Source organism: Suncus etruscus, chromosome 6 (genome assembly GCF_024139225.1).
Source record: "Suncus etruscus isolate mSunEtr1 chromosome 6, mSunEtr1.pri.cur, whole genome shotgun sequence".
Taxonomy (NCBI): domain Eukaryota; kingdom Metazoa; phylum Chordata; class Mammalia; order Eulipotyphla; family Soricidae; genus Suncus; species Suncus etruscus.
Window position 1 is genome coordinate 132,787,385 of NC_064853.1, and position 125,257 is coordinate 132,912,641.

The following is a 125,257-nucleotide window of genomic DNA, read 5'->3' on the forward strand; positions in this document are numbered from 1 at the left end:
TGAACTTCCCCAATCACCAAAGACCCCAGACTCAAGATGGAAGCAAGCAATAGCTTTGCACATTGGTCTATACTCAAAGAATATATGTAGAAATGCATGTATGGATGGCTGTTGAGCCACTAAAAGGATAAACTAAAGCAGACTTTTTTTTTTAAAGTATATAAGCTGTCAAAGTGAGAGTAAGGCAGATATTTCTGACAGGTCACCTGAAGCCAGTCACCACCCACTACTGCCTACTTTCTTCTCTGATAGCAAAGCTAAGACAATTTGCCTTCCCAGACTCCTCTGAAACTAAGGATGCTCATGTGACCCAGTTCCAGCCCATAAAATATCAGAAAAATCATTGAGCAGGGCTTTTGGTAAAATTTTTAAAGTCATAGGTTCCATTTTACCTTAAAAAAAAATGGGACTGGAGTGCTCGCTTCAGCAGCATATATACTAAAATTGGAACAATACCAAGAAGGTAAGCATGGCCCCTGCACAGGGATGACAACAAATTCGTGAAGCATTCCATATTAAAAGGGGGCGCTGGAGCTATAGCACAGTGGGAAGGGCGTTTGCTCTTCATGTGACCAACGTTCGACCCTGGTTTGATCCCCAGAATCCCATATGATCCCCTGAGTCTGCCAGGAGTAATTTCTGAGGGAAGAGCCAGGAATAACCCCTGAGTGCCTCCAACTGTGGCCCCAAAACAAACAAACAAAAAATAGAAAAGGGGCCTGAGAGATAGTACAAGGGTAAAGCACATGCCTTGCTTGCAGCTGAGCCTGGTTCGATCCCTGGTACCACATATTGTCCCGCAAGCACTTCCAGAAGTGATTCTTGAGCAAGGAGCCAGGAGTAAGCCCTGAGTAGGCATGGCTGAGTATGGTCTAAACAAACTCCTCTGTGATGTAGTCAAAATTATACATTCAGAGACCCGAGAGATTAGTACAGTTGATTAGATGCTTGCCTTGCATACGGCTGACCCAGAGTTGATCCTCAGCATTCCAGAGCACTTCCAGGAGTCATTCCTAAGTGCAGACTAAGAATAAACCCTGAGCATTGCTGGATGTGCCATCCCTCCCATAAAATAAATCATACATACAAAATGAAGTCTGCTTTAACCACTCTTGCAGTCTTCTCCTATTTTATTCTTTTTTTTTTTTAGAGTGGAGGTTGGTTTGGGGCCACACCAGGTGATATGAAGAGGTCATTCCTGACTCTGTGTTCATGAATGAGCCCTGACAGTGCTCAGGAACCTATGATCCTTCAGGGATGCTGAGGATCAAACCAGGGTGGGCTGCATGTAAGGCCTTCTGCACTATCTGCTCTCCTCTGTTTCATCACTTTGCTGTGCTTGCTTTCAGATCATTCCCCTGCATTTGCATATATATGTTTGCCTATGCTTGGTAAGTGCATGTGTCCTTGTAAATATCAGACTGCAGTGAAGGTATGTGCACACCCATGATTCTATACAGAAACACACTCTTTGATCTGTGAGTCGCAATGCTGCACACACCACATGCACTCTCTCTTCCTGAGAACATTTTTGCTCACTTGCTTCTGTAATACCCAGTGTTTGTGACTTCTATGCTATGCAGACATGTTACATGCAGACCATCCTCCCCATTAACCTCGGAGTTTCCTACGACCAGATGTTCCAGTTTACCTGAGCATGTTCCTAACCAATGTGCGCTGAGATTGTCCCCAGTCCCGCTGTTTACTACTTAACGTTCAGCAACAATTCTGCCTTGAGCTGTGTGTACAGCATTCCAGGAACATGTGCAAGTATTTCTCCAGGGCAGTTATTCATAAGTGTAATTGCTAGGTCATAGGCTATGCACATTTTTTTATTTTTATGTCCTTTTAAAAGTTTAATAGATCCTGCCAAATCTCCCTCCAAAGAGGCCGTACAAATTTATAGTCTGCTCCGCTACAACTAAGAATTCCCCACACTCTCACCAAATCCATCCCCACCCTGTCCAATCTAGCAAGCAAGAAAAATCTGGTCATGCTCCCTTGTAGGCCTCTAATGACTGGAGTTCCACGGCCTTTTTCCGACTCACCCCTGCAGCTCAGCAGGTCTCACTGAGAAAGCCACGTCGCTGAGGGAATGGAACCTCCATTCAGCTTCTAACTGCGTGTGGCAGTCACTCAGGATGTTCCAGAACTTTCCCAGGGCAGGGACAATGCACAGAAGGAGGGCTGTGTCCCAGGCAGGCACAGCAAGAGCACTCAGTGAGTGCCAGCAACTGTCACCAGCCCCATCAATGTCAGCATCATTCCTGCCGTGTGCCACAGGGGGCTGTTGTCATGTCTTCCATGAGTTCCCCTCCCAGGGGTACTGCCCTGGGCTCCATCCAAACTGTGTAGGTGGGACCTGAGGATAAGCTGCCAATGAAAGGAGGGCAATAGAGGCCTAGCGCTGTCCATCACCTCCAAAATGATCTCAAGTTCCACGAGGTCCACAGACTGCTCGGATCAAGCTACTAGCTGACTTTGAGAGAATGATGGGGTGCAGAAATGAGGGTAGCTCATGGCCATCTCCAGTGAGACCCAGATAACTGAAACCGGCCAACCACCATGCAGGTGAGCCTAGAAGTCACAGCCCATCCCCTCAGACACACATCTTTCTGTCCACCACAGCCCCTGAACACCATCTGTGAGAGGTGTGGGGCCTAGGAGCCAGCTCAGTCATTTATAGAAAGGCCAAACCCACCTACTATCTGTAAAACATAATGCATAATTCACCATATCGGTGTTGCAGACACTAAGCCTTTTATTTTAAAATGTGGTGCAAGCAATTAGGGCTTTATCTTGCACATGGCTTGCAGGTTCAATCACCAGCAACCCATATGGTCTCCCAAGCCCTGCCAAAAATGATCCTTGAGCACAGAGCCATGAGCAAGCCCTGAGTAGTGCCAGGGACAGCCCCCACCTCCCCCCAAAAACCACAATAGTAAAAAGAAGCAGAGGGTATGCTGTGAGGGTATCTCAATAAAAATCTGCCTGCTGAAGTGGCCCCTCGGGCTAGAAATGCATGGAGAGAAGGAAAGCAGATGGCCTTTTCACAGCCACTGGTCCACTGGTCCCCACATGCTGACCAATGTGGTGTGAGAGGGGTAGGACCTGACTTTCAAATTCAGCCCCAGGACTTCCTCCCAGTTTTCTTGGATGTTCCAAGGAAATGAGAGCCTCACTGTCACCTCCCAAGGCTGCCAACACTCAATACATTATCAGCAGGATAGTGACACTTTCTTCGAGGGGTACTTTTCTTTTAGGATTTGAGGTCACACTCAATGGTGCTCAGATGCTCAGGAGTGACTCCTGGTGGTACTTAATGCTTGTACTGTCTGCTCTTCGAGTCACTCTTCTCCCAAGGTTTTAGACCCTGACATTTCTGACATTTAAAGAAAACCCTGAAAAGTGCAGTGCCAGCACTCATGAGCTCGTATAGAAAGAGAAGGGAAGTGCTGATTTTCCCCACAGAAGAAAATAAAAGTGCAAAGGAGATCAAAAGAGCATCCAGGCCAAGGGGCAAAGGGCACATGGCACAGCCTCATGAGATTGCCTCATGAGAAAAGCTCCCTTCAGGACTCCCCAAGACAGAAGAAAATAAGATAATGCAGAGTGGCTTTGGTGCAGAAATCTAGGCAAAGAGGCCCAATTGGAATTGGCTGTTGTGACAATTGCATTCGCCTCTCTTCACTTCAGGACAAAAGGGAAAAAAGGAAGGAAGGAAGGAAGGAAGGAAGGAAGGAAGGAAGGAAGGAAGGAAGGAAGGAAGGAAGGAAGGAAGGAAGGAAGGAAGGAAGGAAGGAAGGAAGGAAGGAAGGAAGGGAGAGAGGGAGGGAGGGAGGGAGGGAGGGAGGGAGGGAAGGAAGGAAGGAAAGGAAGGAAGGAAGGAAGGAAGGAAGGAAGAAAGGAAGGAAGGAAGGAAGGGAGGGAGGAAAGGAAGGAAGGAAAAGAAGGAAGGAAGGAAGGGAGGGAGGGAGGGAGGGAGGGAGGGAGGGAGGGAGGGAGGGAGGGAGGGAGGGAGGGAGGGAGGGAGGGAAGAAAGACAGGAAGGAAGGAAGGAAGGACAAGGAAGGAAGGAAGGAAGGAAGGAAGGAAGGAAGGAAGGACAGGAAGGAAGGAAGGAAGGAAGGAAGGACAAGGAAGGAAGGAAGGAAGGAAGAGAAAAAAGGAAAGGAAGGAAGGAAAGAAAGAAAGAAAGAAGGAAAGAAAGAAAGAAAGAAGAAGAAAGAAGAAAGAGAAGGAAGAAAGAAAAGAGAAGAAAGAAAGAAAGAAAGAAGAGAAAAGAAGAAGAAAAGAAGAAAGAAAGAAAAGAAAGAAAGAAAGAAAGAAAGAAGAAAGAAAGAAAGAAAAGAAAGAAAGAGAAAGAGAAAGAAAGAAAGAAAGAAAAAGAAAGAAAGAAAGAAAGAAAGAGAATTCAATCACCTCTGAAGCCATCAAGGTTGAAGGTAGAAAGTCCACGGGGCTCTGCAGTAGACTGAGATACCCTGCCTTCTCTTTTCCCCCCCAAAGGAATACTCTCTCCTAAACCACAAACCTGCACCTGTCTACCTTGATTTCAGAGTCCTCCAAAATGATGTTTTCAAGTAGTAGATGCCTTTCTTTATAAATCTGAACTTGGGCCAATACCTGAGAGCTAAAACGTACGTTTTCCTTTCATCACTCTCCCCCAAACCAAAAAGATAACCCCAAGAAAGAGGCACACACTCCTTTCCATTTATTTCCACTTTTCCTTCCATTTATTTTTTTTTTCTTTTCATTTTTGTTGCTGGGAAAAATTCAAGCTTTCCTCTACTGCAGGCCCAAGTCCTTTGAAATTGGAACAAGCAACAGCCTGGGCCAGTTCTGGCCACGGCCCAGCCAGTCAGTCTGAGGATGGCTCGGGAGACGGGCGGCGGAGGCTTGAGTTTCAGCGCTGGCCAAAGCCGGCTTCTGTCTGCTTCCCTCCCGCCCTGCCCGAGGAGCGGGCGCTGTCTAGACAGTCAGCCCCGTAGATTATTTCCATTCCAGCTCAGAGCCTTCCTTCACCTGCTCCATGGGGGCAACCCCTGGAAGCCCCTTTCTCAGGCCCTTCCACAAAGATCCTGCAGTTCTAGGCCTCCAGGGGCCCCCAGTTCCCAAGGAAAGGGTAGTGGTCTTGGGGGGGGGGAGTAAACTAAAAAAAGAAATGATCTTGAGAGTCCTATCTTCCCCACTTTGAAAACAAATTGGTGACTTAAAGGAGGGGTGGGGGCTGGTTGGAGAAATTGCTTTGATGTTTGCTTTTCTGGATTCTACTATATCCAACAATGCAATCAATCCCAATGCAATCAATTCCACTTCTGGGCTCAGAAGTGAGCAGAGAAGATCCTGTCATGTATGAGGTCCTGGGTTCAATCCCTAAGGACAACAGGGTGTCTAGTTCAGCTTAAATTTCAAGCCAACAGCCTATTTTTGTCTGGTTTTGTTTTGTTTTGTTTTGGGGTCACACCCAGTGGCACTCAGGGATTACTCAGAAATTGCTCCTGGCAGACTCAGGGGACCATATGGGATGCCAGGATTCGAACCACTGTAGTCCTAGATCAGCTGTGTGCAAGGCAAATACCGTACCACTGTGCTATCTCTCCAGCCCTACAACCTATTTTTTTTTTTTAATGTTCCCGTCACCCTCTTCCTTACCTTGCTGAAAGGAGTGTGGTGGTGATAGGGGTCATATATTAGCCTTGATACTTGCTGAGGATGGCACCCATTTTGCTGGGTGATGGAATTTGGGAGCCAGAAATAACCTGCAGAATGGGGGACCCCAAACAGCAGAGTGGCCAGGGTTAAAGTGAGCACAGGTAGTAGCACTGGGGATTGAACTCATGACCTTATGCTGGCATGGCTGTGTTCCAAACCACTGAGCCCCTGAAATTCTGTTTAGTTGAGTATCCTGTATTTTATCCCACAGTGTGCAGATCATGCCCAACGCATGTGTAACACCAGGGATCAAACTCACAGCCTCATGATTGTAACCATGGCCTGCAGATCCATCCCTACTCTCTACCAGGATCAAGTATTCCCACCATAGTTCGGCCAAGGGCAGAAAGAGCAGCCAAGAGATCTTTCTCCATTTATAATAGGACCTTCTGGGGCCGGAGAGATAGCATGAAGGCGTTTGCCTTGCATGCAGAAGGACAGTGGTTCAAATCTCGGCATCCCATATGGTCCCCTGAGCCTGCCAGAAGCGATTTCTGAGTGTAGAGCCAGGAGTAACCCCTGAGCGCTGCCAGGTGTGACCCAAAAAACAAAAAATAAAATAAAATAAAAAAAGTAATAATCCCTGTGCACTGCTGGGATATCTTGCACTGGGTATAACCCAAACCCCTCCCCAAAATATTATATATAGGACCTCCTAGACCAGATGATGGTGCATCATGGAGCCACTTGCCTTGCACATGGCTGACCCAGGTCCTCTGGGTAGCCCTCTGGGCACTGCCAGGAGTAAGTCTTGAGCACAGAGCCAGGAGTAACATCTGCGTATTGCAAGGTTTGGCCACACACACACACACACACACACACACACACACACGCAGACGCAGACGCAGACGCACACATACACACACAAGTGACCTTTATAAGCCGTCCTTCTCTCGCCTTACCCATTTCTCTTCCATGTCCCCTCAAAAGCCATCCCTGCCCTTGCAGCTTGTGGCCAATGGCAGACTACTTGACTCTGGAGACTAGTCACTGTCACTACCTCTACTTGGATGTCCTTACTCCCCCTCCGGCCAGATTCACCCATCATTTGCTCTGCCGAGCCTGCCCTTTGCAGCAGACAAACCAATTTCCCAAGTATGACAGTTGTAAGCTGGACAGACTGCAGGTGTCACTTCCTTGCATTTCTGTGCCTCTACTTTCTTAGGGCCTGGCTCTTGGGAGGCCGGGAACAGGAGGAGTTAACACAAGAACCACACTTGCCACTGGTTTGGGGGACTTGCTGAACGGCCTTCTCAGCATTAGCTCACTGCTGCACTGGGGTTTCCTTTGGAGTGCACCTCTACTGGAGATGATCTATGAGTCCATCTGTTCCCCCTCTGGAGTCTGAGTTCCCTTCTGCAGGAGACGATACCTATTCATCACAATGGCTCCCTGGGCAAGCGCCCAGAGCAAGTGTACCGGTCTCCCAGACCAGACAAGGGGCTCAGTCTGCACCCCAGAAGTGGCAAGGGAATCAGCAGGGGGATGGGAAGATATGCATAGACCTTTCCCACCTGTCCCTGACACCCCAAATCCTTTAGCTCCCCTATTGGGGCAACTCTTCCAAGTCCTTTTCCTCCCACTTCATTCAGTCCAAGTTCAAATCCACCAGGAAAACACAAAGAACATTCATGGCATAAATCACCCTGTTACTAATCAGGATAACCTGGCCCAGCCACTACTACCCCCCCATCCACCACTGTTTTCACTACAAAAAGGAAACTCCTCATGTCTGCTGCTGGGCATTGGAAAGGGCTATTCCCTCCTACCCCAGGGTGCGTCCCCAAATAGCCCAGACACAGCTGCTAAGTGGAAAAATAGGCAGGATCTGGTGAGTCAGGGGTCGGTAGCTATGGTGGCCAAACCCTTTCCCTTCCCTGTGACTGTCTGAGATCAGCTGTGGCTAAGACTCCATAGACCCTGAGCAGATTTATTGCGGGTTCTCGCTTCAGTTCCCCCTCCCCCTCACCCCACTGACCAAGGTTCCAGCTCACGAGCAGGTAAGTCTGAATAGCGCCCTCTGGAAGAAGTCAGGAGGGGGCTTGAAGCAGGGGGCTCTCCATTCCTCTGTGTCTCTTTCGGCAGAGAACCCCACAAGGCATCAGAGTTTTCATTTTCCAACTACAGGGGAGAGGGTTCAAATCTTAGCAGACACATTTTTACTGGAGCCAGGTTCCGAAAGGGTTGTTTCAGGGCGCTGCAGGCATATGAGGCTCCCAGTTTCTTGGTTCTAGTAAATTCCTGTGAATAGTCATTTGCTGAGCTGGAGGGGGTCCCCCAACTTCCCACTGTCAGTGCTCATTGCAGGGATTTTGGTCATAAGCACTGTTGCTCAGGTCACTTCCTCTCTGACATCCCATACTAGGTGGACCCTCATCCTCATAGTTGACCCCCACTGTGTCTACTAAAGAACCTCATATTTGTAGCATGGAACCAGCCCCTGGAACACCACATGACCTAAATGCTACGCACTCCCCTCTTCCCTTTCCCAGCTCCATAACCTGGGCTCTGAAGCTCTGGTCCCCAAGGGAGATCCATCAGGCCTCAATAAAGGCTCCCTTCACCCTCTGAGTAGAAATGCCAGCCCTCCACCCAGGCATCTGCCACCCCTGAGGGAGAAAGACAGGGAACTGAATCATGGAAGTCCGCTTCTTTTTTTTTTTTTTTTTTCCCTTGAGTTGGGTGTATTTTACTCTCCATGGTGCTCCAGCAGCGTCAAGGTTTCCCGATGAGGGGTTCTCCAGGGGCCAGCTCCCCATGCCTCCAGCACACACACACACACACACACACACACACACACACACACACACACACGTTCACATGCCCCTTCCCATGACCACCCTACAATAGTTTTATGGGCCTGGTGGAGGTGGCACTGGTGCAGCCTGGGCCAGATCCAGCCTTGTGGGAAGTCTGCTTCTCTTTCAAGGACCTTGGCCACGCCTAGGGATGCTTGGTCCCTGCAGGGCTCAGGCTCAGTGTTGGGGGGAAAGCAGAGAAACCAGGTGATGCAATATCTAGTGATGCTGTGAGGTACAGGGATCAAACTCAGGGTCTCACACATGTTATGCATGGACTCTGCCACTGAAGCCACATGCCTGGACCAGGTGATGGTTTCCTAAAGCTCAAGACTGTGTATAGGATCTTTTTTCTTTTTTTGAAATAGTTTACATCTCATTTTTTAAAAATTTTTTATTGTGGTCTAAGTGAATTACAATTCTCTCAGTAATATTTGAGGCACATAGTGACAATGAGTGAGGAGCATTCCCACCACCAGTGTTGTCCTCCCTCCACCCGTTCCCAGCATGCATCCCACATCTCCCTCCTTTACCCTGTAATGCTGGTGCAACTATCCCCCACCCTTGTATAGCTTGTTGTAGATTGGTTATTGATTCTGCTGTCGTTGACTTTGGATTTGGTATTCATGTCTGATCAGTTTTTATTTCCACCAAATGAACATTCAACTGTCTGGCCTTGGTACCATCTAGGGGAAGAAGGAAAAAAGAAAAAAAGGGGAAAAAAAGGCAAACAAAAAAAGAGAAAAACTAGGAGGAGTCCATCTAGGTGTTATAAATATCCATTAGAAGAAGAAAGGGGGGGACTGGGCGGTGGCGCTAGAGGTAAGGTGCCTACCTTGCCTGCGCTAGCCTTGGATGGACTTCGATTCTATTTCCCGTTGTCCCATATGGTCCCTCAAGCCAGGAGTGACTTCTGAGCGCATAGCCAGGAGTAACCCCTGAGCGTCACCGGGTGTGGCCCAAAAAACAAAAAAAAAAAAAAAAAAAAAAAAAAAAAAAGAAAGGGGAAAAAAGAAAAAGGAAGTAAAACAAGACAAACCAGAAACAAAAAAAAATAAGGGAGTGTCAACAAGATTACAAAAAGAATAAACACAGAATAAGCCAAAAACCAAAACCATCAGCTATGGAAAAAGGAAAAAAGAAAAAAAAAAAAAAAGAGACCAGCAACTTCTTTAAAAAAGGGGGGGGGAGGTTATTTTTGTTTTTTGCATAGGCACGGTAAATATAGGGAAAATTACAGTGGGAATTCCCTTAGCCTAAGAGATTCAGGGCTTCTTCACCCTTGAAGCATACTGCCATGGGAACAACTACCGGCTCCATGCTCACTCATTTGCATACCCCAAAGTCTTTTTATGGTGCCAGGAAACTTTCCTCTCAGATGTGGGTGATTATATCTTGTGGAAGTGCAGGGTAGAGAAAGTGTGTGTGCAGATCCAAGTCCACCACAAAGTGGTCTCCACTGCCCATCACAGCTCTCTGGTTGCAGCCAGTTTTTGCTTTGTTCTGCCGCCTCTGCTCCGATCACCCTCACAGCTGATCTTCCTCTGAGGTTCCCAACTGTGCCCCTGGCCCCTAGATCAGTAGTAAGAAAACATGCTGGACTGGCCTTAAGTTCACTGACCTCAGGCCAGCCCCACTCTGCCCACAGAATAAGCTGGGTGTGGGCTCTCCTGCTGGCAACCAAACACACCCTCCTCCATGGCCAGAGCACAGCCAGGGCCGGGGACAGCAAGTCTGCTGGGGTGCCACATTGCATTCCATCTCTCCAGGTGGAGGTGACAGGGAGACCTGGACGAAGGGGCCAACACTTCCTGTCTGCCCACCCTTGCCCTCTGGTGCCATTCAGCGCAGGCTGGGTCTGGCCAGCACTGTGCTAAGTGAGAACTGGCTCTTCCTCCTTCCCCCTGCTCTGGGCGGGCTTCAGTGGCACTGGCCTTTGCCAGGCCACTGAGACCGCAGGCCACAGACTGCAATCCCAAACCCAGGAGCTAGCCTCTGTGTTGGCACCTGGCCCCTCATCTCTGCCTCCATCTCATGTCTTAGGGCCCTGCCAAGGACCACATCCATTCAATTCTTCAAATATGTGGGGGTATACTGTTCTCCTTGGGGCTGCATGCAGGAGCCCCAGGTAGGATCCTTGACACTTCATCTTCCCCCAAACACCATTATGTGTGACCCAAGAACAAAAAGAGTTCATCCTCGAGATTTACTCACGATCCCCAGGGTAATGGGGAAGGACAAATATTATCTCCTTTGTCAGAAACACACCAGGACAAATAGTATTTCCCAGTGCATCCATATCCGTGAACCCGGCTGCCTTCTACTTGCGCTCTACGCCGCACAACACTGAAGCATCACAGCTTCCATGGGCTTCCTCAAAATTGGTTTATTAAATCAACAATTACTAAGAGGTGGGGGGGTCAAGGTCGAGATGCACAGGGAGTGGCCCACAAGCAGCATCAAATGTGGCCTCCACACCAAATAATAAGGAACAAACAATAAATAACAGCATGACTGCGATGAGACGGTGGTAGGGGAGGAGGTGGAAGGCAGGAAAGCGGAGTGAGCAGGTGACAAAGCTCATTCCCGGCCTACTGGCAGGAAGGAGGAGTGTGAAGAAACTTCTGGGCTGTCACAGAGCCACAGAGAGCTTGGAAGGATGCCCAGAAGAAAGTTCATGTATGTGGCTCCCACAGGCTGACCATGGCTGTCTTTTTTCTTCCCTTTGGGAGCCATCTCCCCTCAAACAGTGAGACAGTCCCGTCACTGCCTCTCGGGATGCCAATGGGGAACTTGAATACAGTGACTGAGGGCTTGCCTGGCACATTTCCAATTACCCACAGTCAACCCACTATGAAAACAGCACAGACAATGTGATGGACAGTCTGATTCTGCTTTCAAGTGAGAGCACTGGCCTGAATTCCTCAAGGTATGTTATGGAAACCATTCTATTTGGTGGTTGGTTCTGTTGAGATAAGTTCAGCGCATGGCTTATAAGTGAGACATAATCACAGGTGTGAATGTGGAGGAAACAGCAGCAGATGAAGGGGCAGGGTCTGTGGTTTTAGGGAAACCTCCGCAGAAAACAGGAGGCCATGATCAGGGAGTACAGGGTCCTGTGGCACCAACAAGCACTACCTTTTTGTGGTGGTTCCAGTTCTTACTACTAAGTACTATGGAGTTACTTGACCTACCTCTACCAGTGGATTGACAATGTCACCATCCCTGCCATCCTCCCCATTCCTTATGAATCGATCTATACTGCTGGTTCTAATGCAGGATCCAGAGACAGGGTAAAAATCAGTCTGACTAACAAAGGCAAAGGCAGATGGCCTCCTGGGCCCATAAATCAAACCGAGGACATCCATCCAAGCCATGAGGCCATGGCTGTATCCCCACCAGGTCTTTGATGAGGGATACAGGAAGGCCTAAGGATGCAGCTAGTAACAAAGACCTCCTACAAGGCACTGGTAATATCCTTCAGTCTTGATAATATTACATAAGCACCAGGTTCCAGCTAGACCTGAGGCTGGATCTATAATGGACTGTGATGTCCATCTGTGATGGATTCTTCTTCAACCTTGTTCCTGACACACACACATTATATATAGGACCTGTCTCCATCACCCACCCGCAAATCTTCCCAAATCCTTCTTTTTCTTGGACTATTTTGGATTGGGTTTGCTGATACTTGCAACCAAGAATCTCAACACATACATGAGTCTCGAGGGCCAGTTAAGCAAATGCCTGAGGGGGGTTGTAGAATTAATGAGCTGGCAGCTTTCCTCAGCTCTGGAACCACAAGCTAATTGCCTCTGTCCCAGAGTACGGTCAAACACTTGACAGCTCTTTATGAGACTTGGGTCAAGCCTTCCAGAAAGCAGTGGTGCTCAGTCAGGGGCGCTCTCAGCCCCTAAGGACACAAGTGTCTAGAGACACTATGGGGTGCCCTGTGGAGGGCATGTAGAGATAAAGCTTGTGCGCTAGTGTTCAATGGTCGCAGGAGGCTTGAGACAGGGGCACTGCTGGGGCTGAGACACCCCAGAGCAAAGTTTTCAACAAGTCATCTCTTGCAGATCCTTCCTTCAGCACCACAGCTCTCCAGGACGCTAAGGACAAATCCAGGACCCCGGGGAACTTGATAAAGCACTTTTCCGTAGAACTGATCCATCCCATGATTTTTTTGTTTTTGTTTTTGTTTTTGGGTTTGGGGGCCACATCTGGCGGAACTCCAGTGTTAACTTCTGGCAGGCTTGGGGGACCATGTGGGATGTCAGGGATCGAACTGGGGTCAGCTGCATGCAAAACTAATGACCTACCCGCTGTGCTATTGTTCCCACCCCAGATCCACCCACCTTGCAATATCGGCCCAAGTAATATCAGCTCAACAAAAAGTAACTTCATAAAAATGGCTCTACACCTGTTTGGAGAGGAGAATGGTGGGACCAGGGGTCACACGCTGTGCTTATGACTTCACTCTTTGCTATGTGGTCAAGGGTCACACATGGGGTTCAGGGACCATATGTGTGCTGGGGATCAAACTAGGGCTAGCTGCATGCAAGGCAAGTGCCTTACTTCCTGTACTATTCTCCAGTATTCTACCATATTTGAAAAAAAAAAAAAATCAACCACGTGTTGACTGAGTACAAAGCCAGGAGTGCACTCTGAGCACTATTGAAGCTTCAAAATACAACCAACCTCAAACCCCAAAATGGTCACACAAAATCTGCAATGCTTATCCAGTGAAACGCAGCATTCTGTTGTGTTATGTTTTGAAATAGCTACGATGTGACTCAAAGCCAGTGAAGAGAAACAGCTGAAGTTCTTGCCCAGGTGGCAAGATTTTCTTGTGGGATCTGCAGCCACGAACCCCCCTCACCATGGCCATCACCTCCCTAAACAGCAGCTTCCCCCACACCCAGAACTAATGGAGGAAACAGATAAGCATGCTTCTATTTCCCCCATGTCCAATAAAGGACGAGATAGTTCCCTTTCAGTACAGAGTAGTATTTCTCTGGGTTCCCTTCAGAACCCACATCCAGTGACATACTTCTGAAGGGGAGGGGGAAGTGATTCTAAAATCAAAACCCCTTCAGGCCCCTTCTGGATTCCCCCAGAGCAGCAAGCACAAGCAAAGAAAGACTGCTAAGTCCTGCAGCTGGGAAGCAAAGGCGGGCCTTTCCAAAGCCAGCAGAGCCCTTTCTCACTTGGCATCTTAAGGAATCGTCTGTGTGCACACCCGTGCCCATGATGGGGCTGGGTTGTCTGCATTGCATAGAACCAGAGGCCCAATGAAGAGCAGATCCAAACCTCTCCAGAAGCAGGCGCTCTCTCCTCCTCTCTCTCTCTCTCTCTCTCTCTCTCTCTCTCTCTCTCTCTCTCTCTCTCTCTCTCTCTCTCTCTCTCTCTCTCTCTCCCCCCCCCCCCATTTCCCACATTCTTTGATTCCCAATACTGACTCGGGCAGTTATACAATAGCTATGCAGCCATGTGGCACTCAGAGACATTTTGATCCACAGGAGACCACCTAGACAACCGTGGTCTTTCTCAGGGAACTGGTGGGAACCCCGAGTCTGACCACATACTGCTATGTACGCCACGACAGAATCACTTCAACATGCGTTTCTGACACATTTCTACCTCTCCCCATTGTTGATGTATGTGACAGAGGACAGACTCTAAGTATGACAGTGCAACAGAGGGTCACCTGGGATGGCTCAGATGGTCCAGTGGGAATGAACTCCTGGGGGAAGGGATCATCAGAGCAGCAAGCAGTGGCACATGCCAAGGCCCCTTTGCAGAAACCAAGTCTACAAGGGAAAACCGGCAGCTGCCCGAGGAGTCACACTGGCCAAGCTGGCAGGGCCAAGGGTGGGCAAACTGCATCCAGAACTCCAACTTAACAGGAGAGACTGATCAGGAGGGTGCCAGGGATAACAATGTCCTGGTTTGTCTGATGCCCCATGTTCTCCTGCCAGATGACTGTGAGGTCAGCAGGAAGCCACTAATGCTGATCACAAAGCACCATTGGCCGAGAAGTATCGTCTCAGCCCGGCCCTGGGCCCAGGCTCCTGCGATACCTGCTGGGGACCACGACCGACCGTCACTGTGTAGCCCCATGGCAGACTGAGTAGGGGGGGGTAGTTGGGCATTTCTGCCTCTCACGCTACTGCACACTCCAGGACAGGGCGGGCTGGTGGGTGTGTTCCTGGGGGGCAGGGGAGCCAGGAATGTCTGAGAAGTTGATCTGCTCCCAACATACTTTGCAAACCTCGTTTGCTTTTGCCCAGTCTCATGCTTTCGGATGTGTTTTGAAAAATATTCCATATGCTAATGGAATGTCACCATCTGCCAAAGAAGCCAGAGCCCAGTTTTAAAGGAAAAACTATTACAGGAGTGAGGTATTCACTGGGGGGCCCTAAAGAGCCCCGACGTGGCTGACCCAGGGCTGACCTGGGCCGCCTCATGTTACTGACATGAAAAGGGAGCGAGCAAAGCTGAGGCCAATTAACTTCTCGCTCTTTCATTCCCTGCTGGCTCGAGAGACCCCTCCTTTTGAGTCCCAACACCCCCTTTTCTTGGAGACATGATGAAATTTCCTGAAACAAAAACTTTGCAGCCTGGGTCTATAAAACGCACTGGCCTCTGGTGGAGACGCTCTGATGGCCCCTTTTATCTCAATCCCGAGGCACAGACCCAGCCCCCCCAACCCTGTGTGCCTGTTTCCGCAGATGGGTTGAGGCATATGCCCAAGTCTGTTGGGAAGTGGCTGGAGGCTGTGCCCTAGCTCATGCCATCCAGGAGACCTGGAGAGCAGAGTGAGGAAGGCTTAAGATACCAGCTCTTGGGGCAGGCCTGGTCCCCCTCGACACAAGTGTGCGTGGGTATTTCCCAGCTATGAGGGTATCCATCAGGGCTGTTGAAACCAGGGGTTTTCCCACAGATGTGCGTGTCCATCGACGTGGCAGAAACTATAAGGCTCCTGCATCCTACCTTGGCACTGCTCCTGCACGGCTGGCCCCTACGCTTCCTCTTCTCTCCTGCTGCTCCCGGGAAGTGGGGTTCCAAGGGTCTGGCTTCTCTCCCTTCTGGACAGTTTCAAGAAAATGGTCTCTGCACCTGTGGGGTTTGAATCCTGACACCCCTACCCCCTTGACACTGCTTGCATCAACCACCCCCCTCCTGCCCTATCTACCCTGTGGGTAGACCAGGGGTGTTCTCACTACGTTCTCCATTAAGAACCAAGCACTCTGATCCCCACTCAACTCATTATGTGCACTTGGGGATCACGGGCCACTGCACCCGCCATTCCAGCTCATTCCCATGGACCAGGCCTGCTGGTCGAGAACGGGCCATGCACAGCCCCAGGCCTCATTTTTCTGAAACAGAAGCTTCCTGAGAGCAGTGTCCTGGCTCCTTATGGAAGGTTCCAGAGTGCCAGGGCCTCCCTAGAGCACTCGGCTCCTCACAATACTTCCCTGCTTCCACTGAAGTACTTTTGCTGCAAAGTGCAAAATGACCACTCTCCAAAGTGGCAAATCCAGGCGCCTGTAGGTTTCTGTAGTGAGATTCAGGGGAGAGCGGAGGATCAGGCTGGCCCAAGGGGAAAAGCAGTTCATGAGGCCATACCCAAGAAACTGCTGCAGTTTTTATTTAAAAAAATTTAAGGGGGCTAGAGAGATAGCATGGAGGTAAGGCATTTGTCTTGCATGCAGAAGGACGGTGGTTCGAATCCCGGCATCCCATATAGTCCCCTGAGCCTGCCAGCAGCGATTTCTGAGCGTAGAGCCAGGAGTAACCCCTGAGCGCTGCCGGGTGTGACCCAAAAAATAACAACAACAACAACAAAAAAAAAGAACTAAGGGTAAAAAGGGTTAAATAGAAAGCAATAACAGATCAGGGTTGAGAGGATGAGAGGATAAAAGAGAATTTGTAAGTAAGCTTTTCAGTCAGAAGAAATCCTAGTGGTCACACCTACAGCAAGAAAAGGGAAGGGGAGAATGTTCTGGAGAGCTGGACAGCCTGAGCACTGACTTGAAGCCCAGATTTGTTCTCCAGTACCACACCATATCCTGAGCTCTACATTAGAAATAGGCGGGGCCAGAAAGATAGCATGGAGGTAAGACATTTGCCTTGCATGCAGAAGGATGGTGGTTCTAATCCCAGCGTCCCATATGGTCCCCTGAGCCTGCCAGGAGCGATTTCTGAGCGTAGAGCCAGGAGTAACCCCTGAGCGCTGTTGGGTGTCTCTCTCTCTCTCTCTCTCTCTCTCTCTCTCTCTCTCTCTCTCTCTCTCTCTCTCTCTCTCTCTCTCTCTCTCACACACACACACACACACACACACACACACCGATTTTTTTTAAAACAAAAACTAAGCTTTAGTTTTGGAGCCACTATGAAGTTTTACTCCTGCCTCTGCACTCAGATATCAGTTCTGGTAGGCTCAGAGGACCGGGTGCTGGGGTTCGAACTTAGATCTGAATGCAAGGCAAGCAACCTGCTCTGCTACCTGCCACACAATCTTTCTGGTCCTATTTTTGAAGGCTCTCCCAAGCATTTGCTTAGATCTAGCATTCTTCCCAACCCAGCCCCATACCCTCTTAGTCCTCCACACTGCTGTCGTTGCAAGGCTCCATCCTAGACCAAACCAAACCATACCCAACCATGATAGGGAAACCATGAGGTCCTGGATTTGTGCACACCATGAGTAGACTCCAGGCCACTATTTGTTGTTGTTGTTGTTGTTTGGTTTTCTGGGCCACACCCGGTGATGCTCAGAGGTTACTCCTTGGCTACACCCTCAGAAATTGCTCCTGGTTTGGGGGGCCAAATGGGATGCTGAGGATCAAACCCAGACCCATCCTGGATATGCCTAGTGCAAGGTAAATGTCCTACCGCTGTGCTAGCCCACCAGGCCACTATTTTATATTTTTTGCAATATACACAACATTAGAATTTATTTTATTTTTAATTTATTTTAAAGTTCATCAAGTTTTCCTATTTCATGATCTTTATACCAGTGGATTATGCAGCATAAATTGTTGCAAAGAACTAATAAATTAAGTCATCATTAACCCCTCTTATTCCTCTGATATTATTCCTTAGCTTGCACCTGTTTTCAAATATCAAATAGTTTTACACACACACACACACACACACACACACACACACACACATTTGTCAAGAGCTTATGAGAAAAATTAGTTAACAATAGTCGGAAATCAAAGTTCAAGAGTGAAAGGAAGATTCCTTGGATAGAGTTAAGGGAAATTCCCTTTCACTCTTATCTTCTAAAAATTCTGCACATTAATTTTCTCAGCTATGTGCACATTAGGCATTTAAAAGTTGTCTTTGGGGGTGGGGGAACCACATTCAGTAATGCTCAGGGGTTATACTCCTGGCTCTGTGCCCAGAAATCGCTCCTGGCTTGGGGATCATATGGGATGCCAGGCATTGAACCCAGGTCCATCCTGGGTCAGCCACGTGCAAAGCAAACGCCCCACTACTGTGCCATTGCTGAGGCCCCTAAAAGTTGTATTTCTTTTTCTTTCTTTCCTTCCTTTTCTTTTTTTTTTTTTTTTGTTGTTGTTGTTGTTGTTTTTGGGTCACACCTGGCCTCGCTCAGGGGTTACTCCTGGCTTACCTCCAGCCCCTAAAAGTTGTATTTCTTAAGGGCCCAAGCAATAGTACAGTGGATAGTGCGTTTGCCTTGTACATGGTAGATCCAGGTTCAACTGCTGTCATCCTATATGGTCCCCCAAGTCTCCAGTAGGATTCCTAAGTGCAGAGTCAGAAGTAACTTGAGCAACACTCCGTGTGGCCCCCAAAACAAATATATATAAATATATATACAAAAATAAACACTGTATTTTTAAACAAGAAAACCGGGTAAGGGTGATCTTCTAACATCTCTTATTTCAGCTCAAAGTCTATCCTTGTGATGTAATTGGGTGCTGGGATATGTCAGCTTCCTGTCCAAGTGGGGGGCCAGAGCTGCAATGCGTCTCTTATCCCCAACACCCCTTCTTCAAGGGCCTGAGGATCACTTACCCACTCTCAATGCTCAGCCCTTTGAGTCCTCTCCCAGCCCCACTTTCTTACTTTTGCATAAGTACTTGTGGGGGTAGATTTGTTTCAGCAGTCCCTGCCCTGGATTCAAGTCTTCCAGCAGAAACCCACCCATGCACTCACAGACAGACATCACAAGGCTCTCAGGGGCCAAGAGTGCTCTGACTTCCACCTCTCTCTCTCTAGAGGAGCAGAGTTTTCAGTTCAACAAACATCCATGCATGACCCTGGGCCATGGAGCCATGGACTCAAGCCGGATCTCTCTCACACAAGCAAGACAAGTGGTCTATCGCTGTTTTGCCTCCCAACTGGAAAAACGTCTTAAGAGAACAGCAGAGTATTGCAACACTTTATTTAATAGTATTGGCTTTGAATTAGTAGAAGCTGGAATAACAATTGCATGAGCCTCATCAGGTGTACTGCATAATACTCATAACTTGATTGACATTACTTAGCAATGTATTGGACACAGGTCAAACTTTTGTTTTTTATTAAGCACATTCCACAGTACAAAGCTGTCATGAATAATATCTGTACAATTTAACCATTTCAATAAGCTGTTCAGACACAAATTTATTTCAAACAGATAATTGGCAAACATAATTACAAGTTAGAATTAGACTATCCCAGTGCTTTTAAAACATTAATATAGTATGAATTTACAGTTGTTCAATGATGGCAGAAAATAAAATCCAGACTACTTAGAATTCCAGAAGTCCGAATTCCTTGGGTGCCAACTCCCCTGATTATAATTTAGTAGGCACAATTCACACGCCGTGTTGCGCGTTCACAGACCATGATCTCCCAAGGAACAAGAATTTCTATCTTCAACATGCAAAAACAATAAAAAGTCCATCTAGTCAGATGAGCCTCTTCCCCTCTCCCATGCCCCCTCCATCCAAGTTCTTTGTAATTAAACCTGGAAGATGCGGCAAAAGGCAAGTTGCTTTCACAACCCCTCTCAGGCTCAGAAGGAGAAGGCTCATTTGAGATCCAACTGCTCCACCACAACAGAAATTAAGTGTAAGTCATAGGAGGAAAGAGTGTAAAAACAAGAAGGGAGAAAAATGAAAATGTGTAAGTCAGCCCTCCCAGCCCCCATGCGCACACACACATGTGCAGACATGCACGAATTCATGAACGAACACACACACACACACACACACACATTTTGATCCCCGCACCGCTCTCAATGCCAAAGACAAAGCAGGCCAGGACCTATCCCTTTCCATGGGAACACAGCTAGTCGAGAGGAGATTCTTATTGGTCCTTTCAAACAGCACGGACATTCCTTGATCTTTGGAAACAAGGGCAAGGGGCAAATTGAAACCTACTACTGAAGGGGCAGAGGGAGAAGCAGTGCCAACAGGAGGCCTAAGCCCTTGGCATGCGTGGTCAGCTGACCGCATCCAGGCGGCGGAGCACCTGCTGGGACCACGGCGGCAGGTGGCACCAGAGATGGCAGGGAGTGGGGTTTGTGAGCTTGAGGTTCTGCACCAGGAACTGGGTCCCTTCCACAAGAGATAGGCCTCAGGGCCACCTGGAAATCCCACTCCCAGGGCCTCGTCTTCCTCCCTTACCAGGGTGACAGACACACAGGGCAATGAATTTGACAGCAATGTCAAATGAATACTATGGACATGATTGCTAGCACTCAGGTGGAGGAGGAGGAAAATGACAGTAACAACTCACTCCCCCCACCACCACCACCAAAAGAAAACATTAAGGTACCTCTCTCTATTGCATATACTTGCACAAAAGGTAAGACGTTTTGTGTGGAACTTTAGAAATGACAGAATTCCAATGAACCACAGACACAGACACACACAATGAAACAAGCAAAGAACACCATGAATACTGACTGCAGGAAGGGTCCCAGGCAATCCACATTTGTCCTGACATCAGGTTTTAGAGCCCAGTCCACGGCTAAGTGTGAACACATGCTGGATTAGTGTCTCTGGCCTGGGCAGACTCCAGCCATCTTGAGGTTCAACTGTTATGTACATTATATCTACATGCGGATACAGTATTTTAAATTAGGAGGCGAGCACGCAGGTAAAGGTGTTAACTCTACCAAGTATCAGATGCTTGGAGGTTTTCAGAGAATAGTTAATTAAAAAAAAAAGCTATATCACCTGCTGGGAGATAATATAACCTGGCTTATAATTCTTTAAATTAAAAGAAACCGGTACAGAGAGGAAGTAGAATCCAAAACAAACAAACAAAAAAATAGTACTAAAACAACCCAGAGAAATGTTTCCATTGTCCAGCATGTTTCTAATACAAGCCAGAATTCATAACAACATAGCCATCAGAAGATGAATGTTAGCTTCTGCACAGGAAAGCCCTGGACATCCTGGGTAGGTGTTTGGCACCCAATCTTTCCTGAAGAATGCCGTTTCTTGATATCAGGCCAAAGTGCAAAGCAATATAAATTAGAGGACAAGTCTTCTCGAGCCCTCAGTGACTTCTACCGTGTTCCTCAGAAATGAACAGTTTACACTGGAAGCATGAGAAGTTTTTTTTGTTTTGTTGTTTTTGAATATTTTTTTGTTTTGTTGGATTTTTTTTGTTGTTGTTGTTTTGTTTTTCCACAGAGGGCAGGGGGGAAAGGGGCTTTGGGTCTACTTGAAGTCAGTGAAGCAACTGTGTCCTTCTCCAAGTAGAGGCAGGGAACGAAGGTGAGAAATGTCGGTACTTGAAGAGTTAGGCTGCTTTGCATCTACCCAGCGTCTAGAACCAATTCCAGCTTCATAACTCAGCGTGAAGAACTCGGTAGGCGTTTGGTGGCCATGTAGCCAGTAGTTCAAGACTAGGAAACCCTGAGGAACATAAACCAAAATGAGGACAGGTGCTCTTCTGGCCAGATGGTAACAGAGGGACTCCCAGGCCCATCCAAACCCAAAGCTTCATGACTCAGTTCCAACCCTCCACGGCAAAACTGTAAACTGTGTGTGGTTTTATGAGCAGGGTTTCCCACAAGGCATTTGGAGGAGTCCAATTCCCAAAGAAGAGAAACCAGGGTCCAGACTGAGGGCCGACAGTGACTAACATGGAACGCTGTAAGCCAGCAGCCCACTCAAGACCGTCCTCACCTGCTAATGGACAGATCTCCAAGTCATCTGCTGACCTAAATGTCTTTTTCTTGTTTTGTTTTGCTTTAGGGGTCACAATGGAGGTGCTCAGGGCTTACGCCTGGCTCTGTGGACAAAGGTCACTCCTGGCGGGGCTCAGGAAACCATGTGAGGTACCAAAGATTAAACCTGGTCAGCCACATTGCAAGGGTAGTGCCTTCCCACTCTGGCCCTGCATGTCAAAATTTGGTGGCCCAGAAAGATAATGCAGAGTAGGTGCTTTTCCAAAGGCAACTTTCTGAAAAGGTTGTCTATTTCCATGAAGATCAAGAATCCAAATAAGGGGCCAGAACGATGCCACAAGCGGTAGGGCATCTGCCTTGTATGCGCTAACCTAGGACGGACCGAGATTTGATCCCCTGGCATCCCAAATGCCCCCCCCCCAAGCCAGGGGCGATTTCTGAGTGCATAGCCAGGAGTAACCTGAGTGTCACAGAGTGTGGCCCAAAATCCAAAAAAAAAAAAAAAAAATCAAATAAGCCTCCTCAATGGGGGTTCAAGAAAGTTTTGATCTCATTTGCCGCTGCATTCCCATGAAAGACATTTACCAGAATCCCTGAATGTCATTTACACCCCGGAACTCACACTGTGGTTGAGTGGACTGATTCAACTCACCTGTGGGCAAAAGCGGCTCTTTAATGCCACACTTTTGGCCCTAGACAGAGAAGGCACCTCTAGAATCCTGTATAAGGGGAAGGAAGAGTCGGGCAAAGACGAAGCTCAGAAAATGAGCACGACACAGTCTTCTAATAGCTAGAAGCTGCAGGGCATCTAACTGTAGAAGAAAGCCTAGTCAAGCAATCTGAGATTGTTTTTCCCTAAAGAAGGGCAGTTTAGGCAAATGCAAACATTGGGGATATAGAACTACTTCACATAAGAGAAAGTGAACATTTTTAAAAGGTGTCTCATTATCAATCATCATTTCAGAAACTCTGAAAAGGATATGTGCAAAGGAATTAACAACTGTGAGCCTTGAATGCACATTATTTTCTTCTTTCAGTTTATTTGCTTAATAATTTCCAAACCATGAGTTGCCAATAAAGACCTTGTAGATACAGTTCTTGTTAACAATTTAAATATTTTTTCAAAAAGTTTCAACAAACCAACCTATTGTTACATTTGCTGACATAAAAATACTCTTATCTTATATTCTAGGATAACTATTTAACTGCAAGGCTAAATCACATAAATCATGGTTTCTTCTAGGCATAAATCTTACACGGAAATAATTGTTTTTCAAAAGAAAAGAATTTGAAGAGAAGCAACAAGATCTATAAAGTTGGCAACAAAAGTTGTTCTCTTTGAAAAGACATAATATTTCAGGGGCACTACTTTATGCAGCTAAAAAAGCCAGATCAGACGTTCCTCACTGATCTGTGATTATGGATCAGAGCAAGATAGGGTTCTCAGAGTCTTACAGAGAACAGAGAAAGCAGGCCCAGAACACAACTCCCTGCAATCTACAGCCAGTGGAAAAGAGAGACAGTCCTCTCCCACATCTCCACCATTTTCTTCTTGCCTTGTGTTCATTTACGGCCAAAACATCCCAATTGGTAGCAGGACTAAGACAGCATTCTGGAAAGGCCGGAAGGAAACCAGTTTTCATTCAGATCTGTTCTTTATTGCTTCCGTTTCCCTTAAGCTTTTCAAGCAGTATCTAAAGCTTTCTTGGGAGAAATTACCACCTAGAAGATCTTCGAGACCACCTCAGCATAGGTAAACATTCTGCTAGGCAGCGCTGTCACCAGGCTGATGAAAAGCCGAGTCTGAGGGACCAGGGCAAGGGAGAGAGAGGGAGTCCAAGAGCGCAACAGAGCCTCTTTGGGACCCACCAAGGTAGCATTGAAGCTGGACCCTGTAGCTTCACCAAGGGGCAGGAAGGGGACCAGCCAGCACTGAACTCACTGCAGACCCTGGGCTTATCTCCAGTGGTAAACAGAATTAGAAGAGGTAGGCAAGTCTTTATGTTTTCCCTTTGGTAAGTTGAGACAGATGTAGGGTGAGGAGGGGATCGCCAGGACATTCATTCCTAGTGGTGCCTGGGAACCCCCAGACTAGGACAGTGATGAAGGGTGGGCACATGGATGAGTCACATCCTAAGTTCAGCAAACTTGTTCTTACAGGTCACAAAGAACATGATTTAGGGTTTCTGTGCAGTCGTCGGCCATGCCAAGAAGTGTAAAGGCAGCCACAGACTTTGGCAGTGTTCTAATAAAACTTATTTACAGAGACTAGAATTGGAATTTCACATCATTTTCAAGGGTCATGAAATGTTCTTTTCTAGTATTCTTTTTCAAAGTATAAAATAATTGTTTTTAGTTTGCTATGCTGCTGGTGGGGGGGGGGGGGAGTTAATGAGGCAATGGGTCAAATTTGGCCTCTGGCTCTATACTTACTCAATAGCCCCCAGAGTAGGAATTTCCTGAATCTATTTATTGGGTCTTAGCCTTAAATAGGAGTGTATTTAAAAAAAAAAAAGATCAGTGCCTTAGGGTTCTCCAGCTTTGCATAAAAAAATTTCAGGCATCTACATGTAGCTTTCCTTACAATTTTAATATCCAATGAAAGAGAAAATGTATAATAAGAGTCATAAGAATCAAGTAAAATTTTAAAATAAGAAAGAATTTGGGGGGCCCGGAGAGATAGCACAGCGGTGTTTGCCTTGCAAGCAGCCGATCCAGGACCAAAGGTGGTTGGTTCAAATCCCGGTGTCCCATATGGTCCCCCGTGCCTGCCAGGAGCTATTTCTGAGCAGACAGCCAGGAGTAACCCCTGAGCCTCGCCGGGTGTGACCCAAAAACCAAAAACCAAAAAAAAAAAAAAAAAAAAAGAATTTAGACAGGAGATATAGCAAACAAAGTAAAGCCCTGGCCTTGCAATCAGCAAACTTAATTTTATACCTGACACCATATAAGGTCTCCAAGCATAGCCAGGGATCACTCCTGAGCACAGAGCCAGGGACAGCCCATAAGCACTGCTAAGTGTGGGTCCAATCACCAACGTAGGTAGGTAGGTAGGTAGGTAGGTAGGTAGGTAGGTAGGTAGGTAGGTAGGTAGGTAGGTAGGTAGGTAGGTAGGTAGGTAGGTAGGTAGATAGATAGATAGATGATAGGAAAAGAAAGGAAGGAAGGAAGGAAGGAAGGAAGGAAGGAAGGAAGGAAGGAAGGAAGGAAGGAAGGAAGGAAGGAAGGAAGGAAGGAAGGAAGGAAGGAAGGAAGGAAGGGGGAGGGGAGGGGAGGGGGAAGGGGAAGGGAAGAAGGGAAGGGAAAAGGAAAGGGGAAAGAAAAGGGGAAAGGAAAGGAAAAGGGAGGGGAGGGGAGGGGAAGGGAAGGGGAAGGGGAGGGGAAGGGGAAGGTAGGGGAAGGGAAGGGGAAAGGAAAGGAAAGGGGAAAGGAAAGGTAAGGAAGGGGAAGGGGAAAGGGAAGGGGAGGGAGAGGGGAGGGGAGGGAAGGGGAGGGGAGGGGGGAGGGGGAGGGGAGGAAAGGGAAGGGAAGGGAAGGGAAGGAAAGAAAAAAGGGAAGGGAAGGAAGAAGGAAAGGAAAGAAAAAAGGGAAGGGAAGGAAGAAGGAAAGGGAAGGGCATGGACTGGGGGAATCTTCAGAGCATGACCCTAGACTCAAACATATGGACTCTCCAGAATGAATCCACACAAAATTCATCAAACCCTGGTAAAACCTAGAAAAGGAATTCCACTCCACATGACCATGGTCAGTTCCTGGACCAAGAAGCCAAAAAAGGTTTTTCATCTCCTTAGGCCAGACCCTCTAAGTAGTTAGATGGTGCCTGAACACGGGACCATGGTTGTGATGTGCCACTCAGATTCTTTTCCTCTTCTGGGGAAAAGTGGTGGTGAGAGCAGAAGGGAGAGCAGAAGGGTAATGGTGAGCCTCTGGCAGATGGCGCCTATTTTAGTATTCAGCATAAAAAGGCTAGGTCTGGAGCTAGAGCAATGATAAGAGTGGAGAGGGCACTTGCTTGCACACAGCTGACCTGGGTTTGATCCCAACACCCATTATGACTCCCTGACCATGGCCAGGAGTGATTCCTGAGTGCAGAGCCAGGAATAATCCTTAGCATTGCTGCAGGCAGCCCCAAAACCAAACTAACAACAACCAAAAGGAAAGGTAAGGGGGCAGGATGGTGAGAGAAAAAGGAGATTCTTATTCCTGAAAACCAGAATTCACTGGCGTTCAAATTGCTCTGACAAGGGAACCCATTTAGGAAATTGGGTGGGAGGGAGGGCCAGCAAATTGGCTGGTGAACGGCAAGTGCTCTACCTGTTGTACTATTGCTCCAGCCTGATTTAGAAAGTTTATAGGGCATGAGAGATAGCACTTGCCTGGCATGTGGACAACCCCAGTTCAATCCACAGTAGTGCCAGAATGACCCAGAGCTGAGAGCCAGTATTATCCCTCTAAATAAAACACACACACACACAAATCATAATGGGAAAACAAGTGAGTTTCCCCTGAGATTGTGAGGAGGGACCATCTTTAGAACACCACACTGACTCGCCTGATCCTGACCAGCACCCCTGGATCCTATCGTCGGGGAATCCCACAGGTGAGCCCGGCCCAGCAAGGAGCAGAGGCTGGTAGGGTGCTTACCTGACTTGGTCAAGTGCAGACTGTTATCTGGAGATGTATGTGTAGGTTCTGGAAGGAGAGCGGGTCTCATTCTGGGCACTGGGAGGCACGTTTAAGAAGTCCCAGATCAAAATAGTGTCATCGTGGGAGCTGCTGATGATCTGAAACTCATCAAACTGGAGCCGGAACACGCGTCCAGAATGTTCCTGTGGAAGAGGAGCCAATTGAGGGAGCAGGGCTCCACCCACCAGGGCCCACCCCTGCAGCAATGTCTTGGCCAGGCTTCCTCAGAGAGGTCAGGAGCTGACTGAGCTCTGGCCTTCACCTTCCTACACAAAGGCTCTGCTTCTCCTTCTAGGCCTTTTCCCCACCCAGTTAGACTCTGCAGCCTTGACCCTGGTTCATTAAGTCCAAAAGCAAGCTCCCACAGGGCCTCAGGGAAACTGCAGCATTTAAGACATTTCTTGAAACATGATGAGGTCTCCCAAGCACCACGAGGTACTCTATATAAACCCAAGAGCAACCTAGGAAGAACCACGGGCTAGAGAGAGCACATAGGCTGGGGCAGACTTTCTATACAGGAAGCTAGATTCCCAATCCTGGCTCTCCTGTGTAGTAAGCCAGAAGTGGCCTCTTAAGCACGATCACAGAAGGGCCCCAAACCAGAAACAACAGCAAAGAATCTGGAACCAGAACATAACCATGAATACCTATCTCGAAGCATAGGCAATATCAGCTTTAAAAGCGAAATCCAGAAGCATTCCCAGTAAAATTATGACAAAACCAAAGATGGCCCCCACTCCAGATCTGCATGCCCACGCCAATGTATTAAGCCAAGAAATAAAAGGGGGAAAAACATCAGAAATAAAACCATTGTTTTCAAACAACCGTCTCCTCAAAAATACAACACAAACCAGGTGGCACTGTGAAAAGAACTTGGTCAAATTGCTGGGACAAAATCGATAGTTTTTCTCTTGGCCACAAAACTGCAGGGCAAGCATGACTGTGGCAAGTACTGTTACAAAAATAGAACCATGTCGCAGGTCCCATCGGGAGAAATCACCCAAAGTGCAGGGACAAAGCAGGGAAATCACTTGGTGCTCAGAGCTCCAAGTCAGCTGGCACACAAGCAAGCCAAGCCTGCTTTCGTGCTTTGTGCTGTATGGATCCTCCTTAGGAGAGCTGTGGAAATGAAACGTCAGGCATTCCCAATTCCGGCCACACGGAAGAAAATGGAGCTAGCTTGGCCGGCAGGCTGTGTAAGGTACACACTTCTCAGCTCAAGAACAAGCAACTCTGGCTGTGGGTGGCTGCACCCCTGTCCGCCACCCCCCAGCAGCAACGGCGTCCATCTCACTCAGAGGGTCACCTACCACCAAGGTACGCAAACACAGCGTGCTTGCTGGGGCTCGAGGATCCAGGGCAGCTTGCAAATCCCAGACTTTGATTTTCCTAGAAAGAAAAATGCAACCATATTAGCGTCATATCTACAGGTGAGCAACTAACTGAACTGCCTGATAGGATGGACTGATAACTGGACGGATGTACTCTTGGTTTTGTAAATTACTGAAACCCCATGACACCTGATTTGGGGACAGGAGAATAATGAATCACAACACTCTCAGAGTTGCCGAAAAATTGGAGAAATGTTAGTTGAAGGAAGACAAGAAAACAACTTTGGGTTATCTAAATTCAACTCCTGGCCTGATTATCTTTGTCGTCAAACTCATTCATCAAGAGGCTCTCCAGGGATGAGTGGGTGCCACTGACAGAAGCTGGAGCGCTCTGAAATTCCAAGGATGCCTTTGCCCACACTGAGCACATGCTCCAAGTTAACATCAATTAGTACAGGCAGGCAAGGGAAGAGGCAAGGTGGTCCTTCCAACGCTGGCAGTGGCCAGCCAATTTGCTCATTTAAAAAGGTGTGAGGTTTTGAAAAGAGGGTGTTCCTACGAAAGTAGGGAGCAAGAAAGAAATGGGAGGAGCAGAGGAAGGGAGAGGAGGAAAAGACCTAGGTCCAGATCTTTACTCCCACCCAGCTAAGTCACTCCTGAGTTGACAGTAACATTGGGAAGCATAATCCTAAGTGCCATAGAGTTTCTATTCCTATGGACTTGGAACAACAGTTCTTGCATCTGGGTCTGCGCGGCCACCTTGGCACATAAGCATCAAAGCACCTGCCATGCACAGCTGCACCCATGCCCCTTCCTCTTTGTACAGCTACAGCCATGCCCCAAGAAAACAGAAACACAACATACCCATCATAGGCCCCACTGACGATCCTCTTGTTATCGAACCGGATACAGCGGACCAATTCTTCGTGTCCTTCTAGAACTCGCAAACAGGCACCACACTCGATGTCCCACAGCCTGGAGTGGAAGCAAATCCCCATAAACACCTCCCCACATGTGACCTGGGTTCCTTTTTGCATCTCACCAGTGTGCACTGCACACACAGGGTTGGAAACCTCAGGTCACCATGCCCCACCCACACCTAGGTCCTTCCATAGCTAGAGCTCCAGCAGAACAAAAGGGATGTCCCAACCTGGACAGGTCCCTCTCCACACAGGGGGTGTCCAGTTTATAAGTTCAGGATGAGAAAGGCTCACCAGGAGGATATGTTAGAAACAGGAACTCGTTTCTCCATCCTCCTTTTGTCTGTTTAATGCTTTATACAACAGTCCTAGAGTGGTATCAATTCATTTATGATTTTTAGAAAATGACCCCTGAACACTATTATTTGCAAAGAATAAGCTCAAAAAATAAATAAAAAAAACAGGTACAAAAGTGTGCCCAGTGATTGTGTCACAACGTTTCCTTGATCTCTGGCATGTAGCTCTGGTCATAAGGCCACTGCTGGGGGACGCAGTGCCCTGGGCACAGATGCGCCTCAGAGAACACTAGAAACAGACTTACTGGCCCAGTAACTGTGGAGATCTCCTGTAAAGGGTGCAGGACTATGCGACTAGTCACCAACAGAAGTAGGGCTCATTCTGGAAATGATGCCTTTGAGAGGGCTGAGAATTCCCTGCTAAAATGTCACGTAGGATATATACAGTGCACCCAATGCTACAGAATCAAATTCAGGTTTTTAATGGACACTTCAGATACATTCCAACTTAAGAGAATGAAGAGAACAAGAGTGACTTGGCGACCTTCCTTTTCCTTCCCAATCTTTAGTTCGCTCCCAATTTGGTCAATGCCATTCACTGATAACAAGCTTCTAGCATATGACTGGACAGTGAAAAAGGGCTTATGCTGACTGAATCTTACCACGCTTCAGTGTATTTAAAACTGTCCTATTGATGGGAAGGGGCACTTGAGATACTGGGGATAAGAATGGACTCGTCTCCCCAGAGACAGGGATGAGTACACAGTCCAGGTCCTAGGACAGAGGAGGAAAGCCTGAGACTGAGGAGGAGGTGAGGCTGAGACAAGCCAGAGAGCCCCTTTCAGAACTCCAGGCTGATGGGAGTTTGTGACCTTCACAGGCTCCGCAGGAAGATGAGGGAAATGGCCCGTCTGAGCCAGGAGTGTTCGCGACTGCTACAATGCTGGGGCTGGACAGGGACCAAGCAACCTCCTTCCACCCACCTGATGGTGTTGTCTGATGAGCCGCTGACCACCAGCCGGTCCCGGTACTGGAGACAGGCGATGCCTCGCTTGTGCCCATTCAGGGTTCGCACGAACTCACAGGTACTTGTACTCCACACCTAAGGGACAATTAGCTACGTTTTACAGCATGAACCCAAGAAAGTCCTCCCACAAACCAGCTTCTCTTAAAAGATAAATCAATCAGTCCAAGCTACAGAGAATGGCCAAAGACTTATTAAGAAACACTCATCCTGGGGCCGGCGCAGTGGCGCTAGAGGTAAGGTGTCTGCCTTGCGAGCGCTAGCCAAGGAAGGACCGCGGTTCGATCGCCGGGCGTCCCATATGGTCCCCCCAAGCCAGGGGCGATTTCTGAGTGCTTAGCCAGGAGTAACCAACCCCTGAGCATTAAAAAAAAGAAACACTCATTCTAAATCCCATGTCAGGGAGCTTCAGGGCCCACTGTTAGGTGCTGGGTACTCAACCGGGGTGAAAAGCAGAGCAGAGCTGTAGGGTCTCAAGCCCCGACAGCCCCAGATGGCTCCTCTCCAGGGGGTCTGACATTCATGCAGCAAGAGGGGAGGGATGAGCAGAACCAAGTTCGTGTTGCCAGGAAGCTGATAAAAGTCAAAGCCATGTGACTAGTGTCCGGAAAAGGGTTTCCGTGCATGGCCTCTGCGGTCTCTGCTTTTGCATCTCACTCCTAGTAGTGTGGATGAGGAGTCAATGCTTCATCTTTTGGGAAATCCTTGGCAAGAGTAAAACTATCACACACGCTTCTATTACCAACCAAAGAAGGGGCTGCAAGGACAACGGAGTGCCCCAGATCCCTTCCCGGCTGCAAAGGGAGCTGACTAGCACAATGGTAGCCTGTATGCATGCAGATTTGAAGCAGATCCACTGTGCTCATAAACTAGAATCTGAACGGGTCCAAGGCCTGGATGCCAGGAAGGGAGACACAAGAATCAGTCATTGAATGGACAGCAGCTAGAGGCTCTTCGAGAAGAGCACATGAGCCCTGCCCCATTGCTGGGTTTCCTGGCCTGGGGACCTCTGACACCACAGGATCCAAACAGTAGCACATCCTTGGGCCCAGGCATAGAACTACTGGCCTAACTGGCCAAGTATTGCCAGGAGAGGCCCCTAGGCCTCCTCAGCACACTTGGGTGCCACCCCCCCCTAAAAGAACACAGTAGCCAAAGGGTTGGGTGAGAAGAGGAACCAGATTGTAGCAAAATTCAAACAAGCTCCTGCTTCACTGACAACCAGGAAAAGTAGAAAAAAGGTCAACAAGATTGGAGAAACCGGCAGAGAAACACTTCCATCTGTTAAGGGGCATGTAACCAGAAGCAAAGATCAAGACACCGGTGTTTAAAAGTCTTCAAGAGATGTAAAAATGCTGAAAATTGGGCAGGGTTCTTCACAATTCCCACCCCATCCCATGCAGTCCATAAAGGAACGAGAAGCAAAACCAGAGCTACAGACACACACACAAAACTCCGGGGTGGGATCAGCAGGCTGGAGACTAGGCCTAAGACCAATGGGAAGGGTGTGGCAGAGAGGGCGACAGCCTCCATTTGGGGATTCACACCATCAAAAGTCAGATGTGACCTACTAGGATTTGTGGGCGAGACGCCTGAATGCAGTCCCATATCCTTGGTTTTTGGAGCCAAAGTCAGGTTCTCACAGTGGCTTAGTGGTGTGGTACAGCCCCTGGGGAATACAGCCATCAGGCCCATGCAGCTCTCACCCCGAAGAAGGGAGGTGCCATCTGGGGCCATGGACACTCACTTTGATGGTCCTGTCACCAGAGGCTGACACGATGTACTTGTCATCGAAGTCCACCACGTTGACAGCCGCACGGTGACCCACAAGGACCCGACGCAGGGTGATGTCGGTGGCTGAGGCCATGTCCCAAACAGCGATGGAGCGGTCCTTAGAGCAGGTCACCATCAGCCCGTTGCTGAAGCGTAAGTGCAGTACCGCCTCGTTGTGGTGGATCAGCGTGTTCAGCACCTCACCTGTGTTCACGTCCCATACTCTGAATGAATGAGAAGGCAGCACGATGCGATGAGATGCAGAGCAGGGGAAAGCCATGAGGGTCTGTGGCTTGGAAAGGAGGCTGTGGGGACAGGAGCCTGACTACTCAGGACAGGCTTGCCTTGGAGGAAACGCTTCGACTTGCTGGGAAAAGCTGAGAAGTTTCCCACTGCTGACCACTGCCTGAGTGACAGAGGCGAGCTGAGGAGGAGATAGGAATAGTGTAGGCAGAATCACGGGTGTGAAAGGACAGAGGAAGAAAGAGTGGCAACTGAGGAATGGAGACACACTTTAAATTGAAGTTGCTGTCGACCTTTGATAGGCCCTGGCAAATCACAGGCTCCAAGCTAGGCCATGTAATTTACCCGGAGACCTTAGAGGCCTCCCCTTCAAAAGTCACAGGGACACAGGGGGTTAGAGGGTGGGTGGGTGGGTCCTGCTACCCCTGTCTCCAAAAACAGAAACAAAGAACGAGGCTGTGACATGTATGAGCTCTGGAAATGCAATCAAGCGTACTGGGGATGTGTCCCCTCTCGTCTGGGCTGACAAGACCCTGTAAGGCTCGAGTCCTTGACCAAGGAGACGAAGGGGATCTAAGGGTGTTTGCTCACTGTGGCCTCCACCCAGCAGCAGTCCAGGTATCCTGGTGCCAAGGAGCACAATCCCGGCCACTGTACGTCAGCCCTGGTGGCACCACAAGTGGACAGGCCTTGGGTGACACAAATCCACAGTGCTGAACGAACCAGCATGTTAGAAGCAAATGATGCAGTCTCCAGGGTTGCTTCACATGACAGTCTATCGGAGGGGAGAAACTCTGCAGACCTGGGGCAAGTGAGTGCACTAAGCCGGCTCACAGGATACAGACACTGCGCTCGAACAGGGCTCTGTGCAGCATCACTTTGGATGCTAGCAGCACCAGGAAGTTTGTGCAGCACCTAATCCCACCCTATTTGCCTCCTGCTCCCTGCTCAGGAGAGTGGAAGCTGCCCCAAAACCAAACTTGGAGGCACACAAGCTCCAATGGGAGTGGCAGCTGCTGGACTACTGGACATTTTCCCACGCAGCAAAAGAGGGTCCTGCTGGCTGGCCTGGGTGGGCTCAGCCCAGAAGGTGTGAATCCGTATACCTGGTGGGACAAGCAAACCAAGGCACCCACCTCACTGTGGAGTCCGAGGAGCCCGTCACGATGACCCGCTCATCGTACTGGAGACAAAGTACCGAGCCCGTGTGGCCCGTGAGCACCTTCAAACACTCCAGGCTGCTTTTATCCCAGATCTATGAGAGAAAGTAATCCAGTGCGTCAGGGGCGCAAACTGCAGCACACATGACCAGGTTTGACCAGGAAACAAACCACAAGGAAATGACAAAGAAATGGGGTACACTGACTTTCACAACAGAAGAACTGTTCTGTGAAGTTTGTAACTCAAAGCACATTTAGCTTTATAAAGAGAGCTTTAAAAAAAAAAAAGGAAAAAAAGAAAGAAAGAAAGAAAGAAAACTGTCATGTATACTGACTGGCTCAGGGCCAGAGTAATAAAACAGCAGGTATGGTGTATGTGTTGCACACACAGCCTGCCCTGGTTCCATCCCGGCAACCCCCAAACTAAGAGCCCACAAGTACTTCCAGGAATAATCCCTGAGCACCACCAGGTGAGGCCAAAACCACTAACAACAAAATTGGTTCAGCTACCAAGTAATGAGATATCATCTATTAAGAGTATTTTTGAGGGGCTGGAGTGGTGGCACAAGCGATAAGGTGTCTGCCTTGCCTGTGCACACTAGGATAGAACAGTTTGATCCCCTAGCGTCCCATATGGTCCCCCAAGCCAGAGGCAACCCGAGCGTCACTGGGTATGGCCCCAAAACACAACACAACACACACCCAAAACATAACACAACACAACACACACAACACACACACACACACACACACACACGCACGCGCGTATTTCTGAATCAGTACCCTAATTCAATTTACAAAAAAAAAAGGAGGGGACAAAATTTGAGAACATTTTCAAAGTAGACTGTACAAAATTTTAATGAGAAAACAATGCTTTACTGTTTTAAAATTATAGTTGTCATATGTGATATATTTGCTAAAAAGAAGGAAATAAAATGTTAATAGGTGTTTCTGAATGCTAGTCTTTTTCTTCTCTATAGGAAAAAAAAATTCTAGTATTTTCCAAGTTGTCAATACTGTCCAAATATAATCGAAGAAAGAAAGTCGATGTGACCCCCCCCCCCCCGAGAATGAGGTGTCAAAAAAGATGACAGGGGCCTGTTTTTTCCTCTGAAAAATAACTCTCGAAATCGGCAGCTGACCACTGGCAACCCAGATTGCGGAGGCACTGAAGGCCGTTTCAAGCGAGCAAGTCTTTCTTTGAATTTCTAGCCTGGAGAGTCATGGCCATTTGGGAAGTGAATGGCAACTACAGGGCAATGAGACAACAGGCTCCCAGGTAGGCACATTGGTGACCTCCTGCTCTGAGCTGCAAGTGCAGCTGGCCATGCCTTTACCGGCAGAATCACTGAGCAGCACACCTCGCATGGGTAAGCTGCAAGCCTAAAGCCAGACTCAGCATGCATAGGGTCCTTCTAAAATGACCCTCTGCATCTCATAAAGACGCAGGGCCAGCGTGGGACCAGGACACAAGTGGGCAGCTGGCAAGCAAGGAGCTGTGAGAGGCCACTGCACCCCGTAAATTTGGAGGGGATGATGGAACTGTACTCTTGATTCCTGATGATTGTTATGACACTATCATGAAAGGTGGAAAAAGAAATAACCCCATTCTTCTTCAGTGAGAAATAAGGTACAATGTACAAAATAATCCTGTGAGATAAACCACCCAACATGAAACAGAACAATAATCCTTTTTATCTCCCAACTGAAAAGCGAGTGGAAAAGGACAGAAAGGGCCCAATTAGATCAGATTGGCTTTGGTGGGATCGCTGGAACCATTCTCAGAAAGAGGCACTAGCTGGTCTACATGCCCACTGAATAGCAATGACTTCCACCATGTCATCAAGAGCCAATGATAAGAGGTATTTCTCTGTGCCCCTAAACACAGCTTGTAGAATGCAAGTGAGAGTGAGGCTCTCCAGGGATGCAATGGGATGGCAAAAGGGTCTGGTGCTACCACTTTAGAACCAGAAACAGTGCCACCCCAACTGAAAGGGGCTGATAAAATCCAAGTTCTGATGGGGAGACTGTCGGAGCTTGCAGCCAACACTTCGCCACCACTCCAAAAATAAAGACCCACAAAAGACGCAGTGCTCACCTTAATGGAATTATCACGGAGGCCACTGATGATCTTCTCATCATCATACTGTAAGCAGTAGACACCTTTACTATTTTCAGAGCGGCACTGGATCCTCTGCAGGTTGTGTCGTCCACACCGCCAGTTAGATTCTATAGTCTACAGAAGGAAAGGAGGCAAGAGAAGACAAAGTTTTTGTGATTGATTCTGTTGTGGGGCTTTAGGCCTTGGTGCTTTCAAATACAGTATTCCATGAGTCCCACTATTGGTCGATAAAACTGTCTGTGAACAAGAATGTGATGCTCTTGTCCAAGGAAGTCATTGGCCCAATGATACTATCTACCTGGCAACCAGTACAGGTTTGGGGGCAGGCGGGAGGGAGGCTCAGACATAATTCAGTATGCTTAAAGGATGCCATCTGCACCCAAAACATACAAATAAATAACTCACTGGGTCGCTTTCTAATGCCAACCGAAATATTTGGTGAAGGCACATCATTGGACAGATACGGGGAGGTCAGGGATCCCCCCAGAGTACTCTGCTGATCACCAGAAAAAGAAACCCGAGGCCCTCTCTAAGGCAACCGTAATGGAAGAATCTGAATCGTTACTGCCTTTCTTTCTTGTCCCCCAGATGGAAGCTCATCAGAATGAGAACAGTACATTTCATCCCTAGGTTCTCATTCTAGCATCCAAGCACAAATGGGGGCCGAGGGGCCAGAATAAATAGGCCTAGGACAGACGGTGCCAGGCAGAGCCAAAGGACCATCAAGAAGCAGGGTGGAACAAGCAAGGCCCACCTCTGAGGGTACGCATGGCACCCCTTTTTCAAGTAGAAAATTTGAACTTAATGCATATGAAGCTATGACAGAAGAAGTGGAACAGAGCCAGCACTGACTGAGGCTATACCTGGGTTTTTCTAGCTAAAATGCAGTGTCTACAAACAAGCAAAATCTTAGTGAATGAGTGAGAACAAAGCAGACCTCAAGAAAATTCTCAGGTCCTAGGTTCACACTGTGGTGTGCTGCAGGGATGCGCAAGAGGAGATGCATGGAGAAGGGATGGCCTGCGCTCCAGAAGCCCTGGGCTGGAAACAGATATGTGAGGTGACCCGGGTGACAACAAATGATAAACTTTGGGATCAGAGGTTCCGAGGCCACAGATACGGTTATCCCCAAGCCTGGGACCAGCTGGCAGGCTTATCTCCGAGCAGTTTTGCAGAGGACAGGAACTTATTCGAATTACCAATCAGCACTTACTGACCGCCAACAAACCTGCTTCACCCAGGGCTGGAAAGTGTAACACCGAGAGTCTCACATGATTATGTGGACTGAAAGCTTAATGTTATCCCACCCCCCGTTGAAGGTACTAGTTAATCTGATTGTCCCAGTGTTAAGGACAAAATGACTGCCTCATCTTCTAGAATAAAGAAGGGCTGAAGACACTGAGACAGGCTGCACTTAAGACAGGAGAGATGGTTTCATCACTTGGCTCGTGGCACAAGATGCTGGCACTCTAATCCCTGCTTTCGTCCACTGGGTCCTCTTCCTCTCTGATACTATGCCAGTCACCTTCTCCAAGGGCTCGAGATTATAGAGAATTTCTGAAGCCAAAGTCTATGCCTGCATCATTTTTGAGACATGGTAGCCTTTGAGATAGAATGACCATTCAGAAAAGCACTGGCTGAGATGCAGGTGGAGGTTGATGAGCAGACTGGGGATGGGCGCTGAACCGTGGTTTCCAGGGCTCAGGCTAACCCTTCTGAGGCCAAGGGATGGCCCAGACCGCAGAAACCTGAGATAAAATGATGTCTTTATAATGCAGTTCCCTTGTTCATAGCAGGTGTTACTTTTCCAATTCACAAGTCTGTTCTTATGTCTGATGCACATGTTCTTGTCTTAGAATAATGGTGACAGAGTAAAAGCTGCTTTATTTTGGAACTAGATTCAAACATAAGTGTTCTTTGAAATTTCCAAATGTATACTAAATATGTTTCATTTTTTTCAATATGCAAAGCAAGAGGCACATTTACTATGATACGGGAGTTTGAGAAAAATTTTCCCTAGAAGAGAGTAGTAGAGGGGTATAGAGAGTCCTGACACCAGAAGAAACTTTGCTACTTGCTCGTCCATGCCTCTGAACCATTTTCTATAGAACAGAGAGACTCTAACTCATCCTGAAGATACAGCAGAGACTAGAGGGTGCTGGGTCCAGGGAATGTGGCCAGCCTGGTCATTTGGACAGAGACTAGCACCTGGACAGCCACCCTGGGCCCCACTCCCACCCTCGACCTCCAGCTAAAGCCAGAACCCGCTAAGATTTTGCAAACCTCAGACTGAAAATGAAGTTGGGACATGGCCAAGGCTCTCAATACTCTATGAAGAGTCTCACTTCCTACAATATGTGGCAGGATGGAAACAGAAGACAACCCCAAAGTGTGCCGGACTATTCCTGCTAGATCACCTGCGCAAGCTCCCACATCTCTGGGCAGTTTGAAAAACCACCAGGCCCCCGAAGAACAGTGTTTCAGAATGCCAGGATAGTCACCCTAATACAGGCCTGGGTGAGGCCCGCCCACAGGGAGGTTGCTCCTGTCAGACAGACCCCAGCACTGCCATACTGGATGGTGTCCCCTTGACCAGCTGGCCAAAGAGCCCAGCTTCTCTGAAGAAACAAAGCCAAGCTCACAAACTGGGTGACAGCCCACGTGGTCCCACAGACTGAGGACCTCAGTCTCCAAATGGCAAAGTCTCCAAATGGCCGGAGAGACCCTGGTTGAGTGAGGAAAAACCACATCAATTCCACCAAGAGAAAGGTTCAGAAGAGATGAGCTGGGGTCACACACGGCAGCAGGTGGGGGGGGGGGGACACAGTGACCATGGGAGGGGGCTGTCACACAGACAGACAAGCTGCTCCCCTGAAACTAGGAACAGGGAATCTGGGAGGCTCAAGAGGCAGCTGGGCCAAGCAGCAGAGCCAGTTCTGAGCTCTATGGCAGAGAGGCAGGTGCCCACGTTCAGCTAGCTACCCATTGTGTCCCCAAGCCTGTGTGTGCGGTGCTACCAGGGACAGCCAGCTTGAGGTGTGCAGAACTTGTGAAATCCCCTTACCCCGCGTAAATTTCCAAAGCCTGGGAAAGTGGCCATGATACACAGAGTATACAGCGGCATGTAAATTGGCAAGGAGAGTGAAAACAGATGTCCGGCCAGGGAGGAATAACATTATTTTTAGAAGCCTAAACACAACTGAGTGGGTGGGCAAGTGACGGCCTTTTCTGGTCAGGACGATGTTCATATCAAGCTTGCAAACCACAAAAAAGCTGCCCACTTTCCCCCAGCAAAAATAGTCTACTGAGAGATGCAACATGACAGCATCACTGCCCCAGGTCAGTCCATGGAGAGGCCCTCAGAACTGAGAGGAAAAGGCTTCTTGCAGTGCTCAGCAAGTCCAGGGCCCATCCTGACCTTTCCTGGCCAACATGGTGGGCAGTTCAGTGTGAGGGCCAGAGGATGTGGAGCTGCCTGGGCGGGTTCTGTGCTGGGCCCCTCTAGAGACCATGCAGATCTCTACAACTGCACTGGTGGTGCTGGAAACTAAATTGGGGTCAGTTGCTTGCAAGGCAACTGATTCTCCCTGTACCTTGCCTAGAAACCGCAACCACAATCAAGACACCCCATCTTCCTAGCGGGTACCCTGGGGACATGGCCAAGTGGAAAGGGCTTTTGGACTAGGAATCAAGTTTGGACCATTTGAGGCTTAAATTGCTCCTCAGAGGAGCAAGGTGGGAAGCAATATGTGTCCCTTACTCAGAAGGCAATAAAGTTGCTCATCTCTTTAGACCCCCCTAAACCATCATGGAAGGGTCACCCCTGACAATGTGGCCAGACACTAAGGGAAAATGATATCCTCTTCTCAGACTTTACTTCACAAGCCTTGTTGACTGAATATAAGAGTCAGTCTCTGCTATACTCTTAAAAATTAGTTGGTTTTTGGGTCTGGAGGGAAAGAACAAGAGAGGAGGGTGCTTGCCTGTCAAGTTTTCAACTCAATTTTGATCTCTAGCATCTCATACAGTCCCCTGAGCACTGCCAGGAGTGATTCCTAAGTACAGAGACAAGAGTAAACCCCGAGTACTGCTGGTTGTATTACAACCCCCCCCCCCCCCAAAAAAAAACCCGAAGGAACAAAATCAGCCTATTTCTGGAGCAGGAAGAGTACATAGATAGGGTCTAAGTGCATGCAGCCAACCCTGATTCCAGATGATTCCAGAGCCCTATCAGAAGTGATCCCTAAGCAGGGCCAGGACTAGGCCCTGACCCTAAAAATCAGAAGGAAAATTTAAACAGCCTTTTCCCAGCATGCTGAAGGAAAGGGGGAGGGAGAAGAGGGGAAGGAGAGAGAGAGACAGGGAAGGGGAGAGGGAGGGAGGGAGGGAGGGAGGGAGAGAGAGAGAGAGAGAGAGAGAGAGACAGAGACAGAGACAGAGAGACAGAGAGAAACAGAGACAGAGACAGAGAGAGAGAGAACATGTTGAGAGAGAATGCTTCCTGTTTAAGGGGGTGAGTGGTGAGTATACATAATCTATAGGAACTGTATGGGCATATTGTGGGGAACACAGGATGGACGGGAAAGGCCTGGATTAGACTGTAACGATTTGATGTGGTGACCTACTTCTATCATGCACTGGGCCATGCTGCCCCACACAGGTGCCCCAGAGTGCACGTGAAATGACCACAGTCTAGACCTCTCTGAGGGCCTCCGTCCTGGATATGTGCCCGAACCCCTGAAAGAACTCTTCGTCTATGGCCACCTGGAATGCAACCTGCTCCTCAAACAGAGGCACTTAAAGAAGGGCCAGTGACACACCCCTCCCCCCCACCCCGTCCTGAGAGAGCTGTGCAAAGAACAGATGGCAGCTCATGAAACCTCCAACCTTTCAGGGGCTGCACCATGAAATGAGAAAACCATTAGGAAGTGCTGGAGCACACGTGTGTCCCCCCTTTACAGGACACTGCTTCCTCATTCTACTGTGAATATAGAATATCGCTCACAAACACCCATAGATATCTCTGCAGCAGGTCAGTGGCTTTCCCAGAGCCACCATGATGTAAAGGTCAAGCCAGACTCTTTCCCTCAGGCCTAACCTCCCTTCATTAAGAGCGGACACCCCTCTAACTTCCAACTGATGTGGGGAGGCAGTGGTTGGCTGTCCATGGGACATGTCTTTTCAAAAAGCACTCACAGAAAGTCAAGAAAATGACCTCTTTCATTACTAACTTTTCACTGTCATTAGGGTACCTGATCAGGCTGACTTTTAAGAACCATCCTCCTGTTAAAGGACTTGATACAAATATTCAAAGACCCGTGGGGAATATCACAGAGGAAGAAAAAGGGGTAATCTAGAGGCAAGATGTGTGTCTGATTCATGCAAGTGAAGCTATAGAGAGATGGGTCCTCCACACTCACCCACAGCCCCCCTAAAGCCATGTTCACCCTGAGTCTCAGCTACCAAGTGATGATAGGCAGCTCTGTCTGGGCTCCAGGAACCCCTCCTCTCTGAAATGTGCCCCGCCAAAGATTTCACTGACTTAATGCTCTGGAAGCGCGGTGTCAGGTGCTGGAATTAGGGAGCAGGGCGCTTGCTCCAGAGCTGGGCCTGTGTTGTCTATGAGTGATATTCCAGCCACGCTGACGGGTCAGGAATGACGACGTGACCCCATTAGCCCACATCTGCCGGGGAAGGTGCGGGAAGCCGGCACTGCCCCCTCGAACATATGTACCTCCATTAATGGATTTTGGCACAATAACTTTTATGTCTCTCACCTGGGGAAGAGGATTACTTCACATTTGGGAAACTGAGTGTAGCTTTATGGGGACACACGATCACCTGCTCACGGCCAGGCTACTCGGCCAGGGAGGAAACAGGGGAAGGTAGCCAGGGCCAGCCGGACACATGTGGCAGCTAATGAGAAATGCCTGTGCGTGTCTTTCCTCATGCGAGGCAAGGGGCTAAATAATAAAATGGAACTAATTAGAGCACACGGACAATATCAAACATCCCTACTGGTTCTCATCAAGTTTACAGGGTTTTACTGGGCTGGTGAAGTCCCGTCCCCCTCCCATCCAGAATGGTCCAGGAGCATAATTTGCTCTATAAAACCCACTTATCCATTGCTGAGAATCATATCTGAGTGATTTCATGAAAAATTATGGGAATTTACAGAGGAAACCCCGCCCATGCCTTCTTGCATTCTCCATACGTGGCTCCAACAGTCAATGCCCCAAACACTGGGTCTGGGCTTTTGAAGAGCAACTTAGGGGGAGGGGGAAAAAGTTGTGTTTAGGTTTAGGTTTTAATGAACTGGGAACTTTGCAGAAGCCTTTCAGGTTTTATAAATGTGAATTTCTTTCTTTTTTAAATTAAAGCAGGTTTATACCTGCCCTGAAGAATAGATTATGCACAATTGTCCAATAATCAACTGGGGTACGTCCCACGTGTGTGTTGCCAGATCATGTATGTATTGTCCACAACTTCCTCTAGAGATTTGTATACTTTTACGATAGGATGTTTATTGTCTCCCAGGTGTTATTTTCTCTCTTATGCTCTACCTTTCCTGTCTCAGAACCTCCAAATAAAACTTGTTTTTACTCCCCCCTGCCCTCAAATTTTGTTTTCAACTAAAAAACAAGTGACTAGCCCATGATTTGAGAGCAACAAAACAATCGAAGACAATACTAAGTGTTGAGAGCAAAACAAAAAGAGCCCGTAATGGGACCAGAGAGATAGTATAGAGGTAAGGCATTTGTCTTGCATGCAGAAGGACAGTGGTTCAAATCCTGGCACCCCATATGGTCCACTGAGCCTGCCAGGGGCTATTTCTGAGCATAGAGCCAGGAGTAATCCCTGAGTGCTTGCCACCCAACCCCCACTAAACAAACAAACAAACAAATAAAAGAGCCCGTAAGCCAGAAAAGGCATAGTTACCTCTATATCCTGGATAATCTTTGGGTATAATGACCTATAAAATGAATTGGGAGGGCCATCTGTGGGTCTGTTTTTAAACAGGTACTGATCCCTGCAAAGGAAAAACAAACAGGTTACATTTCTTGCATACAAAAAGGTGAATCAACTAAGCAGTGTCCTAAGGAGCCCAAGACTTTGACTTAGCCTGAGGCCAGCTGTATGCCACAGGGTATGTTTGGTAAGTCTGGAACATGACCGATGCCCTTGATGCGCTGAGTCACAAACACCCGACCCCTCATTCCACCCTGACAGCAAGTGCTCAAGCCTCAGTGTGAACATTTTATTATATTTTGGGTTCAGACCTCCTGGCAGAGCTCTGGGCATATTTGTGGCTCTGTACTCAGGAACACTGGCCGGTCAGTCACGTGCCAGGCAAGAGCCTTAATCCCCAAACCATCTTTCTGGCCCCAGCATGAACATTTGAGCCCGGGGCCCCAGCCCCCTGCACTGGGAAGGTGTCCCCTTCCTCTTTGTCCTCTGTACCTGGTTAACCAGCACAAACATCCAGGGCTCAGATGTACATTTATACTCCTGGGTTCTCCCCCTCAAAGGACATTTATGCTCCTGGTTCTTCCTAAAATGAATCCTCATCCGGATAGATTGATAATAAAGGTGAAGGGCATGTGGGGGAACTTCCTCTTTTCTTTGTTTTCTTTCTTTCTTAGGTGATCACTTGCTGGACTAGGGCCAGCAGCATGCACAGCAAGTGCCCAACCCAGCACACTCTCCAGCCCCACTCTGGGTAATGGGATCATTACCAAAGGAATGTGAGAAAGGAAGCGTCCAACTGATGGCTCCTGAAAATTCAGTGCCACCCTGCTCCCGCCAGTCCATGCCTATGGAGGCCGCATGCCCTCACTCACCACCCTCTCCGCTCGGACAGCCCCTTCCAGAGTGGGTCTGTGCGCACCATCCTTTCAATGAGCTTCTTCCAAAGCATGCCCTCTGAGATGACGCGCTGCCATTCCTTGCACACCAGCTCTGCTGCACACAACGACCTGGCGTCCAGGTAGGAGAGAATGTTTTCTGCTATATGATCTAAGCCTTGCTCTACAAAACAGAAAAGGCCATCAAGAAGTGGGCAGGCAGCAGCAAGGGCACCGATCACCATTTGCACCTCACACACATCAGAGCACATGCGGGAATACGGAGGGTGGAGGGGTGTTGACTCTGGCTGGAGCCCCCACCCTCCTACAGCGGACTGCTAGTCTTGGAAAATTCTTTTTTAGGTGATCACTTGATGAATTGGGGCCAGCAGCATACACAAGTGCCCAACTCACCACACTCTCCACCACACCAGCCCCATTCTGGGTAATGGGATCATTAACAAAGGAATGTGAGAAAGGATGAGCTATCAAGCAGTGTTTCTGTTCTCTCCTCTGTAGCTCTTTTTTGTTTTTGTTTTTTGGGGGATGGGGTCACACCCAGCAGTGCTCAGGGGTTATTCCTCGCTCTGTGCTCAGAAATCGCTCCTGGCAGCCTTGGAGGACCATATGGGATGCTGGGATTCGGACCACCATCCATCCTGGATTGGCTGCGTGCAAGGCAAACACCCTACTGCTGGGCTATCTCTCCGGCCCTCCTCTGTAGCTCTTACAAAAGTTCCACAACCACAGGTAGTCTGGCCACAATGAGATACACCCCCTCCCCGCTACCTCTCACACACCTCCTTTGCTGGGCATCACTCCTCACACTTCATCCTGGGAACTCAAGACTGGAGTTGGGATAAGGACATGCCCTAAAGAGGAACCATGGACCATCTCTAAAGCCCAGTTAGTGCTAAATGTTGGTCAGAACGTTAAAGCTCAGGGTGCACTGGAGTAAAAATCCCCCAAGTTATGAACAAAAGCCCCCAAATTGAATAGACTGTGAATTCATTTTTACTGCAAACCCACATGGTGTGCGAACCAGGCCACCACGGGCAGCATCATTAGGTAGCAGGTTATGGGCTCAGGATTCAATTCTGCAGCTGCATAGCATGGCCCATGCACAGCACTGCATAGTATAGTGGGCACACAGCCTGTGGAGCCTCACATTCCCCTTCTAAGAGCAGATTCACCACTGATTCTGTGTCAGGAAAAAAATCACCATCAAGGTGCCACCCTAACAGCTGCTTCCATCCCAGGAAGCCCCCAAGGGCAAATCCGCATGGGCTGGGGACAGAGTGGGTCCAGCCAGTTCTGGGGGGCAAGACTGGGGGAGCAGCACTATTGGTCTAGAGCAGCTCAAGGTCCATCATCAAATGCCAGTGGCATTTGAAACCCCAACATAGTGAGATTTTAGCAATTCTGCAGAGACCAAAAGTCAGTGGAGCATCAGTGGCTAGTGTCTACTGGGTTCTACTTTCCAAGGTGAACAGAAGCAGTACCAGCATCTCAGTACTGACTTTTTTTTTGGGGGGGGGGGAGGGGGTCACACCCGGCGGTGTTCAGGGGTTACTCCTGGCTGTCTGCTCAGAAATAGCTCCTGGCAGGCACGGGGGACCATATGGGACACTGGGATTTGAACCAACCACCTTTGGTCCTGGATCGGCTGCTTGCAAGGCAAACGCCGCTGTGCTATCACTCCAGGCCCTCAGTACTGACTCTTGAGAGGGGAAAGGCCCAGTAGACCACGTCTGAAAGGGGTGACTTCTGCCTTAGCGCCAAAGAGCAAAGGAAGATGCATAAAGGATGCTTCGAGCTTTCAGGCTTTTCACCTCGAAGAATGACGATTCATACTAGGAGTTCTGGTGCACCAACTTCTTCTATGAGTTCTCCTATTTACTCAGGAGGATCCTCAACCATGTTTTTCCGTGCTCTGTACATGTCCTCAGACTATAAATGATGCAATCAAAGATGATACTGCCCACACCCCATCATCAGCACACTACAGCTGACAAAGCTTGTACAGCTCAGCACGGCCCTGGAATTCTGCCCCTGGAATCTTATCATCCCCAGGTGGCCTTTCCAATGCAGTCTAGTCCTTTACCCAAGTCACTGGTCAACACAGTAGATGGGTCAGAACCAAGGACAGCACCCAGGATGAGGTACCCTTCCACCCCGCATGTAGGATCTGCTTGCCTCTCAGGGCCCAATAGACCCTCACCCCACGTTGAGGCATTAGTGACTACCTGGTCCTAGGAGCCAACCTCCTCTCACCCCAGCCCTCTAGTAGAAATGAGCCCACTTGGCTATGAAGGCACCACAGTCTGCCTAACGCCCACTCCCATTATATACCAGCAAAGGGGTCCTCCACCAGGGTATTTGGGTTACGCTGCTGGCATGAATACACACAGTTATTTTCACTTACAAGGCAGCCAAAGCTGCTCTGAATCCTGTTCGGACCCAGAGATTCACATTTATTCCAGAAAAGTGTAAAAGACATAGAAAGAAGAAATGTGAAACCCATCTCTTCTGTGCACAGACCCTTGTTCAAGTACACTGCCCTCAGCGTCCTCCGTGCACTGGCTGAACCAGGTAAATGGGGGTGGGAACAAAGGGGCCTCCCTTGGAGCCATGTGGTCTGGCATAAAGCAGGAAGGAAGGGGTGGCGCCCTTCCCGCCAGCTACTCAGCTCCTGGTGCTTGGTCCATGGAGACACTGTGACCCACACAGCCCAGCTCAGAGAGACTGCTCACCTCACCAGGAAGGTTCTGCCCGGGGATAAGGCAAGGCCTGCCCAGTATGCTGGCCTGAGCAGTACCACATTCTTGGGCTCTTGGACAAACTGCTATGGATTGCAGGAAGGGTTCCCAAGCTTTATTATTTTTCACCAAATGATATGAAAAAGGCAAACTACAGAACAATATTCCTCTTTTTGGCCAGTTTCTCCTATTATTATTCCCCACTCCCACACTACCACAAAACTCATTGTCTCTACCTGGGCACCAAGACCCAAGCAAACCTACCTGCCATTATGTGCTGTGGACGTGTTCTGTCTCAGCAATTCTCATAATACTTTCACGAGAGGAAAATGGGTACACGAGCGGACGCATATGAAATATGAAATAATTGAAACCACACAAAATGCATTGTCTATGAGATGAGAGACAAACTTTACTTTTCAGCTGATGACATTTTAAGCACGACTCTGGTATGCAAGGTATTTTCAGGGAAACAAAGGGCAGAGGATCCTTAGGAGGGACAACACAATGGTACCGGACCCTAGAATCTACATATCAAATAACTATGTAGGTGAGAAAGAGCTCTGCTAGAGGTAAGGCGAAACATGAGCCGGAGGTGTTCTGGTTTGCAAGAAGTTCGCAGCCTCTGGAAAGTAGAATTCAAGAAAGGAAGAAGCTATTGTATAGTACCATGAACCTGAGAGCAGGAAAAAGCAAGTTTCTTGGAACTGGCTTGGCACAACCTTTGAGTTGCAAATATACTAGCCAGAAGGGAATTTAGCAGTCTTGGTGCTGAAAATTTCTATAAGATTGCAGGATAACTGAGGCCGAATATCTGTAGTTTAGCAAGGGAGGCAAAGCCAAATAAATAAAAATAAAGAGATATATAATGTCACAGCCATGTCAGAAATATAGCCAGTAATCCACGCAGGAGTTATGATTGACTTCCACCGATGAGCCTTCTGGCTGAATTATTTATTGGGGAAAATTAGGCACTTCACCAGGAAAGCCAGTAGACACATCTGGAGTGTGCTATCTCTTTATAATGGAGGCATCCATGTTACGTGCAGTGACACATATGCTACTCAGAGGCACAAAGGAGTGAAGTGGCGTGAGAGGAGGGCGCCTCTGCCTGGACTGAAAAGTGCTCAGGGGTACTCAAATGGGGCCTTTCCCTAAGTGCCCAAGTCTGGCTCTCATTTACCACCACCACCTCCCCCACCCCTTCTCAAGGCAAGGGGGTGGGTGGACAACACACACAGAGCTGAAGAAGGGCTGCTCCCACTAATTACGGCACCAGATGAAGGGCTGGAAATGCTTCAACAATCAATTAAAACAATTAAAAGGCACACATTTCAAAGCACCAAGTGTAAATAACACCATATCAAAATGAAACGCAAATGTGTCATGTCAGCTCCATGCCCTTGACTAGAGCCATTTCAGCGCAGCTGCTTAGATCATACCATTCCAGAAACTTTTATGATTTCAGAAACGCAATTCCAAGCACAGCTGCAAAGTTGAGGCCTTCCCCACCCACCCCCACATCTCACGGGAGAGCCAGGGTTCGCTGCCCTGGTGCACCTTCGGGCAAGAGAGGGCTGGGTGAGCACGGGGGAGAGGACAGCCGCACAACCTGGATACCTTGCCTCAGCCTCCAGGAAGGATGCTCAGAGAATAGGTATGCAGTGGTCCGGGGTCAACATCTGTGTGCCAAGTAGCACACGGAGCCCCTACACCTAGGTGATGTCAGGATGAATCAACCGGAAATGAGTGGGTGCATAACCAAAACTTCCTGGCCGTGGAGCACAGCCCCCGAGAAGCAGGTGCTTCCTGCCCCGCTGGTGTGTGTGTGTGTGTGTGTGCGCGTGCATCTGTATGTCTGTGTGCATATGTATGTGTCTTAGTGTATGTGCATGCACGTGAGCAACGTGTGAAGGCAGTCATCCTCCAAGCTCCCCTGGTTCCCCAGAGCCCAGCAGATGGCAAGTATGGGCCTCATCTTCTTGGGATGGCAGGATTACTAGGATGTTGGCACAGATAAAGAAACTGAGGCACTGAAGACGGGGCTCCTGCAATGACCACATGCACTTGTCCGCAGTCCACGCCCTCTGTCTACCATGGAGGGCCAGGGAGACCCATTGGCCCTCAAGCTTCCCTGGGCTCTGGTTCAGCTCTGCAGAGGCCCTAAGAGCACACAGAGGCCTTGAGCAGCAGGAGCAGTGCACCCAAGCTGGAGACACCCCATCAATGCTTATCCTGCTCGCTGAAGGACAAGCTGCCTCTATTTACCAGGGAGGGGACACCATTTACAAACCATCCACTTTGCCCGCAGAGACTGGTGCTGCAGGTGAGACTTACCTGGTCCTAAGTATCTCTTCTCCCCCCGGAACCCTGGAGTCAGATACCAAAAACTTTCCTTTTTCCCTTAGCTAGCAGGTAAGACATCACAGGACTCAATCGAAAGCCAAAGTGGCGCCTTCCATGACCACGTGTGTTTTGCCACCAACAGGCGTCTGACGAGTCATTTCAATCGCCCAGACAGAAAGGCAAATGCAAGCCCAACAATGGCTCCACGCGAGACACCAAGCTAGAATCATGCTCTCTAGGTGCTTCCCACAGTAGCAGATCCCAGAATGAGACTCAGCCTGGTCCTATTTCTCCATGACACCCCAGAAACCAGGCCTGGCGAGAGAGCCTGTGCCAATGAGCCGTCAGGCAACGTGGTCAGCTTGTCCTCAGCTATTAGAGTCCCATGAATGCAACAGACTGACATATGGATATATGCTCAGATCAAATCGTGTTAAAACAAATAGCCTTTTAACAGAAATATTTCCAGGCCCCCACCAACGGTCCATTCACTTCAATGTAATATCCAATACCACGGAATTCCACTTTCACAGAGGTACGGACAATGCCTGAGAATTCACTGTAATGCAAAGTGAATTGTATGCAATTATGCTAACCATATTTATATACATAACACATGTTCATCTGTTCCATCTCTTCTCCAAGAAGGAGCAAGCACCCCCCAGAGAAGCGGCGGCTATAGGTCGACAGCGCTAGGCAGAGCAAGACAATGCCAACAGCACCACCTGGTGGACATCCCGGAAACAGACGGCCAATGCTCTGACACCCTCGATTCTAGGGCCTAGAGTGTTGAAAGAGCAGCACAGAGAAGGCAGAGAGCCCCCAAAAGCACAAAATCAGCTACCAACCGAGCCAGGTAGCAGATCTGTCTACGAGGGAAAGAGAGGCAGTGGTCTCGGGGTCTCACAGTACTTAGGAAGAGGTACGCTGGATCCCCACTTGACAAGCAAACAATCCTGTCTCTTGCTCCTGTGAGCAGTAGTCAATAGTCCCCCACAAATTCCATGAGATACTGGATACATGTTCTCCGCTTGGGCCCTACAACTCCAACTCACCCAGATGAAGACAGCCATATGCACTTACTCGTTTGCTTTGTGGCTCACACACTGCAATGCTTGGGGGCTAGTCTGTGCTCACTCACATTTCCTACCTGACGCTCCGATTCATGGAGTACTGAAGACCAAACCCAGGCCTGTGGCATGCGAAGCCTGGGCTCTGGCCCCCAAGCTACACTCAAGCCCACAGATAAAGGCAGGCAGGGAAGGAGAGGGGGGAGGGCAACGAAGCTCTAGGCCTCAGGAGGAAGAACCAGTAGAACAGAGGCGCCATGACAGCAGGGCCAGCACACACTAGCCCTGGCCCCAAACGCCTGGCTACAGGGTGAGCTCTGACAGACAGGTGCAGATTAGCTGCCCTAGCACAGATGCTGGAGTAACAGGAGGACGGGCACATGGGGTAGCTCTGTATTCTTTCCATGCCAATTCTTCTCTGAACCTAAAACTATTCATATTTGTTTGTCTGGTTTGGGGAACACTCCAGGATGAAATCCAGGCACCAGATGTGGTGCTGGGGTAACAAACCCAGGTCAGACACGTGACGTGCAAGGAAAAGGCCCTCACTGCTGTACTATTGATCCAGCCTGTGCTTGTTGTTTTTGGTTTTGGTGGGGGGAGGTTGTTTTTATACTGGCACAGCAGCAGCGTGTAGGGCTTACTCCTGGCAGGCTCAGGACCATGTGGGATGATGCTGGGATTTGAACCCACGTCAGATCACATTCAAGACAAACGCTTTATCCAATGTACTATTTCTCCAATCCCTGTATATGTCTTTTTAAGTCAAGTACAGAGTGAGTGAGTGTGTGTGAGTATGAGTGTGTGAGTGTGTGTGTGTGTGACCCCAAGCTGGAAACTAAAACGATGGTGTTCTCAGTTTTCGTGTGTGTGTGTGTGTGTGCCCACAAGTTTTTGTGTGTGTGTGTGTGTGTGTGTGTGTGTGTGTGTGTGTGTGTGTGTGTGTGTGTGTGTGTGTGTGTGTGTGTGTGCCCCCAAGCTGGAAACTAAAACGATGGTGTTCTCAGTTTTCCTGCTCTTTTCCCCTGATACCTTTCCACCATTTCTGATGTCATTTCAGATCCAAGCAATCGTCTGCAACTTTAGAACACTTCCCAAACAGACAAAAGATCAATCACAAGATCTGTCCTTTCACCAGATTACATATCACGGTGGTAATGTAGGGCAGTAAGCCAGCTCGAGGTCTGAGGCACAGGCCCACTGGAACTGTGAGCTACCCAGAGCACAGAGGGAAAAGGCAATCTGAGATTGAAAGAGACTGCATCAGAATTAAAAAGCCTCACATTCCAAGAACAAAAACAAAAAAAGGGGGTAAGGGGCCAGAGAGATAGCATGGAGGTAAGGCATTTGCCTTGCATGCAGAAGGGCGGTGGTTCAAATTCTGGCATTCCATGTGCCTGCCAGGGGCGATTTCTGAGCATAGAGCCAGGAGTAACCCCTGAACTCTGCCAGGTATGACCCAAAAAACAAAAAAAGAAAAAAGAAAAAAAAAGCCTCACATTCAATGCAGTTAGCCCTTATACCTTGAGCATTGGCATAATAATTTGGCTTAGGCCTCAGAAGAATGGGCATTGCCCATACACTCCTGAACAATAGACACCATCTATGGAAACAATCACAATTGTCTATAACATTACCAGGACGCAAACCTCCAGCAGGGAAGGCCCCTACCACTGCTCTGGCATTGACTTACTTCAAAGAGTGCTCTCGATACCTGCTTGCAGGGCGGATCTCTCTGCATCTAATGGTGAGGTGAAACTAGAGGATGCTCCACATCAGCCTGACTTCGATGAAGGAAATGCACAGAATCCAGAATTTTTAAATACAGGAACCTGACACCAACAACAGCTAAAGTGCAAAAAAGTTTCACAGGGACCATAGAGACTGACTCAGGGGTTGGGCAGCCTGGTATGCCTGGAGCCCAGAGTCGGTCTTATGCCAATAAGAGGCCTTCTTGTAATCAGGCCAAGGATTTTTTTTTCTGTTTCCCCATATTTTGCTGGGCCTATGCAAACAACGGCGATTGCCACTTTCACACCTTTACTACTGTATTTTTTTTAACACTTATCCTTTAAGAAAGAAAAAAAAAAAAACAGTTTACTGAACTTAAAAAAATTAACTGTAGTAGAATGCCTGTCTCGAATACAGGCAGGGGATGGGAAGAAGGGAGGGGGGCATTGGAGGTGGGAATGTTGCACTGGTGAAGGGGGGTGTTCTGTTTGTGACTGAAACCCAACTATAATCATGTTTGTAATCATGGTGCTTAAATAAAAAATTTAATTTAAAAAAAAAAAAAGAAAAGAAAACCTAATAATAATAATAATAATAATAAAAACTAGAGCAGAAAACAATACTATAGAAACAAAGAAAACAATACAAAAAATTGATGAGACCAGTAGATTTTTTTTGAAAGAATAAACAAGATAGACAAACTTCTGGCAAAATTCACGAGGAAAAAAAGGAAAATACTGAAATGAATTAGATCAGAAATAAAGGAGGAAAGATTACAACAGAACACCAAGAAATCCAAGATATCATGAGTTTATTATAAAAAACTGCACTCAGCTAAACTAGAGAAACTAAAAGAAATGGACATGTTCCTACAAAAATATCTCCCAGTGCTAAATGAGGAGGTAGAAAGCTTAAACAGGCCAATCACAAGCAAGAAAATTGAAACAGTAATTAAGAAACTTGCTAATAATAAAAGTCCAGGACCAGACTGGTTTACAGGTGAATTTTATCAAACATTCAGAGAAGCATTACTACCATTTTTCTTAGAATCTTCCAAAAAATAAAAAAATGGGAATTCTCCTTCATACCTTCTATGAAGTTAGTATCACACTCATTCCAAAAGCTGACAGAGAGAATACCAAGAAAGAAAATTACAGACCAATCTCACTAAGGAACATGGATGGAAAAATCCTTAACAATTAAAAATATTAATTAAAAAACAAAATGTGGGGACCGGAGAGATAGCATGGAGGTAAGGCGTTTGCCTTTCATGCAGAAGGTCGTTGGTTCGAATCCCGGCATCCCATATAATCCCCTGTGCCTGCTGGGAGATTTCTGAGCATCGAGCCAAGAGTAACCCCTGAGCACTGCTGGTGTGACCCACCTCGTAACTTCAACTTCTTTTATGGTCTTTCCTATGGCCATAATTAATTAACTAATTAATTAATCTTTTCTAAATATTTTTTTTAAACAAAGCTCTTTCTAAATAGCTTCACCCCAAAAAGCAATCCTATTCTGATGGTTCTTGATGTGTTATATCACACGGCTGTATATCTGCTCTAAATTCTTTCCCATCCTTTTCTTATTTGTGATATTTCATCATCAGATTCAAACTGTTCTCTGTCGCTGCAGTCTATATATCAACTCTTCACCTCTCATCCAAATCTGTCTTCTTACTTTGCATACTGATTTCTCTTGTTTCTATGTTCTCTTTTTCTTCAATGATCTCCAAAGAAAACATAGTATTTTAGAAATATAGAACAAATTCAACTTAAACATAGAGTAAAATAAAGAATTTTAATTTAAAAAAGTAAAAAAAAAAAAAAAAGCCTCACATTCAAAATTATTAAGGACACCCCTCCCCCCAATCAAACCACTCATCACACAGCCCTACTTTTCCTAAACAGAGACCAAATTTCAAACTGTGATTCCCAATAGCCTCTCACTCTCTTCCCCCTCCTGCCCCATCACCAGGCCGCTAGAGAAGGAAAAGGAATGGGGGGGGGGGGGAGGCGGGGGAGATACCTGGTAAGGCAGTAATGAAGTCCCGCTGTAACATGGGCTTCAGGTAAGAGTTAATATGTCCATGCTGATAATGACACATCCGTGAAATGAGGTGCTCCACAAACTCCACCTGATCTGACTCAGACCACTGGTCAAAATACTTAATACACAAGTCTTTTTCCTTTTGATAGTTGCCTTCCGAGGGTCTCTTTCTGGAGACGATCACAGATGACGTTCCGTTACTTATCTAGTGGACAAAAAAACAAGAGCATTGTCAGTAAGACAGGGAGAGGCCTCCAATTAGTAACTCATTAGAAACATCTCAGTTTTGGGCCCCAAGTGTTTCATCTTAGAATCGCCCCCCCAAAACCCTGAAGCCAAACCCGTTTCTTTATAAAATTAATTTCTCATTGAATCCCCACAGTAAATGCTGGAGTCACAGCAGTTTCTCAAGCCCGCTAGCTTTAATCCTCATTGGCCAGTGCCTACTTGGAAATTGCGCTGGGACTGGCTAGCTGGTGTCAGATGCGTTTTAGAAAGATGCTGGCCTGGGCCAAGTTTTTCTCAAAGGTACAGTCAGTGTCAAGCTGCCGGGCTGAGCTCTCACACTTTGCACATGGAGTGGAGTGATAAGAGGGCCCAGCAGGGTGCAGAGATGCACTAGACAGAGAAGTGGCACCTCTAACATATATCCTGGGGGCCCTGGTGGTGATGGTGGTGGTGGAAAAGTGAAAGAAATGAAGCAGAAAAGCCACCTTTGGGCCAAGAGTTTCAACTTCCCAATCTGTTCCAGGCTGACTGGAGTGTGGGCCACACAGCACAGCCCAGATTCCTCTCCACTCTGACTACTGGCAGCTGACAGTTACTGCTCTCATATCCCCCAGCCCTCACAGCTTGCCTCATCACATCGGCTGGCAAACAGGCACACACTCACTGCACCAACAGCAGCATCGAAGCCACAGCAACTCCTCCACAACCACCACTGGCACTGGGAGGCTCAGAGACTTACTTCCCAGCTAAGACCCAGACAACCTTGTGACATTTGCCACACACTTGCCAGGTATCTGGCTGCTACCACTCTGGAAGAGATCAGGGCTGAGTCACAAATGTCCACTGGTGCCATCAGGAGCCACAGCATCAGAAATCTCCACAGAAAGAACAACTTCTTTTTTGGGGGGGCACACCCAGCAGCACTCAGAAATCACTCCTGGCAGGCTCGGGGGACCACCTGGGATGCCGGGAATTGAACCCAGATGGGTCCCAGATCATACATGGGCAAGGCAAACACCCTATCGCTCCAGCCTCAGAAAGAAAAACTTCTGCTAGCTCTATGTCCCCCTAACCTCCAGAAACTTGAACCCATCTCCCAAAGAAAACATGCTCTAAATATCCATGCAGGTCTTTGGTCCTAGAATTCTTTTCCATCTGAAGCCAGCTAGTCTTACACCTGTACTTCCAAAAGTGTGGAACTTCTCACCACCACCTTGCCTAGGAACAACTTTCAGACATTACCACCAGAGGGCAGCATTGAACAGATATTGTTAGTGTTGCTTAGAGAAGATTCAACTTCATGAACTAACCAAATACAAGCTTTCAGAACAGATTTGGGGTGGGGGTACAGCACCCGGCAGTGCTCAGATTTACTCCTGGCTGAGCATGCAAGAATCACTCCTGACAGTTTTGGGGAACTGTATAGGATGCCGGAGATTGAACCTGGTCAGCTACGTGCAAGGCAAGTGTCCTCCCCACTATACTATGGCTCCGGTACCTCAAAACAGATTTTAGTAACAAATTTTTGCTTTGTTTTGTTTGTGTCACACCCCGCTGTGCTCAGATCTCACTTATGGTGGTGCTCAGGGGAAGATATGCAACGCTTGGGCTCAAACCAGGTCAGGCTGCATTTAAGCCTCTTGCAGTAATCCCTGTGCTAGCTTTTTGTTTTTGTTTTTGTTTGTTTGGGGGCTGAAACCAGGCATCACTCACGGTAACTACTGACTCTGTGCTCAGGAATCCCTCCTGGCAGGCTCAGGGGACCATACGGGATGCCAGGGATCAAACTGGAGACAGCTGCGTGCAAGGCAAAGGTTCTACCCACTGTGCTATTGCTCCAGCCCCCTACCCCGATACTATCTTTATGGTCCTCCAAACCAAATATTTTAAAAACAATAATAAAATGGAAAAGAATACAGGGGCCGGAGAGATAGCACAGTGGCGTTTGCCTTGCAAGCAGCCGATCCAGGACCAAAGGTGGTTGGTTCGAATCCCGGCGTCCCATATGGTCCCCTGTGCCTGCCAGGAGCTATTTCTGAGCAGACAGCCAGGAGTAACCCCTGAACAACGCCGGGTGTGGCCCCAAAACCAAAACCCCCCCCCCAAAAAAAAAAGAATACTTAAAAAAACAAACATACATGAAAGCAGTGGGCAAGAGAGTAAATAGGGTGCTGGCCTTACATACAGCCTACCTGGGTCTGATCCCCAACACCCATATAGTCCTCTAAACACCACCAAGCACTATCCCTGAGTGCAGAGCCAGGAGTAAGCAAGCCCTGAGTAATGTCAGTAAATAAACATCAAAATGAATAACATAAAGGTAAAATTTTCTGCTACGCTATCAGTCAGTTTAAGAACAAACAGCTTTACTATTTATAAGAGTGTTAGGGACCAAACAGTATAGAATTAGGGAGTTCGCCTTGCATATGGCTGACCCTCAGCTGACCACCAGCATAGCAGAGGGTGTTCCAGTCAGGAAAAGCCCTTGGTAAATGCAGGTTGTGGGAGGACCCCAAGCCCCAAGAGAAGAACAAGAATGTTTGCCATAATGTTATAATAGAGAAAAATGTTAAATGTGGGGCCAGGAAGGTGGCGCTAGAGGTAAAGTGTCTGCCTTGCAAGCGCTAGCGTAGGATGGACCGCGGTTCGATCCCCTGGTGTCCCATATGGTCCTCCCAAGCCAGGGGCGATTTCTGAGCACATAGCCAGGAGTAACCCCTGAGCGTCACCGGGTGTGGCCCAAAAACCAAAAAAAAAAAAAAAAAAAGAAAAATGTTAAATGTATAGGCAATTGGTTAAAGCAAATGATACATCTACAAGATATTCTATGTAAGGTGGCCTTTCAAATAAAGTTTCAAAGTAAGTTTTTTTTTTCCTCTCTCACCCCCAAAGTAATATTTTTAAAAATTTTTTAACTTTATTTATTTATTGACTGGTTGTTGCCCAGGCTGGGGAACCATATGGATGCCGGGAATAGAACTGGGTCCCTCTCGGGTTTGCCATATGCAAGGCAAACACCCTACCACTGTGCTATCTCTCTGGCCCCTCAAAGTAAGATCTTGATTCGAACAGAGGCTCATGAAGAAGATGATGAAGCATTTTCTGGACCATCATGATCCCTCAGAGGAAGGCGTGGGACAGAGACAGTAGCCAACCTGCCACCTTGCTACCAACAGAGCTTTCTTTCTCTGGGCCAGTCCAAAAGAAAAAAAGAAGAGAGGGGGTATAAAGGTAAAAAAACACTGACAAGTGCCTACTCCTGCCAAAATGCTTCCTTCTCTCTGACTCTCACAACCAAGTGTTACTCTCTCGTCTTTTCTTTTTCCTCCACAAGGATATCAGCCGACATCAACTCTGTGCACTTCCCCATCAATCACAGGCCCCTGCACCCCACTTCTAAGCTGAGAGAGAAGCAAAGGGTTCAGGGTCCTCTCATCCTGGGCACTCCCGAGCAACCAGCAACAGTCCCTGTGGGAAGAAGGGCAGGACTTGGTCCCACATGCCCCTCACTCCTCGAGGCCCCAGCAGAGCATCTAGTGCCGTTTCCACTGTCTTTCAATTCATCCTACATGGATGGACATCTTTTTTTTTTTTTTTTTTTGTGGTTTTTGGGTCACACCCGGCAGTGCTCAGGGGTTACTCCTGGCTCCATGCTCAGAAATTGCTCCTGGCAGGCACGGGGGACCATATGGGACGCTGGGATTCGAACCGATGACCTCTTGCATGAAAGGCAAACGCCTTACCTCCATGCTATCTCTCCAGCCCCGGATGGACATCTTATTCTGGCCGAAATCACCTCTTCGTTTCACAGTGAATGAACCTTGGGGGAGGGGGGTCGATGGCCCAGGAAGAAAATTGGTACACTGAGACAGAACTAGCAAAGAGAGTGGAGTTTTAAAGAAAAAGGCATTGGGAAGTGGGGAGAGAGAAGGGACACGAGGCACACAGGGAGACACAGCTATGTGGACACAGGGCCATTCTAGGGGCAAATGGTGCCACCACTGTCTATCTCCTGTCCAGAAAGGACAATGAGGGAGCACGATAGGCATCAAGCGGGCCAAGTACCCCTTTCGGAAGGAACCAAAGCCTGAGGTGACACTGGGAAACACTACCAGACAGATTCAAGCATGTCCGCAGCACAGGGCAAAGGGCAAATTTCTCTTTGGGAGCTCATCTTCATTTGATCCTCCTTGACAGAAATTACTCTGAGCTTCATGAAACCTAAACAAACATGACCACCCAAATGACATGTCCTTAAACTGACCCAAGAGCTGTGTGATTAGTAGGCTAACGTGCCACTGAAGCCAATAGGGGTAAGGTAACACTAACTCCGCAATGTGGCTGGCAGGTAAATGTTTTGTGCCAGCAGCATGAACTTCCCAGTTCCCTGGAGCTTCAAGCCACCTGTGCAAGGCTGGCAGAAATGGTGGTAGTGGCCCCGTTGCCATGTGGCCATGCAGGGCTAGACTGCTTGCATGGCCCCTTCTTTTTCCTCGGGCCAGGCCACTAGTCTTGGGCTTCTGTGAGAGCAATCTTACATTTTTTTCAATTTTCCATAGAACATCAGAAAAATCGGACATGCCAGAAGATGTCTCCAGTGCAGCTCAATGCAGAGGAGAGGAGATCATTCTTCTATGTTTAAAAGACAGCAACGCCCTGTTCAGATTTTCCCTTAAAACTATACTAATTTGGGGCCGGAGTGGTGGCTCTAGAGGTAAGGTGTCTGCATTGTAAGCACTAGCCTAGGATGGACCATGGTTCGATCCCCCAGCATCTCACATGGTGTCCCCCCCAAGCCATGAGCAATTCCTGAGTGCATAGCCAGGAGTAAATCCTGAGCATCAATGGGTGTAGCCCAAAAACAAAACAAAAACTAACCTAATTTGGGGCTGGAGCGATAGCACAGCAGTAGTGCGTTTGCCTTGTACTCCACTGACCCAGGACAGACCTAGGTTTGATCTCGGGCACCCCATATGGTCCCCCAAACCAGGAACGATTTCTGAACGCACAGCCAGGAATAACCCCTGAGCCTCACCAGGTGTGGTCCAAAGAACTATCCTAATTCTCTCCTCAGTTGTGGATTAGAAAATATTAAAATCTCACCACAAAGAGTGATGAGTGTTGTTAGAGAAATGACTGCATTGTGAACTATCTAATCACTAATAGTTAGAGTGTATGGGGGAAATGGAAAGCCTGCCTAGAGTACACGTGGGGGTGGGGTGGGGAGGAGGGAGATCTGGGACATTGGTGATGGGAATGTTGCACCGGTTAAAGGTGGTGCTCTTTGCATGACCGAAACCCAACTACAATCATATCTGTAATCAAGCTGTTTAAATAAAGATATATATAAAAAAAGAAACTATTAAAATGTTGCAGTACAAAATTATTTATATTATTATTTTTTAACATTTATATACCCACTAAAATAGTTTGGGGATATTTTTATTAACCTACTCATTTGCAACTGTGTAGCATTTCAGAAGGTTAGCTTTAATCATCTTATTAAATGTAGGCACACCATCTTCACAATCAAGTTTTTAAAGGGACTCACTCATGGTGGGAGATAAAGCTAACTCGTAAGGGAACAACAAATGGCCCAAGTAACCAGAACTGGCTGTTCTAACATAGAACTGGACTTACACAGGATAGGACCTGGGCACACTGGAGGGAAATGGTGGTACATGCATGAAGAGTCTGATTAATGACATTGTAAATCATGGTCCAGCAACAAAAGAGGATTTAAAAAATAAAAAGGTTGGGCCCGGAGAGATAGCACAGCGGCGTTTGCCTTGCAAACGGCAGATCCAGGACCAAAGGTGGTTGGTTCGAATCCCGGTGTCCCATATGGTCCGCCGTGCCTGCCAGGAGCTATTTCTGAGCAGACAGCCAGGAGTAACCCCTGAGCAATGCCGGGTGTGACCCAAAAACCAAAAAAAAATAAAAAGGTTTTACTATGCCCAAGTGCTCTGGCCACGGTGTCAAACAGCATCGCCATCAGTCCCTAACAGACAAAGGAGGCCTTGCCAATACACTGATCATCCATCCTTCTGGCCTTATCTACCAGGTAATCTCACTCACACTACTGGAAAGGGAGCAGCTCGGAAGGGTACAGAGTGCCACAGAGAGAAGTGGACGAGGACACAAGCCAGCCCACCTCGAGTCTCAAAAAAAGAGTGAGATCCTCACATTCCTCCAATCACACCTCTAGGAGGCACCATTCAGCCTGACCCAAAACCTTATTCTTTTACACACACACACACAATCAGAACAAATGGGCACAGGGTATTTATTCCCTCATGACCAATTTCTACTTTGGACTGTCTTTTGTGAGCAGGGGGGGGGGGGGGGCCACACCCAACAGTGCTCAAGGGTTACTCTGGGCTCTGAGCTCAGAATCACTCCTGGTGGAGCTCCCATATGATCCAGCAATACCACTCCTAGGGGCCGGGCGGTGGCACTGGAGGTAAGGTGCCTGCCTTGCCTGTGCTAGCCTAGGACAGACTGTGGTTCGTCCCATATGGTCCCCCAAGCCAGGAGCGACTTCTGAGCGCATAGCCAGGAGTAACCCCTGAGCGTCATCGGGTGTGGCCCAAAAAAAAAAAAAATACCACTCCTAAAGATATATCCTAGGAATACAAAAACACAATACTAAAATGCCCTTTGTATGCCTATGTTCATTGCAGTTCTATTTATAATAGCCAGAATCTGGAAACAACCCAGCTGAGTGGCTAAAGACACTGTGGTACATATACACAATAGAATACTATGCAGCTATCAGAAAAAATGAAGTGATGAGATTTTCCTATACATGGATGGACATGAAATCTATTATGCTGAGTGAAATGAGACAGGGGGAGAGAGATAGGTACAGAATACTCTCACTCATCTGTGGGATTTAAGAAAAATAAAAGACATTACTGTAATAATACCCAGAGACAATAGAGATGAGGGCTGGAAGGACCAGCCCATGATATGAAGCTTACCACAAAGAGTGGTGAGTGCAGTTAGAGAAGGGGTCTCAAACTCAATTTACCTGGGGGCCGGCCGCAGGAGGCAAAGACGGGGTGAGGCAGGGCCTCATAAGGGATTTCGCTTACTGAATATTCGCGAATACTTCGATATTTAAAGGCTGGCCACGGGCCACAAAATGTTGTACGGAGGGCAGCAAACGGCCCGCGGGCCACAAGTTTGAGACCCCTGCCTTAGAGAATCTCTTGCTCAGGCATATCATGGTTCCCAGCACAGCATGCACATGACCCCAGGTTGAAATGCTGCATGTCTTGGGTTTGAGACCCGAGTTAGAGAAATAACTACACTAACAACTATCATGACAATGGTAGTGAGTGAGAGAAAGAGAATGTCTGTCTCAAAGACAGGCAGGGGATGGGGAGGAGGGAGATATAGGGGGCACTGGTGGTGGAAAGGTTTCAATGGTGAAGGGGGGTGTACTTATATATTATTGAAATGCAACTACAAACATGTTTGTAACCGTGATGCTTAAAAAAAGTTATTTACTAAGCATAAAGACCTGAAAGGGGGGCCAGAGGTGGCGCTAGAGGTATGGTGTCTGCCTTGCAAACGCTAGCCAGGAGTGACTTCTGAGCGCATAGCCAGGAGCAAACCCTGAGCGTCACCGTCACCGGGTGTGGCCCGAAAACCAAAAAAAAAAAAAAAAATAATAAAAGACCTGAAAAGAAAAACAATTGAATTAAGTAGATTATTGGAAGGAAAAACAAACAAACAAACAAAAATTAAAGAATAAAACAGCTCCGGTGGGACTCATGTGGTCATGAACCTGGGATGGCTGCATGCAAAGCAAGTACCCTACCCACTAACCTATTTTATCCTTTACTAAATATTACTAAATATCTTTACTAAATATATATATTTAAATATACATTTATATTTAAATATTTACTAAATATATATATATCCATTACTAAATATCCTTTTAAAGAAAAACAAACCAAACAAAAAACCCAGAAAGGTTTGTTTACACCTATGAATTCAACACCCATAGAAATAGAGTAATGATCCAAGAAAATATAAAAAATAAAAATCATGTGCCCAAGATTCTCAAGTGGCTGGAGGGCATGCGTTGTGTGCAAGAACTCCTAGTTCAATTCCTGGCACCAGATATGGTCTCCTGGTTATCACTGAGTGTGATCCCAAGCACAGAGCTATGAGCTGCCACTGAACACCACCACGGATGGCCACAAACCAAAATAATTAAACTAAGAAAAAATAATAACGAGATTACTGCCACCTCGTATCACATGCCAGTGTATTATCATTAAAAGGGGAAAAAAAGGAATCCATAGGATTGCTGGAGATAGCACAGTGGTAGGGTGTTTGCCTTGCAAGCGCCCAACTCAGGACCAACGTTGGTTCAAATTCCGGCATCCCGTATGGTCCCCCGTACCTGTCAGGAGCGATTTGAGCACAGAGTCAGGAGTAACTCCTGAGCACCAACAGGTATGGCCCAAAAACCAAAAAAAAAAAAAAAAAAATCCATAGGAAAACTAGACCATAAAAATACTGAAAGAAAATATAAAAAACCTTTTTAATTAATGAAACAGAACAAAGGAATGGGTCTCTAAACATTGTTATCAGGGGCCGGAGAGTCATAGCAAAGCAGTAGGGCTTTTGCCTTGCATGAGACCAACCCCGGATGGACTCCAGTTCAATTCCCAGCATCCCATATGGTCTCCTGAACCTGCCAAAAGTGATTTCTGAGCGCAGAGCCAGGAGTAACCTGAGCGCAGCCAGGTATGACCCAAACACCAAAATAAATAAATAAATAAATAAATAAATAAATAAATAAATAAATAAATAAATAAATAAGTGAACAAAAAAACATGCTTATCAATGTAGGGAAAATATACATCTGAAAAAATTATACCTGTGAATATTCCTAATTGATAACTTTTAAAATATACTGCAAAGAAATGTAGTCACCATTTCTGCCCTGGGCCTACTCCAGACTCACTCTGTTCTCAAAAAACCAAGCTGTGAAAAATCATGGGTACACATGGGATGCACAGCTGAAAGTTGGCCATCTCGGGAGGACATGGTGAGCCATGCCCCCACTCTGAAGTCACACCTGCTGCACCCACCCATCACCATAATTGCAGCTTTACCTATGGCCCTAACTCACCACTGCTCTAGGATTCTCTGCAGATATACCAGTCTGACCAAATTCCAGGTATGCTGGTATATGGGCTGCTATCACCAGGAGTTTGGTTTTTTTTTTTTGGGGGGGGGGGGGGGAGATGAGGCGTTGCCACACCCAGCAATGCTCAGGAGTTATTCCTGGCTTTGTGCTCAGAGTCACTCCTGGCCATGCTCGAGGAACCATATGAGAAATGAACCTGAGTCGGCCATGTACAAGGCAAATGCTCTACCTGCTGTGCCATCATTCTGGCCCCCAATCATCACCAAGGACTTTTTTACATTGAATACAGACATCCTTCCCCTCCTTCTCCTACATCCAGGAGACCTGGCAGTCATAACCACAGTCACAAACATAGCCATATCAGCTCAGAACAAGCTCCATAGACCACACTTACTCTGCTCTCAAAAAAGATATAAACCAAGCAGTGAAAATTATGGGTACACCAGCTGTGCAGCTGAAATCTGGCAATCTCTGTGAGAGGGTGGGTGAAACCCTAGCTCTGCCAAAGCCACAGCTGCTGCATTCATCACCCAGAATTGCTGCTTTGCCTATGGTCCTGCTTCACCGCTCCTTTCTGATTCTCTGCAGATATACCCATCTGACCAAACTTTGAGTATGCTGGTATTTAGACTTAATTATATCACCAGGACATTTTTGGAATGAGTATGGACATCTTTCCCCCCTCTCATACTTCCAACAGACCTGGCAACCTAAAATTCTGCTGGGGGGGCCAGAGAAATAGCATGGAGGTAAAGTGTTTGTCTTGCATACAGAAGGACGGTGGTTTGAATCCCGGCATCCCATATGATCCCCAGAGCCTGCAGGAGCAATTTCTGAGCATAGAGCCAGGAGTAATCCCTGAGCGCTGTCGGTGTGACCCAAAAACCAAAAACAAAAAAACAAACAAAAAAGGAAAATAAGCAAATTTTCAGTACAGATTCTGCGAAACAAAAATGACCACCAAAAATTAGCAGTCATAATGAAAAAATGATGCGATTTTTCACCTATCAAAGTAGTTCGTTTGCCTTTTTTGTTTGTTTGCTTTTTGTATAAGAATATATTTGTGGGCCGGGCGGTGGCGCTGGAGCTAAGGTGCCTGCCTTGCCTGTGCACGGACCGCGGTTCGATCCCCCGGCGTCCCATATGGTCCCCCAAGAAGCCAGGAGCAACTTCTGAGCGCATAGCCAGGAGTAACCCCTGAGCGTCACAGGGTGTGGCCCAAAAACCAAAAAAAAAAAAAAAAAGAATATATTTGTGAGGGCCGGAGAGACAGGGTGGAGGTGGGGCATTTGCCTTGCATGCAGAAGGATGGTGGTTCAAATCCCGGCATCTCATATTTCCCCCTGAGCCTGCGAGAAACAATTTCTGAGCATAAAGCCAGAAGTAACCCTGAGTGCTGGAGGGTGTGACCCAAAAACCAAAAGCTAAAATATATATATTTGTGTGGGCCAGAGTGATAGTGCAGTGGTAGAGCATTTGCCTTGCATGCAGCTGACTCAGGGTAGACCTCGGTTTGATCCCCGGTGTCCCATAAGTTCCCCCAAGCCAGGAGCAATTTCTAAGTGCATAGCCAGGAGTAACCCCTGACTGAGCATCACCTGGTGTGGCCCCAAAACAAAAAATATAAAAAAAAATGTGTATTATGTGATACATTTTTAGTATATGTAAAAGGATGCAGGAATCTGGCTCTCTGGTACCATGATAAATTATTACCTTTCAAAGAATATTGATCATTAAGTAGCTTCTAAAAGTACAATATAAGGGCCGGAGCATTAGCACAGCAGACAGGGTACTTGCTTTGCATATGGTCAACTTGGACCTGATGTGGGTTTGATCCCTGGCATTCCATATGGTGTCCCCTGAGCCTACCAGGAGCAATTTCTAATTGCTTAATTGCTGGAGCCAGGAGTAATTCCTAAGTACTGACAGATATGGGGAAGGAGGAAGGAGGGAGGGAGGGCGGGTGAAGGAGAGAGGGAGAGAGAGAGGGAGGGAGGGAGGGAGGGAAAGAGGGAGGGAGGGAGGGAGGGAGGGAGGGAAGGAAGGAAGGAAGGAAGGAAGGAAGGAAGGAAGGAAGGAAGGAAGGAAGGAAGGAAGGAAGGAAGGAAGGAAGGAAGGAAGGAAGGAAGGAAGGGAGGGAGGGAGGGAGGGGGGAGGGAGGGAGGGAGGGAGGGAGGGAGGGAGGGAGGGAGGGAGGGAGGAAGACAAAGTACTGACAGATATGGTCTACAAAGACAGACAGACAGATATAGACAGACATAGATAATAGACAGACGCATAACATAAAACTAGGGTTGGTGAGAGAGTACAGGTGAGAGAGTACAGGGTATTTCCTGGGACTACACATGTTCCCTGAGCATTTCCAGGTATGACCACAAAAACACAGACAAATTAGATATAGAGCAACTTATCTCAAAGACTTATAAACCTACACAAAACTCCTTTTTATATATAATTATATATTATATATTATAAGATTTTCTAGGGCCGGGAAGGTGGCGCTAGAGGTAAGGTGTCTGCCTTGCAAGCGCTAGCGTAAGGCAGACCGTGGTTCGATCCCCCAGCATCCCATATGGTCCTCCAAGCCAGGAGCAATTTCTGAGCTCATAGCCAGGAGTAACCCCTGAGCGTCAAACGGGTATGGCCCAAAAGCCAAAAAAAAAAAAAAAAAAAGATTTTCTATAATATATCATATATAAAATATTTAAGCATCATGGGTTTCAGTCATAAACAGAACACCCCCCTTCACTAGTGCAACATTCCCCCCACCAATGCCCTCCCCCGTCCCTCCTCCCCCACCCCTGCCTGTATTAGAGACAGGCATTCTACTTCTCTCACTCATTACCATTGTCATGCTAGTTGTCAGTGTAGTTATTTCCCTAACTGTACTCACCATTCTGTGGTGAGCTTCATATTGTGAGCCAGTTCTTCCAGCCCTCACACAAAACTCTTAACTATGGCAATATGATCATAAAAAAGTGGGAAAGGATGTAAATAGCCAACAGATTGTCACTGGAAACTATAAAACAGGGACCTGAGAGAGATCAGTGCTAAGGCACAGGCTGTGGAAATGGCCACAGCACATGGTAACTGCACCACCCAGGAGCTGCCCTAGTGTTCAAAGCATATATCCTCCAGTCCTGCTGGACAAAAACTGCTGGGGGAAGGTTCTCAAGAACCCCACTGGGAGTGTCCCAAAATTAAAATCGATAATTTTTAACAAGAAGTTTAATCAATTTAAATATATAATAAAAAATGTGATTGGGGCCGGAGCGATGGCGCAGCAGTAAGGTGTTTGCCTTGCACACACCTGACCTAGGACGGACCATGGTTCAATTCCCTGGCATCCCAGATGGTCCCCTACGCCAGGAGCGATTTCTGAGCGCATAGCCAGGAGTAACCCCAGAGCGTCACCAGGTGTGGCACCAACCAAAAAATTAGTGATAACGCAGAATAGATTAAGAAACACAATTCTCGGAGCCAGAGCGGTGGTGCTAGAGGTAAGGTGTCTACCTTACAAGCACTAGCCTAGGACGGAACATGGTTCGATCCCCTGGTGTCCCATATGATCCCACCAAGCCAGGAGTGATTTCTGAGCACATAGACAGGAGTAACCCCTGAGCATCACCCAGTGTGGCCAAAAAACAAAAACAAAAAATCACAATTCTCAAGTACTTTTTATATATTCAATTGTTTTTTATTATATTCTCAAGACACTTCTCTCATATCACCTTTCCATCACTAATCCATCCCCCAAACAGAAATTCTATTTTCATTCACTTTGTTGTATATAACTGCTTCAAAGAATATTCATTCCACTTTTGCTGACTGTGTTGTCATTTCCGCTTTGAGCACTAAAAATAATTGCCATGTCCTGGTGTACACAGGTACTTATTTCTGCTCAGCAGGTACTAAACTGGCCAGGGTCAGCTAGGGTCAGCAGTACACATCATCACTTTTCCAAAGTATCTCTGTCTTTTCTGTCAGTTGTCAGGCCACACCCAGTCATGCTCAGGGGCTACTCCAGGCTCAGTTGTCATGGAACCATAGGGTACCAGGGGTCAAAGCTGAGGTTCCAGAAGTGAAGACCGCTCTGCACTCTCTCCCCAGCCCTCTAGGTCACTCCCACAAGTTGGATTCAACACTGTTAAGCTGATATTACTATCTACAGCAAGTCATGGTTTAAATAAAACCACAGAATCACTTCCTGAAGAGGGAGCAAACAAGCATCCAACTAGGAATTCCTGGTAATGCTGACATGCCCATTCAATAAAATAGAAACCCTCATATTTATATTGAGAAAAAGAAGCCAAGATTCGGGCCGGGCGGTGGCGCTAAAGGTAAGGTGCCTGCCTTGCCTGCGCTAGCCTTGGACGGACCGCGGTTCGATCCCCCGGTGTCCCATATGGTCCCCCAAGCCAGGAGCAACTTCTGAGCACATAGCCAGGTGTAACCCCTGAGCATTACTGGGTGTGGCCCAAAAACCAAAAAAAAAAAAAAAAAAAAAGAAGCCAAGATTCAAACAATAAGCCAAAAACTAGTTTCAGTGTACTGCTCCACAAAGGAGTCAAGATGACAGAGGGAGGAAGAACTTCAGGATGGCAGTAGGAACTCCTAGGAGATCTTGTCAGAATGATGGTCCAGCCCCAACATAGGAATGTGACACACCCATCAAAGATATGTGAACTACTTGGAGCTCGAGTAATAGTACAGCAGGAAGGTGCTTGCCATTCACATGGCAGAACCAGGTTTGATCCGTGGCACCCCATAGGGTCCTGCGCCCACCAGGAGTAACTCCTGAGTATCACCCAAAACAAAAGATATGCAACCTACAGGGACCAGAGCCATAGCACAGTGGGTAGGGTACTTGCTTTGCAAGTAACCAACCAGATTCAATCCCCAGCATCCCATTTGGTCCCAGGAACCCACTAGGACTAATCCTTAGGTGGAGAGCCAGGCAGAAGCCCTGAGCACCTCTGGGTGTGGTCCAAAAATCAAGCCACAAAACTAAAGCTGTGTAACCTACAACAAAACACATGCAAGGGGCCGGGCGGTGGCGCTGGAGGTAAGGTGCCTGCCTTGCCTGCGCTAGCCTAGGACGGACCGCGGTTCGATCCCCCGGCGTCCCATATGGTCCCCCAAGAAGCCAGGAGCAACTTCTGAGCGCATAGCCAGGAGTAACCCCTGAGCGTCACAGGGTGTGGCCCAAAAACAAAAACAAAAACAAACAAAAAAAAAAAAAACACATGCAAGCTAACAGGGACAAAAGCCTCCCAAAGGGTCAGGAGTCATGAGAACTTGGAAGAAAGTCAAAGATGTGCCCCACTGAAGCTCCCAGATTGAGCCCTGGACAAGAACCTGATGGTCTGAGTGTCATGGCTCTCAGTGTCCTGCCAGCAGATATCAGTCCATGGGGCTAACAGTGTTTGTGGAACAAACACACCCTCAATACCATGCTGCAGTTGAACTTTCTCGATGGATCTGAGAGTGAGTGCATGCTCATTTGTCCCTAACACAGCCAGCTGAGCAGACCTGGGAAAGACGCCCCCTTCAATGTCCCTGCCCACTGCCCTTCATCACACTGATGAGTATGGTTAGCATGCGCTCCTGTGCATCCTGAGCCCCTGAGAGCCAGCCAACAGTCTGGCACTTTCTCCTGGCCCAGTGCTTTTCTCTGAAAGTGATGGGGGGGGGGGGCACCAAGATCAGAGGCTCTCAGCAATGGTCCAGGTCACTCTCTGGTCACTTGTCTGAGAGGGACAGCAGTCTGGCCTTTGAGTCCACATTCAGTCATGGAAGGCATCCTGTCTATAGCAGGGCCTTCAATTAGTGGCACCCTATTTTCCGAAAAGAATGAAAGTATCTTCCTTTCACTGGAATATAGAGTCCTTTCTCCATGAAGACTGGAAGTTTTTCTGTTGTTGTTGTTGTTGGCCTTGGGAGGGGTGATGGAACGACATCCAATGGTGCTCAGGGCTTACTGCTGGCTCTGCATTTAGGGATCACTCTTGATGGGGACTGGAGGGCCTTATGGGGTGCCAGGAAATGGACCTGGAGGAGCCACAAGCATCCTACCCACTATACTATCTCTCTAACCCCAAAAAGTCATTTTTAAGAAAAGCAAAAGTACCAGCTCACTAATTCATAAAGCAAAATTAATTACCTTACTTTTCCACACAAGGTCGTCTTTGAACTTGCACGAATACCTAGATTCTGAATTCAGAGAACTGACATTCCCCAGGACTATCCCAAATCCCCAAGCTCTGTCAACAGCTACTGCCCAGCAGATTATCTCTGCCTGCCATCAGTAAGCCTGGCCTGATGTTCCTTCTCATGGAACTAAATATGGAGGGGAGAAAAAGTCAAGGCAAGCAAAACCCAAACATGAAAACCAAAATGCAGCAAGCTGCGTGCTAACAAGGCAAACCAGAGCTGGGGAAGCAGCAGAGTGGAGAGCGGGGAGTATTCTGTTTATTTAGAAACACAGTTGCTAGTGATGCACAGGGCTTAGTCCAGGCTTTGCTCAGTGACCCCTCTAGCAGAGCCCAGAGGACCTCATGTGGTGCTAGAGATGGAAATGGGGTCAGAGCTTCATCCCCTCGGCTATCTATCCCCCTGGCCTCTGCAGTGGAGATAAGATGAGAGCTCAGAGACCACCAAAGAGCGAAGTGATCGTCAAGCTACTGTAGGGATAAAACAATGAGTCCCACACCAACTGCATCATGGGTCTTAAGCTTCGGAAAACTCTACTGACAACCTGAAATGCAGATAATGACTTCTAGGAACTTCCAGTTTAAGAGCAGTCACATACTGGAAGTAGGTGAGCTTTCAATGCTGAGTTTGTCACTTAGGAAGTATGTATCCCCTGGCAGCTCCTACGTCCCTTCCCAGCCCTAAGTGTTGATTTTCTTGTACATAGAACAGATGTAGTAGCACCTAGCTTATAAAGCTGTGCATTCAGTGGCATAGAGGGCTCAGTAGATGAAGCATTGGCAAAGCAAGTGGGAATCCAAGACTGAATCCAGGGCCTTGCATGATCCCCCACCACTGAATCAGAAGTAGGCCTGGGGCTGGTGAGGTGATGCTAGAGATAAGGTGTCTGCCTTGCAAGCGCTAGCCAAGGAAGGACGGGGACCGTGGTTCGATCCCCCGGCGTCCCATACGGTTCCCCCAAGACAGGGGCAATTTCTGAGCGCTTAGCCAGGAGTAGCCCCTGAGCATCAAACGGTGTGGCCCGAAAAACAAACAAACAAACAAACAAACAAAAGAAGTAGGCCTGAACCACTGCAGTTCCAATGACCCCCAAATCAACAAAATAAAATTATAAAATAAATCTGCCTGGGAGGGTTGAGATAAAGACTGTATAGGAACATGCTGGCCTTAATTGTGAGTTTCCTACATGCTTCTGATGAGCCATAGACACAAATAATTCTCTGTAATAAGGACCCTGTATTACGCTGTGTTTTCCTCCGACTAAAGGCTTGTTAGATATAACTGATTGGGGGGGGGGGGGGAATTGGGGCAAACTCAACAGGCAAGGCCCCAAACTCTAGCAGTATACTAGCTACCTACCTTTTCACCCAGTGATATCACTGTACTAATGTTGCCCTCTTCTCTCTTCTTCTGGTCAAACTGGACCCTGTTTCTGTCTTCTTTTTCTGTTTGTTTAGGGGTGTGGGGGGTTTCTTTGGGGGGACCACACCCAGTGATGCTCGGGTTACTCCTGGCTATGCACTCAGAAATCACTCCTTGCATGGGGGACTATATGGGATTTTGGGGGATCTAACCATGGTCCGTCTTAGGTTAGCACGTGCAAGGCAAATGCCCTATGCTGTGCTCTGGCCCCTGTTTCTTTCTTCTACCTCATGCTCTCAACAGGTCCTCCATCAACTCTGAGCCAGCATGGTGGTGCTCTGTGGAACAAGTCTCCAGTCTGACTCTCATCTGGGTGCTGCTTGGGAAAATCTTTTGGAGCAGTGAGGAACATGTGAAATCAGGAGTCTCCCCTTTCCAACAGAGAAGGACCTCTCATCCTGTATAAAGCAAAAGCCTTTAGAGCCAAAAATCTGTCCCAAGACTGTAACCCCAAACTCCTAGCCCACAGGATTCAAATGTGCCTGTTTCCACAATCAAGAGCCAAATGATCTGCAATATGATCTCCCTGTTTATCTAAACAACTGTTCAGCATCCATCCACTGCTATCAGTTCTGTGTCTGATTAAGGCCTTGCTCAACGTGAGAGTGGTCAGCTGTCTCCACAACAGGCAGTGTTCAGGTCATCACATCACACTGGCAAACAACTCTGCGAGTCCAAGCTCTCTTGTGACTGGCGGTAATGCACAGAGTCAAAGCCATGCCTGCTCTCCCCATCTCTTCCCACAGCACCCTTACTAACAGCATCTGTGACTCATTCCTTTCTCCACCAGAACTCGGACTCCTTGGAATTTCTTCTGCCTATATTATGCCTGTCTGTATTCGCAGACCAGCACTAATGCCAGGCTCATGGTTGCAGTGTCCTAAGTTTTTGCTGGGGCTCAGAGTACAGGAGTCGTGACACTTGCTGTGAAAGTGAATGGCTCCAATTTGATCACATGGTTACCTGAGCACTAACGAAAGCAACCCCGGAGCACAGGGCCGGAGGAGGGTGGGCTGGGGGGTGGGGGTGGGAAGCACAGACCACTGCTAGTGTGACCCAGATCCACCCCAAATATATAAGCATATTCATTGCTGGAAGGTAAAGTCAGTGGCAACAAACAATTTACTTTTCTTCCCATTTAGTCACTGCACATCGACACAGCCTTAGTGCTTTAGTATCTATCCTACACTGGTTATTTTTTCTTTCATATATTTGGGAGTTCATTGTAACTGTACATTGCTGATAGTAATATAGACTAGAATACCCTTTTTTGGACAAAATGTAATAAATCTCGTGTGGGGTTTGGTTTTTTTGGGGGGGAGTGTTTTCTGGCTTTTTTTGGGCCACACACAGCGGCACACAGGAGTTACTCCTGGCTCTGCACTCAGAAATTACTCCTGGCAGGCTCAGGGGACCCTATGGGATGCCAGAAATCAAACCCAGGTTGGCTGTGCGTGCGTGTGCGTGCATGCATGTGTGTGTGCGCGTGCGTGTGTGCGTGTGTGTTTGTACGCTCGTGCAAGGCAAAGACCCTATCCGCTGTGCTATCACTTTGGTCCCAAAATTTGATCTTTTTTTTTTTAATAGTCAGTGAGCCACACACAGCAGTGCTCAGAGGCTATTTTTGGCTCTGTACTCAGGGAACCTAATCTAGTGCCAGGGACCTAGCACCTTCCTTACATTCTGTATCAAAATTCGAAAGCTCTGAGGCTGGAGTGATAACATAGCAGATAGGGGGTTTGCCGTGCATGATGCCAACCTGGGTTCGATCCCCAGCATCGTATAATGTCCCCGAGCCTGCTAAGAGTAATTTCTGAGCACAAGTAACCCCTCAGAGCTACTGAGGTATAGCCCAAAAACCAACCCCCCCCCCCAAAAAAAAAGCATTAAGAAAGCTCTTATGGACAGGAGTGACAGTACAGTGCAAAGGGCAAAAGGACACTTGCCTTGCACATATCCAACCCAGATTTGATATCCAAATCCCCCTATGGTCCTCCATACACACAGGAATGATTCCTGAGCACAGAGCCAAGAGTTAACCCTGAGCACTGCTGGGTGTGGCCCCAAAAATCAAAAAGAAAAAAAGCACCTCTACTTTGGCTTCAGTTTTTAATTAACAATATAATCTGAGGATTCGTCTTCTATACCCACTAAAGCTTAGAGACCTCCATGTGCATCAAAGAGACTTAAGTACTGTCCACCTACACAATGAAGCCCTATGCAGGTATCAAGAGCACCCACTTCACTCCAACCACACTGCTGAAAAAGTTATACCCGCTGTATCATCTCTCTGACTCCCACATGAAGTTTTTGAATGTGATCAGAATCTCTGATATTTTCTTCCCTATATTCCAATAACCCATCCTGGAGGCCAGAGCAATTTACAGTGGCAAGGGTACTTGCCTTGTGTGGATTCAACGTGGGTTCAAACCCCCCCACCAATCATCCCATATGGTCTCCAAGCACCACCAGGAGTGATCCCTGAGTGCAGAGCCAGGAGTTAGCCCCAAACCAAAAACATTAAGTATCCATCCTACATTCTTTTTTGAAACCACTGTTGGTATAGTGGTATTTTAATTTTCCCCATAAAAAGTATCAAATAGGGCCGGCGAGGTGGCGCTAGTCTGCCTTGCAAGCTAGCCGAGGAAAGATCGCGACCGCAGTTCGATCCCCTGCGTCCCATATGGTCCCCCCAAGCCAGGGGCAATTTCAGAGCACTTAGCCAGGAGTAATCCCTGAGCATCAAACGGGTGTGGCCCGAAAAACCAAAACCAAAAAAAAAAAAGTATCAAATAAAGGAGTGGTAGCACAGAGGTAGGGCATTTGCCTTGCGTGCGGCTGACCCAGGATGGACACAAGTTTAATCCCCTCCATCCCATACGGTCCCCGAGCCAGGAGCAATTTCTGAGCACTGAGCTAGGAGTAACCCGAGTGCCATCGGGTGTTGGCTCCCCACACACAAAAAAAGTACCGTGCGACATATGGACTCATTCAGTTTAGTTTAGAGATATCAATTTTCTCACTCAATTTTTCTAGTCTACAAAATGTTAAAGGTGAGTCCCCACTGGTTTGCATTTCTTCAAACAATCTCTCTCTCTCTCTCTCTCTCTCTCTCTCTCTCTCTCTCTCTCTCTCTCTCTCTCTCTGTCTCTGATTTTGCTAACTTCAATGTTCTCTATCTTTCACCCACACACACAACACAGCACACAGGCTTTCTTTGTACTTCCGTCTGAACTATAATTAAAAGCAACTACTATTCCTTCTACTTTCCCCAGGGGCATCAATTCAGGCATAGAGAGAAGGCGCCACTGGCTTCTGACACTGCAAGGGGAGTTCTTAGGGGTGGAGTTCTTAGGAGAGGAGCTCTAAAGGGACTCCAGAGCCTTAACAAAGCCAACCAGCCTCTGCTGCCCCTCTCCAGGCTGAGTTTTGTAGGTTGAGAGGTGAGAGCTGTACGTCATGCATTCTTGGACCACGTGAACACAAATGAAATCAAGTGCTGTCTGAGCACCGGAAATAGATTAAATGAGACATGAAAGCAGTGAACAGAGAGGCCAGAAGGCATTGGGGCTCCTTTCTCCTCTCACGTACAGCCCAGAGTGGTATGTGAAGTGCAACTAAACAGATACAGATTTCACTAAATTGCACCACACTCTTGTTATCTGCTGAGAAAAGCCCAAGCGAACCAACTTCCCTTGGCATCTCCCAAGACAGTTATTTGCTTCATTCCCACTTCAATGACATCTTTATATGTCACCTTATTTCACTCAAGGCTCAAGCAAGACAAAGCTTACATTTTCTCCTCTCAACTTGTGTTTTATGGAGAGCAGAGGCAAAGAGGAACTTTGAACCTGTTTTCCATTTCCAACCATATAAGGACCCCTGCTTTTCTTTTTTTTTTTTTTTTTTTTTTTTTTTTTTTTGGTTTTTGGGCCACACCCGGTAACGCTCAGGGGTTACTCCTGGCTATGCGCTCAGAAGTCGCTCCTGGCTTGGGGGACCATATGGGACGCCGGGGGATCGAACCGCGGTCCGTCTCCTAGGCTAGCGCAGGTAAGGCAGGCACCTTACCTCCAGCGCCACCGCCCGGCCCCGACCCCTGCTTTTCTACAGTCACCCTACTACCACCTAAATATTCACAGCATCATTGCTAATACACTAACACACACACACACACACACACACACACACACACACAGAACATCTTTCAAACCAGTGACTTCCATCAACATTCACAAAAAAGCAGCCTGCAATCCCAAATCTCACTGGCGACTAACTCCCGCCCCCCCCCCCCGCCCCCCGGACTTGTAAGTTCTCAAGAAATTAAAATCACCCAGCCCACAGAAAAACAGCCACTGGAATAACCAATTGAGCATTTCCAAAACAAAGAGGTCCGGTATCCAGGACATGCACATCACTATTTAGCCCCCAACCAAACTCCCACACATGCGCCAATGCCTGCCATTTCAAGAACACTGCAATTATGGTCCCGGCATGCAGTTAAGCTCCTTTACCTACAGAGAAATAGAGGCCACACAGCAGAGTTTTTGGAAGCCCCAAACCTCTTCTGAACTTAGACTCGCAAACATTGACTCTTAGCTAGGACGCACACTCCAGCTAACTTGGCCAGTAAGGTCCCAGCAGAATTTTTTCTTTTCTTTCTTTTTTTTTTTTTTTTTTTTTTTTTGGTCACACCTGGCAGCTCTTAGGGGTTACTCCTGGCCCTATGCTCAGAAATTGCTCCTGGCAGGCTCAGGAGACCATATGGGATGCTGGGATTCGAACCACCGTCCTTCTGCATGCAAGGCAAACACCCTACCTCCATGCTATTTCTCTGCCCCCCCCCACCCAGCAAACTTTTCTAAAGGTGATCTGAATCTCAGTAGTCCCGTTCTATTCAGCTCACTAGCCAGGAAGTAAATGAAATGCATAATCCCAACTGGAGGAGAAAGATGCGCCATGCCCTCCCCACCATCCCAGCCGCATTTCAAGTCCACCCACATGCACAGAAAGAAAAACCCAAGCAAGGATCGTGAAGTTCCTCATGCCCAGCAGTGATCTACCACTAAACTCATTTGCTGTTTTTACAGCCTTTTCCAATAATAAAGACAGGGGTTTAGAGAGATCCATGCAATCATCTGAAATATAACATGAAGAAATGGAATCCGACTTCTGAACCCCAAATAAGACACCTACGTCTCTTAGCAGAGCTTCCCAATCAAGCCACAGAACCTTCTGCCTCAGCCCGCTCCAAACCCACCTACCCACCCACCCACCACTCAGTCCCACTACACACCTGAACGCCTTTCCCCATCCCTCCCCCCATCCCTCCAATTCTACTTCCGTCTGTGGAATTCTCTGCCGGCCTCAGCCTGAAAAGTTGGGGAGCTGGGCCTCTAGGACAGGTGTCCAATCTGGCCTGAGGGGGTAGGTGGCCCCAACTGACAGATCTTGGCAGCATAAAGCTGTGACCTCCAGAAATTTCCATGTGCAGCTTGAGACCAGCCATGACTGTTTGCAGGGGAGAGAGGCAGCAAACCCGAAGGATGAGCTTCAAATCCAGAAAAATCCCTGATTTATAATGCCTTCCCAACTCTATCAAGAACTGGTCAGAGTAGCCAAATGGAAAAGATCGGGGGTTTGGGATGGGGCAAGGCAGGGCCACAGAAACAACTATCAGAACCACTTCTGGGCTGGGGGGGGGACAAGAACAGGGCCCCCACCCTCCTTCCCCCAGGTTCCTGGTGTGTGAGTGGGTAATATGGGCCCCCCTCAGACCTCGCTTCTTTGAGGGAGGCCCGTGGGCTGGAGGCGAGCAGAGGGTTACACAGAACACGGAGCAGACTTCACATTCATCAGCTTCAACAACAAACGTTCATGGCATACGTCAAAAACACATTTAGGACAAGAAAGAAGAGAGGCACCTGGAGACAGCCGACACTGGGCATGCTGTGCAGGCAACTCAGTGCGCACATGCTCTCTGCCAGGGTGGCGCAGCCTAGCCACAAAGACCTGGGCACAGAACACTGCAGGGTGACAAAAGGAAGGAAGAGAAGAAGCAGTTAGAGGCCGCAGCACATCCCTTCACACAAGCCCCCAGAGTTAGTGAGGGAAGGGGCCACCCTCGCAGAGTCGGAGACGGGAAGGGGTGTGATGGGGGCTCATAGGCAACTTCCAGAAACCCCGGGAAAGGGGACACCCACTTCCAGCCCTCAGGAATTGGAATGGGGGGGGCTTCTGCTGCATACCCATGTGCAGTCAAGAGGGAGGGCGTTTCCATGGAAACACTCCAGAAAAGTTGGGGGAGTGACCTAAGATAGCTGGTGGGGCTGGGACCATGACCTCCAAATTCTTATCTCTGGGTTTCTAGCCATTATAAAGTTTCAAGGTGCCAGCCCAGTGGAATGCATCCTCCCCATCCCACACTACGGATCATTTGCAGGGGACCACCCTGCAGGGAAGGGCCATGGGGGTCCCACGCTTAGTGGGCTCCACATTTATCCCACAGAACTAGGGTGCTGGAAACACTTCGCCTATCTCGCCTTTTCAGCGATGAGCACAACTCCACAGGGCCCTAAAACCAAATCACGGGAAACATGGAGGCCTTAATAAGACAAAGGGGACGCCAAGGATGAGTGAGAGGCCAAGAGGCAGGTGGTCCAAGGGAGAAGGGACACTGGGGCCTGGTCACGTCCTCCATATCTTCCCCGGCCAGCCTGGTACAGTCATTTAGACTTGCTTTCCAAAGTCTAGTAAGGGATCAATATCGAGAATGATTGGCATCTGCCTGCCCAACTCCTTTTCAAAAGTATTCGAGTTGGGTGCCAAGTGAAAGCACAGCATGTAGGATGCCTTGCAAGTGGCTGACCCAGGTTCCATCCCAGGCAAACATATGGTTCCTCAAGCCTGCCTGGTGCGATTTCTGAGCACAGAGATAGGAGTAACCTCTGAGCGCTGCCAGGTATGCCCACCCCCAAAGAAAATCAAACCCAAGTAAAGAATACAGAGCCAGCATGGATTTGGGGGTTTCTGATGGCACAAATAACTGGGTGTACCTTTAATCCTAAATTGTCCTGCCACAGCCAGCACCAACAGCACTGAGTCAACTGCAGCTTCCCAGTGCCTGCCTATACTCCATGATGCCAGGAAAAATGCTGCATACAGGCTTATAACAGAGAGAAGGCATCTGCCACGGTTTCTGCTCCAGCTGCCTATGCACAACAGACAAGTCCACACCACAGAAGCTCTTGGGAAACAGGACCTGTTTCCATTTGAAGTCAAGGACCTGACCACAAAGGCCAACGGAGAACTTCCAGGGTCTGTTAAAGTAGCAATCTCTTGGAGAACCATACCAAAAAGGGGCCTGTCATTTTAAGATCAAAGGGTCCTCTCAAAGTGACAAGCAGTTGCCTTAGGCACATAAGAACCCTTGCTGGAATTCTGTGAGGGTTGGAGAGTTATTGGTTGGAGTGACATTGGCAGTTGTATTGAGGGCTGGCTGGACTTTTTGAACAGCATTGCTGTAAGACCCTGGCCCCCTTCCTTACCTGTTTTGTCCTATTAAATTCTTTACAGAAAATCCCTGTCTGGCTGGAGTTGTTCCTGAGTAACAACAGGAGAAAGGCGTGTTTGTTACAGCAACTGTCCAAGGGACAGTGGGAACAGGACCAAAACTCATACAGAATTGGGACAGATCTCAGCTGATAGCTAACAAATTTATTTTCACATCTCTTTCTAGAGCTCTTTAGCAAATGTTTGATAATCTTCTTAGGCAGGTATCAACCTGCACCAGAAGAAAAGGGGCAGAGAAAAGGTCCAGGCAAGCTACACAAGTGATCTTGTTTAAATAAATGCCCACCATTCTCAGAGTCCCACTCACATTTCTGGTTTGCAAAATTACATAATGACTCAGATCTAAGAGAAGCACTTAAGGACTAGCCTGCATCCAATCCAGCACCAGATAACAAATATCCAAGTTCACCTGCAAATCCATCTGCACATTTGCAGAAGGCCACTCCACAGAGAAGGGCTACAGGGGTCCCACACATGATAGGCTCCACATTCATCCCATAGGACTAGGGTGCTGTGGTTCTCAAAAAAGATTTTTTTGGCATGGGCCAGAGAGATAGCACAGCAGCGTTTGCCTTGAAAGCAGCCGACCCAGGACCAAAGGTGGTTGGTGCAAATCCCGGTGTCCCATATGGTCCCCGTGCCTGCCAGGAGCTATTTCTGAGCAGATAGCCAGGAGTAACCCCTGAGCACTGCCGGGTGTGGCCCAAAAACAAAAAACAAAAAACAAAAACAAAAAAAAGATTTGGCACAATGGGTGAAAAAAACCCATGAAGGTAGGAAGCAGAGAGCGAACACAAGGGTTAAGGCACTTGCCTTGCATGCAGTCAACCCCAGTACTGCAGAGTCCCTCAGAGCACTGCTGAGTGCGGCCCACCACACACCCCAAAAAATGTTGCTTGGTATAAGGCACTACTATCCTTATTAAAAGCAGCTAATAATTTGGCTCTAAGCCTTTAAAAAGTAGAAAGGGAGGAAGCAAAGAATCAGAGTTGAAGACTTCCCATTATGTATTTTTAGAAGTAAAGAAACTGGGGCCGGAGAGGTGGCGCTAGAGGTAAGGTGTCTGCCTTGCGAGCGCTAGCGTAGGACGGACCGCAGTTCGATCCCCTGGTGTCCCATATGGTCCCCCCCCCCAAGCCAGGAGCGATTTCTGAGCACATAGCCAGGAGTAACCCGAGCGTCAAACAGATGTGGCCCAAAAACCAAAAAAAAAAAAAGTGAAGAAACTAAAGGTTAATGATCTCATGATCAAGCCTAAACTTAAAAAAAGGTAAAGGGGGGGGGGGGGGCTGGATAGATAGCACAGCGGTAGGGCATTTGCCTTGCATGCAGCCGACCCAGGAGGGACCCGTTTGATTCCCAGCATTCCATATGGTCCCCCAGCCTGCCAGGGGCGATTTCTGAGTGCGGACGCCAGGAATAGCCCGAGTGCCACTCAGTATAGCCCAAAAACCAACCAACCAACCAATCAATCAATAAAGTTTTTTTTTTTTAAAGGCAAAACAAAATTGTTTTTCTTGGGGCCAGAGAGATAACAAGGAGGTATGGCCTTGCATGCCTTAGGACTGTGGTTCAAATCCAAGCATCCCATATGGTCCCTGAGCCTGCCAGGCGCGATTTCTGAGCATAGAACCAGGAGTAATCCCTGAGCAATGCCGGGTGTGACCCAAAAACCAAAAGAAAAGAAAAAGAAAAATATTGTTTTTCTGACAACTTAACTTCAAAATGCTACCAATACTGGGATAAGTGAGGGAAGAAGGCACCTGGTGATTCCTCCAAGCCAGGAGCAATTTCTGAGTGCAGAAACAGGAGTAACCCCCTGAGCATCACTGGGTGTGACCCAAAAACCAAAAGCCAAAAGAGGAAAAAAAAAGACAACTCCTGGTGAATCGGTGTACTACTGAATGATTTTCAAAAACACCATTAACAGCACTGTAAACATACTGCCTAAAATAAAATTTTAATTTTACAAAATACTGCTTATTACAAGGGAATTTTTAATACAAAAATTTAATATTGAATTTGTATGTGCAAGAGCTAATTTTTTTCTTGGTTTTGTTTTTGGGTCCTACCCTGTGGCACTCAGGAGTTACTCCTGGCAGGCTTGGGGAACAATATGAGATGCGGGATTCAAATCGGGGTCCGTCCTGTGTTGGCCGTGTGCAAGACAAATGCCTTACCACTGTGCTATCTATCACTCCAGCCCCTGCAGGAGCTAATTTTATTTATTTATTTATTTATTTTTATTTGTTTTGTCAGTAACCAAATTTATCCCTGAGGCCTAGGTAGGGGATCAGGGCCCATGAGTCACATATTGCTGTCGCAGCCTTTTGGGCCAGTGTCTGCCATGGGTTGAGCAGGCACTGAATTTGACACAGCTGCTGTGCAGGAGCTAATTTTAAAGGGATCCTGGCGGGTATGCTTTCCCAAAAAATGTCTTGGTGACATCCATGAATGCTATAGGGGCATAGGTGGTAGCCAGAATCCAGGCAGGGCTAAGAGCAGCTAATTCCAATGAGGAGTGGGAAAAAGGTCTAAGAAACAAGCATCACCCAGGAGGTCCATGTCTGCTGCTCCCAGCATGGCTCCAGGAGTGCTGACAAACCAAGAGGACGCTGAATTTATCGCAAAACACAATTCATCTGAGTCTAAAAATGTGGTGACTATAGGTAGTTTGCCTTGCATACAGAAGATGATGGCTCGAATCCTGGCATCCCATATACTGCCCCAAGCCTGCCAAGAGCAATTTCTGAGCGTAGAGCCAGGAGGAACCTCTGAGTGCTGCCGGGTGTGACCCCCCCAAAAAAAAACAAAAACAAAAATAAATAAATAAAAAATGTAGTGAGGCCCACAGCCTTAACAATTCCAGTGGTTCTTATGTGATGCTTAGGATCACAAATGGAAGAAGGTCCTGCTAGGTGCTGTGAAATAATCAGCATCTCTTATCTTTTTTTTTTTTTTTTTTTTTTTTTTTGATTTTTGGGCCACAACCGGTGACATTCAGGTGTAACTTCTGGCTATGCGCTCAAAAATCACTAATGGCTTGGGGGACCATATGGAACGCCAGGGGGTTGAACCGAGGAGGGCGCAAAGGCAGGTGCCCTACCTCTTGCGCTACTGCTCCAGCCCTTCCTTATCTTAAAGGAAATAATGTGCCACTGTCTTCTTGTTTGCCACCTCCTTAGAGCAGACTGCTTGCTTTTTATTTTCTTTTTTTGGTTTTTCGGGCCACACCCGTTTGATGCTCAGGGGTTACTCCTGGCTAAGTGCTCAGAAATCGCCCCTGGCTTGGGGGGACCATATGGGATGCCGGGGATTGAATTTAGGTCCTTCCTTGGCTAGCGCTTGCTACCTCTAGCGCCACCTCACCGGCCCCGCTTTTTCTTTTTTTAACTGAAAAATAAAATAGGGGTCAGAACAACAGTACAGTGAGTAGGGTGTTTGCTTTGCATGTGGTTGACCTGGACTTGAACCCCAGCATTCCATAGGTTCCCCTGAGCCCACCCAGGAATGATTCCTGTACTCAGAGCCAGGAGTAAACCCCTTAGGACCACTGGGTGTGGCCCCAAAACAGGAAGGGGAGAGAAGGAATGGGAGGGGAAAGAGGAGGGGAGGGAGGGAGAGATGGTGGGAGGGGAGGGAAGGAAGGAGGGAGGGAGGGAGGGAGGGAGGAGGAAGGAAGGAAGGAAGGAAGGAAGGAAGGAAGGAAGGAAGGAAGGAAGGAAGGAAGGAAGGAAGGAAGGAAGGAAGGAAGGAAGGAAGGAAGGAGCGAGCAGTGGCCTCCCATTACAAAACACCTCAGGGATTTATACCCTGGTGGGGTGGGAATCTGCCAATTTCAACAAATACTATTGACCTACTTACTCAGGGGACAACAATGAGACGAGTTAAGCCTCTTTCCACTACTACAGATTTGAGCCTCCACTCAAGAGAAATGGGGGAGCAGGAACAGAAGGAATACTGGAGAGGCCCTTGGGGATTAAAAAATCCTCCCAAGAAATATGGGTTATAACTTCACGTTTAACTATAATGAGCAGCATTTCATTTAGGACTCTCTTATTATTATTAGAGACTAGGAAATGAGTCACATGGGCCTCTAATGTGGACAGCAAAGACCCCTGTCGGGCAAATCTGCCTGGTCTCCAAGCCAAAGAAAGACAACATAAGCCTGTCATCAACAATGTATGATCACAAAGCAGACTCATGAACCATCAGGCTGAGAAGGGAAATTAGGCAGTAAAGAGAGGAATAACAGCTTTGGGCATTTTTCAGAGCAAAATGTTATTAAAAGAGGCAGGAGAGAAATGTCCTAGGCTCCCTTCCTATTGCCATAGGAACCAGAAATCAACAGGAGAGTGGAGCATGAAGGGCTCACCAGAGCTAACTTGAGTCTGTTCCTACAATGGATTGTTTTGAATATCCTACCCTGACTCCAGCTCAAAGAGGAGATTCTTTTCAAAGCAGCCCAATGGGGTATTCAGTGTTCAGCATCTCCCTAATGTCACTCCAAGTTAGAAGTCTCTGCCTTATTACAGGTTGCCCAGAAAACAGGACTCCATTTTGTTTTCCCCCTTTAAATCATACTTCCCACAGAATCATTACCACTTCTTCTAACTCCTCTTCATAATCTACATGCTTTAAATAACCAAGCCGAGTGCCTTAAAATACTATTCCATTCAACTAGAACCATACCTGAACTTTCAACCAGAGAAAAAGGCAATTAAGCAGGCTGCCTGTCTTGCCAGAGCTCAAAGGGGGAAATCTTCAGAAAGTATGAACACACAACCAACAACCAACTTTCTCTCTCTCCTCTCTCCTGAGAAAGTAAGTATGAACACACAACTAACTCTCTCCTCCTCTCTCTCTCTCTTGAGAAAATAAGTATGAATGCACAACTAACACACAACTTCTCTCTCTCCTCTCTCTCTTTCTCTCTCTCTCCCCCCCCCCCCATAAGGGATGAGTAGAGGCAACCAGGAGAAAAAGCAGGCAGAATCAGAAGCAAGACAGAGATGGAGGAGCTGAAATGATCCCAACCTACCCTACATGGGCAATTTCACATTTCTAAAGTTCTGAAATACAGGAAAGCTTCAAGTGCAGAGGTCTCTCCCACATTAAGTTCCCAGGTATGTAGCGCAACTTTCTGGAGTATCTACAAGACTTCCTTTTTTTTTTTTTTTAACTTTATTTATTGATTGGTTTTGAGGCCACATCCAGCAGCGCACAGGGCTTACTCCTAGATCTGCACTCAGAAATTGGCAATGGCAGGCTGGGAGACCATATGGGATGTCAGGAATCGATCCAGGTTTCTCCCAGGTCAACGGCATGCAAGGCAAACACCCTACCGCTGTGCTATCTCTCCAGCCCCAAGACTTCCTTTTTATACAATCCATCAATACAAAGGTTTCTATTCTATGCTAGAGTCGGATAAAGGGGTGCAGTGACACGATGAGGTTCTCCGACAAAGTGGTAGAGGTGCAGCAGCAGTTCCAGCTAAAGCAAAGGCAGTCAAGGTCAGCCTGAGAGAACCTAAGTTTTCTAGCACATGCAAAGAACACTGGCACATGCACAAAGAATTAAGAGAGGACAACAACTCAACCTGGACCCAGTGTTAATTAAAGAGGAAATGAGCAATTCACTCTTTTTATTCAATCTTTATTTTGGGGGAGAAGCTGGGGTCTGACGCAGGTCCATGCATACAAAGGCCTGAACTTTCCCCGTGCCACATCCCAGGGTTCTTCAAAATAGCTTTAGCTTTTAGAGCTACTAAAATCAAAGTGTTGTGAATCTGAATTCCTTCATGCAAGATGCCCAGACTTGAATGATATTTTGCTACTGTTTTAATAATTCTTCAGCCATGCTTAGGGTTTACTTCTGGGCCATGTTTAGGCCAGATGTGGTGCTGCGGATTAAACCTAGACTGGGTTGCTTGCAGCCTTACCTGCTGTACTACCTCTCTGGCCAGACTGTAATATTCAAACTACTGCTGAAAGCAATGATGATGAATGTTTAAACTGGTCTAAGTAAACACATGACCCTTGGCAGCAGGAGTGAGGCAGGACTTGAAGAAGCGTGAGAAAAGGAATAATACACATCTTATCTCTGTTTTAAAGCCAATGCAAATTTCTTTCACTTGGCAGGAGGATAGCAGGCCAGCTCTTACCTTTGTAAATACGAAGTACACGCCTAAAACCCAATCTTCCTATTCAGTCTAACAGGAATTCTTGCCAATCAAACTTGTATCATGGCTTACTGAGAGAACAGAAGAAAGAACCAAGGGGCCGGAGAGATAGCATGGAGGTAGGGCATTTGCCTTGCATGCAGAAGGACAGTGGTTCCAGTCCTGGCATCCCATATGGTCCCCTGTGACTGCCAGGGGTGATTTCTGAGCATAGAGCCAGGAGTAGCCCCTGAGTGCTGCCGGGTGTGACCCAAAAACCAAAAAATTAATTAAATTAATTAATTATATTTTAAAAAAAGAAGAAAACCAATTCCAATGAGATTCTGTGAATACCACCAGACACTGAGAGAGGAGGATGCAAGATCCATTTCAGGGTGCCATTTGGCAGTAACCCCTTCTCTGTTGGGTATCTCTGTCCAGAGATGACACTTGGTGAGTGGGTGGGCTCAAATGATGGAAGCCTCAGCTCTCAGGCAGAGTTCACAAAGCTACAGATGGTCATTCCGTCTCTGTGGGAGATTGTCTTCATGCCAATCATGCAAAGGTTCACATTCAGCCAGGCCAGGTTCTGTCCAAGTGTATCAGAGACCTTGGGCAGATGTTTTTTCAAGACGCCACCGAAAAGACGAGGAGGCCGCGAAGTTTTTCCTGAGTCTTCTAAGTCTTCTACTTCTGCTGTGAATAGTCAGACCTCTCCTAAAACTTTGGGTATTCTTTTCTTCTTCCGATTTATTTGGGCCACTCAGCAATGCTTCAGGCTTATTCCCCACTCTATGCTCAGGTTATCACTCCTGGAACGTTCAAGGGGCCAACCCTACAGAATGCAGGGGATTGAGCCAAACCAAATCAGACTCATGCAAGGTGAGCGCCCTCCACATTCTACTATAACTTGGGCCTGCACTGCATTAAGGACTGCAAATCCAGTCCTTAGGCTGCAACGTAAGTCACAATGCAAATGGCTCTTTAAAAAACTGAATACTGCTCTGCAGCCTTCATGTAAAAGAGGACCTCACGCTCCTGTAGAGTGGTATTTTGCACCACCCCAGTAGAGACCCTCCAGCACTGTAGGTCATGCCCCACTCCCCACCCCCCCCAAACAACAACAACAACAACAAAAAGAATGCCAAGGAACCAGTTTCCATGGTCAGCACAACCACAGCAAAGAACGAGGAAATTATTCTCTGCAAAGTTCTCATGTGTTAAACAGCCCAAAAGCGAGGGAATCATGAATCAAAGGGAATCAAGCTACAGCCCAAACTTTCCTTAAACCCCATTATTGGGGGGGATTTGTTGGGCCACACCTGGTTGGTGCTCAGGGGTTAGTCCTAGCTCTGCTGCCAGGGAATCACATCTGGCAGGCACAGGTGAACCATATGGAATGCTGGGATCAAACCTGGGTCAGCTGCATGCATAGCAAAGGCCCCGCCCACTGTACTATCACTATCACTCCAGCCCCAATCCCTATGTTTAACTTTTAGAAATCATCCCACCTGTGTGAGATGCACAAGAGGCAACTGTCGAATCAAAAGCTGGCACAGCAGACCTTCTGCTGTCATCTTTAAGAGAGAGAGATATAAAGTGGCTTCCGGTTTCTTTTTTTTCCCCTGGTTTTTGGTTTCACACCCTGCAGTGCTCAGGGAAACATATGGGATACCGAGTATCGAACGAGGTCCATCGGGGGCTGGTCACATGCAAGGCAAATGCCCTACCGCTGTGCTATTTATTGCTCTGGCCCCTGTTTTCATTTTTTTGGTGGTGTTAGTTTTTCTTGGCTCACACCCGGCAGCGCTCAGGGGTTGCTCCTGGCTTTAAGCTCAGAAATTGCTCCTGGCAAGCTCGGGGGACCATATGGGATGCCGGGATTCGAACCACCGTCCTTCTGCATGAAAGGCAAACCCCCTACCTCCATGCTATCTCTCCAGGCCCTGTTTTCAATATTTTAATGCAATTGTATTTGCTGCTTTTTCTCCCACAAAAAAAAAATCTAGTACTTCTGTTTAACTTTAAACACGACTGTGAACTGCTAAGTGCTTTATAATTGCAAAATTATATAAGTCATTAAAGGTTATAAACTGTAGGGGCCGGCGAGGTGGCGCTAGAGGTAAGGTAAGCCTTAAAGCGCTAGCCAAGGAAGGACCATGGCTCGATCCCCCGGGGTCCCATATGGTTCCCCCAAGCCAGGGGCAATTTCTGAGCACTTAGCCAGGAGTAACCCCTGAGTATCAAACAGGTGTGGCCCGAAAAACCAAAAAACAAAACAAAACAAAAATCTCATTAAACAAGTAAACTAAATATTTTAAAAAAAAAAAAAGGTTATAAACTGTAACTTGCCAACTTATATCAAAATGAATTATTTCCCCAAGGCTTTCAGGTCCATCTAACTGATGTGGTTCAAATGTGATGAAATGCTGAGAGTTGAGGAAATATTTCCCCTTGTAATCTGCAGAAACAGCAGTAACCACCCAGTGCCAATGCCAATAGGTAACTCCAAAAACTTCAGGAGTTGGGGAATTGCCCATGTCTGAATTACAACCACCATTAACTAATGATCCCAACCCTGTCCTGAGGGGAATAGAGTGTGTGTCTTTGAAGAGGTGGGGTTGCCCGAAAACTTTATTCTAAGCAGCACCAAAGAGAACAGGATATAACCAAATAATATATTTCCAGTAGGACCAGGGAGAGGTGTGGCTGCCGGAAGAATAGATGAGATGAGTCTAACTCAATGTTAGTTCACCCTGGACCCACACAATCTGAGACAGGTTAGAAATGGAACCTTGGGTCCGGAGAGATAGCACAGCGGTGTTTGCCTTGCAAGCAGCCGATCCAGGACCAAAGGTGGTTGGTTCGAATCCCGGTGTCCCATAGGGTCCCCCGAGCCTGCCAGGAGCTATTTCTGAGCAAACAGCCAGGAGTAACCCCTGAGCAACGCTGGGTGTGGCCCAAAAACCAAAAACCAAAAACCAAAATAGAAATGGAACCTTCAGGGCTGGAGAGATAGCACAGTGGTATTTGCCTTGCAAGCAGCTGCCCCAGGACCAAAGATGGTTGGTTCAAATCCTGGCGTCCCATATGGTCCCCCATGCCTGCCAGGAGCTATTTCTGAGCAGATAGCCAGGAGTAACCCCTGAGTACCGCTGGGTATGGCCCAAAAAAAGAAAAGAAGAGAAAAGAGAAGAAAAGAAAAGAAAAGAAAAGAAAAGAAAAGAAAAGAAAAGAAAAGAAAAGAAAAGAAAAGAAAAGAAAAGAAAAGAAAAGAAAAGAAAGAGGGAGGGAGGGAGGGAGGGAGGGAGGGAGGAAGGAAGGAAGGAAGGAAGGAAGGAAGGAAGGAAGGAAGGAAGGAAGGAAGGAAGGAAGGAAGGAAGGAAGGAAGGAAGGGAACCTTCAGGATTGGGGTGGTGTCACTAGCGATAAGGTGTCATCTGCCTTGCAAGCACTAACCTAGGACAAACCATGGTTTGATCCCCAAGCCAGGAGCGATTTCTGAGTGCATTGCCAAGAGTAACCCTTGAGTGTCACCAGGTGTGGTCCAAAAAAACCACAAAGAAAGAGAAAGAGGGAGGGAAGGAGAGAAGGGAGGGAGGGAGGGAGGGAGAGAAGAGAAGGAAGGAGGGAGGGAAGGAGAGGAAGGAGGGAGGGAGAGAAGGGAGGGAGGGAGAGGAGGGAGGGAGGGAGGGAGAGAAGAGAGGGAAGGAGGGAGGAAAGGAGAGGAGGGAGGGAGGGAGAGAAGGAAGGGAGGAGGGAGAGAAGGAAGGGAGGGAGAGGAGGAAGGGAGGGAGAGAAGGAAGGGAGGGAGGGAGGGAGGAAGGAAGGGAGGGAGGGATGAAGGAAGGAAGGAAGGAAGGAAGGAAGGAAGGAAGGAAGGAAGGAAGGAAGGAAGGAAGGAAGGAAGGAAGGAAGGAAGGAAGGAAGGAAGGGAGGGAGGGAGGACAGAAAGAAAGAAAGAAAGAAAGAAAGAAAGAAAGAAAGAAAGAAAGAAAGAAAGAAAGAAAGAAAGAAAGAAAGAAAGAAAGAAAGAAAGAAAGAAAGAAAGAAAGAAAGGAAAGAAAAGAAAGAAAGAAAGAAAGAAAGAAAGAGAAGGGAAGGGGAGGGGAGGGGAGGGAGAGGGGGAGGGGAGGGGAGGGGAGGGGAGGGAGAGAAGGAGGGAGAGAGAGGGAGAGAGGGAGAGAGGGAGAGAGAGAGAGAGAGAGAGAGAGAGAGAGAGAGAGAGAGAGAGAGAGAGAAATTGAACCTTCCCAGTAGGAAACTGGGGGGGGGGGGACATTTTGATTCAACCTCATTTTCATTATTGTTTCCTAAGAGAACTCACTAGGTCTCACTAGGCCTCGATTTACAAGACAAAAAACAGAACCACTGAATTACTTTTGCCAGAAGCAGGCAGAAACCTCACAACAATTCTGAATCCCCATTTTCTTCCTACCCTGAATTACACTGCCTGTCACTTGCTAATGCAGCAGTAAAACGTGTGATTTATTTCCAAATCTTCTCTCCCAGATACTCAACTACACTGTTAATGGGAATATTACTGGTAACTTCTGGACACATAGTCAAGGCTCAAAAAATGTGTGCATTATCTATCTGACTCATCAATTTCACATGTAGGAAATTAATGGGGGGAAGACTGGCCAAAAATACAATTAACAAAATATGATTATCAACATGGGAAAAGAAAATGCCAGGACCCGGAGAGATAGCACAGCGGCGTTTGCCTTGCAAGCAGCCGATCCAGGGCCAAAGGTGGTTGGTTCGAATCCCGGTGTCCCATATGGTCCCCCGTGCCTGCCAGGAGCTATTTCTGAGCAGACAGCCAGGAGTAACCCCTGAGCACCGCCGGGCGTGACCTAAAAAAACAAAAACAAAAAAAAAAAGGAAAATGCCCCAAAATAAAACCAGTTTCAAAAAAAAAGAAGGCCGGAGACATAGCATGGAGGTAGGGCATTTGCTTTGCATGTAAGATGGTGGTTTGAATGCCAGCATCCCATACATTCCCTGAGCCTGCCAGGAGCGATTTCTGAGCCTAGAGCCAGGAGAAACCCCTGAGCGCTGCTGGGTATGACCCAAAAACCAAAAGAGAGACCGAGAGAGAGAGAGGAGAGAGAGAGAGGAGAGAGAGAGAGAGAGAGAGAGAGAGAGAGAGACAGACAGACAGACAGACAGACAGAGAGAGAGAGAGAAGAGAGAGAGGAGAGAGAGGGGAGAGAGGGGAGAGAGAGAGAGGAGAGAGGAGAGAGGAGGGAGAGAGAGAGAGAGAGAGAGAGAGAGAGAGAGAGAGAGAGAGAGAGAGAGAGAGAGAGAAGGGGCCGGTGCAATAACACAGTGGTAGGGCATTTGCCTTGCATGCGGAGGTAGACCTAGGTTTAATTCTGGCTCTGGTCCCCCAGAGCGGGGAGCAATTTCTGACACTGAGCAAGAAATATCCCCTAAGCGCTGTTGGGTGTGGTCCAACCCCCTCCAAAAAAAGGGGGGATAGAATAAAATAGACTGGATCTGGAGAGATAGTTCAGGGAGTTTAATTAACATACTCACCTTGCACGTGGCCAACCCCAAGAACACATGGGTCCCTAATACTGCCAAAGTACAAGCCTGGAAGCTCTTACCACTGTCAAGGTAGCCTGGATAACCCTCAACGCCACTTCCTAGGGCACTGCACAGAACCGCACCCTGAGAACCCGAAGAAGGGGCCAAGGATCATCAAAAATAAACAGAAAATGGCAGATATCTGAAAAGAAAGTACTGTGCACACACCAAGTAACCCTCAAGAATTACTTACTGAGACAGATCAGACAGGACTACAAAGCAAGACTTTGCTATGGCTCCATTTACGTCCTAGTTAATAATTCCATCTATTTTCTTTAAATGTGCAATATTACCAATAGATGGGTCATAAATGCTAAAGACAGGTGATTTTGCGTCTATCCTCCCCTTTTCCTTCTCAGGTGCATGACTGCCTCCATGTCAAGGTTCTCAGTCCACATTCTTCTAGGTCACCTCAACACAGAGTAACCAGCATTTTCACATAGTTCTAGCTGGGATGAGTGGGAGCCACTGGTCAAACCCTGGCCATGATGTCAGCAGTGGTGAGCAGGTGCTGTCGCCACACCTCCAGCCACTGCACAGTGGAATGAGGGCATCTCAGGGCAGGAAATGCCGCAAAAAGATGCTTCTGTCGCTTACACACCAAAGTGTCCAACAATTGCACCGAAGCTGCCTTCCACCTTCTCCCCAAGGAAAGAGCCTGCTACCAACTCAAACCCCACAAAGCTTTCTGAGAATTTCTAAAAGCATCTGCACCAAAAGACCTGCTGGGCTCCAAGTCCTTACCCTGCTCTCCGTGTAAGAAAACCAAGTTTTGGGCCCGGAGAGTTAGCACAGCGGCGTTTGCCTTGCAAGCAGCCGATCCAGGACCAAAGGTGGTTGGTTCGAATCCCGGTGTCCCATATGGTCCCCCGTGCCTGCCAGGAGCTGTTTCTGAGCAGACAGCCAGGAGTAACCCCTGAGCACTACCGGGTGTGGCCCAAAAAACAAAAAACAAAAACCAAAAAAAAAAAAAGAAAACCAAGTTTTGAGACCCACTTGCTCTGCACATGACTATCTTCTATTCCAATCCCGGTGCTCACAGGGTCCCGAGTGCAGGCAGGGTCACTTTTGAGCACAGAGCCAGGTAAAGCCCCCAGGCACTGCTGGGAGAGCCCCAAAAGAAAAATAAAGCAAAGAACATAGAATCTGTCCCCGTGTTCAAAGAACATTCATTCCTGACAGAATGGACATTCTCCTTTTCTCAGAGAACAGTCGTCACTTTCGGGAAGATGCCACGTGGGATGTTATCACACCCTAACCTAGATTATCAGACTACACCATAATCCTATTACTATAACATTTTCATTTGAAACTGTTCTTCATTCAAAAGTGTATTAAACCTGCCACTCTACTCAATGCTTACATGCAAAACAATGCAAATGTCCTCAAAGTCAAACATACTAATAATGAGAAAGTATTTCTAGCAACAAAGCTTTATTACTTCTAATTTATAAAGGGGGAGAAAAGAGGTAACTTTTTTTTGTGTGTGTGGTTTTTGGGTCATACCCGGCAGTGCTCAAGGGTTATTCCTGGCTCCAGGCTCAGAAATTGCTCCTGGCAGGCACGGGGACCATATGGGACGCTGGGATTCGAACCGATGACCTCCTGCATGAAAGGCAAACGCCTTACCTCCATGCTATCTCTCTGGCCCCAAGAGGTAACTTCTTAAAGAAACATAAAATACCTTAAAGAAATGCCTGGAGAGATAGCACAGGGCTTTTGCCTTGCAAGCAGCCGATCCAGGACCAAAGGTGGTTGGTTCGAATCCGGGTGTCCCATATGGTCCCCCGTGCCTGCCAGGAGCTATTTCTGAGCAGACAGCCAGGAGTGACCCCTGAGCAACACCGGGTGTGGCCCAAAAGCCAAAAAAAAAAAAAAAAAAAAAAGAAAGAAAGAAATGCAGCTTCGAGTATTAAACTCCAACTACTGCTATTTTAAACATATTTCCAAAGACACCAAACCATGCATTGTCTATCCTGTATCCCAAACTTGGAATAAGCATGTTGAAGGCAAGTTGAACTGGCTCAGAAACCGTGGCCCCACCCTCTACTGTTTGTGAGACACCACTCCTTTCTCAAGGGCTGCTTTCGGACACTCAGCTAGTAGATCTGAACAGGGGACACGGATTCCACTAACGCATTCTCATGTTTTGTCTTGTCTTTTCTTTTCCTTTCCTCTCCCCTCCCCCTCTCTTTCACACACACACACACACACACACACACCACACCACCGATGTCAAAAAAATGATGGTCTAGCACCAACTTGCGCCAGTTTTGATATGACATCCTGACAAAGAGGAAACGCCAATAACTTCATCTAAGAGCAGATTGCCCTAACAGTAAGATGAAATCAGAAAACACGTTGCCCTTTGATCTGTGCAAAACCAAGATCGCCAACTATAGAAGACTGACTTTGACAGCCAAGACTGGGTAGAACTTACCCTAGGATCTGTACAAAAAAAAAAAAAAAAAAAAACCAAGATCTCCAACCCAGAGGTCTGACTTTGACAACTGTGGCAAAACAGAACTTCTGAAAACATAATGGAAAAATTCTATCCCAGGCTTCATCCTAGGATCGGTGCAAAAACCAAGATCACCATTTATAAAAAGACTGGTTACAATAACAGTGATGAAACAGAACTTCTAGAGCTGTAAAGAAAGATTTTATCCTAGGCTTAGTCCTATGACCTGTGTAAATACCAAGATCTCTAGCTACAGAGGTCTGATTTTATCATCCACAGCTGAGCAGAAAGTTGCCTGGCACCTTAAAAAGACCTTGGGGTATGAAAATGAGTGTGTAAGAAGTCCACAGTTGTTCCCATGACAGTATGCCTCAAGGGCATGCTTAGGCCAAAGGAATTCCCACTCTAATTTCCCCAATACTGTGCCTTTGAAAAAAAAATAAGAAACAAACTTTTTTGTGTAGCTGCTGGTTTGGTTTTTTGATTGTTTGTTCCTTATTTGTTTTGTTTGTTCTTTGTTTTTTGTTTTGTTGCTTTGTTGTTTTATTGGTTTCGTTTTGTTACCTTTTTCTTCTTTTTTCCTTTTTTTCTCTAGTTTTTTTTTTTTTTTTGGGGGGGGGGTCACACCCAGCCACGTTCAGGGGTTACTCCTGGCTCTATGCTCAGAAATCACTCATGGCAGGCACAGGGGACCATATGGGATACCGGGATTCGAACCAATGACCTTCTGTATGAAAGGCAAAATGCCTTACCTCCACGCTATCTCTCCGGCCCCCTAAATAGATATTTATAACACCTAGATGGACTTCTCCCAGTTTTTTGTTGTTTTTTTTTTCTTTTTTCTTTTTATCTCTAACAGAACCACATAACTTAAATCATCTTATTCAGCCTCATATAATTTGAGGGGGGAAATGGATGGGCCCAACACCAGACAGTTGTACAAACTTTTAGTGAAAATAAAAAATGATCAGGCTTGAACTCCAAACCCAAAGTCAACGACAACAGATTCAATATCCAATCTACAACAAGCTTTACAAGTGGGGACCAGTTACACTAGCATTCTGGGGGGTAAAGGAGGGAAATACAGGGGCTGGAGAGATAGCATGGAGGTAAGCTGTTTGCCTTTCATGCAGAAGTACGGTGGTTTGAATCCCAGCATCTCATATGATCCCCCGAGCCTGCCAGGGGCGATTTCTGAGTGTAGAGTCAGGAGTAACCCCTGAATGTTGTCAGGTGTGAACCCAAAACCAAAAAAAAAAAAGGAGGGAGATACAGGATGCATGCTGGGAACAGGGTGGAGGGAGGATTATTCCTCATTTATTGTCACTATGTACCTTAAATATCACTGAAAGATATGTAATTTACTTTGGCCACAATAAAAATTTAAAAAAAAAAAAAAAAGATGGTCATCACAGCAATGCCTTGTTAGCTATGAACAGAACACAAGGCTGTCAAAGTTAATAGCTACAAAGGGACAAGTTTCTCAGTCATTCAGGAACTTTGTCACCATGGTGCAGACACTCATAGCCACCACTGTCCCCGTGTCCCGAGCTGACCTTGGTCTTCACTGAGGAGAGAGGATGGGTACCTCCCAATGGCCAAGTTCTCACAATCACTGGATCTGTCTTCCAGTGGGAGTGTAGGGGGGCTGGGACACTACGCTGGGCAGCTGCGCTACTTACTCAGCATCCTCCACTCTATAGCTCCCTGCAGGTGATACCACAGAGAGGAGAGCACTGCCTGCAGCCACCAGAGCCACTCAAGCTCAGGTCCACCGAGCCTCTAAGATGGTGGTTTTCCCTCTCCTTGAAAGAAGCTCAGGGTCTACCATAGTTCACCTCACTGCTAACACAATTGGCAGGTCAGCTTCCAACCCCAGCTTCTTCCCGCTGGGGCACCTCTCAACTGGGCATCTGTCTAGCACAAAGGCAGCAAGCACGTGAGGACAGGAGGGCCCATCCAGGGACACAGTGCTTTAGCCAACACCCCTTCAGGCTGCCCCACTGTTGCAATGATCATGAATGACTCAGCTCGAAAGCAATCAGTCAGGATGTTCTACAAAACACAGATGTCAGCTCTCCAGATACATATTTCATTAGTTCTGGGAGAATACAAAACTGGAAGGAGGGAGGATTAGAAGAATGATCTCCTGGGAATACTCCCTGCTGCCTTTAAGAAATCATTTCCTCCCGCACTTAAGAGAAAACCCAAAAAAAAAAGAGAGAAAAACCATCTTCTGCAAGACACATTTCTTGAACCGATGAGCTGGAAGGCAGAGGAGAACACAATAACAGCTAACAAAATTGGGAAGGGAGATGATGAGGTAAGCCTAGTGTTCCTTCCACAACAAACACAACAAAAATCGGTCAAAACCCAACTACAATCATGCCTGTAATCATGGTGATTAAAGATTATATATATTAAAAATAATAAATCAAAAAAATTTCTGCCACAAAAATTAATCGGTCAAAACCCCCACATAAGTCTCTTGTTTGTTTTTGTTTTTTTGGGTCACACCCAGCAGCACTCAGGGGCTACTTCTGGCTCTACGCTCAGAAATCGCTCCTGGCAGGCTCAGGGGACCATATGGGATGCCAGGATTTGAGCCACCGACCTTCTGCATGCAAGGCAAACACCTTACCTCCATGCTATATCTCTGGCCCCCACATAAGTCTCTTAACCACAGAAAAATACCAAAAGTGAAATTTTATTGTACAAAGCATTCTTCCGAATGGATTGGGAGTCCTGTTTCAAAAAAAATTTTATGACGAGCCCGTGATACTAGCAGGCTGGGTGGCAAGGAGGGTGGCATGGGACGCACCATGGTGGAGCGAGGTGGAAACTGGTGGTAGACTGGTCCTGATTCATTGCATGTCTGAAACCCAACTATGAAGGACTTTGTAAACCATAATGGTTTCAAAAAAATAAAACCCCTAAAGTAAAAATATAAAAAATTAATAGTTTTCAGATTCTTTTCGTTTGTTTTTTAGGATTTTGGGCCACATCCAGTGACATTGAGGGGTTACTCCTGGCTATGCGCTCAGAAATCGCTCCTGGCTTGGGGGACCATATGGGACATTGGGGATATAAACCGCGGTTCACCCTGGGTCGGACGCATGCAAGACAAACAAACGCCCTACCGCTGCGCCATTGCTCAAGCCCCAGTTTTTGGATTCTTGGAGTACCCAGCAGGAATAATAAATATTTGTTAAATGATCAAACAATGTGCAAAGTCTGGCAAGTTCCCATATAATGTTATCCATGCTGAAGAGATAGGACACTGGCGAAGGTGCTTGCCTTGCAAGTGGCTGACCTGGGTTCAATTCCAGAACCCCAGAGGGTCCCCTGAGCCTTGTCAGGAGTAAGCACTGAGCACTGTCAGGTGTGACTGTTACTCTTTTAATAAAAGAGGCCACCCTCAGGACAGAGCAGAACGGGCTGAGAAAACAGAAATCCCTTTCCTTGGAGGTAAAGCTTTTTTTTTTGTTTGGTTTTGGTTTTGGGCCACACCTGGTGATGCTCAGGGGTTACTCCTGGGAAGGCGCTCAGAAATCACCCCTGGCTTGAGGGACCATATGGGACACCAGCGGTCCATCCTAGGCTAGCGCATGCAAGGCAAACGCCTTATGCCCTGCGCCACCTCTCTGGCCAAGGAGGTAAAGCTTTGGGAGAAGCTGCTAGCGCAACCAGGGCATTTCTAGTGAGGAATAGGTGGGTACCACAGTGAGACTAAGGTAGAAAGGAATCCACAGTTATCTTTGTACTTGCAAGATGATAAATTTTCTCTTGTGACTTAAGCTAGTTTGAAGGGGAATCTGGACTTTTTTTTTGGGGGGGGGGGGTCACACCCAGCAAAGTGCTCTGGGGTTACTTCTATCCCTGTGCTCAGAAATCACTCCCGGCAGGCTCAGGGAACCATACAGGATGCCAGGGATCGAACCTGGGTAGGCCACGTGCAAGGCAAATGCCCTACCTGCTGTGCTATCACTCCAGACTTTCTTTCTTTCTTTCCTTCCTTCCTTCCTTCCTTCCTTCCTTCCTTCCTTCCTTCCTTCCTTCCTTCCTTCCTTCCTTCCTTCCCTTCCCTTCCTTCCTTTCTTTCTTTCTTTTTTTTTTTTTTTCGTTTTTGGGTCACACCCAGCCACGCTCAGGGGTTACTCCTGGCTCTATGCTCAGAAATCGCCCCTGGCAGGCACAGGGGACCACATGGGATGCTGGGGTTCAAACCACCGTCCTTCTGCATGAAAGGCAAACGCCTTACCTCCGTGCTATCTCTCCTGCCCCAACACTCCAGACTTTCAACTGGAAATACACAAGAAGCCTTTTACAACACAAATGAAACAGTCGAAGCCCCCCCAAAAAATAGGAAAGCAGGATCCCCACCCCCAGGACAGTTTATGCAGTTGTCCCAAACCTAAGCAGATCAAGTTACTTTGCTATGCAGTCAATCATGTTAGTCCATAGTCAACAAGGTGCCCACGAGTTGAGACAGACACCAAGATATGTGGAGGCAGCTCCAGAAGAAATCACAACTTGAAGCAGACTCCAGAAAGAAGTGTAGCAGAGGAAGAAGAACCCCAATTCTCCCAAATGCTTGAAAAGCACACACTGAACAAGCCACCTTCATCTGTAGAGACCATCACTCCAACGCCAGGACTGGGCTCACTGAATACAAACACCAGACATATTAATAACTGAAGAGAAAGAAAGTCATTTGCCAGCTGAGATGGGGAGAGTCGGCGAAGGCTGTGGGCAGAAACTACCCTTGGAAGCAACCGTCACCTCTCACCTCGTCTGCCTTCATCTTATTTTCCTATGTGCTTTTCTTCGTTATCTTGTTGCCACTTATTTTGTTTCTATCTTCCTACATTTGAAGTGTCATTGTCATCGCTCCAATCCTTTGATTCTGGAATCAAGTCAAACTGAAACACAGGTAAAAATCGCTGAAGAGCTGGGGCTGGGAAGAACGTACAATGAACAGGCTGGAAAACGTGCTTTTGTACACAGGAGCGTTGGAGCTCCCATCAGGGGCCCAAGGGGCCAGAGAAAAGGCACAGCAGTAGGGTGTTTGCCTGGCACATGGCCGTGTTGGATCCCCAGCATCCCACATGGCCCCCCAAGCCTGCCAGAAGCGATTTTTGAGTGCAGAGCCAGGAGTAACCCCTGAGCAGCACAGGGTATGGCCCAAACCCCCGCCCCCGCAAAAAAGAGTGAGCAGTGAGCCCGAATCCACAAGTACCCAAGAGTAGCCCAAAAACAGTAACAAAAAGGCAAGAACAAAGAGCAGTGATGAGAATAACTATAAGCTGTGTCAACATCACTGTCCTTGGCACTGGGGACAAGGATATGAGGGGATTCCTGCAGCCAGGACACGCTCCTCTAACCACCTCCAATAAGCCATTAACTCACTCACAATTTCCAGGAGCCTCCAAGCATCCCTTTAGGAGAGCGAGATCAGAGGACAACAGAACTCGAAGCAAACACAAGGCAGAAATGAATGAGGGCACAGTTTGTGTGTTTGAAAGCTGTCTTTCTTCTTAACTGAGATGGAGACAGGTTGCATTGAGATCCAAGAAACCTCTGGATCTAGCTATCAATCAATGTTCAAGAAACAGGAAACTACGAGGAACAAAGAAGAGATAAATACTTGGCAATAAAAAAGAGAAGAGGGGGCCCGGAGAGACAGCACGGCGGTGTTTGCCTTGCAAGCAGCCGATCCAGGACCAAAGGTGGTTGGTTCGAATCCCGGTGTCCCATAGGGTCCCCCGTGCCTGCCAGGAGCTATTTCTGAGCAGACAGCCAGAAGTAACCCCTGAGCAATGCCGGGTGTGGCCCAAAAAACAAAAAACAAAAACAAAAAAACAACAACAACAACACCTAAGCACTGCTTAATGTTAAAGAACTGTTCTGTGTGTGTGTTGAGACAGACAGAGAGAGAGAGAGAGAAAAAGAGAGAGAGAGTGAGTGAGTGAGTGAGTGAGTGAGTGAGTGAGTGAGTGAGTGAGAGAGAGTGAGTGAGTGAGTGAGTGAGTGAGTGAGTGAGTGAGTGAGTGAGAGACTTCTTCCTCAAGTTTTTATCTTTAACATCCATAATAAACTATTCATGAACAGATTGCTGAGTGAGGAGAAAAGGTAAGAAAGACCAGTGTTATCCAATGTCTGAGAATAAAGGGGCTCTGGCTGCCACCTAAAGTTGTTTTAAATGTTTAAAAGCTTTCTGTTTAATGTAAATATGTTATCTGGGCTCAATCCTCAGCATCCCATAGAGTCGGCTTCAACACCACCAGGAATGACCCCTGAGTGGAGTCAGGAGTAATCCTTGAGCACTGCTGGGTATGGCCCCGAAACAAACAAGACAAAAAATACTGGTGTCAGCACCGAACATGTAATTACATAAATTTTAAGTGTTTAAGTTCCATTATAAAAAATATTATTGAGGCCAAAGCGATAGCACAGTTGTAGGGCATTTGCCTTGAATGTGTCCAACGCCAGATGGACCCCGTTCTATTCCCGGCATCCCATCTGGTTCCCCAAGCCTGCATGCCAGGAGCAACTGCGGAGCACTGACAGGTGTGACACCCCCTTAAAAAAATTATTGAGGCGGGCCCGGAGAGATAGCACAGCGGCGTTTGCCTTGCAAGCAGCCGATCCAGGGCCAAAGGTGGCTGGTTTAAATCCCCGTGTCCCATATGGTCCCCCGTGCCTGCCAGGAGCTATTTCTAAGCAGACAGCCAGGAGTAACCCCTGAGCAACGCCGGGTGTGGCCCAAAAACCAAAAAAAAAAAAAAAAAAAAAATTATTGGGCAAAGAAACTAAATAAGCAATAGACGGAGATAGGTTAAGGTCCCAGCCTTGGTCACACCATTGGTGGCATCAGCTGTCCTAGCCAGAGAAGCCCAGCTTGGCAGAAAGGCACCTATAAGGAGAAAATACCAAAACTAAAAAAGGAAGCAAGGTCTGGATGCAAAGGGAGGAAGAAAGGGACTTCCGGGGCAAGGCAGACCCCCCACTTTCTCTCTACACCTGGGGTCTCAAATTCGGGCCGCAAACGGCCCTCCGTACATTTTGTGGCCCTGCCCTAGAGGAATCTTTTTTTGTTTTGTCTTGTTTTGTTTTGTTTTAGTTGCTTGGGTCACACACCCCAATGTTCAAGGCTTACTACTGACTTTGCACTCAAGGATCACCCCGACTTTGTCTCCTGTGGCCCCCAGGTAAATTGAGTTTGAGACCCCTGCCTACATACTTCTCTACACACTACAAATGTTAGGCTGCCCAGCTCAAGCACTAAGAATCTTAGTGCCTAGTTTGTTGCCACCCTTAAAGCTTAAGGCATGGCCTATGAGGCCACTGAGACCTCTGAAGAACCAACAGAGACTTGTCCTCCCATGGTGGCTCTCACAGACAGACGAATGGATACCTCCACTGAGACCCCTTCCTTCTCGTACTGAGAGGTGGGAAATGGGGGCCAGAGCAACAGTACAGCAGGGAGCAGGGAGAGATAGTGCAAAAGAAACAGTGCCAAAGAGAAAATCAGGTCAGATCTAAAAGAAAAACAAAGAGTGGAGCCTGGAGATTCTAACTGGGCAGCTCGGACCACAATGGAAGAGCAAGAGAAAAGACCATCTGGAGAGGAGACTGCCCACACAAAGCATAATATGGAGACCCAATAAAGGTCGTTAGGGAGAGGCTCACAGTAAGAAAAATCCCACCTGAAACCCAAGACAAAAGAAGCAGAGCCCCCGCCCCCCCCCCCCAGTGGGGGAAAGCTCCCAGCAGGGCCTCATTGCCTAGAGCAAAGGAGCAAAGTCTGACAGGAGGAGGAGGAGGAGGAGGAAAGAGGAAACCCCCATACACCACATTCCCAGTGCTTCCCACAAGACTCCAAAACCTGGATGCATAGAAGAGGTGAAAAGGCAGCCCATGTGAGGCCCAGGACTCCAGCCAGCCCCAAGTATCTCTGGATGTACAATCAGCAGAGTACTCAAGCTCATGCAAACAACCCCCTTTCTTCACAAGATATATACCACGTTACAAATGTCAGGGAAATCAGGTCCAATGTAGTGTGAAAGTCAGAGACATGACAGGGGTTAAGGCAGCTGAGCTCGAGTCTATCCCTCACAACACAAGTGGTCCACCAGGTACTGCCAAGAATGACTACTAAGCACAGAGAGAGGAATAAAGCCTGAGCACCACCTGGTGCAGAGGCCCACTCCCAAAACAAACAATGTGGGCCCAGGAAATACCTCAGTGGTAGGGCGTTGGCCTTGCACACAGCAGACCCGGGAAGGACCCAGTTTCATTCCCAGCATCCTGTAAGGTCCCCCTGCCAGGGGTGATTTCGGAGCACAGAGCCAGGAATAACCCCTGAGTGTGGCTGGGTGTGGGCCAAAAAACCCAAAAAACAAATAAACAAATAATGCCACTAACAATGAGAGCAACAAGTGGTTCAATTCTTCATCCAAACGAAGGGAGGCTGGATGTCCCGCATGAGAGACTTGGAGAGAAGAGCAGGGCCATGGAGACCAGAAGCTCAGAAGCTGTGCAGGACCACAGTCAGGTAAAAGCCTCTCAAATTCAGACACGATGAACCCACAATTCCAAATCAGCTCTAAGAATGGAATCACAGTGGCAATCACCAGCACGTTCCATTTTCAAGAAAAAAATTACCCAGCTTTGTTAAAAATAACCTAAGTCTAGTTAAAGAGAAGTGTGAGCAAGTACAGCCATCTACTCTCTTACACATGCAGTGGATGCTGCTAAGAAGAGCAGTTTGCAGGGCCAAAGCTATAGCACAGTGGGTAGGGCGTTTGCCTTGCACGTGGCCAACCCAGGTTCAATCCCTGGCATCCCATATGGTTCCCCAAGCCTGCCAAGAGTAATTTCTGAGCACAGAGCCAGGAGCAACCATTGAGCACAGTTGTGTCCAAAAATAAACAAATAAATAAATGAAAAGAGCAATTTGCAAAACAACTTCATGTGTGAAAGACAAGAACGGGAAACATACATGACAGAAGAAAGTGGCCGGAGTGAAAGCACAGCAGTAGGATTGCACACCTTGCACAGGGCCAACCCGGGACGGACCCAGGTTCAATCCCTGGATCCCATATGGTCCCCGAAGCCTACCAGGAACAATTTATGAATACAGAGCCTGGCATAACCCGAGTGCTGCCAGGGTGTCTTCCCCCCAAAAAAAATGACAGAAGAAATTATGTATTAAGAAGTACAAGTGGGGCCGGAGAGATAGCATGGAGGTAAGGTGTTTGCCTTTCATGCAGGAGGTCATCGGTTCGAATCCCGGCGCCCCATATGGTCCCCTGTGCCTGCCAGGAGCAATTTCTGAGCCTGGAGCCAGGAATAACCCCTGAGCACTGCCAGGTGTGACCCAAAAACCAAAAAAAAAAAAAAAAAAAAAGAAGTACAAGTTAGGGGCCGGAGAGATAGCATGGAGGTAGGGCATTTGCCTTGCATGCTGAAGGACAGTGGTTCGAATCCCAGCATCCCATATGGTCCCCCATGCCTGCCAGGGGCAATTTCTGAGCATAGAGCCAGGAGTAACCCAAGTGCTGCTGGGTGTGACCCAAAAAAAAAAAAAAAAAAGAAGTACAAGTTAGGGGTCAGAGCGGTGGCACAAGCCGTAGGGTGTTTGCCTTTGCACGTGCTAACCTAGGGCGGACTGCAGTTCGATCCCCTGGTGTCCCATATGGTCCCCCAAGCCCAGAGCGGTTTCTTAGCGCATAGCCAGGAGTAACCCCTGAGCGCTACTGGATGTGGCCCCAAATAACAACAACAACAACAAAAGTACAAGTTAATATGTATTAGTATATATCAAATATTAATAGCAGTTAATAAAGCAACAATTCGTTTATTTGGGGGTAGCAATACTCAGTAAGAAGAAAACTGAGGCCAGTGAGAGTGTACAGTAGGTAGGGTATTTGCATTTCACAGTGACCTGATTGATTTCCAGCATCAGATATGCAGACACACACACACACACACACACACACACACACACACACACACAGCTAGGAATCAACCCTGAGCATCACTCAGTGTGGTCCCAAAACAAAACAAACCAAACACACACACACACACACACAACTAGGAATCAACCCTGAGCATCACTGAGTGTGGTCCCAAAACAAAACAAACCAAACACACACACACACACACACACACACACACACACACACAGCTAGGAATCAACCCTGAGCATCACTCAGTGTGGTCCCAAAACAAAACAAACCAAACACACACACACACACACACACACACACACATACACACACACACACACACACACACACAGAGCTAGGAATCAACCCTGAGCATCACTCAGTGTGGTCCCAAAACAAAACAAACCAAAAGAAAATTGACTTTTTTTTCAAGGATCAATGGTGTGAGCAAAAAGTTTTAAGAGTCTCCACATGTGCCCAACTCTGCTCACTATCACTGGTCATGAGGCCTGTGCAAATGCAACCAAGGAAATCTCACCTCCCTTCCACAGGCTTAGCCAACCAAGTTTTCAGCTGAAGACAATGCCAGGTGGGAGGCGGTAAAACCTGGAACTGATGCAGTGGAGGTGAGGGCTACTTCTGAAGAAAGCCTGGGAAGATTCTCACTGGACCTCAGGCATCATCCCAGGTCCAAGAGAAAACAAACATCTCTACATTGGTGGAAAACAATGCCATCCACTCTCCACATAAGAGACCTGAAATCACCCAGATAATCAGCAGCAGAAGGCCCACCCAGCTGCTCATCACCACATGATGTCAGATCATGAGCAAGAACAAGGAGCCAACAGCTGGTACAAGGATGAACCTCAGAAACAACTGAGCAAGATAAGCCAAGTAATAGGTATAACAGGAGACCTTGCCTGGTTTGTGATTGCATCGTCTGTGCCCCAGGGTGCTGGCAGGAACTACTTGTGCAAACATAGGCCTCAAGCCTCCAGGCACAATTCTGTTTGGTTCTGTTTTGTTTTAGGGTCACACCCAGCTGTGTTCAGGCCTTACTCCTAGTGGTGCTCCTGGCCTATATGCTCAGGGGACCATGGGAGTGTCAGGGATCAAACCGGGTCATCTACCAGGCCCTACCTGCTGTACCATGTGATGACACATGAACAACAACTGAATAAGCCTGAAGAATAAGCCTTAAGGGATCAGAGAGATAGCACAGCTGTAGAGCCTTTGCCTTGCAAGTGGCAGACCCAGGACCTGAGTTGGTTCGAATCCGGGCATCCCAAATGGTCCCCCAAGCCTGCCAGGAGCAATTTCTGAGCACAGAGCCAGGAGTAACCCCTGAGCTAACGTCACAGGGTGTAGTCCAAAAAAAACAAAAAAACAAACAAACAAACAAAAAAAGCCTTGGAATATACTTAGGAGGCCAAGGAACTTCTGAAGAGCCCACAGGCCAGATGGGTACAAGTTGGAAGGGGGCACTTTGGAAAAGTGGTGGAGCCCTTTCTGAGGAAATTAAGCATTAAGCCCCAATCCCTGGGGGTGAGAAATGACAGGCTGAAGGAGGTGCAGACATGAGACAGCCTCAAAGAACCCTGGGAAAACCCATCTGGATCTTGGGACAAGCACACACACACACAAACACATACATGAGGCCACAGGAGACACACATGATAAGAGAGCGTACCAAGCCACACACTTCACAGCTGCATTCTCTGTGTACAAGGAAGCCATATACAGCAACACAGACTCTAAGAGCCTGGGTAGCGGGGATTCTACGTAGAAGCAAATGACCTTTCTCCAATCTGGAAGCTTCGACCACTGGACCTTGGGTGAGACCTGTTGTCCCTGAGTCACCTCTCTAGACTGGTAATTTACAGCTGTTCACCTCTATCACCCAAGTGACTGGGATGGAGAGCCACATCACTGGGCAGCCTAATCCCAGCCATCCCAATCAGTTAAGGAAGAATGTCAAAACCCTAATGCAGTCATAGGTGGCCTTCTAGTTTCAAATGGATAGGACAGGCTCTTGTGATGCACTAGCCTTTCAGGTCACAGCTCACTGTGATGGTGGGAAATCTCAGCTCTGCAAGACTTCTGGCTTGAATTTTTAGCTTTATGATTATAAATTATTTAGGCAAAGGAGCAAAAAAAAAAAAAGGGTAGGAGAGATAGAACAGCGGTGGGGCATTTGCCTTAGACGCAGAAGGACAGTGGTTCGAATCCTGGCATCCCACATGGTCCCCCGAGCCTGCCAGGAGTGATTTCTGAGCGTAAAGCCAGGAGTAACCCTGAGTGCTGCCAGGTATGACCCAAAAATCAAAAGGGAGGGGGCAAAAAAAGATCACTCTCTTGACAACTTTCAGAAATAAAATCATGTCAGTTACATTTGTTTCAACTAAAGAATATTATGTGTATAAACCTATGCTTTACACAGTGACAATGCAGGAACTCACTGCTGTGTCTCAAAAGCAAGAGGTTAAGGTGCAGAAACTGAGTATGAATGTAGAGCTTTCTAGAAACACCCATGTTTTGGTGTGTGTCAATATACACGCATGCATATTCATATCTATCAATACAATCGAGCCACTCTATTTAGGCTTCTTCCCATCTCTTCTCACCATCTGTTACTCTCGTCATTACTTGCCTGGAATATTCCAGCCAGCACCTACTCATCAGTGTCCCTGTTCCAATTTTTCTCCTCCAATGCATCTTCTAAACTGACAGCCAGAGTGAGCTCCCTCAAAGCACAGATTTGCTCAAATTTCCAAAGTCACCTCTACTTTCAAATTACATCCATCCCCAGCCCTTCCCCTTCCTTCCTATAAGCACTGCCGGAACCACAAACTCAACAGCTTCTGTGCCCAGAGACAGGCCTCTGTGCAAGCCCCAATTTACAAAAAAACTTCCCAAATCCCTGAAAACCCAACCCCAAAGCAGTGGAGCCCCACATAGTGACAAGCCACCAGTTTGGAATGTTGCCCACAAGCTGGGTATTCTTTCTCAATTATTTACACCTCTGTCCCTTCACAGAATCAGTACTTCAACGTCCACAATGTTTCTCCTGATAGTCTCTGTCACACACCTCTGCTGCACAGTCACCTCTGCCATGCACCCCACCCTCCACACCCTGCTCCCCAGTCCCACTCCATCTTCCTCCTCCCAGACTACCGGTAACCTTTTCTCCTTGGGCCTCAAAGACTCATTAAGAGCCCCCCTTAGGAAACGTCCTTCATTTTCTTTTTTTTTTTTTGGTTTTTGGGCCACACCCTGTGACGCTCAGGGGTTACTCCTGGCTATGCGCTCAGAAGTTGCTCCTGGCTTCTTGGGGGACCATATGGGACGCCGGGGGAATCGAACCGCGGTCCGTCCTAGGCTAGCGCAGGCAAGGCAGGCACCTTACCTCCAGCGCCACCGCCCGGCCCCAAAGATTAGGACAAGTTTTTTGTTTTTTGTTTTTTTTTGGTTTTTGGGCCACACCAGCGATGCTCAGAGGTTACTCCTGACTGTCTGCTCAGAAATAGCTCCTGGCAGGCACCGGGGACCATATGGGACACCGAGATTCGAACCAACCACCTTTGGTCCTGGATCAGCTGCTTGCCAGGCAAACGCCACTGTGCTATCTCTCCGGGTCCAACGTCCTTCATTTTCTAACCTCACAAAAGTTCTTTCGCTCTCTCAAGATCCTTACCAGGTGTGGTGAGGTGTGGTGTGGTCACCAGGCGACGCCTCAGGGATTACTCCTGGTTCTGCAGCTCAAAAAATCACTCCTGGCAGCTTGGGGGACCATATGGGATGCTGGGGACAAATCAGGGTCAGTGTGCTATTGCTCCAGCCCCACCAATCTTCATATTATATATTCTTTTCGTAAATGCAAATTGCCACAAGGCCTTTTATGTAAAAGACTTTCTTTTTTTTTTGGGGGGGGGGTCCACACGCGGCAGTGCTCAGGCACTACTCCTGGTTCTATGCTCAGAAATCGCCCCCGGCAGGCTGGGGGGAACCATATGGGATGCTGGGATTCAAACCACATCTTCTGCAAGCAAAGCAAACGCCCTACCACTTGCTAACTCTCCGCCCCGTAAAAGACTTTCGAACAGTTTTCTTCCCAGTCTGTTCCATAGCCCTTAGATTTAAGCAGTGGCTGTAGGGATCATGTTCAACAAGGAATCAATGAAGTTGTTTGTCTGCCTTTTCACATAATAATATATATCTACACTTGTTCACCAGTAATATTACAGCCTCGGAAAAATACCCGTTAAAATTAATTTTGAATTAAATAAAATAACAATTCATGGGTCGCCTTTTGTTTTCGAGTTTTTTTTAGTCGCTGTAATTTACAATCTCACAGTTCTTTTAAAATTTATTTCTTGGCATGCATGACAGTACAGCGGGTAGGGACTTTGCATTGCACACAGCAACTCGATTTAGATCCTTGACATTCCATATGGTCCCCTGGGCCCATCAGAACTGATCCTTGAGCACAAAGACAGGAGAAACCAATATGCACTGCCAGGTGTGGCCCAAAATACAATAAATAAAAATAATGTATGTCTTCGCTTTACCTACAGAAGGATTTAGAAGTACTGACAACCCAAGAACATTGGTTTGGGTTTCTAAACCCTACTGCCCACTAAAGGTGACCAGACTAGGAAAAAGTGTTGTCATCAATATGCAGTGAAAGTAAAAAGTTTGGAGGCTGAAATATAGTAAGACTGATGGGATCCTGGAACAAGGCAGCCCAAGAGTCTTTGCAGAGGCTCCTTGGCAAGATGCAGAACAATTTGAATGTTTCAAAGATGAACAGGCAACATTTGTGTAAGTAAAAGTGCAGGAGAATAAGGAGGGAAGAGAAGCAGGCCTGGCTGCATTGAATGTGACTAAAAGACCGATGAGGGATGGAGAAAAGCATCCTGTCGGCTCCTACCTACTCTGAATAACTGGCTTCAGGGTCAGATTGTTGGCACCGCTGGGAGGAAGAAAGGCTGGCGCCAAAAGGCCACTGACATGGTACCCACCACTGCAGGCTGTCCCAGGAATTCATTTAGTCCAGCTATGCTCATGACAGAAGAAGGGAGGCTGTGAGGTACACTCCGCCCAGATGGAGCATTCTTGACAAAGTGTTTCCCCCACTTCCACTTTACAAGAAGTAAAGGCCCAAGGGAACACAAGCATGAGGAAATACTCCAGAAGTGATGAATGGTGCATACCATTTGAGGAACTCAGTAACTGGTTGCATTTAAATAAAAAAAAGTCAAAGGGTCAGAATGATAGTGTGAATATTTAGTCTCTTCCTGCCTTGCATGTAGTCAACCTGATTCAATCCCACGTACTACATACAGTCACCAGAGCAGTTGTAATTATCTCATCATGTGCCCCAAAATATTCCCCATCATAAAAATAAAACCAAACCATTCCAGGGAGGAAGGGGAAAGGTAGAGCAGTAAGGAGCACAACAGGGAGGACACTAACCTTACATGTGACCAATCCGAGTTTGATCCCCCTACATCCCACATGGTTCCCAGAGCCCCCATCAGGAAGGATCCCTGAGGGTTTTAGAAAGTACAACGTTTAATACACACACACACACACACACACACACACACACACACACACACACACACAAAGAAGGATACATCTTGGGGATATGCAGGGTGTGGCTTGGGGGGAGGCATTAGAGGAACAAGCTGAAGCTTCTATGGTGGCAGGTTTACAGTTGGATTCCAAACCATTATTTGGGAGCCAAGGGAACAGTAGGGGCAATGTTGGCAGAAGGCAGGCAAGTGCAGGAGGTAGGCAAGGCCAGGCTTTTTCTTTTCCTCTTCAGCCTAATTTCTCACCATAGCATGTTACAGGAGGAAAGAAGGTAAAAAGAGAACCATTTTAAAGCAATTAGCTGAGGGATAGAGAGAGCACAGTGGGGAGAAAGACTGCCTTGTACTGATCCAGATTCAATCCCCTGAATCCATAAGGCCAGGAGTAAGCTGAAATCACCACCGGGTGTGGCCGCCACCACTCACAATAAAAAATAAATAAATAAACTGGCTGAAACTGGAGCCTCCCATAAAACTTAACTTTACTGGCCATCTCTAAACAGGAGTCTAAACTGAGTCAGACCATAAGAAAGGATCTCCTCTCCCCCAAGGGATCCTTGGTGGCAGTGTCGGGTCTCTCTCCTTTGTATTAGTTACCAAACAGAGCTGAAGATTCACAGACACAATGTGGTAACAGCGTAGAGTTTTTGAAGCTAAGTAGCGAGTATTAATCCCCACTGCAACAACAACCAAAAAAAAAAAAATGCCAATCTTCTTCCCACTACTATCTCTAGGGGCTTCAGATCAGTTCTCTCCCCCAGGTGATCCCTTTGAGAGGGGCCACTAGGGGCCACACAGAGCCATCACAACCCTGTCTTCTCAATTCCTAAATAGAGAACCCACGCCAACTCGTCACAAACTTGACCTGCTCAAAGTGTGCACATGGCTATTTTACGCACAAACCAAAATGAAGAAAAAGGCCCAAACTTGAAGTGGACAGTCAAAGCTACTTTTGAAAGAGTTGCGTGGGGCTCAGTGGCCAGGGCGCTGAGCTGTGTGGACTCACTGTCAGCCTGCAAAGTTAATCAGGCAAAATTCAGAACTGAACTCTGATTCTCACAGAAGCACACACTAACCAACCAACTGCTGCCTCCACCACAATCCCTGAAAGCTTAGCATCACCAGATGATAAGATACAATGCTCTGCTCTGCACTTGCATTCTTAGAGCCTGTGACCTCTGCAGGCCTGCAGTTGATGATGACCACTGCTCTACAGACGAGAAGGGAGTTCTCCTGCAGAGCTGAGTGCAGATTAGCAGAATCCAGGCTAGCTACATTCACGGATCATCGCCTGCCCCTAACAGCTGTAAACCCTCCGACATCCCATTGACCTCCTCTCTCCTTCAAAAGCCTCGTTGGTCAAGTGGCAATAATGGCACCTACTCAATGTGCTACTGGGAAAGAAAGTGTGGGATGCACAGAAAGTGCCCTGCACTGGGCTAAATACAAAGTGGTGGTGATAGGTTAAATGCTCATGTAGGATAAATATTAGCAAATACAAAATAATTCAATTAAAGAAAAAAAAACACATAAGGGGCCAGCGAGGTGGCGCTAGAGGTAAGGTGTCTGCCTTGCAAGCGCTAGCAAGGAAGGACCGCAGTTTGATCCCCCGGCGTTCCATATGGTCCCCCCCAAGCCAGGGGCAATTTCTGAGCACTTAGCCAGGAGTAACCCCTGAGCATCAAATGGGTGTGGTCCAAAAAAAAAACAAACAAATAAAAACATGAAGAGTACTGGTCCACAATGAAAAGACTTTTTTTTTTTGGTTTTTAGTTTTTGGGTCACACCCGGCAGCGCTCAGGGGTTACTCCTGGCTCTATAATCAGAAAGCGCTCCTGGCAGGCTCAGGGGACCATATTAAATGCCAGGATTCAAACCACTGTCCTTCTGCATGCAAGGCAAATGCCCTACCTCCATGCTATCTCTCCAGCCCCTGTAAGACCTTTTAATTTATAATATAATAACATATAATAAAGGCAGTAACCGGGAAAAAAAAAACAAGTAACCACAAAAAAAAAAAAAAAGGTTAAAACAATGATCTGACATTCTGACTTGTAATGGCAGACAAGCTACAGGTCTAAAGAAGTCCTTAGACAAGTGAAACAAAAGCAAAAGATCTAAGTTTACTACACAAACAGCACTGCCAGATAAAATGAGTCGCCACCATAGTTCCACGCCTTGCCTCTCTCACATGCCTGTTTCCTTTCTGATTGCTGGTTGAACTGAGAATGATGGCTGGCACCTGAACACCAAGCAAGGACCCACATGCTCTAGGAGGAAACTTCTCATTCGAGAAAGCTCTGGCACCTTTGCTCTTTGTGGATGGGCAATCGGAAAATCCATAACTTGAAGAATGAGAGATGGAGACAGTAAGAAAACCAGAGCTCTGCATGCACTCAAGCCCAAGCTTAGATCAGCTCTGCCCCTTCCTGAGGTGGACACCCCCAAAAACCAATGTTTCCAAACTAACACTCCTGGGCTTCATGTCTGTCACAGTGGGGAAGAAGTGTGGTGCTCACTGCACAAGCAACACGTGTCAAGAGTCTGCAGCAGACAGGCAAGATGCAGGCATCTGACTTGCATGTATGTGGCCAACCCCAGTTCAGCCCTGAGCGCGCCCAGATCACTCTTTTTTTGTTTGTTTGTTTGTTTTTGGTTTTTTGGGCCACACCCGGCGGTGCTCAGGGATTACTCCTGGCTGTCTGCTCAGAAATAGCTCCTGGCAGGCACGGGGGACCATATGGGACACCGGGATTCGAACCAACCACCTTAGGTCCTGGATCGGCTGCTTGCAAGGCAAACGCCACTATGCTATCTCTCCGGGCCCCCCAGATCACTCTTAAAACACCATCAGCTATGTCCAGTCCTCTAACTCTCCAGTCCCACCCCAACCCCAAGAAACCAAAGAGGCTACAACACCACCTAGTACTCCATAGAGGCACAGGAAGCTGTCATGATGGTGAATCAGCCTGCCTAGCGCCTCAAGGAGTCCCAAGAATACAAAAGAGGCAACTTCTTAAATACTAACTACAAAAGGTTATTCTGACCAGGTCTCCAAGGTCATGCATGACACACTCAGGAGACACTGGCCCCTTAGGCCCACTGGTATGCCATCTTTAAAAAACTGTACTTCAGGGACTGGAGAGATAGTACAGCAGTAGAGTGTTTGCCTTGCATGCAGCTGATCCAAGACAGATGGTGGGTTCGAATATCGTCATCCTATATGGTCCCCCGTGCCTGCCAGGAGCGATTTCTGAGCACAGAGCCAGGAGTAACCCCTGAATGCAGCCAGGTGTGACCCAAAAACAAACCCCCCCGCCCCCCCAAAAAAACTACACTTCAAACAAACCCCAGGGCTCCTAGAGCCCCTGATAAATTATGGCAAAGCTACCGGGTAAGGACATCACTGCACCCCTACCAGTCCTTCCTGGGCCTGGGACTGAGCTCATCCCTTACTCTAAAATCAGGCCTTCCCTAAAATTGGGCCTGGGTTTACTCCCTACCCAGTAACAAGGCCTTGCTGGGCCAAGGCCTCACTCATCCACGTCCAAACATTTCTTCCTTTGCCTTCTATTGGATCAAGGTAAAGGTATTTCTTAAGTTTCTCTTGGTTGAGTGGAGCTCCACATTAACAGAACAAGACAGCGGAATTGCTTACCTGGGAAATATTCTGCACTCCAGAGTCACCAATCCTGAATGAATGGGGGGGATTCCCTTTCAGACTAGTCTGAGAAAAGACAGCTTTCAAGCAGCTTCCAAGATGCTTTCCGTTTACTGTGGCCAGCTTTCTTCAACCAAATCCCACACATGCACTTCGGTAACTGTTGAAAGACAGAAAGCAATCCATACACCCACCGTGGCACCAGCAGCAGAGACCAGCCGCTGGGAAATGGAAGGAAGGGCCTGGAGCGCAGTGGAGCTGACATCCAGAACCACACAGCCATCTATTCGGCTGTTTGGCAGGATAAGTGTGTGGCAGCATCCCACACCTCCGCAGCAGCTCTGCTACTCATACTTACTCGCGGTGAACAGAACCCTTCTCCAAACAGACGCAGCTCAAAACCTACTCCATTGCCCATGAGCACAACCCAGCACTCAGCAACAATGAATTTCCGGGCACTTTCCCAGACAGTGCCTTCATGACAAAATCTTCGTCAAAGAAAGGAACAAATGATAGGGGAGGCCTTGAATGATTCCCCATCGAGGCACTCATGGAACCAATGACAGGAACTTAATTGCTCTGCTATACAGAATGCTCTGAGCTCCACACCGCCCAGATCTTCACCTCTACACAGAGAGATACTGGGCATTCCAAGCATCTGACACTGATCACAAGAGCAAACCTCTGGCTGATTCAGTCATGGCCAACCACCGAAAGTCAACAAGAGAAAAGTAAGACCACCAAGAAACTAGTTACTAATTGACACCTCCCACATACCGTGAAGTCATTAAGGTAGAAATAGACCCTCTCACAAGCATATCAGCTTCTCCAGGAATCCAACAGGAGCCAGGGACACAAAGTTGCTCAAGGGTCAAAGCAACACTACAGCAGGGAGGGGAGTTGCCTTCCATGCAGCTGATCCAGGTTCGATTCTCAGCATCCCTTGGGGTCCCCCAGAAACACCATAAATGACTCCTGAGTGCAGAGCCGGGACTAAGCCCTGAACATCGAGGAGTGTGATGCCAAACCAAAACGAACGTTTGTTTAACAATGAAAAAAAGCACCCAACAGGATGGCAGAGATTACAATTTAGCCGCCAAAGACTGCGAACTGCGCATCCAAGAACTTTCTGCTTCCTTCAAAGCCACAGCACAGCTAGTCTTCAGTAATGACAAGCCCTGTCTTCATGAAAGGGCTACTCAGGGACTTTACACCCATTACTCAGACCTAATTCTCAAAAGGCGAAGAAAAACAATATCTGGGCACCAATCCCAAACCCTTCTGTATACCTAGCCAAGGGAGGATTGGTGCAGCAGAAGCAGCAGAGCTTTCTATTCCAAGATCCTCAATTCCGGAACTTAGGATGGAAACCTGGAAGTTACTGGAAGAGTAGCTCTTTCAGCCTGCTGAACCAAAATACAACAGAACCAGTCCAGCTACCATGAAGGGGCCTGCCCCCTAGATCCTGTCACTTAAACAGGCATTAAAAAACTTGGAGCCGGGGCCGGAGAGATAGCATGGAGGTAAGGCGTTTGTTTGCCTCTCATGCAGGTCAGTGGTTCGAATCCCGGCGTCCCATATGGTCCCCTGAGCCTGCCAGGAGCGATTTCTGAGCGTACAGCCAGGAGTAACCCCTGAGCACTGCCGGGTGTCACCCAAAAACCGAAAAGAAAAAAAAAAACAAAAACTGAGGAGCCATGCAGCTCCCCCAGAGGTCATGTGAAGATACATCATACTGATGGTGCTTGAATAGGATCTATGCTGAACAGTAAAACTTGTCTATACAGAGAACCTCAAATCCAGTCAAAACAGAGCAAATTAAAATTGCTGGATTTGTTCATTATCATCCACTGGCAATGAAGTCAAAACATTCTGGTTTCTCACACTGCTAACAAAGCAACTAAAGTAACTGAAACCCCTCTTCTGATTAACCTCACCGTAACAACAGGATAGATCCTGTTGTCAGATACAAATATTTGACTACTACCCATGACTTAAAAAAGAGATCCCACAAGTAAAATCTCAAGCCAACATTGAGTGCTCAAGCTTTGCCCGCCGAGAGTTACTCTGAAGCTTCAGAATGAACTGGAAGCCCAACTGTGCCCAGAGCAGATAATGCACCCTGGCTAGAAGCAACAGAGTTAGTACTACCATGACCAAAAGGCGGAACAGCAAAAGCACAAAACACCCACAACCGTTTAAATACGAGACTCCTTTCTGGAGCTCCTGAAATATCAAGTCTTTTCCCTTTATCGGGCAGTTCATTTCCCTCTTCTTATTGAATACACCTTCCATGGTGGCCCCATGGGAGAGAGGTAAAGAGGAACCAGTAGGATGTCAGACATGGTAAACGCTGGTTTGGGCCACTCTTCCCATTCCTCAATAAATGATCATTTCCCAGAACCAGATCTATCTGATTTCTAGTTCTGAAAAATCGACTCAACACTTCCAAGGACAAGGGGAAATGACTGAAATCCACCCCCCAATCATCTTTTCACTTGGTTCTCCTCTTCCTCCTAGCTCGTGGCTCTCACCACCACCGCGGTACTTGTGACACATGAGTGCCCACTTTCAGGGGGAAAGGCCTCCCTCCTACCCACCCCCACCACTGCTATGCTCTGCTTCCCATTCTGTGAAGTCCTGGTCCTCCCACGGATCTCCTGGTCTCCTGACTAACTCTGAAGGGGAATCTGACAAAATGCTTCCTGCCAACATCACCCAAGTGTGCAATCTTTGAGTTTAGCTAAAACAATAACCAGATCCTGGTGAGAGATACCCTACTAGACAGTCAGGTCTTCCTGGTTTGTTTCACATTTGCCTGCAAGACTTAACTTCCTGTTAAGCAACTATCATCAGCAGAAACTGAACCGAGGTAACAAGCGTGTTCTTGACCAACAGGTTCCTTTCCCCATTGTCAACTGATTCCAGGAACTTCAGCTCCGACTGGACCTGGAGGAACCCTTGGAGGAATGCTGGCCTCATACTCAATGCACCTTCTGTTCAAGGTCACACTTGGCCGCATTACTCAGGGGGAAGAATTCTAAAGCCCTAATTTTCGAGTCGAAACTCCACAGATCCAAGTTCCATCACAGAGCTCTGAGTTAACAGGAATTCGTCACCTAAACCCAAGTGGGTAGGTTCTCTCTGGAGCACAGGTCTAATTATGGCTATATGGGAGTTACATGCCACAGTAACCCCAGATTTCCCAGACAGGACTGACTCTGAGATTGCTTCATTCCCCACCCCAGACACCCCAAGATACCTCCTTAAAGATAATAAGGAGGTAGATAGCTGAAAGCAACTGAATTCCAGGCCTGTTTCCCCCCCACACACACACACACACCTACCCAATCAATGCCTGCACCAGCAGGGGCAGGGGAAAGTTCAACCCCCACACTATCTGTTAGATCACTTCACAGAATGTACTTCCTACAGTTCTTGTGGGGAAAGTCGGATTAAGGAGCAGTAGGTCTAAGGAGCAGTTGCTCGGGCAAGCCTGAGGGAAGTCCTCTCTCCCAGCCACCTCTCATAGCCCCTGGGAACAGGGAGGTTGCATTCTCTTCTTTTCACAAAGTACAAAGCTCTATGCCACTGAATGGCAAACTTCCCTAAGGCCCCACAGCAAGGACACACAAGAGACAGGAGTTGCACTCTAACAGCCCCCCTCCACCTTGCTTCTAAGAGATAAGAATCTGTTCTTGGGGTTTCTTGTGGACTTAACTCCATCAAGGGCTAGAAAGAGAGTCTGATCTCTGCCAGTCATAGCTTTCATTTGCTGGCACAACTGTCAATCAACCTGGATGTGCATAAAGTCAGCAATAGTGATCCACAGCTACAGCCATCCTGAGTTCTAAGCACTGTCCCTCTCGACCCCTCCCAGGTTGATGTCTCTTTCATGGCCATCTTCATCTTCAGGTTAGCAAAAGGAAATCTTGAAAAGTGGCAGGGCACCCAGACACAGAACAGAACCCTAACATCAATTGCCATCACTTTCTACGAAGCACCCAAATGGCAAGTGTTGTGAGGACATTGGATAAGGAGGCTCAGAGAGATTCGCCCAGAAGAAGGAAGAAGGCCTCGGAAAGGCAAAAACACAGTATGAGGGAAATCAGTAACAGACTGGGGAAATTGGGGGGGGGGGGGGGACCGCTGGTTAAGCAGCAGAAGTGTGAGAATGATGCCTGTGTACCATTACCAAGAAACTGCCCCTCCAAACTGGCTGAACACCCCCTACAAGCAGCACTGTAAGCAAGGTACATATGATTCCATAAGGGCCATGAGCAGGAAAGAAGTCTGTTAGTACCCAGAGAGGAGCACAAAGTGGCAGCATTCAATCCTTCCACAGGATGGGCAGTACACAGACTCTCCCAACACAATGGTATCTGCCAATTGCCATCAGAAGAGGTGGTGGCCTCCACACCATTGGAGGATGTCACGGCCAATCTAGCCAGAGCACCTTTCCGAAAGCCTGAGCAATCTTCTGGAGCACACTCCCAGAGAAAATGATGTGACCAGAACCAAGCCCACAGTCCTCAACAACCTTGTGGCTAGAAGGGACAATGAGTTAGAAAAGGGGAGGGATAAAGACTAGGACAAGGAGTGACTGGAATAGGAATAACTAGAATTTGCAGAGTCAATTTTCCCCGGTGAAACTCAAGAGGCAAGTGCAGAGAAGGGCGTTTCTGCGATCCAGAACCCAAGACATGCAGCATTCCAACCTGGGGCCATGTGCATGCTGTGCTGGGAACAATGATATGCCTGAGCAAGAGATTCTCTAAGGTTTCCAGGTTACAGCAACTGGAGCCTTTCAGACTTGCCATGAACAACCACGTTTATCTTTCCCCCGTAAAAATATGAAAGGACGTCGGACTTATTTCAAAATCAGGGACATAAATGGATGTATCTGAGGCACCACAAACCTCTAACAGGCCCGTGAGGTCTTAGAAGTAGGGAGGTGGTTTATCACAAGTGGACCCTACTTAAGCCTTTCTATGTAATCTGCCTTGAGCAAATCAACGCCCTGCTAGAGGTAGGTAAGAGAGGATGAGGAATAATAGCAAAGTCAGATCCAATTTCTTACTGGAGTCGCTGAATGACCCCACAGAAAAGGGCCAAGGGAAAAGCGGGAGGAGGGATTCCAAGAATGCCACTTAACCATTTTTTTTCATCTCCTTGACCCCTCTCTCACTGAACAACTTTAATAACTCAAAAAAAATTTTAATTTTTAATACCAGAGAGATGGCCAAGGCATATATGCCTTGCATGTGGGGGTCAAGGTAAGCTTTCGCTCTCAAAGAATCACCAGGAACAACCCTCACACACATATCCCCAGCTATGCTAGCTGTGACAACCCTCCCCAAAAAGATGTATTTCACCTATTGTTTTCACCTAGTGTTCACCCCACAAGCCACTCACTTAGAGGTAACTCAAAAGGGAAATAAACAACTCACCTAAAGTCACTTAGCAAAGATGGGAACCAGTCAGCCTGTTGTGTGTGTGTAAGAGGAGGCAAGGACCAAGAATACAGGAGGGTCCTCTCTTTATAGTGTCAGAGAGTTCTACAGTCATGAGCGCCCAGATAAAAACAATGTGGACCATGGGGCCGGAGCAGTGGTGCAGCGTGCCTTGCACATGCTAACCTAGAACGGACCGCAGTTGGATCCCCCAGTGTCCCATATGGTCCCTCAAGCAAGGCGCGATTTCTGAGCATATGTATAACCAGGAGTAGCCCTGAGCACAGCCAGTACGGCCCAAACAGAAAAACAAAACAAAACACATGGACCTATGTTGTAGATTTTGTTCTTCCCAGTCCAGAACAGTGCACACAGCCCCAAAGAACTCAACAGAGTTCCAAAATAGATGAAAGAGATGAAGGTTTACCTAGATCAGGGTATCTAAAAAATTAGCTCACAAAATTGGACATGGGATGGAATCAACAAAAGAGGTATGCTGACTGCGTGAAAGCTGCAAATTCAGTCTCTCCAAGTGTTCATTGATCATCTGTATTATCTAATCAACTCATCAAAAGTGCAAGGAGAAAGGAGAAAACAATCAACAAGGAAAGCAGAGAGTGAAGGTGAAAAGATCGAGAGACAGTAAGAATTGCTTCCTCTCTTATAGGGGCCGGGTAGGTGGCGCTGGAGGTAAGGTGTCTGCCTTGCAAGCGCTAGCCAAGGAAGGACCGCGGTTCGATCCCCCGGCGTCCCATATGGTCCCCCCAAGCCAGGGGCGATTTCTGAGCACATAGCCAGGAGTAACCCCTGAGCGTCAAACGGGTGTGGCCCAAAAACCAAAAAAAAAAAAAAAAAAAAAAAAAAAAAGAATTGCTTCCTCTCTTAACATGGCACAATCCGGAATACAAAAATGCGAATTCCACCAAGAGCCAGTAAGTTCCACACCACAACAGGGACCACAATCACAAATACCAGTACATCAAAACTGACTCATCAAAATCTAAAACTCTTCCATAGTTTAGGCTTTCACAATACCACCAACAGGAGTCGGAGCAATAGGACAGCAGGTAGGGTACTAGTCTTGTAGGTAGCCAACCCAGGTTTGATCCCCAGCACTAATATGGCCTCTTGAGCACTGCCAGGAATAGTTCCTAATTGCAGTCAGAAGTAACCCTGAACAGTGCCAGATGTGGCTGAAAAACAAAGCAAGAACCCACCTACTTAAATCCCTCTCTCTCCTCCTATCATGCTATTTCAAAACCACTGTAAAATATATTTTAATTATGAAAAATGAAAAGTACTAAGTACTGAAAAGCACATACAATGAGATTTCAAAGCATTACCACTTCTATAGCTGACCCTGGATCTACTACATAAAGTCAACTACACTAATATAAATGCTCCCTTTTGTAGAAAAAGAAGGCCTTGGGATCTTAGTTGGTTGCCCTGAGGGAATATCAAAAACTATCTATGAAAAGCCATTTTAACATTATCCTGGGTGATTCTAAAACCCAGTAAAGTTTTCAAAGAGCTCAGCTTATAATGATGTCCTAGACGAGGGCTGAATTATCTTTTTGGATTACAGACAAGTACGGTCATGTAAAGTCACATCTTAAGTCATGAGCATAATAAGGAGGCCAGTAAAATGAGTCTGAGGATGTCTTTTAAGTCATACACTCACAGGCCATGAATGGATTCCACTATATTCTCAGTCTCAGGAAATAGTCACGTTAATAATCTTTTCAATGAATGGCGATGGAAGGACAACGGAACAGCCAATTTAAAAATGGTACCAAGTACTCTTTGTCGATATGAAGTACTCCTGCTATAAATACATGCGATACAGCCACAGGAATATGTACTATACATACAATTCCCACTTTGTTCCACCAAGACTTTTTACACAACAAAAAAGTTGCTAAGGAGCAAAAGCTTAACTGTAACGAATTTGAGAAATCATACTGAAAAGGAAAAGTTAATAAACAAAAAATCAAATAAAAAACCCACAAATGGCAGCATCCCTCCAAAAGCAATTGTATGAGTAATAGATACACACACACACACACACACACACAGACACACACACACAGTTGGTTACACATGAACTCACACATCATTAAGCAGGGTTTTCTTCTTTCCTCCCCCTCCCTCTAGCTTTCCAGACTGCTAGCAAATTCTCGGTTTTGTGCGTTATGCAAAGGGGAGCAAAGATTAAACAGCTCTGTATTTATGCCAGTGTGCTTCCATTTTAGAAACGTGCATCTCAACTAACTCCCTAGATGCCTTCATCCACAGAAGCCAAGTGGCTTCTCCATCAGACTTTCAGTGTCACCATTTATTATTTATAGCATTAAATGGGGGAAGTGGCTCTGATGTCACCGACCCTACCCAGTGGAATCCCTGACTCAATAAACATTTTCACTTTGGAGGAGGAAAAAAAAAGATCATTTTTCCTTTTTTATTTTTTCTTTTTGCTAGGTGAAGTACGGTAGGTTTTTGGCATCCTTCCCCTCTACCGTGGGAGAGAAGTTGCTACAGTATGTCTGACCAGCGATACAAAGAAACTGCCGAGAAGAACCCCGGGGCCGGTCCATTTGCCGAAGCCAAGACTTCCTCCGAGCAGCTCTCCAAGCCCGGCTGGCTTTCCCTAATGGTCCCAGGGGCAGGCTGATCGCTGCCATATTTTGTTTCTTCCACCCAAAGATCCAGCCGGGAGCAGAAGCCTCGCTGCCCGCGGCCACTCTCGGGGGGCAGCGAGCCTGGCAAGTCCTCAGATTGGCAGGAGGTGGGGGATCAGCGGGGGGAGAGAGGGAGAGAGGGGCCGGGGTCCCTGGCTTCTCATCGGGTGCCTGCCTGCCTCCCCCAGGACCCTAGGTTCTTCCTAGCTTCATCGATGGTCGTGCTCACTTACTGGGGAGGGGAGAGAGGAGCAAGAGCTCCGTCGGCTGCACTCCCCGCCTTGCCTTGCCTCCCTTCCTCCCTTCCTTCCTTCCTCCCTTTCCTTCCTTCCTCTCCTCTCCTCTCCTTCCTTCTTTCCTTCCTTCCTTCCCAGAGCAGTCCTGGAAGCGGGGAGCTGTGCGGGGTGTGGTGTGGGCTCCCTTTCCGGGGGCGGGAGGGGGACGGGGTCCGGACACCCGGGGCCCTGGGCAGTGCCAGCGTCCCTGCGCACTGGCCGAGGAGGAGGACGGGAGGGAGGAAGCCCTTTGTCCAGGAGGCCGGACACGACGGGCGCCGCGCTGGAGGGCGCGGGACGGCCCGAGCCGCCGCATCCTCCGGCCGGGCCCGGGCCTGCGGGGGTCGGGGTGCGGAGCGGGGCGGAGCGGGGCGGAGCGGGGCGGCCCGGCGCGAGGGCGGACGGCGGAGGCCGCGGGGCCTGGCCCGCCGGCGGGGCGGGCAGGGCGGGAGGCCGCGATCGGGCGTCCGGGCCGGGGCGGTTGCGGGGCGGCGATCGCGAGGCCGGGCGGGCCGAGCCGAGCGGGCCGCACTCCTCCCGCACTCCTCCCGCACTCACCATGAGCTCGATCGTCTTGTCCTCGATCACCGCGTCGGGCTCCATGGCGGCCCCGGCGGCCCCGCCTCGCTCTCCCCGCGCGGCGGCGGCGGCGGCGGACGGCCCGGGCGGAGGAGGCGACGCGGCCGCGGAGGCGGAGGCGGAGGCGGAGGCGGAGGCTGCGCTCGCTCGCTGCTCGCACCCGCGCTCGCTGCCAGCCCAGCCCAGCCCAGCCCGCCCGCCCGGGCCGCCCGCGGCAGCAGCTCCGCCCGCCCGTCCGCCCGCGCCCGCCCGCGCCCGCCCGCGCCCTCCGCCAGCCGAGCCGAGCCGAGCCGAGCCGAGCCGAGCCGAGCCGACCGACGGACGGACGGACGGACGCAGGCGCGCGGAGGCGCGGACTACCACTCCCGGCAGGCCCCGCGGCCAAGCCGGGCGGACGCACGCGCGCGCGCGGGGACTACGACTCCCGGCAGGCCCCGCGGCCACCTCGCCTCTCCAGGCCCAGGCCTCTCGCTCCCTCCGCAACGCCGGCCGCCGAGGCTTCACCCGAGAGGGACGGAGGGAGTCCGGACGAGGCCCGCGGGAGGTCCGAAAAGGAGCTGGGACGCGCGCAGACGTGAGCCCGGGCGGGGGGGGGGCTCGACTACAAATCCCAGAATGCCGCGCGCGCGTTCTGCTTCCGGTCGGTGCCCCGGCTTCCGGCTGCCCACGCGCGCCCCGCCCCGCCCCGCCCGCCACCACCCGGGGCGGAAACTCCCAGAACTCGGCGGCTCGCCCGAGAGGCCGCGGGAAGGGGTAGGGGGAGCGGCCGGCTTCCGCGCATGCGCCATGGCGGCTGCGGGCCCCGGGGGCGGCGGCCGAGAGGATGGAGGCGACTGCGCCTGCCCGGGCGCTGGGGCGCTCTCGCCTCGCAGTTTGCCCTGTTCTGGGCGGCGGGCCTCGGCCCTCCGGGGCCGTGCGAGGGTGAGAGCCAGCTCCACCCCGAATCCGGGGTGCTGAGGACGAGTTACCCAGGGACGCAGACTCCAGCCCCCCGTCACCCTGGGCGCGTCTGTCTCCGGGACCCGCCAGGAATTTCCCCGGTCATCCCTGAACACAGGCCTCGGGCAAGTTCCGAGCTGCTCCCCAGACAAACACGGAAGAAGCAGCACTCAGCATCTGAATTTCCATCGTTGTACTTTTTGTTTCGCTTTTGGGCCACACCCGTCTGTGCTCAGGGGTCACTCACGGCGGGATCGGGCACCTCTTGGGATGCTGGGGAGCGAACCTATGTGTTACGCTTTGGGCCCCATGAATTTCCGTCTTCTCTTGAGCTGTTAGACCAACTGTCTGTATTGACTCCGTCAGGGTTAGGGAGTAGGAGTAGGAGACACCCCCTCCCACACACACTTAGGGAGTAGGAGACACCCCCTACACACACACACACACACACACACACACACACACACACCAAACCTATGTGTTAGGGAGTAGGAGTAGGAAACACCCCCCTACACACACACACACACACACACCAAACCTATGTGTTAGGGAGTAGGAGTAGGAGACACCCCCCTACACACACACACACACACACACACCAAACCTATGTGCTAGGGAGTAGGAGTAGGAGACACCCCCCTACACACACACACACACACTGCTGCGCTGTCACCCTGATACCTGCATATTCCCCTGTTTCACTGTGTCCTCACCTAGACAAGTACTGCAATTTGCAACCCTTAACATTCATATTATCCCAAGGTTTCCATCTTTTTGTTGGAGGGAGGATTGGGGATTGGGATTGGAGATATGTGGTGCAGGAAATGGAACCCAGGTCATTTTCGTGCAAAGCAAGAGCGCTACCGCATTGTATTCTCTCTCCAGTCCTGCATACTATAAAAGAGACTGAAAAGACGTTTATGGTTTTGCCTTCTCTCAATGAAGTCCATATTTATCTATTTGTTTCATGCTCCTTGCCCACTTGGTAATTAGTTTTGGTCGCCAACAAAAGAAAAGGATCTTCAAGCATATATTACTCCAAGATGTCAAATCACTCTGGGATGTATAACAAAACAATCACACAGGCCCGAGATCCTTTATCCAGTTATTTCACGGCTCAGTATTATAGTGATTGGGGGGCGGAGCAATAGCACTTAAGGCTTAAGGCTTGCACGTGACCAACACTAGACAGGGCCCAGTTCAATTCCTGGCACCCCATATGAGCCTGCCAGGAGCGATTTCTGAGCGCAGAGCCAGAGAACCCCGGAGTACAGCAGTAGTAGCTTCTTGTACATGTCCAGCCTACATTTTTTTTTTTTGGGCCACACCCGTTTAACGCTCAGGGGTTACTCCTGGCTATGTGCTCAGAAATCGCCCCTGGCATGGGGGGACCATATGGGACGCCGGGGGATCGAACCGCGGTCCTTCCTTGGCTAGCGCTTGCAAGGCAGACACCTTACCTCCAGCGCCACCTACCCGGCCCCCCCAGCCTACATTTGATCCCCGGCTTCCATATGGTCCCCGAGTACTAACAGGACTGATCCCTAACCGCAAAGCCAGGAGTAAGCCCTGAACATCACTGGCTGTGCATAGCACAAAACAAAACAAAAAGAACCATAACAAAAAGAACCATGACAATTGTATAAAGGCAGCAGGAGGCCACACACTGTCCAGATGGCTGAAGTGCTCCTAGTTGGGTCTCGGTCTGCTCCTACAGCCAGATTTTTCGTGCAGCTTCTGCGGCAAAGCACATTTGCCTTCAGAGGATCCTGCCTCTCCACACCCTCCCTCCACTCCTTGGACCCTGCAAAGGGAAGCTCTGTGAGCTAGCACACGTCTAACTTGGGTCGTATAGAGCCCTGCAGGCACACAGCCAAGCAAAAGCTCTCCTAGCCCTAGTTGCAGGGCTCTTTGCTCTCCTGCCTATAGTACACAGCAGCAAGTGGCCTGCAGAACTGAGCACACACTTTTTTTTTTTTTTTTTTTTTTTTTTTGGTTTTTGGGCCACACCCGTTTGACGCTCAGGGGTTACTCCTGGCAATGTGCTCAGAAATCGCCCCTGGCTTGGGGGGACCATATGGGACACCGGGGGATCGAACCGCGGTCTGTTCCTTGGCTAGCGCTTGTAAGGCAGACACCTTAACCTCTAGCGCCACCTTCCCGGCCCCTGAGCACACACTTCTATGGACACCTCCTGCTGGTCAGTCAGTCCAGCTCCTCTCTGGTATGATACCTCATCCCAGCAGACAGGTGGGAGCCCTCATCCAGTTTTGTTCCTCCCTTAGATGCAACACCTCAGCCCTTTAAGTACTGGCCATTTCCTTAATTTGTTCTGCGGTCTTGAAGGATTGTATTTACTTCTTTTTTTCTTTTTTGGTTTTTGGGTCATACTCAGTGGTACTCAGGGATTACTCCTGGCTCTGCACTCAGAAATCACTCCTAGCAGGCTCGGGGACCATATGGGATGCCGGGAATGGAACTTGGGTCCATCCTGGGTTGGCTGCGTGCAAGGCAACCACCCTACAACTGTGCTATCTCTCTGGTCCCTATATTTACTTTTTAAAACTCCTAGTTACCACTTAATAATTGGTTTTTAATTTTGAGTTTGGAGCCACACCCAGTAGTGCCCAGGACTTACTCCTCCCTTGTTATTTATTTATTTTGGTTTTGGGGCCTCATCTGGCAGCGCCCAGGGGTTACTCCTGGCTCCATGCTCAGAAATCGCCCCTGGCAAGCTCGGGAGACCATATGGGATGCTGGGAATCAAACCACTGTCTCCTGGGTTGGCCGCGTGCAAGGCAAATGCCATATCGCTATGCTATCACTCTGGCCCCCGACTCCTCCCTTTTTATTGGTTTGGTTTGGGGGCCACAAATGGTGGTGCTTAGGAATCACTCCTGATAGAGCTCAGTGTGCCCTGTGGGATGCTAGGGATGAAGCCCCAGGTAGTCAGCATGCAAGGCATGCTAGTTGGGTCTAGTCTGACTACTTGGATTAATCTAGTAGAGGTGAGGCACTGTGACTTCGGAAATAGGATCCTGAAATGGACAGCAGCCTTTCCTCACTGGCTCCCTCCATCACTCCCTCTAGGGATAGTGGCCTAAGCTGCTAAATTTTTTTTTTTTTTGGTTTTTGGGCCACACCCAGCGTTGCTCAGGGGTTACTCCTGGCTGTCTGCTCAGAAATAGCTCCTGGCAGGCACGGGGGACCATATGGGACACCGGGATTTGAACCAACCACCTTTGGTCCTGGATCGGCTGCTTGCAAGGCAAACGCCACTGTGCTATCTCTCCGGGCCCTAAGCTGCTAAATTTTGAGGTGACTTGTTACACAGCAACATGTAACTCAAAGAAGCACCCCTCCAAAAGAACTAGCCCCAAGTTAATGCTCCTCGCTGCCTAGCAAACAAAGCTATGAGTTCAATCCCTAGTGCCACCACAGTGCATCGGCATGACCCTGGCAGCTCTGCTGTCTGTGATCTTTGGAGCAGATGTGTGTGAGCGCTGCAACCAGAAACGGACACCCCCGACCCTCATCCTCCCTACCATGCCCCCAAAAGACACTGCAGTGAAGACATGCAAGCACTACAAAAAATGAAAGTGTGACAATCCCCTCCCCCAGTCAGCTCGACAATGCCATCAGCAGATCACCAGAGGGATGAAATAAATAATACAAGACTGAAGCTGGAGTGATAGCACAGCATAGGTAAGCTGTTTGCTTTGTGCACAGCTGACCTGGATTTGATCCCCAGAATCCCACATGGTCCCCCAGCCTGCCAGGAGTTACCTCTGAGCACCACTGGGTATGGCTCTAAAACCAAAATAAATAACACTGACCCCACTGAAACCTGAGTCAAGGTAGGTCTTTGAGTCTTTCCCTGTTAGGTGGATATCATGAGAGGAAAAGGTGCATTACCTTTGCTTGGTCAGAATTCAGAAACTTCAGAGTGTAGTGAGACTGAGATGATCACACATGGCTCTGTGCTCAGGGATCACTCCTGGCAAAGCTCGGAGGATATTCTGGTATACCAGGGATGAAACCCAGGCCAGCCACAGGTAAGGCAAGTACTCTGCCCTCTGTACTCTCTCCAGCCCCAGTAGTGAAACTGTATTTATAGGCTACACTATTCTTCCATCCCCCACATCACACACTTTGCATGAGTTACATATTCTCTGTTAGGTTACACTTTATTATTTTTGTTTGTTTGTTTGTTTTTGGGCCACACCCAGCAGTGCTCAGGGGTTACTCCTGGCTGTCTGCTCAGAAA

At 48.0% G+C, this 125,257-nt stretch overlaps 1 protein-coding gene and 2 non-coding genes across 4 annotated transcripts; 1 reads left to right on the plus strand and 2 right to left on the minus strand.

The window, feature by feature from the left end:
* The first annotated feature begins 414 nt into the window (after positions 1 to 414).
* On the plus strand, positions 415 to 520 carry LOC126012351 (U6 spliceosomal RNA). The gene has a single exon (XR_007496861.1). It is a non-coding gene; the product is annotated as a U6 spliceosomal RNA (small nuclear RNA).
* Positions 521 to 19,469: 18,949 nt separating this feature from the next.
* On the minus strand, positions 19,470 to 120,165 carry FBXW11 (F-box and WD repeat domain containing 11). 2 transcript variants are annotated; one of them, XM_049776059.1, is made up of 13 exons: positions 120,031 to 120,165; positions 75,992 to 76,093; positions 53,009 to 53,234; positions 43,075 to 43,261; positions 42,173 to 42,263; positions 35,210 to 35,347; positions 33,088 to 33,206; positions 31,683 to 31,932; positions 29,895 to 30,013; positions 28,560 to 28,670; positions 27,675 to 27,753; positions 26,323 to 26,507; positions 19,470 to 21,403 (listed from the first exon to the last, which is right to left on the minus strand). In XM_049776059.1, exons 1-12 carry the CDS (start codon positions 120,073 to 120,075, stop codon positions 26,346 to 26,348), a joined length of 1,629 nt encoding a protein of 542 aa, XP_049632016.1. In that variant the 5' UTR covers positions 120,076 to 120,165; the 3' UTR covers positions 19,470 to 21,403; positions 26,323 to 26,345. The 2 variants fall into 2 exon arrangements, with proteins under 2 accessions (XP_049632016.1, XP_049632017.1); XM_049776060.1 differs by lacking the exon at positions 75,992 to 76,093.
* On the minus strand, positions 79,890 to 80,022 carry LOC126012479 (small nucleolar RNA SNORA5). The gene has a single exon (XR_007496943.1). It is a non-coding gene; the product is annotated as a small nucleolar RNA SNORA5 (small nucleolar RNA).
* Positions 120,166 to 125,257: the final 5,092 nt, after the last annotated feature.

Bases quoted from the DNA above. Each gene is read 5' to 3' on its own strand.
- FBXW11 (XM_049776059.1), bottom strand. From the start codon at position 120,075: ATGGAGCCCGACGCGGTGATCGAGGACAAGACGATCGAGCTCATG. The intron at 53,235-75,991 runs GTGCCTCTCTTC...TTTGTCCACTAG, and splicing joins CCAGTGTCGGCTGTCTCCAG to ATAAGTAACGGAACGTCATC. The intron at 27,754-28,559 runs GTATGTTGTGTT...TTTTCTTTCTAG, and splicing joins GTCAGTGGGGCCTATGATGG to GAAAATCAAAGTCTGGGATT.